Genomic DNA, 144,179 nt, shown 5'->3' with positions numbered 1-144,179 from the left:
TCTTGACACCTCCCCTAAGTAATACACACCAAGAATCTCTCATCCGTGCATTAGACACTTTCTCTGTCTGAATGAACAGTGAAGGAAAAACAGGGCAAAATTGAAAGCAAGACTAAAATCAAATGAACTCATTGCTCATCCACCCACTTGATTACTCTTGATACTTTCTGAAATTGTCAAGTTTCGAAGTTTTTTCTTTCTTTTTTCCTCCACGCAGGCTTGAGCTCTATAGCGTCCACGTCCTTGTCCATTGCAGTGTCCATAATTATACAGTGCAGCTGAAGCACAACTCCGACGGTCGGGTTGTCTTGTCTTAGCTCGATGCGCATGACAGGTCCTAACAGAGCAAGTTAACCCAGACGACACCAGCAATTAAGTCCCACACTCAGCACATGCTCTCGCTCCCAATAACAAACACTTGTGTCACATATCACTGAGCCGAGAGAAAATGACTCACAACTGGTTTACGACAGGCTCGCACGATCTGACACTTGTGAGGGTTTGTTGATTCAGTCAGCGGTTTGTGAGAGACTTGCTGAATCGGGTTTTTTTATTTGTGGAAATAGTAGACTGGGAAGAAAGAGAAAGAGCAAAACTATCAAACACCTTGACGGTGGAGCATACACAGCATATTGATTTTCTTGTGTCTGAAATTCATTGAAATCCTTTCAGAGTTAAACCGCAGACAAACATTTTATTAAAATAAAGCTTTAAAGCTGAGAATATTTGCATCAGATTCAACTTCACGTCTGCACTTTATGGCTTTGGGCCGTGGAATTGGCCTTGTGCATCTTCCAATTGCGCGTTTGCGACAGACAAAGCAGTCTCTAAAGCACATACTCACCATCTTTCAAGCAGAATTCATAAGTTATGTGCTAGAACAAATTTGTTTTGTTTTTCATCCATCCTATCTCTCTCTCTCTCATTCACCCACACAGACTGAGTATGGTAGAAATGTTCTGTGATTATTTGCATTTGACAGAGGCATGAAGCAGTATACATCTTGCTGTAGGAGACCCTCACGAACGTAAGCAAGCTAATTAAGCGAAATTGCTTGAGGGGGTGTAAACCTAGCAGATATATCGCTTCCAATTTGAAGACAGCCGTATGTTTTATTCATGTAAAAACCACATGAATATGGAAAGAGCTGTCGGTTCTCGAGAGTAAAGCAAAATAGTACTGCATTTTAGGATGCGTACAACTGATCACTCACTTTTTTGAAGCAACACAATGACTGAAATGATGATGATGATGATGAAGGTGGTGTAGTGGTGGTTTAGAAGATGATGAAGACTGTGGACCTGAGAGTTCATCGCCACATGAAACAACATAAATATACCACAGGCTTTATAGTCCTTGTGAGGTATTAATGTTTATGTTCTGTGATGGTATGGTATCTATTTTCCTTAGGACGCCATAAAATCACGTCTCTGTAGTCATGTTTTTCATTATGGCTCGGTGTAGAGGTTTTTGTTTCTCTCTAGTCTCTATTTTTATTTTTATATACTCTCTAAATCTCACCACAGATCCTAATACTGTATTTTTTCTCTTTTTATTTATTGCTGAATCATATATATTAAAAGAAATTTTTTTATTTAATTATTATTTTTGTATTTCTTACACACAAGTTACACTTATCATAAGCATCAATATTTCAGTTTTGTATATCAATATATATAATTTTTTTTTGTATCAATATTTCTGTATCTTAGTACAACTCAGCAAAATGTGCTTTAGGGCTTTTGTAATACTAATTTATTTAAATAAGTATAAATAAATAAAAATATTCCACAAACCAGAGCTTTTTTTTTTCCTTTTTGAAGAAAGAGCTGTTTACAAAAATTCAAATGCAAACTTTTGACTGAAGTGAGATAAAAAAAGAAGAAAAAAAAGAAGAAGAAAAAAGAATATTGGACAAGTCTGTCATTAAATATGGATAGTGTTACTAGTAATGAATATCTTTAACTTTTCCAATGCGCTTGACTGACTTGAAATGCACTGAATATTGATGAAAGACATATATCCATTATTCTAATTAGTTTCTGTCACTTGTCAACATCAAACGACTGCATCTAATATGGTGCCTAGATGGTCCTACATTTTTAATGAATTATTTCTTTACATATATTTAAAGAGAATTTTGCTCAAATGTTGCCCTTGGTTCTAAAAAACTTTGGCTTTTTTTCTTTGCCTATCCTCTAAATTTCTTCCCACTCAACTTCCCACCACAGTAATCCACAAGTCATAAACAATTATCACATTCCTTCCCTCTTCTTTCTGTCAGCACACACACATGCAACATGGCTCCACACACACACACACACATACAGTTTCAAACTCTTGAAAATGATTGAACTAGCCTCCAGAGGATATTTTTTTTTTTTGATTTTTTTATCAAACTAGAAGCAGCAGCCTATAGAGAAAGCGGACTCTGATTGCACAGATCAATCAGTCACTCAATCATGTCGTCTACTGTCCTGTCCTCTACTGGTCTCTTGCACCCCGTCCTGGAAGGGACACAGCACATTTGTTTGATCTCAACAGAGTGTTTTTCTGCTTATCAGTAAATGCAGCTGTGCATCCCAGACAGCGTGCAGCCGGAGAGGCGGGACGGCCCTGTGATGTTTTCATCACAACAGCCAGTAGATATTACTCGCTCTGTGCTGTCTCGCTATCATTCTCTCCTTTCTACGATTTGAACTAATAAACCATGAAAATAAACAACCATCTTTTTTTTTTCTTTTTTCTTTTTCAAGTATCTGAAGCGTCTTTGCCAGTGGTTGGGAGTTGCTAAGTAAATGTAGCGCTGATATTAATTTAAATATTTTTCTGAAATTCCACAACTTTAATGAGCTACTTTTACCAATGAGTCACAATTATAATCGAGCAAACTCAGGAATAATCAGACATACTCTCCTAACATTCTTTTTTGAAGAATTCAGTTAAACAGATTTTAACTGTTATAGATGTTTATTATATATATATTATTAATATTATTTCATTTGGTGTAAAATTATTTTTATTTTGGTAGATGTACACAGTAACTTTGTTTTAAAAAGTGGGTGGGACAGGAGTGTGTGTCTAATGTGATAGTTTCATTCTTACATCTACTATAATACAATATATTGTTAGTGAATAAACAATACACAATAGTGAATAAACACGTAGATCCTTTTGTATTCACTAATGATCTGGTGGTAGAACTTTTGTTAGGTACAGTATGTCAGAGGTTCCGGGTTCTAATCCGCCCTTGTTTAGTTTTTTTCCTCATTAAAATCAAAGATGTTGTTCCTCGATGATTGTATATCAAGAGCAGGGACACGTGTACATTTTGTTTTGTGATTTCACCACAACAGCATTAAGCGATATATTGACGCGCTTGTCTGTGTGAAGCCAAAAGAGGACGGTCCACCACTGATTACATAAGCAACAAACACTCAGCATGATTTACAAAAAACAACACATTACAGTGCCAGATCACCTCTTATTTAAGACAAATAAAGAGGACTAATTAGTTATTCTTAAAGTCGTCAGCTACATGAAAGTAGTTTTTAACGCTACAAGCTACTATACTAATAAGCACTAGACTGAATAGTAGGCCTAAGTTACTTGAAAAAGTAGTTTTCTATACTACAACCCACTAACAAAAGCTGCAATGCTAAAATAGATGAAGTATGTCACTATCTGGTGACAGAAGTATAACCAATTAACAAATTAACGTCAACTGGATACATTTCATTTGCATTAGGTATATCTGTGCAGCGAGATGTTTCAGGATATGTCCCGTGCAAATTATGCCTATGGATGTACAGCATCTTAAAATATTCTGGCTCCTTACATAGCTTTGGTGTAGTTTACTTTTATTTTTGTAGCTTGGTGTGAAGCTAACTACTGAATTGTTGGTTTGCCTGTTAGTCATTGTAGTGAAGCTAACTTTTAATATCTTCAATATTTTAACATAGATTAATTGGTTATTCTTCTGTCACCAGATAGTGACATAATTAATCTATATTAGTATAGCAGCTTTTGTTAGTGGTTTGTAGTGTAGAAAACAACTTTTTCAAGTAGCTTAGGCATACTACTTATTAGTGCTTATTAGTATAGTAGCTTGTAGTGCCAAACTACTTTCTTGTAGCGAACTACTTTAAGAATAGCTAATTAGTCCGTATTAGTAGCAAACTACTTTTCAAATAGCCAAATAATTTAATAGCTAGTATTCTTTGTTAGCATAGTTGTAGCTTTTAGTCTAGCTAATTTTGTTGCTAACTACTTAGCTAAGAATAGCTAATTAGTCCATTGCTATAGTAGTACTTTTGTTAGTAGCCTAGCTTGTGTTGCAGAAAACTACTGTTTTCAAGTAGCTAACTGTGCTACTATTACTCTAATGGCTAAGTAGTAGTTTGTTTGTTTACAGCTTTTGTTAGTAGCTTGAAGTGTAGCTACCTAGTTTTTCAAGCAACTGGCTACTCTACGAGGAGCTTGACCTCAATGTAAATTATAAATAGCCTGTATCTTGGGAAGCTACAGTTAGCCTCCACTGGAGCACTGGTCTCTACTGAGCATGTAGCAGTGTGTATTTGGCTGTAGTCTCTGCTGCATGGTGATGCCATTACAGTAAACAGCATCTGGCAGACACACTTCATAACCCCTTTAAACTGCAGATTACTGAGCTGTAATGAGCTTGTGTTTGTGTGCTACAGCCTGCCGCACATTTGCACCTTGGGCTGTTGGTATAGCTAGTAGAGTGTGTGATATTCTTTCAAGAACCTTGTGTAACAAACAAGATTTAAAACTTAGCCCTAACACTGTCTGTAATGCTAACTTGAACTATATTGTGATACTCTGAAGCCACCCCCAAAAAGCTTTGAGTCCAAGAGCAAAACCTTAATTGATTTTTTTCCTAATAACCCATGCATGTACCATCACCATTGTGCCTTGAGCAAGCATCTGAACTCCAAGTTCCTCTAAGTCAGTTGTCCCTGTAATACATGTATTTGAAAAACATTTATTTGTTTTAAAAGAACTCGAGTGTCTGATTTTATTTACGTGTCGTCACTTCCTCTTAGTTCCTTGGAGAGGTCCCAGAGAACGCTGTGGGTGTGGTCGTGGCCAATTTGACTGTCAGAGACAAGGATCAGCCTCATACACCCAACTGGAATGCCGTCTATAGGATTACAGGAGGAGATCCATTGGGCCATTTCGCCATACGCACTGATGAGATCACCAACGACGGCAGGGTCATAGTGGTTAAGGTGGGTGTGTCTTGTTGGTTACATTGTAAACATGATTCTTGGTTCTCAGGCTGCTGATCTTTTGATTTGTTCTCAAACTCTGCATACTCAAACATTTAAATCTCTCATGTGTGAAATCTTCTCATCCACTATCTGTCCTCAGTCCCATCACTGATTCTTCAGACATGGAAGCAGCTTTACCTGGAATTAGTTTTTAAAATAGCAACATTTCTACTAAAAGATGATTGCTCGAATGTTTCCTAACTCAAATTGCCATTTCATATGACCTTCTCTTCATCAAAATCATGACAATATAATTTACTACAATTCAAATCTCCATTATTAATATAGATTAAAACTAGAGATGGATCTATGTATTGGCCAATAAAAGCTATAATTTTCAATATCAGCCATTTTCAACTGTGGAAAGATGTCAATAAAACAGTTTGTGAACAATAATGTTGAATTTACCTCAGGAAAGTCACTCAATGTATAAAAAAACAAAAAAAAAACACTAGAGAGGAGTTTATTTACTGTTAATTATATTTGTATGTTTAAATAAATTTGCCATGAATACAAGTGCTTATGAAACCAACCTTATATGTGCAACTGAGTTGTATACAAACATGAATTTGGGTGTAATTATTATATCTGAAAATACAAAGCAGTTTAATATTATTATATTAAACTGCTACAGTATGTATCTTCAGATATAATAATTACACCCAAATAAATGTTGTTAAAATCTCTGTTGTTAATTGCAACCAATATTATAGTGTACCAAATGAGATGGTTCTCTGTATAGTTTCAATATCATTCAGAAAAATCGACTATCGGTATCGGCTGACAAATGTAATATTGGTGCATGTCTAATTAAAACCTATTCCATTTAAGGAATCATAAAAATGATAATTTAAACTGCTAGAAACTACTGTGTCTCAATTATTCATTGAAGTTAATTATTTGTCACTATTACAAAGAATACTTGACACATTATTTCTTAATGTGTTAAACCATACTGAGTGAAATAATAGACCAGGAAAAAGCATATTTTGCATGGTAATGCAAGAAGCATGATATTGCAATCCAACACAGGTGAATAGCTCCCAGATTAATATATATGTGTTTTTATATATATATTGTGCATAAACTTTGATCTTTCTCCTGCAGTTTTGTAGCCTGTATTACTCTAATATTAAAGGGATAGTTCACTTTGAAATTAAATTTTGGTATGTTTTAGCTTACCTCAAGGGCATCCAAGATGTAGGTGTCTTTTTTTCCGCAGTAGTTTCAATTTTTATATTATTAGGTCAAACCGTTCTTGTCTGTCAGTCATATAATGCAGGTCTATGGTCACTTGTCTCAAACAGCATGCACAGAGTCCAAATTAAAACAATTCCCCGTCGTCCAAATTAAACAATTCCCCATCGTAAGTACACATTGATGGCCTAAGACACGAAACGAGCGGTTTGTGTGAGAAAAACGAACAGTTTTTATATCGTTTTTACCTCTTGAACTCAGCCACGTCCAAGTGATCTGAGAGCGCGGGCGGGTATAGATATATACAACAGATGTCGCCTTGGCTACGGTTTCGCAATTGTTTAATTTGGACGACGGGGAATTGTTTTAATTTGGACTCTGTGCATGCTCTTTGAGACAGTGACCACAGACCTGCATTATATGACTGACAGACAAGAACGGTTTGACCTAAAAATATCAAAATTGAAACTACTGCGGAAAAAAAGACACCTACATCTTGGATGCCCTTGAGGTAAGCTAAAACATACCAAAAATTTATTTCAAAGTGAACTATCCCTTTAAGGAGTCAGTGATGTGTGACTTCAAAACCTTTGTGTATGCATGTTTTGCATACTTTCTTTGGCCATTTGCATGGTGTGTGTGTGTGTGTGTGTGTGTGTGTGTGTGTGTGTGTGTGTGTGTGTGTGTGTGTGTGTGTGTGTGTGTGTGTGTGTGTGTGTGTGTGTGTGTGCGTGTGTGTGTGTGTGTGTGTGTGTGTGTGTGTGTGTGTGTGTGTGTGTGGTGTGTGTGTGTGTGTGTGTGTGTGCAACAGAGTAGAAGCCCTTGGTATACTTAGACAAGTATGTCAGCCTCTTTCGGCACACCACACTATCCACGAAACAGCTGATCCTCTCTCACTAGTCAACTCCTAACCTTTACTCCAGGGTTCACTTCATCTTTTAACTCAAACTGAGTCACTTTCTGTTCCTCTTCTAACACTTCTGGAGTCTCTTTCAGGCCATTCAGCCTGAGAGTGAAGAGTCTTTTAGGTGAAATGGTTTTTGCTGTTTCAATTAATGGTTTCATTGAATCATGTTTCCTCTAACAAAAAAGCTTCTTGCTTATGTTACCAGATCTAAAATCACCTTCACGTTGTTGGAGCACAACCAAGTTCATCGAAGGTTTAAGAAACCTGTGTGTTTGTGTGCATATGTGCAGCCAGTCGACTATGAGAGGAACGGAGCCTTCATGCTGATGGTGGTGGTCTCGAATCAAGCTCACCTGGCCAGTGGGATCCCCTCCTCGCCGTCCTCCTCTGCTAGTGTTACTATCACAGTGCTGGATGTCAATGAGGCCCCCGTGTTCCCGTCCAATCCTAAAGTCATCCGCTTTGAAGAGGGAGTGCCTGCTGACACCACCCTCGCTACTTTCGCTGCACTGGATCCAGACCGCTTCATCCAGCAGACTATCAGGTAGAGTGGAATGACAGGAAGTGCTGTTGTCTGTCTGATTGAAACTCAGGATGTCAATCTTTCTGAGTGACCGTAAATGTCAATCATTTATGTTCTTCCTCGCTCAAACACACATATGGGTCAATGACAAAGTATGTCTGAGATGAAAAAAAGGAAAATCTTTTAGAAAATTCAGTTTAGCTCAAAAGTGTCAAGTTATGATTAAAATTCTCTTTATATTCAAGTTGGTTTCACACATTTTTGAAAAATGTTTAAACTGATTTAATGACTCAATGTCAATTGGTGTAACCATTAAAGCTGCTCTAAGTGATGCGACGCGTTTTTTAGGCCCAAACATTTTTTGTCACATACAGCAAACATCTCCTCACTATCCGCTAGCTGCCTGTGCCCTGAACACACTGTAAAAAAACGCGGTCTCTCTAGACACCACAGGCTCCACAAACGGCAACAAAAACAAACTGGGCTCACCCGCACCACGAAACATAACAAACAGTGCTCCAGCCAATCACCGACAAGAAGTATTGGAGGGTGGGGTTTGGGGGGTTAGTGCGCGTACACATGAAGGGGGTGTGTGGAGGAGAGAGAAGCATGAAGAGGGATGTTTGAATTATGGTCGACACACGACCAAAGAGACGACGTTTCGATGAACAAATTGCAAATAAAAGGGACAAGGATAAGGAACGCGTGAAGTCCCGAATTTACATCGGAAAAACCTTCGAAAGGTGGCGAGAACTCCGCCGGCAGAAGGGCTTCCAATCCGACATTCAGTTGCTCTGTTTTTGCAGAACAGGTAAATCCATTTTTCTTTCTAAACTGACGTTCATGTTCGCCAAACCAACACAAGGATGTAATTAGCTAGAACTATGCAGTCAGCGTTAGCTTTGGTGAATACAACATGTATGTTTCTAGCAGCGATCAATCTCTATTGTAAATGATCAAGCAAATTCACAGTAGGGCGACAATTTGTGTGAATGGTTGTTTTCATCCACTGTTTGTTATGAATTTGAATGTCCATTTATAGGTTATTGACAACTTTGACTAAATTTGTTTACGCCACCGCCGTTGTTTATGCTCTGGGAAACGCGAAGCTAACGTTATCTTGCTATTAGTGCGTCCTTGTATGGGAGCTATAGTTATAACCTCAGGTGGCGAAACGATTAAGATAATGTTTCTCTTTTTCTGCATTCTGTTCTGCAATATATAAAAGCATTTATCTAACTTGGCGACATTACACATTGAATGAAGTATCAGTAAAACTTAACTTTGTTTGTAGTGACTATTTTGACTTTCCTTTATGCCGGAAGGGAGGGGAGGAGGGAGGAGACGGGATGAGGAGGAGGGAGGGTCTAGCTAGCCTCCGTTTTGTTTGACAACAATTCGAATGTCAACAAGAAGTTACGACTCCCGGGATCGCTTAGAGCACCTTTAAGTAAAATTGAAGACATTTTGAATGGACTTTTCATAAAAAGGTAAAAAATGTGATATTTAAAAATAATAATAATGACCTTGACACAACGTCAGGAATCTGCTGATATAATTTTACTGTTTTATGGCTTATTAGTTATTATTATTGTTATGCAGTTTTGTTCTTTATTGCAGTTACAATTTTTATTAAGCCCCACAAAAATATCAAAATGACTTTTTACGTAAAGATTGAACATGTACATTATAGAAAATGTGCATTTCCTTTCACTGAAAGCTTATTTTTGTTCTGACATTTCAAATCTTTATATGCTTCATAAAAAACAATACTGTTATTTCAATGCTTTCAGAGTTTCAGAGTCTTCTTGAATGATTGATGTTTATTGATGATTTAAATAAAGCACTCATGAGTGACACACATGAATAGCAAATCAACCCAATGTGTCTGCCACATGAAGTCTAGTATATTCCACCCACTCTGTTCACTTTTCAATTTTCTGCCGAGTCATGCTTTAAGTTTTAAAATGTCCATTAATCCATGAGCACTTTATTTGACTGGTGAGTTTAAGAGCCATTTTTATAGCAACCAGGCTTAAAACAAATCCATCACTCTCAGGTGCAGGTCAGCCCGGACTTCGTGAGCAAACATCAAAAGTACATGCAATTTCCATACTGTGCTGTATGTCAAGTGATGTAGCACATATCGTTCGCACCATTAACACCCTTGGGAGCAGCTAAATGCTTTTAATTGACTCTCTCCTGTTCTAGTCCCTTGGTTGTGCCTGGGTTGCCAAGCAACAGGGTGAAAGGTCATTGAGTAATGAGCCAAACCATTCCCCACACTGCTGCTTCTATTGTGTCTCCCCCTCTCTCTCTCACTCTATCAGTCGTTCACGCTTGATCTCTCTTGATTTCTCTTTTTTTCCATGACTCAAAAGTGTGCGGGCATCTTGCCAGCTTGAAGTATTGATCCAAAGTTTGCCTCCATGCACATTCACTCACACACTCGAGGGACCTTCACTAGACTTGCTCCATAGATCACTGTGCGCAAGGAACAGTCCAATCAATACAGTCCACACTGTGGCGCTCTCGCTCTCGGAATCTGTCAATGTTATAGGCTCAAATAAGCAAACAACAGGCCCTGATAAACAAACAACAAAAATATTAAGTGTGGGCTTGATTATTAGCAATATTAGCTGTATAGCTATATATAAAATTAAAAATATAATATTCCATGATAATATTTAAACACCAGTAGCAGTCAATGCAGTCGCATTGTTAGCAACTTTGAGAACTGGTCTAGCAGATAAATAGACTGTTACTGTTTTTAACTTCAGTGTTTTGAATTAATAGAGCAGAAGCCTGATACATTACCCAATAATATATAGAAGAAAGATTGTGTGTCACATCCTTGATTTGATTGAGTGTAAATGTTTCCACATTTCTCCGAGCAGATCCATTGATCAGAACAGAGCCCATGCTGCGACTGAATGAGGGACATATCTTAATAATCCACATGCTATATCCTCATAACAGGCTAAATATGATTTTAACGGCATTTAAATGGATTGATGATCTCAAAGTTCTACATTATTACCCTCAGCCATACTGTTACAGCATAAATTATGATTGAACGTTGAGCTCTATACTGCGTCTTGCGGATGCTTATGGATTTTTATCCTGAGTAATCTGATGAACAAATGCTTTTGGCCTTCAGGTACTCCAAACTGTCAGATCCAGCCAACTGGCTGAAAATCAACAGGACCAATGGAAGGATCACCACCATGGCGGTGCTGGATCGTGAGTCGCCGTATATGAAGAAGAATGTATATGAAGCAACCTTTTTGGCCGTGGATAACGGTAAGAAAGTTGGAAAGTTTGAACGAAATCAAAACTGAGTGTCGATGCATTAAAGGTGCTGTGATGAAAAAAAATGGATTTGAACGATTGTGTAGGTCAGCTTGGAGAGAGGTTGGTTAGCTTGAACTTCATTTGTCCCACAGAGCAAAAAAGCTGTTCACAGCCTATCGATTCATAACCTATCAGCACTGGGGCATTTTTCTATTCTTATTGGATTTCATTCTCATGCTCTATTCAACCAAGAAAGTGTTCCAACAAAGCTGCTGTCCAATCACAGTTGATTTGCTTGTCCATTTTTGCTCAAACTTTCTCAAATGGAGAGAGTAGATTGCTTATGCTTAACACAAAGAGTTGCTTCACACCCTCAGAAAACTTCAGGGTGAGTTGGTACGATTAGGTACCATGTTTATCTTTGTCACAAGTGAACCTGTATTTAATGTAATCTAGGTCATTTGTTTTACCTCATATAGTTTTGTTCATGGTTTTTGAGGATGAGGGGTTCTCACACCAGTGTTGAGGAAACTCTAACTTGTCCAATCACACTATAGTACAAGCTAATCGTAATTTACAGTCAATCTATTGTTTTGAATCAGAAAATAGCCATACTACCATCTTAAAAAAAATAGCTAACAACATTGAAATTAGGGGGCAATAAGTTCATATAAATACTGTATAATCAGAACCATTTTTTGGCATAAAAAAATTAGGGTTCTGAATGAATGAGGAATTAGGGTGACAGTATTAACCTTGAAAAGATTGCAGATTGAATATTTTCAAGGTTGATACTGTTACCCTAATCATCAAAACACAAATTTACATAATCGAGTCAAAAACTTGTCCAGTGACTTAAATCTGTGAATTGTTTTTAATCTGCTCATTCACATGAACCATCCAAACAAACCAATTCACTAAAATGAATCAGACTATCGAATTCTACATTTAAGAGAATACAGTCTGAATGAACCAATTCACTAGAATGAATTAAGACTTTCCCGTGCTTCAATGAATATTAGAGGGCACAGTCTTTGAACAGTCTAGAATGAAATGGATTTTTCAAATCTACTAATGAGAAAGGCCAATGTTAATGAACAGATTCACTAGAATGAATCATACCTTCCAATGCTACATATGAAAGAAAAACACCTTGAAGGTGAGCATGTTTGATTATATATTACAAAGGGGCCATATGATGCTATTTTAAAAGTTCATTATTTTGTTTATTGGGTATAATAGAAATTATATTTTGTTAAAGTTTGGGAGGAGCATGTTCATATAATCTACATAGGCCTACAGTTGTAATCAAAATTATTGAACCTCCATCGCACATCAGGTTTATTGACAAAATGTACAGACTTTTAGCTGTTTGCAATGAACAAATCAAACAAAAGTAATGCAAATACCTCAACACAACTAATGTTTCAGGTGTTTTCCCCGAATTCAACTTTTAATGACTTATGCAGTCTCAAAATTATTCAACCCCTTCATGGCAAGCATCTCTAGTACTTAATAGAACACCCTTTAACTGTAGACAGAGTGTTCTTTTCAGCATATGCTTCATTCTTCTTCCTCCAGATCCATAGGGTGGAAAAGTTTTGTTTCATCGCTTCACAGAACAGAATCTCAAAACTTCTGTGGCTTATTTATATGATTTTGAGCACTTTTCTTGTGCTTTGGGGTCAGTAGTGGTGTATGTCTTAGAGTTCTGACATGGAAACGCACCTTACTGTGCAAGCTGAAACCTCAGTGCCTGTTGCCACCAAGTCTTGTTGCAGGTCTTTTGCAGCCACTCGAGGGTTTTTCTGAACCTGCCTTCTCAGAAATCTGGTTGTAGCCGTTTATAGCTTCCATTTTCTGCCCCGTCCAGGTAGTGTAACCACTATTCCTTTAACTTGCGACAATGCTTCCAACGGTGTCTCTAGGAACATTTAGTGCCTTTGCTAACTTTTTGTATCCTCGTCCTTGTTTGTGAAGGGCAATGATATATTCTCTCAACTTTTTGGACCATTCTTTTGACTTATTTCTTTTGGCCATATTTCTAACATGCAGTCAAACGTGACACTCAACAAACCTAGCCAGATTAGATATTTCATGTGTTCTAGCTCAAGCACATCTGGTGCAACTAATGAAGCCCTTGATTAGTTGCATCAGGTGTGCTTGAGACAACACCTGTTTTGCAGATTTGTGCTGTTGTGAGGGATTCTATTCAGGGGGTTGAATAGTTTTGAGACTGCAGAAGTCATTAAAAGTTGCATTTTCAGTTGAATTTAGGAAAACCACTTGAAACATTTGTTGTGTTGAGCTATTTCAATTACTTCTGTTTGATTTGCAATGAGGGTTGAATAATTTTTATTACAACTGTATGTAAATAGCCAACTCCCCTCGATTCCAGGACAGTTTTCCAGCATCCCTCCTCCACCCTAACTCCCCATTCTCTGTTTCTAGCTTCCAATGCTAGCTTGGAGCATTCTAGCTTCTTTGTGTACGCCTTATGGCGGGCATTATGCTAATATTTCACATTGTGACGTAGACGTTTGAGGAAGTAATATCTGGACTGGACTTTTAGGCAGGTTTAGATCAGTTTTCTCTGTTAGATAGAATAAATATTTCTGTGGGAAACTGAGCTTTGTAACTTTGCAGATGTTATACATGCTAAAAAGATAAATTACACACTTGCTAATGTAGAGTTTTTATCACGGTTTATTGGCATGTTTATTTTTAGTCAAACTCTATGAAATGAAGAAACTAAAATTGCTTAACAAGGTATTGCTTCACAAGCTCGGAAAACTTCAGGGGAGGTTGGTATGATTAGGAAATCGACCAGTCTATCTGCCTGTCTTGGTGTGTTTTTCCCTGAAGTTTTCAAAGGTGTCTGCAGTGGCAGGCCTTGTCAGGCATCCTATCTGAACAAAGGCATATTGGCCTAAATCAATATGTCTTTGGGGACTGTCGTTTTGTCTAGCAGCTGATACAGATGTCCAGGGTTGACGAGTTGTATTTTAGACTCATATCGGACCTTCTAATAACAGAATTTGACAGAATCAATCTTTATAATATGTAGCCTGTTACTCATTTAGAGCTTTGAGAATGATACACCTGTGTTTTCCACAAATGCCTCTCATCTGTGATGGGAGATTGTGTTGTGAGAGCCAGTATTAATATATCTAGCCTCGGTATGCTACGTTTTGTCTTTGATTCACGCACAGCCATAGGGAACAGATGTGTCTGTTTCTTCAGGCAAAGTTATTACACATATCTGTCCTCTGAGAGAGCCCAGCTCTATTAAAGAGAAAACAGCTTTGTGAAATATTTATGTGCAGTTATCATTTCTTATATCTGACACAACTGAGAGTTTTCAGGACAAATACATAAACTTTATGACCATAACCCCTTGACTATCGTTATCCTCTTTCTGTCTTATAGGTTCCCCTCCTGCCACAGGAACCGGTACTCTCCAGATTTATTTGATAGATGTGAACGACAACGTTCCTGTCCTAGATCCTCAGGAGGCTCTGGTTTGCGAGAGGTCACGACATGGCTATCCGGTCAACATCACAGCCACGGATTTAGATTCAGAACCCAACGCTGGCCCATATGTCTTTGAGCTGCCCTCTTACCCCTCTTCTGCACGCCGCAACTGGACCATTTCACGCCTGAATGGTTAGACATGGATTTTACAAATTCAAAGTATTTCAAGGTTTTTAACACTTCAACAGGTCATTTTTAACTCCCGTTAATGTGTTAATAAAGCTGAATAAAATGTGAAAATGTTTCTCTTCAGTTTAATACATCTAACATTAATAGTCGATAGAAAAAAAGATCATATTCAAATATTTGACTTTGGCCTTAACACAGTGACAGTATAAAAGCCAAATGTTTAATTTTGGATTTAATTTCCTATCTCTATCTAGGGAATTATGCCCAGTTGAAACTTCGGATCCCGTACCTGGAGGCAGGCATGTACAGAGTGCCCATTTTAGTTACGGACTCCGGAAACCCTCCCCTGTCCAACACCTCCGTATTGAAGGTGAAGGTGTGTCCCTGTGATGAAAACGGAGACTGTACTGTGATCGGGGCGGTGACTGTGGCCGGGCTGGGAACTGGAGCTATTATCACCATCCTCATCTGTATCATTATACTGCTCAGTAAGTGATGGATGGATCAGGGGACGGATTGGTGGTTTGATTTATAAATGGATGGATAATTAAATCAGAGAATGCAACAAAAACCAAATCTTCACAACATCAGTAAATTGTGATTAATAACCTTTCAATCTGTCATTTAATATTTGATTATTAATTTTCATTTAACTGTCAGTAAACATTTTCTCAGCTATATGAACCTCACAGCTTATATTTTATTTTATATTATATTTTATATTATATTAATGCACACTGTTGTTCAAATATTTGGGGTCAGTAAATAAAAAATTATAATACTTCAGCTTCAAATTAATATTATTCAGCAAGGATGCATTATACTGAGATACATCAAAAGTGACAGTAAGACATGTATAATGATATTCATATTATTTCTATTTCAAATAAATGCTGCTCTTTTGCAAATTTCTATTCATCAAGAAATCCTGGGGGGAAAAGATCTTGTGACACTGAAGACTGGAGTAATAACTCCTGAAAATTCAGCTTTGCCATCACAGGAATTTAAAATATTTTAAAATAGAAAACAGTTATTTTAAATTGTACAAATAATTGTCACAGTAATATATTTTTTGGTGATTTGGTGAGCATAAGAGACTTCTTTCAAAACATTAGAAATATCTACTGACCCAAACTTTTGAACAGTATGCTGCTGTAAAAGTGGACTAACACATTATATATATATATATATATATATATATATATATATATATATATGTATATATATAATTAGAGATTGTTTTGTTTTCGTTGTCAAATCTTATCTTGCCTATGGCATCAATTAAGTCTAGACTGCCACTGATACCCCCTCAAAATTAGAAAATAGGTGCATGATCCTGTGTGTGTTTTCTTTAGGTATGGTTCTGTTCTTTGTGGTGTGGGTGAAAAGAAGGGAGAAGGAGCGTCAGACAAAACCCTTATTGATCGACCCTGAGGATGACGTCAGAGATAATATTCTGAAGTATGATGAAGAGGGAGGAGGAGAGGAAGATCAGGTAAATGTCACACACATTGTGCTTTTATCGATTGACGAGTCAAGGTTTTCTGCTTCTTTGTCTGTTGCAAGAGCAATGCTGACCTTGTTTGAGACTTGCACTGGTCTATTTTTATTTCTGTTACAGGACTATGACCTGAGTCAGCTGCAGCAGCCCGAGTCTCTAGACCACATAATGAGCAAGCCTGCAGGTGTGCGGAGAGTGGACGAGAGACCCGTTATCCTAGAATCTCAGTACCCTGTTCGGCCAACGGTACCACACCCAGGGGACATCGGGGAGTTCATCATTGACGTATGCTTCCTCTGTTTCTTATCATGAAGATAATCTAGTTATGCCTTAGGTTTGACTAATACCTGCAGAGCGGCATAGGAAATAAATATTAATTCACAGAGATTGGAAAGCTGTACTTAAAAGGGTCATAACCGTTTTCTTCCCTGAGGTCCACATATAATCGTAGTTTTTTGTGTTAAAATTATTAGAATTTATTTTTCATCCAATTTGAATCTTCCGTCTGACCTTTAGAATCAAACGGTGTATTTGTTGTGCCTTTAAAGTCCCTATTAAATCAAAATGTAATTTTTTGGGGCTTTTAGTATGAATATGTTTGCTTTAAGGTTATCTATAAGCTAGTGTGCTCCAATTCAATGACAAAATTCACATTTAGAAGATATAAGTATTCAAAACTTCAAGTCTCTCACTTCGCCCATTTGGATAGCCGATTTTGATGACATCACTCGGTAACCCTTTATTTTAAGGTGATATAGTTACACGTTTCTACGTGTGCTTGCTATAGTATTAAAAGTAAATAAGGCATAATTACAAGAAACTAACCTGCTGCAGAGTGCATTCAGTCTGCTCCGGTCCAGAGACACAATAGCACAGAGCAGATCATTGGCACAAGTCGGCACAGACCAGAAAGCAAATCGGACCCATTTGAATTCTGCATGGAATGCTATATTTTAAAGCAATATGGAGGAGAATTGGTTAGACTCTGCATTAGAAACTGACGAGTAGAAGAGATTACACCCATGCCATGCACCAACATAAATTACACACTTTTCAAACTACTCATCCTCAGCATGATTATATTCACTGTTTTGCTTTAGTAACTGTTTAATATTAAATCTAATAGGGGAATCTATTAGACGGCTGTTAAATCTATAAGCTGTCAAATGCGGCTTTGCAGAGCCGTGATATGAACTAAACTCTTTTGGCTATTTAAAAAAAGGGGAGGAGCTTTTCGATATGTCCCGCCCTGTCTTCCTGTTTCAGTGGAAATTATGTCAACACATTAAATAACGCTGCGTGTTTCAAGGCACTTCAGTGGGCCTTTAAAAACGTCTTTTGAACAAAGGGAGAAATTAAATTCTGATTCAGTTCTGCCACCAAAAAAAAACTAAGATTGTAAGTGGGCTTCAGAGAAGAAAATGGAATAAATTATGTGCTTAAATAAATTAAGGTGTATAAAGTGTGATTTTAAAATGATCAATCCTGTTAAAAATAAGCTTCATTCATTCCCAACCTTGTGGCCTCTTTAAGATATGCAGAGTGATACAGAAGAATAAACAGCCCAAGTATTGACAAAAATGTGTACATTTGGTGTAATGGGAATAATCTATCCCGATTTTTCCTTATTTCCTCACTATGACTGGGCCAGTGTTATTTAAGTATTACTTATATACTATTAGTATTTTGAATTAGCCTTTTTAGTAATAATTAAAATTTTACAGTTTTAGATAGATAAATAACGTGGATAGACATGTTGATGTGATCTGCCTTATGTGGAAAAGAACCAAAATGAGTCATATTTCACAGAGGAGGAAGTTACAGTGTGCTTTCATAGTGCATCAAGGTCTTTCATCTCAAACGATCAAGATCAATTTGATTCCTCCTGATGTGACCCCTTTAAGCACTTTACAGCAGTGGCTTTTAGAGTGTTTAGTACGCATCTGTTCCACCAGCCTTGTCTCATGTTCATATTAGGGTCTGCGCGCGGCAGATAATGACCCCACCGCTCCCCCCTACGACTCCCTGCTGGTGTTTGACTACGAGGGCAGCGGCTCCACAGCGGGCTCCGTTAGCTCCCTGGACTCCTCCAGCTCTGGGGAACAGGACTACGACTACCTCAATGACTGGGGTCCTCGCTTCAAAAAGCTGGCGGACCTCTACGGCGGAGGGGGAGAGGACTGAAGTTGGAAACGAGAGGAAGACGGAGGGGAACGGAGAGGGCCAGGAGGTACAATTGGCTTCTCGGATGTTTTATCGAGAAGCCGAACGCCAAACCTCCGACGTGGGCTGATTATCTCTCAACTAAAGTTCCTCTGCACGCTACGGAGGCATTGAGAGGGGGGGATATTGCCCTGCAGCCTGCTCTGGACCTTTGCTGCAATCCACAAGTATTTTACGGCTTTTTTACAATATTCCGCGTTGTGGTTTCTTCAGTGTTGTTTTGTCATTCCTCTCGGACCGCCTAGAGGCTCAAGATGGAATCGAGTTGCGATGGGGACAGCGAACTCTCAGCGTGCGGGAATAAAAAAAAAACGAGTGCGCTAGTTTTTTTCCCTTCGCTTTATCACTAAAGAGAGTTCCACACACACTTTTTTCTCTCAACTTGAATTTCAGTAGAACAGAAGCACTGTTGTTGATAAAGTGCCTTTTGTGGTGTGTTTTGTATCGGACTCCTGCAATCTCAGGGTCGGTTGCCATTTTGAAAAGTTTCTTCTGTTGGGCACACACTCCCCCGTTCCGGTCTGCTCCTCTCGACTACCTTTTGCTTTCCTTTCATCCCTGCATTAACGGTGCACAACACCTCTTTGACTACTATGTGGAAACAAACAAAGGAAACAGAGAATGTTTTGTCAAAACTTTTGTTGATAAACACAGGACTCATTTTCCCTTAAGAAATCTCATTCTCCCTTGATGAGAAATTGGAGCGTATGAAGTACAGTGATCCAATTCGAAAAATCATATTTTTTATTTTGTTTTGTTTTTTAAAACTTGACCGACCACGACCATATAATGTTATGTTGTATAATGGTTGTGTAAAAAACAAGGTCTTTATTTTAAAAGAAGAAAAAATATTACTGGAGAATGCCTTTTAGCTCATACTCTTGCCTGCCTTGTACGATTTTGTGTTGAGTTTCCGATTTGTAAAGGTAATTTAGGCATGACAAGTTGCCAGACAGTGAGACTAAAAGTGATGGCTGAAGAAACCCGACTCTAAAAGGATTGCATCAGAAGAAACCTTCTTTTTTGTCTTGAACATTCCCCTTTTCTAACTTTATAAGTTGATTAAAATATTATACGTGCATGACTTCTTTCAAAACAATGTCTCAAATCTCTCGCACTTGTTCCTCTGTGGTCAGAATGTGAAAAGTAGTTGGCAAAGAATATACACCATACGGAATAAATATAATCTGAAAAAAATAAAAACAACAAAAAAAAGATTCAGAAATGTTTAAAATGCTGTAAAATACTTTTTTTTAAGTATTATTTGAAACATTTGCTGCTCTTCAAGCTCAGAGTTGGGCTAAATGAGTGTGTCTGGGCCTGTTTGGTTTTTGTGTGTGAATCTGAGAGTGTTTGTCTATATCCTGTAGGATTTTTAAATTCTCTTTTTATATGTTTGTCTCTTGTATTTTTCCTTAGGTTTTACGTTCAATTCTTTGGCTATGAGAAATGCAGCAGCATTCAGTTTTTGTCTTATCTTGCTGAAGAAAGTCTGTCTCGTACGTTCTGTCCCTGGATAAGGGTCTAAACCTGCATTGCAGAGAAGCTTACAATCATGCCTGCTCCACCATTCAGTGTAACTGATTTCTCTTTCCATTCATCTCAGATATTGGATGTGCTTTAGAGAATAAACAATCACAGTTTTATATATATAAAAAAAAAAACATGAAAAAATCTCAGTCTCTGTCCAGTCCATAATAGATTCATGTCTCTTTTCTTCTCCCTCATTCTTCCATGTTTCTTTCAGCTGCTTGTCATAATATTTTCTGGCCATGAGTGAGCATTGCTTCACGCCATTAAGTGATAATTGAATTTTGCTGATATATCGAGTATGGGATTTCTGATTAAGCCACAAAATCGGGCCATTTTAAAATGGCAGCATGATAATCATTAGAACTTCTGGATTTCCATGCATTACCATTAAATTAACATTGACTTAACATAACTTTGGATGACTGCTCCTCCTACACATTTGCCTTCAGAAGCATTAATAATGAACCACTCTGTCTAGTGATGACAACACTTATCTGATAGAAAGTTTCCCAACCTTTTTACATGTATTTAAATGAGCCGTGAATTTCTTCCCCATGACCAAGTGAAAGGTCAGTGTACTCAAAGGGCACATGGCATAATTAAAACATAAGGCCATCACTAATGATGATTCTCTGGGAGGGGATTAAAGCTAAAGAGCATTACAATTTAGGAAATTACAATTGGGTAAAGAGATCGTAAGAGTGAATTCTCTTGGGAGATTTTACAATTCCAACTATTTTATGAATTAATCAATTGATTTTGTCGCAAATCATTTTGTTTTATGCTTTATTTTTACAAGGACTATCAATCAATTTAACATTATAATTGAATTAATTGCATGATATATTCATTACATTAATAACTGTAATAGATAACAGGTTCCTGATATGAAAAAAATTATATATTAACTATCACCCTGCAATCCACCTTGTAAAGTCTGTCCATCTGTATGAGGTACATTTCCGTCCACTCAGGATGTGGTCTAGTATTCCATCCACAATATTTGTTTTGTTTATGTTAATACACACCAGACATCTTTTGTCTGTTACGTCACATCTTGTTTTTTGAAGCATCTTACGTCATGAGCGCCACATTTTTGTCGCGTTAAAAAAGTTAACTTTTAGAAGTCAGCGAATTACACATTTTGTAACTTTTTTTATGTAATTAAATGAACACTAAATTGACTGCCCTTATATTTATAGTACAGTTAAAGTGTCAAAATGAAGGGAAAAACTGTTTGGTTTGGACTCAGCCTCTACAGCATGTACATTAGCACATGCCACAGCTATTTTGGTTCTGATCCCATTTATTAATCTCTTGCCCATTTTAAAGACAGATACATACTGACAGTTTATCAGCGCTCTTCCATTTGTTTCAATCAGTACATACAGTATCTCTCTCTCTCTCTCTCTCTCTCTCTCTCTCTCTCTGTTACGCATTGCATACTAATGATGAATATGTTCTGTTTTATCTACTCTTCGTGTACCGAAATTGTGTATGAGTATCTCTCTGCGGTTTCAATAAGTCAGCACACAGAGAGAGAGTGAGCAGAGACACCAGAGAGAGTGAGAGCTGTAGGGGATTGGAACTCTCTGCGGCCGTGTCTATCAATTAGTGCTCTGATTAATCCCTTGCTTTAATCTCATCAAGCAGAACACTGCTAATTACCCACAGACGAGAAGAGAGAGGGATGAAGAAAGAGCAGAACCGTAAGAGCGGGTGTCATTAGATACAAGAAGGGGTGGTAAAAAGAGGAAAAGGGGAAGCAAAAAGTAAAAGGGGGAGCGATCATACAAGATGGCAACTGTTTGGAGGAAGAGAGTAAAAACCTATGACTTTAGAATAATGTACTAATGTAATGTACTGGCTTATGTTTAAGTCATGTTTTGTACAATTGAATGGACTAAAATAGGACTAAAGCGACTACAAACTAAGAGTCAATGTACAGGTAAAATAAAATAATATCAACCTAAAATAGACCATTGCAGTCTACAAATACAAATGCCCTATAGCAACAAGACTTAAGACACTTAAATAATATTCCAATAATATTAATACTATAGTCCATTTTCGACAACAGATGAAAGACGGCGCTCGTTGCGTTTGTATAAAATGAGAGCGTGAATGATTTGTGGTATGATACGAGAGACACGAAAGCTATGCCGTTTTCAGTTATTTAGCCATATTCAGCGTTGTCACGAACAACATAACATATTAGGAAATGTGCTCTGATCGATAATAAAAGTAAATCGATAGAGATCGATAGAAATACAGAACTGCTGAATACTGACCTATCACAATCAAGTATGTTAGAGAGCTGATTTGTGAACGAATGGTCTGGTAAAACATTTATTAATTTTTTTCCTTTTTCATTTGTAACTACATGTAAAAAAAGAACAATATCTATCTTTGTGTTCCATGGAAGAATTAACGACCTGAAAGTTTGGGATGACATGATGAGAATGAGCTAGAACTGATAGAATTTTCCTTCTGGGGTGAAAAATCCCTTAATAATAGCTCCTATTAAATAAAAGTGTTTAAATTAAGCTATAAGTGAAAGTGAAGTTCCTTCATGTAGTCAGTTTTCAGGCAGCTGGGCCACGGCGGCAGCAAAAAATATACCAAGGCACTGATGGATTGTTCTCTCCCAAATACGAACTTAACAGGTGGCTTGCGGCCAAAGTTGTGAATGTTATTAATAATGTTTGCCCTTTCAAATACACTTAAACATATTTTTCATTTACTCAAAGGCCTAGATTTCCAATGCCGTGAACGGGAACAAATCAATTTGAAAATGATTTGGACAGTGCCTGCATACTTTACTGAATGGGGTGTCTTAATTGAATGTTTACAGGTAAGTACTGAGAGCATCCTGAAAAAACTAAATCACTTTACGGATTTGCTGACATGGCTATTCTATTGTGAGATGCAAGTCAACACCAGAACGTGTTTCAGCTATGTAAATAAATGGAATACGCCTTGCAGTTTATTTGTCAATGTCTGCTGTAATGGCCGTCCATTTCACTAAACCATCATTCAGCATTACAAATACATATACTGTGAAGTAGATTGTAATATTTCAGCAACAATGAAGACAGCGTGTCACTTTTGGACACTAAATTATTGTTTAAGACAATTTATCATTACTACCCAGTTATATTTGGCATCTGGTAACTGTTTTGCTAGCATAACACTGACATGGAACTAGTCACTAGGGTGATGTTTAAATCCTGATTCAGCAACTTGACAATCCATACCGAAGTCAAAACGCAGCTTTAGCAGAACTCTGAAATCCCACTGGGATGCTAAAGTTGGTTCTCCCACAGTGGGCGTGTCTCAAGAGATAATTGGCCATGGCCAAACATACAATCTCTGTGGATCTGGATTCTGTTGTTACACACACACATTTCAGCTGGAAAGTGTCATACTGTTCTATTTCAATAATATCATTTTGCTGAGTCTGATGAATTACATTTAGTATATTTTGTGTTTCTGCGGGGAGGTGAGTGATTTGACGTCAAATGCAGTAGAAAACAATGGCCTACAACAAGTCTGCAGAGTTTCAAGAATCAGGGGGGGAACTTGGGTGAAGTCTTCATAAAACAAAATGATGTAATTTGGGAAACATATTAGTCACGCGAAGTACAGTAGGAAAACTGACAAAACTAAGTTTAAAAAGGGGATAAACAATGCTATGATTTGTTTTGTAGATATCAAATTATCTACAGAAAAGCCTATTGAGAGTATGTAACACCTGACCTGTATCTGTAAGAGATGGATTTTATTGTTTTAGGGGGCCGGCATGCTCACAACATGCTTTTAGTATGAGCAGGTTTTGTTTTAGATGCTCTCACAGAGTCATCTAAATGGGAACCTCATTTGCATGATTACAGGTAGATGAACATCTCTAAATCAGGGATCTCCAACATGTCGCTTGCGAGCTACTAGTAGCTTGTGGCCTGTTTGGAAGTAGACTGCCAAGTCAAGATGTACTTTTCATCCAATCAGAGTGAGCTAGACAGGTGTCCCACCATCGCTAATGCAAATAAAGTATTTATTTGACATATCGGACAATCCAACCGTCTCCATTGACTTTGCATTGCGAGAGGCTGCCTCCTTGTCATTTCTTGCTTCTAACAAAAGACAGAAAAATGCCTAAAAGCTGCTGTGTGACAAGGTGTACAGCAAACAAGCTAAAAAAAAAAACAGAAATAAGTTTTTATTAGCTCTCGACCCCCAAAAAAAAGTGTTTAGGACATAAAAGTGGATGTCATAAAAGTGGACATAAAAGTGGATGACAAAAACTATGTCTCATCATTTGAGACAGAGCGTCACGTGTCTCATTACTCTGAGAACTAACGTACGCCCGCTGGAGGAGACCGTAATCGGCAACACAGGATAGTTTATCTTACAGAAATATAATATATAAAACTGACATTTGGATATTTGACTCACCAGTGACCAAATGTTTAACTTACTGCACACGTAGTGTATTTTTAGTGCATACTGAGTGTCAGGATCCCACAATTTACCCATTCGTTCCAGCCTGTATCCACTTTTATGTCCTCAAACTCTCGTTTTTTGGGGTCGACAGCTTATGAAAACTTATTTCTGGGTTTCTTAGCTTGTTTGCTGTACACCTTGTCACATAGCATCTTTTAGGCATTCTGTCTTTTGTTAGAAGCAAGAAATGACAATGCAAAGTTAATGGAGACGGTTGGATTGTTTTCCCCCTTGGTGGGCGTGGTCTTCAGATTATGACGCGTTGCGCTCTGTCTCTATATGATGTCATATTGCTCATGCTCCACCCAAGACCACTGACGGACTGTCCCGTATTAGCATATTTCCACCCTCAGCCATTTGTATACTGTCTGCCAAGGCAGTCTTGTGTCAACGCCCCCATGGAAGAGAGGGGAGGGGTGAGGGCTTATTATTATTTACATGCACCGAAACGGGTTGCTGTGAACAGAGCTGTTTTTGAGGAGGTAAAAGGTATTGTTTTACACAACCATTGAGGAATTTTAACCAAAGTCTGTTACAAACTTTACATGAAGACCTTAAAGAATCATACCAACTTGTGGAAAATGGGCATTCGATGATCCCTTTAAGTCACTTATTTGTATGGTATGGTACAAAAGTGTGTTAAAACACAATTAAGACTTTAGAAACTATAACAAAACTAAATTAGCTTGTATGTGCTAAAGTTTAGTAGCAAAATATGATCAAGTCAAAGGATCTCTCGCTAAAGCTTTAGAGAATAAATTGTTTTATTACACTAAAAAGTCTACGGCTGCAAGAAGATTTCCAATACACAAAGTTCCCAGAGACACAGCTGGCAGCCTTATTCATAAGTTTAAAATTTGTTGTACCAGAAAACTTTTGATGGTTTTGAAGAAAAAGCACAATATCATTCAGGGGAATAAAATGTTTGATCAGAGCCACCGATAAAAACCCTCAATTTACTGCCAAAGACTTGCAAGATGACCTGATGAAAGGAGGAAAAAACATTTGCAATGCAGAGTATAAGAAGAAAACAAGACAAGCATGACCTTCATGTTGGGACAGCTTGCCGAATGCCACTCTTAAAACAAGAAGAACATAAAAGGCCGACTTGAATATGCTAAAATTCATTTGGATAGACCTGTGGAGTTCTGGAAGAATGTTTTATGGAGTGAAACTGGACATTTTTGGACCCACAGATCAGCGGTATGTCTGGTGGAAAAAAAGGTAAAGCGTATGAGCAGAAAAACACTCTCTATGGTCAAACATGGAGGTGGTCCAGTCTAGGGTTGGGTATCGAGAACCGGTTCCATTTTAGAACTGGTAACAAATTTCCAAAAACCGGGTATTCGATAAGACGCACGCATTACGATTCCTCTTATCGATTCCTGACTATCCGTTATTTCAAATGTAGGCGCGCGGCAAGCACGTTCATAATAGAAGCGACATGGGCCGTGGGCGCGACGAGCATGCGGTCCGTGGCGCTCGTTTTTGCAGGCGCGCTTATGCCTCGGCGAGATGAAAACATCTCAACTTTTCAGAATGGCGCAAGCGGTGCGCAGGTCAAGTGACAAAAAACAACCGACCTTTCTGTAACATCAAAAGCTCGGCTGAACAGCTGATCATAGCTGAACAGGGCAGGTTTTTATTTCTCATCTCCATAAATATATCTAGTAGCCTAGTAAATGGTTGGTTGCATAGCAACGACAGACGCCACGGGAGCGCAAGCGCTTGTGGAAAGAAGGAGACGGCCGTGCTTATGTGAACGGTCTCATTCAGGAATCTATGTGGCTTAAAATCATTTTTGTTTAGTTTAAAATGGAGATCACGATTACATACATCAGACAACTACTCAGAATAACATGTTTAGTATAATAGTCTATTTAAAAAAAAAAAAATAGTTTGAATAATTAATTCAAACACTAATTAATTCAGTGTCTCATAAATACTTGTTTAATGAATGAATGATTCACCGTTTTTGAACGAATCTCTCGAGTCTTCTTCAATAAATAATTCAATAAAAAAAAAACAGTCGATTTTTGCCACTTACTGCTGGAGTAATAATGTAATCAACACCTTTATATGAAGAGACTCCTTTCACTTTAGCCATTTTATTGGTTATTGCTTAAAATTGGCAAGAATAAAAGGTAGAAATATTTATTCTTCAATTATTTGCCCTTTTTTCTCCCTCCAAAAAATATTGGAATCGGAAACAAGAATTGATAAGAACCGGATTCGATAAGCAGAATCGGAATCGGAATCGCTAAAAATGAAACGATACCCAACCCTAGTCCAGTCTTGTTATGGGGATGCTTTGCTGTTGCAGGAAGTGGAAATCTTAACTGTATTTAGTATTAAGCCATTTTGTCAAAGATGCTGATGACCATCCAAACAGATGTCTTGTTAGTTTTTGGCACAGTATCCGAGGCAGGAGCTGTAGGCTCTTTACTAAAGCGGCTCATTTGCATTTAAAGATACATGCACAAAAAATACATGTTTTTCCTTCTACTCAAAAATGGGCATTTACAACGTGGTATAATAAATGATGAGTGGAATATTTTGAGCTGAAACTTCACAGACACATTCTAGGGGCACCTGAGACTTATTTCATCTTGTAAAAAGGTGTATAAAAACTTTAAGCTTGGTTCAGGGATCAGTCATAGGATGTTCTTGGCCTTTACAGTCTTCAGATTTAAATCTCACTGAAAATATTTGGTGGAATTTGAAGAAAGCAGTGGTGACGTGACAGCCAAAGGTTATCAGTGGAATGGGCCAAGATTGCAGTAGAAAGGTGACAGAAGGAAAATGGAAAATATTGGAAAATGACTTGTTTAATTTCCAGTGTGTTCTTAAATTATTATTATCAATGATTCTAGATAAGCCAATAAATCAATAAATTACTTTATGGTCAGTAAGGACAGATGTTTCCACAATAGCCTGGCTGACTTGATTTTCTAGCACGCTGGATATGAGCCAAATGTATTCTGTTTACTCCTGTCACTAGGACATCATGTAAATTATTGTTTAGTTGGGTTTCTGATCCTTCAGAAAAATCAGTTGAATCTAATCTTAAACACAAATTATGTAATTAATTGAAATTATTTAATCTATGTATTTTAACAATGTGGAATACAGTCTAAATTATAGTCCCAAATAGAACTATAATCTCCTCCAAGAACTAGTTTACATCAGGAAAACGGTTCAACGTTTTTTTCTTCCAAGTCTTGAAGTAAGCTTTTACTCCTTACAACACTGTTGGTTGCATATATATTCCCTAACACAAAATATTGCTGGTTGAATTCAACGATCAAAATAACCTATCCACCCAAGGAATATGAATAACTTCGGTAACAATTTTTCCTCTAAATTTACCATTCAAAACTGTAACACCTGCAGAATGATTTCTACCATATGACATCCACATTTAGTTGCCCAACTGGTTCTTCCAAAACTAAGGGCGTTTTTCCACTGGGTTCGTTTGCTGCGGTCCGAACCCGAGTGCGCTAGTTCCCGGCGCCCCCCGCAGCGTTGGTCTGGTTTCACACTCAATTAGTTGTATCGAACCCAGGTGCGTTTGCAGTGATCTTACGTCATCGCAAACGCACACGGAAAACGCATGGAGAATACAACTCGACTGAGCATAGCTGTAATTTGTCTCTTTTTTTGGTGCTATTATGCACAACATAGTGAGAGACAACTACGTTTATGTTCATTACATGGTGTAATTCAGCACATATCCAGGGGACGCCGTGTTTCTGCTGCTCGCAGAAGATTTTTCACTGATGCGACAGTGATACGCATGCGCGGGATACTATACTTCCTGAACAAGCACGCACCCGAGTCCGTGTTGCTTGCACATTAACGCGAACCGCGCCACGGTTTGGGAGCAACCGAGCTCAGACCACCTCCTCCAGGTAGTCTCGGGTTCGGTACTCTAGTGCGCACCCGGGTCCGATGACAGCGTTCACATTAGCGATTTTTCATGCGAACCATGCCCCGGTCCGCACTAAACTGCCAGTGTGAAAGCGCCCTTAAAGTCTGTTTGCCTGTCTTTGCGTTTTCCAGCCATATCTTGCAGTGATGTTAAATAGCTTCCACATTAACGGGAATTTACTTACTGATTAAACGTATTGACACCAAATACAACTCAAAAGTGGAGTAAACAAGATGATTGAATTACTACTAGATCAAGGTATTATAATTAACAGAAAGGGAGGGAATCTGGAGAAGAAACTTTCTGACCTCAAAGATATACATCTTCCATGGTTGCCATCTAGGCCACCCAAAAACTATGGGGAAGTCATCACACCTATACAGCTACAAGGCAGTATTAGCTAGAAAACTTTGCATCAGGATGAGTAAGAAATAAATAGTGTGTGTGTGCCTAATTTTTTGGCGCTAGCAAAAGGCTCTTGGCTCCTCTTGGTCACTATAATCGTGATATGACATTTTTATACCCTTTCGTCTCTAGTTATAATGCACTATAAAAACTATAGTTATGTGTAGACAACTACAGTATAATATACAACTAACTGTTTTCCATAAAGAACTGTATTCTCTGATTCTGTTCTTTTCTCTGATATTGAAGGGTGGCGTGACGGTGTACACAAAAACACTTTCAGGTGAAAATCTGTTAGGATTGTTGTTAATTTGAGAGTTATGATGCATTATTTTAACTCTCAAATGAAATAAGGTTGGAGACCCCTGGTCTAAATGGTCTGGATGATCAAGATGGATATTTTAAAACCTAAAAGTAATCATTACGATAAACCATCCCTCCTGAATCAATATTTTTATTGCCAATATTTTAGTGTATGTAATGTATACTTGCGTGAATATCTAAAAATGGTCTTAAGGCAGTAAAACAAGCATTTAGGAGATATGCTGACTCAGGTAGGCCCGGTGAGGCCCTTTTGGATGTTCTGCAGTTGAGATTGATGCAATCATTTTCTGTCCATGGAACTGCGATGGGAAATCAGTTTACTCCCTGCATATCCAATATTCATATGATTTAGGGCAGGGACGGGGAAACTTCTGTCCTGAAGGGCCACTGTCCTGCAGAGTTTCAGCTACCTGCTTTCTTGACCTTGATTAGCTGGTTCAGGTTGTTTGATTAAGGTTGGAGCTAAACTCTGCAGGTCAGAGGACTGAAGCAATTTTTCTGGAGCAAAATCTGAAGCATGTTGAAATAACACCTTAATTTAAGAAAAACCTTAGTGAAAACTTCCTTACAATGCCGAGAATGCATAAGAACATTGAGGTGGCTACAAATATACTGAAATCAAAATTGACACTTTACTTAACTTAAAAAAAAATAACTTACTCCATTGCTGAATCAGCTGACATCAAATCACTAAGCTCATTTTTCACAATCCAATCTTTTCCCAATGGATAAAATGAAGTCTTGTCCTATACTTTGCTTCTGACTGAATGTCCTTTTTTCACTCAGAAATATATCACATTTTGTTAGTAAAACAAGTTGCTAATGTGAAAACTCTTGTGTTGACTTTAAAACCTTGAGATTGAGGAGAAAGTTTGTCACTGAGGGGAAAAATGGAAAATCTTAGTTTAATATTGGAACAATATTGATAAATTGTATCCCTTTGTGATCACCTTTCTTCTTCTACAGTTTAATTGCATTCTATAATTAACACTTATTTGAGATGGGAACTGTACTTTGAAGTAATAGGCATGTTAAGAGGAACACCGGGGCTTCTGGTTCATAGTTTTGGAATGGACAACAAGGGAACAAGAATAATCACATCAGAACAATACGTTAACAAATCTTCTATAGCCCTTATTTTCTGTTTGGATTCTGAGAGACCCTTAAGTCCCATTTAGCTAAAAAAAAACTAAACAAAAACAGAGCTGCCTAAAATTGGTGCAGGGTAATACTTTTTACTTTTGTATGAGTTTTATGAGTACCTAGAATGGATCATAAACAGATTGTGTGTTCTTGCTGGGGTCAAACACAAGTAACATAAAATAAAAAGTACATTCTGAGCAGTTCCTTGTAACAGAGGGTTAATGTCTGTCCTCTAGGTTTTAATTAGGTTAGAGAATATGAAGTGATGATATCAGATATATCAACACCACTTATTTACATTAGCATGGTGAGAAGAATCAGGCGACTGTGGGTCTAGAGAAGTAGAATGGTTGAGATTGCAAATGATGGATATTGAAACCGCATACCAATTTTCCTAATGGTTCGAATGGAATTATTTATAATTTCATGGATTATGGGGTAAGAGACTATTTTAGGACTTCAATTATCAAGCAATTATAAAATCCCATCTTAACTAACATTTCAGGAAATTCAAGCAACGTTCAAGCAATTCAATGCTGTTAAATCTATCATCACATGCTGTATAGTGATTATACATGTGACGATTCTAATGCATTTACTCTCAGTGGTGTACATTTGCATTAGCAAAAAATACACATTATGTATAGTTTATGTGAAAATGTATGTATTGTTTTTACATGCATCATAACCGTCATGAAGCTTAACCCTACCACAAACTCACTGTTTTTCTATAGGTGATATCTAAAGATTCTGGATTCAAACTCGTATTCCTAATTCTAATAAATAAGATAAACCAACTACTAGCGACTTCAACATAATCATAATGCTTAAACTCGGCATGAAACGGAATTTGCAATAGTCTTTTCTGTAATATATATCCGATTGAAACGTCTTCTAGAACAAGAAAAAAAAGATGCTATTTTGATTTAAGATTATGAGGGCACATGAATTTAGAAAAAAAATAATGTGCACGGATCATTTATAATAAATACTGCAATATTCCATAAAAACAAAAAACAAATACAGTACTTGACCCCAGTCATGTCTGGAACATTTTGCTCTTCTCTTCTTTTTTTGACCACACTCAGTGATCACTACTGAACAGCAGCTGTTGGACAATATCAACACAGCTAAAGCTGACAATTTCCATGGGCAGACAAAGAATTACCATTAGGTAGAGCTGTGGCTGCAGAGGCACGTGACATGCTCACATGCTCATTTCTTGTTTATCCTTCCAGCTGAGATGCAGCTCATCAGACAGATAGAAATCAGCAAATGTACAGATGCGCTGTTTATATTCAACGCCAAATCTTCAAGTTTCCATCCATTACAGACAGAAACATCGAGTACTCAACAGGTGCTCATTTGCGGTTGCCTGCGTGTCCTGAAAGCACCATCCTGAGAGAATTTTCATCATTTGAAGAATAAATTCACCAGCAACTTTGAGAGTGGATAACGATTGATTGTCTGCGTGCTTGGCTTGTTTGTGTACATGGCATCTCTGTTAATGGCTCCTTTTTTATCTGAGAACAGTGGGATCCATTAAATAGGACCAAAAATAACAGTGGAAAGGCACCGTATTTTCTTTCCTGCACATTGTTGATGACAGAGCCCTTCCTGCAGGTCAGTGTTTTGAAGGAGAATAAAGACGGCAAACAAGACATTTAAATGCTTTCAACTTGTTCGTGATGATTTGTTGGACCTGTCTAGAGGAATAGTCACAAATCAACATGTTTTGATGCGTTGTGTCTTCAAAATATCAATTCAAACTATAATTACTGACTCAAACTGTCAATTAATAGAGACATTAGCGTAAATGGTTGATGGATGGTGTTTTGTTGTAATCACAGGCTTTACACGGTTGAATCTAAACTTGAAAAGTTTGTCAAAATTGCATTATGAAAGTATGGATTTTGATGAGTGCACACTAAATATGATTTATTCCAAGTATAGCGCTTAATATTTGGCTGTGAAAAAATGTATTTGGATCTAGCAGGAACTGCAGTATTTGAAAGAACAATTTTCAGTGTCTCATCCATAATATATATATGGATCAGAACATCAGAACACACAATGATGGTCACTGAGCTGACGAATCAGGACAGAATTTAAAGAAGCATATAAATGTGAACTTCTTTCCTCAAAGCCTTTCGATGTTGCAACAGCGAGCTAGTTTTGATCCGTTGAGATCCTTGCTGAGGGAGGCCCAAGGCGCTGGATTCTTGCTGATGAAACTGTAGTGGTTGTAGACTCACACCGGCTCACCGGGGTGGAAACATTCTCCGGTTCAGTAAATGCAATTTCTCCTTTGGGTCATTGCCTGACTGCAGGACTGCTGAGGTGGTTCGCTCAACATGCTTTCATGCAGAAAGGCAAATATTCTTGATTTCTCTTTATTTCAGAGTGTTTCATCTTTGTTTGGAGCTTTTGCTTTATTAAAATTATTATTAATATTATTAAAATTACAGCACATGGTAAGACTGGATTTAAGTTATTAGTGTTTATATTATCATTTTTATGTGGCTCTATAGACCTTATTCACAGCACTGCCATCTTTGATTTTGAACAGGAATGAAAATGAGGCTGTGAAGGATAGATATACATCTCTTCAGTATTTTGTGGTGTGATTTTATGTGTTTTTTAATTGTTCTGCTGACGAAACTGCAAAAATATCTTTCCAAGAAATAATAAATAAAAAAAATTGAAAACACGCTAAGTCTATCCCTCATAGCCTCGCTTTTATTGCACTGCTCTGAATAAGGTCTATGGAATTATTGATTCTGATAATTTCCTAATATATGATTACGCCGTCGTCAATGGCAACCGAAGCTACTTTCAAGTCTCTCGAATCACACGACGGGCTCGCGCTCTCGTCAACTGGCGCCACCTTGCGTCTCAGAAGTGAAAATGAGTTCGTTCATGCAGTGAGTGAAAATGACTCTAGTAACTTACTTTGTGTTAAAGGTGCATTCAAAAAAAAAAAAAAAAAAAAAAAACCCGTTCAATTCAATAGTCATTTAGTTAGCGTTATGATGGCACTTGCCATCTACCGACGTAAGACAGTAGGTTACGATCATCTATATAGCCTACATTTTGAGTTAAAAACAGTGATACTAACATTAACGTTACTGTTTTAGAGAGCGGTCTAACCGTTACACACAATAATGAAGTATCTTACCTGTTCAGCAAAAAAAAGTAACTTGGGCACCACAACTGACTTTCTCAGTCATTCCACATTGTTTGCCGTACGTTAACGCTCGTCTTTTGTCTTCTGCCTCCAGACCTTTTCTGCGTCTTCTTCCGTAACGTTACAGATACTAATTCTCTCGTTGCCCCCACTGTTAAAGCACGATAATAAACGTGTTCCATTGTCTAATTTTTGCTTTTCACATCACCAAACAACTACGGTACTAGCAACGTTTAGTGAAACACCGCGTGTCACGTGACATGGCAAAATGAGATTGAACTCTTAACATAACTCTTAAAACACAATTTATTTCTTAATAAGAGTTTTTAAATTAGCGCCAAACTACTGAATGCACCTTTAATATTACTGTATTATTAGCAGAAGACATTATTATATTACTTATATGTAGCCTTGTGGTGTGACCTTATTTTTCAATGCAGAAGCAAGCTGTTCCCTGTGGACTTCCAATTCATTGGCTAAAGGTAAATAAATAGAAGAATAACAAAGTGCAGTAAACTAACTATTTTCCGTACAAGCAGTGTGATTTTGATTATTTGAATAAATTAAAATAACATGATAATATCAGTTTGCTTTATCAGACAGTATGTATATGGAAGCGGCTGACTCCAGAAGCTTTGCACATTCAAGTTGAAAAATGGCCTTGTCTGCTCTTACATTGACCTTAAAATCACTCTTAAAAAGTGTACTAACACTTCAAAGGTTTTGTTGTCCAAATCCACATTCACTGCAGTCAATTAACTGTTTCTACTAGTAAACATTGAAAACACAAAATCACAGATTTTTAGTAGGTTTGAGATGAAAGAAATGAATCTCGCTTAAACAGAGTATCGCCCATAGCCCAAAACTAACTATCCATAATGACCTCAGACTGAACTGCAGAACACAAACAGTTAGAGACAGGAAATCACAGACTTAAGGCCCTTTGACAGTAATGCTGAACTGTTTGAAATATACTGATGTTTATAGATAAAATCAAAGTAATCTAATAGTTCTGAGGATAGGAAAAAACATTCGGATGAGATTGAATTTTACAAGAAAAAAAAACTTTAAATAGTCTAAACTACAATCAGATGCCAATTTTTTCTCTCTAAAACTAAACCAAATAACCACCCATCATAGCCTCAAACTGAAAACAGAGTTTTTTATGAGGAAAACAAACAGGTAGAGACAGCAGCTTCAATATTTAGACGACCAAATCCCACAGCCTTAAGCCCCATTCACACCAAGGACGATAACTATAACTATACAATTTTAATAATCGTAAAATTCTATGAGAAAGGGAAGTCCACACCACAGCTACTGTATGAATGATAAAAACATCCAATCAGAATCCACCTGACTTTAAAGAGCTCAAGCATTTTAAGCAGATGACTTATAATAGACAGAATGTCATCGTCCGTTTGTGTGTACATTAATATGGTTATTGTTATAATTATCGTTCTTGGTGTAAACTGGCCTTAACACAGATCATCTTTTGTTTTGCCAATAAGCAGCCAACATGCAACCCACCAGGCAATGCCCTAGTTCAGTGGTTCTCAACATGGGGGCCAAGGCAACAAACTTCCTTTTCAAGGAGGCCTCAAGATGACTCAAAAATAATCTAAAACAAGCATTAAAATAACTAAAAATCAAGATATTTCTTCTTTGGTTCATTTTATAATGATTATACGTCTTTGTTATGACAGGCTCTAAAATGTTTTATTGGGTATAAATTGTGAGAATTTCAAATATACAAATTTCAAATATTGTTGAGGACAATGGGGGTTCTAGTGACCACCCTTGCAACCAAATAGTAACATGTTAAAAAACATTTTGAATACTGACGCGGCAACTTTCACACTTGCCTTCAGAAAACGTAAATGTATAGCTTGATTTAATACCCAAAAAGCAACTTTATCGTGGTCCATAACTCGAGCATTTTAAGCAGACAACTTAAGCACGGTGTCTTTATAATAAACAATGTTATCATCCATATGTGTACACTAATATAATTATCTTTATAGTTATCGTTCTTGCACCTGGTTTCACAGACAAGGCTTAAGCCTAGTCCCAGACTAAAATATTTGAGCTGATTTAACTCAAAGCAACTATCTTAAAATATGTCAGTGCCATTGTTTTGTCTCAAAATGCACATCAGTAATGTTTTTTTTTATTTATTTTTTTTAGACACGTTTATATAAACTACTTTATGTCCTAATTTAACTAAGGCTTAATTCTGGCTTAATGTAAGCCCTGTCTGTGAAACCAGTGGCCAGTTGCATAAACTGCTTAGACTAGTCTTAAAAGTTAGTCATCTCATTTTATTTCTTCAAGACTGCTCATAACTTTTTAATGTCAGTTACCTAAAAAGATAGATCGGAATAATTTGACTTGGGAAAGTAAGGCCGATTACCTTTCGGTTGCCTGCTAGTTGGTCAAACTAGTTCTTAAGATGCAGACTTAAAGGAATGGTTCACTTAAAAATGAAAACGCTGTCATCATTTACTGACCCTCAAGTTGTTTCAAACCTGTGTGAATTTCTTTCTTCTGCTGAACACAAAAGATGATATTTTGAAGAATGTCAGTAACCAAATATTTGATGGACCCCATTAACTTCCATAGTATTTTTTTCCTACTATGGAAGTCAATGGGGTCCATCAACTGTCTAGTTACCTTTGGAACTTCCTTTGTGTTCAGCAGAAGAAAGAAATTCATACAGGTTTGAAACAACTTGAGGGTCAGTAAATGAAGACTGTGGCTAAGTTTATGCACGTTACATTGGCCATATTGGCGGAGCTAATTTGCAACCCACCACCCTTGCAACCACACACAGCAGCGTTGAACATTGTGGAGGAAACTTTCTTACTCACATCTTCAGAAAACATCAACATACAGTTTGATTTAAAACCCCCAAAACTGTATTAAGGTCCACAGCTTATTCTATTATCCATGTTGCTGACAAGTATTTGGCTGAGTCCAGTATCAAAAGGAATAGCATTAGCGTCTATATGCCATCACTCCTCTCTAAAATAATTGGAGCATTTCCTCTTTAATTGAGCGAATAGAGGTGAAAGCAAATACGGGTGAGAGAGAGCAGCTGTTGAGGTGGGTCTCATAAATTGAAATTGACGTAGCACAAAGAGAATGGAACATAATCGAGCTCAGCGCGTCTAACAGCGATTCCAAAGCAAGCTGCTGACACAAGCAATTTGACATCACAGAGCCACATGACTACAACACTCATACGAAACACAAGGCCGGGCCCCTGACACGAGGAATCGATGCAGTGCTGACCTCGGTTTGTGTACCAATTAATTGACGACTTCGATTTTTATGGCAGAGATGTCTGAAGCGCATACGATCATATGTCGGATGAAATGTCACAGCAGGGGTCTTTGTAACAGTAAGATTTTGGCTTCCTAACAGCTTCGGGATAATAGTCGGGTTACAACTGCTCCACCCTATCAAACCCAAAGTCTGTGATTTTTTCCTCCGCCAGCCGCTGTGTTTACACAGAACATTCTGTGAGATGTAGCTAGGCAACCAGTCAGCCTCTGCCATCTCTCTTTCTTTCTCTTGAGAGGGAGCTTATGTGGGCTTAGCTCTAGAGGAACAGTGACCCTTTGCAGCGAAGAAGGGAATTACCATGGAAAACACTGGATTGCGCCCGCACACAAAGGGCAAAAGAGGGAGGCTGACATGGGAGAGTGATTCTGCAGTGCGGGATAGACCGGCATCATTACTCGAAGTCAATTCTGTCATGCGTCGCTAAATCTACAGGATAAAGTACAGAGTGGTTTGTTATATGTAAGTGAGGCATCAGGGGAGACTTTTGACCTTTGCTTGAACGTGAATATCTTTAGGTTTCCAACATTTTTGCTGTCTTATTATGTGATCACTGATCTTTCTCTTTGGAAGGTGCTAGGAGACAGAATGAGCTACTTGTATCCTAGAAGCGTTAACTCAACCGATGCCATCTTGCCTGGCCAACTGTCATGAGTTTAACTCTTAAACCTATGTATATCCAGGAGGGATAACTGTGGCTGTAACTGGCTGAGTTTGAAAACCTAAGCCTAACACTGAAGTGTTTAATCTATCCCTACTGCTCAGATCGACAGGAAAGAAAATGAGTCCAAATCGTAGTTCCTCCAAACAGCTCAAAAACAGTGACTGAAAACCCAGTAACTGTCTGGAGTCATATTAAAAGAAAGTAAGAAAACGTCCATTTAAATGTAGGAACTTGCAATTTATGGGTAATTATATTTGATTTTCTGCAACAAACTATCATTTATTTCTAGCAGCATGCTACTGTCTTAACCCAGAAGCAACGTCATAATGAACGCAGGTCTACAGTGCCATCTAGTGTACAACAGGAGAACAACAATGTGATGTCCTATTCACTAACGAATGGTTCTTTTGAACCGATTCTCAATGCGTTTGAGGGAAGTAAAACTTTGAGGTAGGGTGACTGACCACCCTATATATATAAAAAGCATAAAACGTTATATCTAAATAACACTTTCACTAAAACAACCTAAAATGGTGAGCAAGGGAACATGTATGAGCGATGATGTAAACGAATCAGGAGTCATGTACTTGAATATTAGTGAACAGTCTAAACTAACCTATTTGCTTTAAACGAATATAACAATTAGGAATTCGTATAGCATTACTTGTTATATTATAAAACCACACCACCAAGTATTTTATAGAAACTTTGTCCACTTTTATTTCTTAAAACATCTTTATAAAAACACAAATATAAAATGAATGGGTAGTTCCACTGTGAATTCTTTTTTTACATAGGTAATTTGCACATTACAAAGCCACCTTCTATGAAAAACATATGATATATAATTGCAATTTTCTTTTAACACAATTTAAAGAGTAAAATTCACAAGGGGCAGGGAGCTAAAAACAAGGCAAAATAAAAGACTTAAAAGAAAACAGAAAAACAAGTCAGCTCGTGAAAGAAAAAGGAAAATGTATCACTGTATTTGTATGTGAGACAGTGACAGAAAGTGAGAAAGAGCGATAAAGAAAGATGAAAAGGGAATGACAAAGAGAATGATAATAACAGTAAAAAAGACAGAAAGAATGAGGGAGTGAGCCCTAAAGACTGAAATGAGGGAAGGGCATGGGCTATCTGCTATTTGAGAAGGGCTCGGTAGAGCAGTTGTGAGTGGCTGGTGCTTCTCTCGTTCTCTAGACAGAAGAGCAGATCCCTGAGGTTTACACGCGTGATGCGCTGGCGAGTGAACTGCCTCGACGCTCCTGCATTTAAGCCCCCGGATGCACTTGCGCACAAACCTGAGCCCTGTCAACATACACACAAACTTTGACACCGGTGCTAAACTGTTTGAACCAACATCTTTTATACTGATATTGGTAGATAAAAAAAATAAAAAAATTGAGTAATACAATAGTGACAGTTGTTCAAAAAATATTTCTGTGAATTATAATATATTTTAATATAATTTAAATATAATATAAAATAAGCATAAATAAACAAATATAAAATAAAAATAACAAAATAAAATTTGTGAATTTTAAAAGGGGAATGATAATATATCAAAATATAATATAATATATTACAATATAATATAATATAAGAGTAATCTAATAGTGTAAGTTCTGAGGAAGAAAGGAACTTTAGGTGAAACATTTTACAAAAAAAATAAATATATATATTTCTTAAATCAAAACTAGTCAAATATGATTTGTTTTCTCTGAAAAAGTGAGTGATAATAATATATCATAATATAAATATTAATATATCCACCTTAATATAAATATTTTTAAATGTTTAAAATTTCTCTGAAAAAGGTGAATGAGAGATATATATATATATATATATATATATATATATATATATATATATATAAACTAATACAAAATAAAAATAGCATGATAAAGAATTATTCTTTTTTCGTAAATATATTTTTTTCTCTGAAAAACTTAAATGGTACTTGATAAATGATATATTTAATGATAATTAATATAAATGATAATTAATATAATATATGAAAATAAATAGCATGATACAGGAATATATTTTTTTAAATTGTGTAAAAATTTGCTGAAAATGACTGTTACTATGCCTTTAGACTGTCCCATCTGCCTTTTGTGACAATCTGAGACCCTTGAAGCACAACCTGACATCTCAAACCTGCCCAACAGGTGCTAAATGATTTAAAGAGGGCACAGAGGGGGACAGAAGGAGAAGAGGTGGAGGGCAGCAAACTGCCGTGGTGAAGGATAGATATTTCGTACCTCTGCGTCATTCCCAAACGAAGGAGAATCCAGTTTTCTTTTCTTTCTGGGTCCGATAGCCGCTAACGCCGTCAAGTTGGCGTCTCTCTGTCGAATCTGAGCCAATTCCTGCTGCTGCATCTGTAGCCACACACACACACACACACATATACACATCAGCTCTGACCCATAATCAAACACAATGGTCCTCTGACAAGATAAACATCTCAAGTGTGCCATCTTACCTCTTTGGCCTTCTGTTTCAGCCGCAGCTGCTCGGGGTCCTCTTGTCGCGAGCGTGACTGCAAAATATAAATAGCAATTAGAGGATCAACAGTCAAAACACACAGAGACATCTGCTGAGATCAAATGAATATGTAAAAATTAAGGCTGTCAATCGATTCAAATATGTAATTGTGATTAATCTCCTAATATTTCACTGTTCATGCATTAATGCATGCAGTTCCTTGTGTATGGAATAAACAGAGTAATTATGGGATCCTACAATTTGTGTGGAAGAAATATATAAATAACCGCATGTCTATATAAATACAGTGGACAAAGGCAAAAGTTATGCAACTGTGCTCTTTCCTTCAGAATTAATTCTAATATGCTGATTTGGAGCTCAATAAATATTTCTTATTATTATCAAGGTTGTGCTGTTTAATATTTTGTGAAAACAGATTTTTTTTTATTCTTTGATGAATAGAAACTTTAAACCATAGAAATCTTTTGTAAGAATCTAAGAAAAAATCTTACTGACCACAAACTTTTGAACGGTAGTGTTCATGTATAAAGATGTTTTTTGCAGCTAGCCTGCATTCCTCCACATTAACATGTTGATGTTCATATTAACCTTTTTATTAATGGTGGTGTTTCACTTGAGGGTGATATTTACTGTGTGATATTTAAATTTATAATGAAAACAGTTATTTTACTTCTGTCTACTTGTCTAATGATACTGCGTCAGGTATCGTGTGTGTGTGTGTGTGTGTGTGTGTGTGTGTGTGTGTGTGTGTGTGTGTGTGTGTGTGTGTGTGTGTGTGTGTGTGTGTGTGTGTGTGTGTGTGTGTGTGTGTGTGTGTGTGTGTGTGTGTGTGTGTGTGTGTGGCTACAGGTGTTTTACTAACCTTAGCTGCCTTCATTAAAATTTCTCTCTCCTGTTCCTCTTTCTTTTGTTTCTCCAACTGGTCAAGTTGCTCAAAGAACTTCAGCTGAGAGCGAACATCCTCCACCTGCTCATACCGACTGTCCTCCTGCGCACACACACATCATTACCATTACACACAGACTTACAGGCTCAAAACAATCTGACACCTAAAGGATGGAGTGTCTCGCTTTTGAGACCAAAACCCACAACAACCTCTGGATTCAAAGCCTGACATAAAAGAGATTTATCCAGGGTTCAAAAAAGTGTTTTCAGTAAAGAAACATAAAAATATGTTACTAAAAATAGCTAAAATATTGCTAAAGCAAGTACGATCCCAACTACTAGCACAACTGGGTCTGCAGACTTGCCTTGTAAGTCATGTTCTTTTGCTGGGCGATCAATGAGACTTTCTCTAGAAGGTTTTGCAGTCTCTGTTGAGTGGCGTGAGAGACGATGTTCACAACCTCAGGACCCAGCTCTGTCACTCCAAACCTTTGGCCTGACAACATACAGGGCAACAACTATCAGCTATGGTAAAGCAGTACATTTTTAGCCAAATCGAATACAAGATTTTGACTAGAAGTCTCACCTATCTCTAGTATCTTGTGCTGTAGCATACTGGCGGAGAGGAACGCTTCATCCTTACAAGACCGCGTGACCGCGCCAACCAGCTCAGAGTTGGTGGCCAGGATACGGGCACTCTCCTCCGAAAGATTAACGCCAGCCATTGAGGCCACGTCATTAATGTCGTCATCATCCCTGTACAGATTTAGACACAAGCATATATGTCAGAAAGAGTCCTTAGCATCAAGTTTGAGGGTTGAGTTTGTTTCTCCAATTGTACAAATGCTGCAAAACTATGACCTCAAAATGCCCGTTATTACCATGTCCTTGCAAAAATCTGACATCACATAACTGCTCTGATGCCAAAGATTAACTCTAATTCATGGAGACCCTACACACTAAGAAGATTTCTGTAAAAGTTTACTTGACAAAATTAAATTATTATAACTTCAAACACAGAGAATACTTCAGGCATATGCATGTTGATAATATACTTGTAAAAACAAATACAAATTTACATTTCAAGTATATAAATGTATATAATATATCTGTGTGTATGTGTGTGTGTGTGTGTGTATATATATATATATATATATATAAATAATAAGAAATACATATACACTGTATATACTATATATATATACATATACATACACTTGATATATTTATATGTATGCAATATTCAGTACAGCATTGTTATTAACTAAAACTATTAAACAATTTTTTTGTTAAATGAAAATAAAGCTGAAATAAAATATTGCCTTAAACTAACTGACAAAACAACATTTTTCAAGGCAACATGAAGTACTAAAATTACTAAAACTTGAAATGAATACTGAAAATACAATAATTAAAGCTCAGTGAAAATATTAATGTAATAATTGTACATAAATACTAAAATAACACTGGTGGTTCAGTATAAAAATTAATAGTACACTGTTATGTGAACTGTGGTCATGACAATCATGGCACTGTGACAGTCATATTTCATGCAGAAACTACTGCCTGAGATGAATTAAGCCGAATGAAATCAGTTTAGCCACACTTTATTGATCACTTAAGATGGCCATGACCCTGTGAAAACCACTATTGAGCTGCTGGAACTTGGCACATGCACTGTATTTCAAATGGAATCATTCAAAAGTTAAACAAACACAAGAATACAAACCTGAAAGTTCCTCCAGCCCCATCCTTGGCTTTATTCTTTTGAGCTATCGCTACAGACACGGAGCCGTGAGCCAGTTTAGTGCTACTCACCATACCCTGCTTCACTGCCACTGAAAGAGAGAGAGATTTTACGGTTTTTATATTAAGAAAAAAGAATCATACTGTAATGGATCTGACAGACACCCTCACCTGTCTGGATCTGTTTGAGCTGCACCTGAGGCTGACCCACCACTATGTGGCTGTGGGGCTGACCCCTGAGCGTTACCATGGGAGTGGTTGTCAGGGTAACCTGAGGGGGCTTCACTATTGCCCCCTGCTGTGGAGGCTGCAACACCTGAACAACGACATTGAATGTAATTCTATAATTACAACCATGTGGAGAACATTTTACTGTAGAGGCTCAACAATAAAGAATTTTGGGCCAGCAGACTATTGGTCACTGCCCTGTTGGGCCAATGCTGCATAATATATTTGTTTTTAAATACTTTTTTTATATCTAAATAATTATTTATTTATCATTATTGATCATGTATAGTTTTAACAATTTGTTTATAAACATCAATAATAATAATAATAAATAAATAGTATTATTATTAAGCTGTTTAATTTGATATATAATAATAATAATACGAGGAAAGGGACTCAAAATTAATTTAAACTATTTTACTAATACTACTTTTCATGAAATATTTTAATGTTTTTATAAATGCATTCAACCATATACAATGCAAGTAAATCACTTGCATATGCGACCAAATTTCATGCTAGGTGACTAAAACATTTATTTAATTAGCCAATGGCTATTAAACTGTATCATTTCATCCGCTTGAAATTGAGTTTGACTAAAGGCAAAAAAAAGTTTAGTGCAGATATAATTTCATTGCCTGTTGAGCTTCGCACACTGTCGCTTGGCTGAGAGCGCTCTCTGTTGCTTTCTCACGTGAGTGAAATAGAGAGGATTTTACACATGCCATGTAAAGAGAATTGACATGCTAGATCTAAATGCAGGGCTTGACAGAACTGCTCGATGGCCAAGAGTTGACGGAACTGTGTCCCGATCGGGCCAGTGCTGCATCATCATAAAAATGTATCATTTGTACGTGTTTTTAAGCCTTGCCAATTAAAAAAATCAAGCACATGAAGAAGCGAAAGATAACTCATTGGCGTCTGACAGGACATAAATAATGAATCAAGCTCTTTCAAGTCTTCTTGCGCTTGAACAGACAATTTCACACAAAATAATGTCAAAATGCCTGTCTTGGCGAGGATCCTAGTAAACATAGTTGGTTATAGTGAACGTAAACAGTTGAGACAGACAACGCATGTGTACAGTATCAGTATATTGGATCTGTGCATTATGTCTTAAAGTGACAGCAGCCTAATATTCCTGATGCTGTGTGTTTTTAATGTTAATCTATATTTAATTTATAAACTTTGTTCTATTGTGTTTATTTGTGCTATTTCTTGTAGTTTGTTACATTTTATTACAGACTGTTTACTTGACTTTAATAATGTTTGAAAATTATATTTTATATTTATATTTCATATTATATTTATATAGAATTTTTTCATTTGCATTGTTCTTGCATACCATGTAAAAAGTCTGGCAAGTAAAATAAAAAATTTAATAGCCAATGGCGACTCTAGCTTCAGTGTGTCTGTAGAGGGTTAAAGGGTTGAACTGACAATTTCAACCCATTGTCAGTAGTATCAGGCACAAACATTTACTCTGTGTTGCCAACAGTCAATATTCTGAACCAATGTAGGGCTGTAATGATTCCTCGATTAAAGTCGAGTACTCGATTAAAAAAAAATCCTCGATTGCAATTTACCCGTGTCGAGTAATCGACAAAATACCGACATTTGGGAACGCAAGTCGGACGCAGTTTGTGTTTCATAGTTGCACTGTTATCATTTATATTCGTGGAGCGCGTCTCGGGTTTCTCAAACTGCTTCTCGGTTTCTCGAATTGCTGTTCATCGCGATTTCAAAATAAAAGTTTAAACTGCTCTAAACTTGCTCTGAGTTTGCATGTTTTGATGTGCACACGTTCTTGTTCCAGAAATTACAGTGGCTGTAGCATTTCTATAGTACAGAAGTGGCCAAATATTAAAGGTTAAGTTGACATTTGAATTAAATGTTGTTTGGCCAATATTAACCAAGGATTTGATAATGCCTTAGTGTAACAACAACTAACACCAGGCCGCTGGCGCCCTCTGCAGGCATTTGTTATTTATGTACATAAGTTATGTAAATATTAGTTTATATCATTTATTTTACATTGGTGTATTTTAACAGTGTTGATCAATAAAACCCATATAATTACTAACTTTGATACTTTACTTGAACCAATTATTATTGCTTGTTATTATATATTTGTATTTTAAGTCATTTTAAAGGCTGTTGTTAACTTGGATCTATTTTTCCCCACAAATGTTTTATCCGATTATTCGATTAATCGATGGAATAATCTGTAGAATACTCGATTCCTAAAATAATCGATAGCTACAGCCCTAAACCAATGTGTAAGAAACACCAACTAGTTATAATGATATGCATATGATGTTTACCTTTGTATTAAATGACACAGCTCAGAGTAATTTTATACTTTGCCACAAGGCAAATACAGGCAATAACATTCAACATCATTTAAACCATGTACAAAAGCAATTAAAATCCAAACGTTGTAAATTAAGACTAAACACCTCATTTTACCTGCAATATGCTGTTAGTATTAATTATCCCAATAGTGTCCTTGCCCTCACTAAAAAACACATGAGGTAAATTATGCATGTAGATATGTCTTTACCAGAGAGGCAGTCTGGCTGGAGTTGCTGAGGGCAGGCTGGATGAGCGTGCGAGGAGCTGTAGCGGTGGCTCCAGCAGTGTTGGGGCTGGTCAGCACCACAGCAGACGCCTGGAGGGCCTGGCTCTGCTGGATAAAGGCTGTGGAGTCAGGAGTGAGCTGTCGCAGAGCTGGAAGACTCCTCTGAGGAAACGCATAGAAGAGGAGAGGTTAATTGTGGGCAATAGGATGGTCCCAATTATGAAGTTATCATACAAGAAATTGCAAATAAGGATGTAATGTAACTCCATTTCCTCCTACGCCTCATCTAAGCAGCACTATGTGGCTTATGCAGGCAGTGTGAATGCTGCAACGTGCTAACACCATCTCCCAAATAAACATGCTGTTTACGTGTGCATTGTGAAACAGGCCTCACTAAGATAACAATCCTGCTCTATAAACATTGCTTATAAACTTAATCCCAGTTTGATCCAAAATGATTTTCCCTCCAATTAGACTTTAAACCACTCACGATAATTGTCTATCTAATAAAAGGTAATTACATGGTTCATGTACCTGAAATACGACTATACAATAAAACTGAATTACATGAATCGAGCTACATTTTCTTAACATTTTAAGAAAAAGACCTTTACCTTAAGGAAAGGCACTAGATAAGGCTGAGGAGACGAGTTGAGCTCTTTGTAGAGCCTGCTGGTGAACTCCTCTGCTTCAATCGCCCCTTCCTGAGGGAAAAAACAGCAAAAACAACTCACACATTTGGACATTTTAATATTTTAATATAAGGTCATATCCCTGAGGGTCCAAAAGTCTGAGAGCACATAAAAATAGAGTTCATTTAAAACAATCTGAAATTTTAGGATTTTTTTAAATGTTAAACTAAAATATGAGGGAAATATTTTATATTTTAAATATGAGGGAAGAACAAAACACTAAATTTGGATAAGATATTCATGTGAAAAATGATTTGGCAAAACTACATACTGTATGTGTGTATTAATATACACAAAATATATATACACAGTACACACACATATATTATGTAAATATATTTGCATAATACAAACTTTTATTTTGGATGTGATTAATCGTTGCCCAGCATCACTAATATATACATACATTAAATTCTTACAATTATATAAAGAAATTAATAATTTTATTCAGCAAGCATTATATGATGCATTATATTGATCAAAAGTGAAAGTAAAAAAAATTACATTGTTATGAAAAAAAATATTTAAAATAATTGGTGTTCTTTTAAACTTTCTATTAATCAAAGAATCCTGAATAATAATAATAATAATAATTAACCGTTTTCAAAATGTATTATAATACAAAATGTTTCTTGAGCACCAAATCAGCATATTATTAGGATTTCTGAAGGATCATGTGACACTGAAGACTGGATTCAGCTTTACCATCACATGAATAAATTACATTTCAAATATATTAAAATAGAAAATGTTTCTCAACTGTAATCATATTTCACAATACTTTTACATACTACATTTTGGATCAAATAAACATTAAAACAAGTTTTTAAAAAAAACATTTAAAATGTTATTGACCTCAAACGTTTTGAACAAGTGAATAAAATATAACTATTTTCACTAATGGTCACTAAAAGTGAATCGGTTCAATTCAGCCTTTTTGTATTATTATTTTAAAATCTAAAAAAAGTCGTAAAGTCAATTACGACTCGCAAAATGTCAACCTTTTTCCCCACAAAGTCAGAAACATACAAACATACTCAACCTCTGAGACTCACCAGCAGGTTCTTGACCAGCTCTTTAACGTTGGCGACAGTCTCTGATGACTGCTTACCACTAGTGGCCAGCTTTATCAGCGTGGATAAGAAGTTCCTACATTTCTTTACATTCTCCATTGTCTCCTATAAGAAAATAAAAGTGATTGCATTAGCACAAAGCCGTTTTACTCCTCCTGCAGTAGCTTAAGTTTATCTTGCAACAGTCTCTTGGACGCATATAAATGTTCAGGTTAAGATTTAACAGCATGAGCCTTGCATCAAATGGGGATTTCAGGGGATTCCCACTCTGAGAAAACAGTTTTTCATTTAGGTTAACAACTCATTTTTCAAAAGCTCTCAAAACATATATGATGAGGTTATATTTATATATTTACAGACCCTTCAAGGAAAACATGAAGCTAAATGTTCAGCACCGTCTCTTCAGTCTTTGTGTGACTGCAAAGTAAGCGCAGCCTCTCACCGTTGCTGAGGAGACGGTGGTCCCCGAGGCAGCAGTCACAGTCCTCTGGGCAGTTCCCGCCTGCACTGACAACACTGCACCCACAGAGGAGGCCTGTTGACACATGACAGAGAATGAGTATGAAGAGAGAAGGTAACAGCCAACTCAAGAAATACAATTCACAGCACAATTACAATTTCACATACAATTCCCCTCATTTCTAAGGGGCGGTTTCTTCGTGATGTGCCTTTTGTAAGTACCTGTACAGGTGGTCTCTGGAGTGTGGTAGTGGCCGTGCTGCTGGGTGTAGGAGAGCCCTGCTTTATGATGGTGGTAGGGGTCACCTGTCGGGCCATTAGAGGAGCTCCAGGTGCCTGCAGGCATGCAGAAATCGGACAGACAGCAATGAGAAGAAATCAATACACTTCTGTTCAAAGGTTTGGGTCCTGTATATTTTTTTTAATGGTTATGAAAGAAGTTTAACTTATGCTCACCAAGACTGCATATATTTGGCCAAAAATATAATACTGTTTAATATTATTACAGTTTAAAATAGCAGTTTTATTTTAATATATTTCAAAAATGCAATTGATTCCTGTGATGGCAAAGCTGCATTTTCAGCATCATTACTCCAGTCTTCAGTGTCACATGATCCTTCAGAAATCATTCTAATATGCTGATTTGCTGCTCAAAAAAACATTTCTTATTATTATTATTAAATATGATAAACAACTATTCATCCCAGCAGAAAAAAATCAGTTTTGTTAAAATCATGCATCTGATATACATTATAAGAGATACTAAATGTATCCGCCGATTATTCAGAATGATATCTGCCAATATTGATACTTTAATTTTCTGAGGTCTTTCTAGATCTCTCCCAACTAATGCTGTAAACTATACAGAGAACCCTCTCATTTGGTACATTGCTATTATATTAGAGGTTAAAATTATCAACAGATCACAAACTATTATATTCAACTGCTATATTTTCAGATATAATAATTACACAAATAAAAACTTTAATGTTTGTATACAACTCGGTTGCACATCCGGTAGATTTCATAAAAACTTGTCTTCATGACAAATTTATTAAAACATGCATATATAATTATTACCCCTCTATGGTGATGTCTGAGGGGGTGGGGTTTGGCCCTGAAGATGTTTTGACATGCCCTGACATTTGTATTTATTTCAGATAGGAGAATGATGATGGGAGAAGAATTAGTTTTTTGTAGTTTATTTCAACATAATGCACACCATAATCAAAATATACATAATGGTCAAAGGCACATTGATCACATTGACCAAAACAAAGATACTTGAACAGTTACTCACATTTGTGCCATTCCAGAAAACAGTTGCTGTTCAACTGTAGAGACAAGTGAACCATACCTGGCATTTCCAATATGTCTGCTGTTTCTTTTGCCATTCACTGAAGAAGAAAAAAACTACCCCAACATCAGTAGTCAACTTATTTTACCATGATCATGTAGAATATCAGTCCAATGTAGTTGAAATGCTTGCTGATGGTACAGCAATATCAGAGAAAAACAGTCTGAAGACACTCTTGAAAGTTTGTGGTGCAGGTAGATACTGTAGATCACTGTAGTAAAAAAAAAAAAAAAAAAAAAAGGCAAACAACTGTCAGCATAATATCAGGAGCAACTGTATTATTACATTAGAAATCACTAATAGCCTCCTAATATTGCCCACAAATAACAAAAAAACAGACATTTTTGTAGTCTTGGCACACATATGATCTGTTTGCATCATTATACAGTACAACAACGACATTTTATATTTTAGAAACTAAATGACTATTGTTAAGCACATTATAAGCATCCAAGTTTGAGCAGATATTCCTGAACACAGTATTTAACAGTAAACACTGGTCTAAATATTCTTATAATAATAATTCATTACATTTATATAGCGCTTTTCTCTGCACTCAAAGCGCTTTACATAGAAGGGGAATCTCCTCAACCACCACCAATGTGCAGCATCCAACTGGATGATGCGACGGCAGTCAGCTTATTGGTGGAGAGGAGACAGAGTGATTATGCCAATGAGTATATATGGGGATGATTAGGGATGAAAATTTAGCAAGGATGACGGGGTTAAACCCCTTCTCTTTCGAAGGACATCCTGGGATTTTTAATGACCACAGAGAGTCAGGACCTCGGTTTAACGTCTCATCCAAATGACATTCATCATGTTACAGTATAAACACTCATTTTAATTTTATATTATATTATATAGCATAAAAACATCCTTGTGTCATACAACATTTATATGCAATGAAATGTTGCCTATATATTTAATATTTCAACAGGTCTCACACGGTTCCACACATTTTTGTCTGGCAATATAGTCCAAATAGTAAAATGTGTACAAGTTTATGGAAAACACGTTAACTAACGTAAAATAATGAATGACTTACTTGTCAGTGAATGATATCCTCCTCTTCTTCTGAGGTAAATTCAAGGCTTAATTCTCATAGTGCGTCTTCTTCCAAAAACGATGAAAAGTAGAGTAACCTGACGAAGCTTGATGCTTTGATTTTGTGATAAAATGGACAGAATTTGAAAGCTAAGACTTTTATTATTATCAGAAGTAACAGAGTACAATGCTCTGTGATCATTGGGTGCTACAAATAATGTTTTCTGTTGAGAAAAAACGCAGACCTGGCAACCCTGGCTTGAACTACGGGTGATTCATAGGGTGATTCAGAGACTGCTTTAAAATGATAGTTAACCCAAAAATGAAAATTCTGTCTTAATTTACTCACCCTCAAGTGCATACAGGTTTGGAGCAACTTGAGGGTGAGTAAATGGTGACAATTTTCATTTTTTGGGTGAACTATGACTTTAACATCGCTATTTTCTTTACTGTTAATGAGTTATTGTCATGTTAACAGCCTTAAAGTCAACACTAGAGACATTTTATTCATACACAGTATGAGAGGCAGTCTGACAGGTTTTTTTACCCCCTTTTGATTGACAGAATATAATTGGCCCTAATCGGCTGTTTTTAAACAATCAGCTGTTGTACGATTAATAATTGCTTTTATCGGCCAAAACCAATTATTGGCCGACACATCGGTGCATCCCTACTAGGGAAGCATGATATATATCGGCCACCATATCGGTATCGGCCGATATATGTTCATTTTTAATGATATCGTTATTGACCCGATAAGAAAATTTGGCCGATATATTAAAGCTAATAAATAATTTGATTATTTCCTTCAGCTGAGACACTTCAGATGTGCACTGTTCGCCGTGGTGGTTTTGAATTCCTTGATAGGCTACATAAAATTATAATGTAAACACTACTGTAAAAGAATGCTGTGAATTCTTTGTACGTCCGTGTTTTTGAGCGTTGTTACATGTAGAGCGCATCAACAGCGGAGTTACACCTTCATGACTAGCACAATCAAGTTCCCTTGTGCATTCGCAGCCTTTGTTTTGTGCAATTGTAAGTTGTAATATAATGTTTATTTTGTGTGTGTATATATATATATATATGATTTATCTCATATAGGATGTGTTTGGTTAAGAATTAACGTGGTAGTAAAGAGCTTACCAGTGATCATCTTTAGCTTCAGCGCATACAGCTCAAACAGCACTGTACAACATTAATAACTATGATTGGGACATATTACATAACATATTACAATGAGAACACTATTGTAATAAAACGCTGTGAATTCTTTGGGTTTAGTTGCCGTGTTTCAGCACGTTGTTACAGGAAGAGCGCATCCATATAGGTTGAGTTAATTAACCCGCTAACAAAGCGCTTCAGTTTACTCATTACTCATTTACTCAGAGTTCATTAACTCTTCAGCTTCAGCGCACGCAGCTCAAACAGCAATGCTGTTATGTGAAACAGTAATATTAATTTTAGATGTTTCTTTTTCAAAAACACTGATGCATTATTAATAATAACTAGTTATTAATTAATAACACATCCTATATGAGCACTTTTGTTTAATTTTCATCAACATTATGGTTTAATTAAAATCAATGTTTAATTAAATTGTCCGTGCCTAGGCTATTCCATTTTATTTATCCATGGCACATGCATTTTGATTCTTTGTACGCAAGTAATGTTGTCCTCTGGCTTGTTTGCAATAGATTTTTTTTTTTTTTTGTATTAAGAAAGCTGGCCATAGAAGTGTCAAATTTATTTGCAAACTTGCACTAGTTTAATCTAGGCTACTGTACTGTATATGTTTGATTTATGTGTAAGTGCGTGAGACATGGATTTTAATGGTGAGACTTTTGTTTTTGTAATCAGGCTCTCAAAAATTATATAAAAATTTGGATTAGAATAGGAAAAACTTAGATTTAGATTTATCGGCCACGGTGCAACCCTAATCCCTACATATTATAAATAAATCTAAATAATTATTATTCTGCAGTCATAGCCGCATTCATTAAGGAATGTGTACTGTTGGTGTTAAATTAGTTGAGGGTGGTCAGACTCAGATGGCATTACCTGTGCAGAGGTGATCTGCCCAGGGGTGGTGCTGGTGGGGGCAGCAGGGCGGGCGGCCTGAGACTGGGCCTGCATCTGTGCCAACATCTGCTGAGGGATCATCAGCAACTGACCACTGTCACTACGCACCAACACCATACCTGGAAACACAAACAGACACATATAGAAAGGCTGACATCACTTCCCATGTAAATTGTTATTCATTAGTGAGCTTTTCGTATTGATCTAACTGGAGTCAAGTCTGGTAACCGTGCCCTGCTTAGAGGCATGAAGAATAAAGCGCACAGTTGGTGGCCTATATTTTCACAGCACACTGAGAACCCTACACACTCCATCTCCTGTTACCGTGTGAACCAACGGATGTGTTCTGAACAGAAACTGTTGGTCAGAGAATCCAGATGGCCTCTTATAGAAAAACCTGTCAAGTATTCCGTCCAGCTAGACAACAGGCTTGTCAGAATGACCAGAGCATACAGTCAAAAGGAAAAATCATTAGAAAGAGAATAACCAGATTTGCATTTTCTGAAGGAAATGCCAGTGCTTGCGAGGAAGTAAAAGAAAAGTGTGAAAAGGGATGGTCACACTACACTTTGTACACTTTGACTTCCATTCATATGCATGCGAATGCCTAAGACCTGTAATGCAAGCTCATACAGTGAAGTTTTGCATTTTGCTAGTTCGGGGAACTCTGACCAGTGAATTGGTATCACGTGAAGACATTGTGACCAATAGCTTCATCACAGCGTGACCTCTTGAATTAAAAGTACACAAACTTTAAAACTGCGGGTTTACAGCATTGCAGGAAGGTGAAGTAGATTGTGTTTTTGTACATTTTGGATTTTTAACATGTTTAATTTATATTTTTAAAAAGATGCTGCAGAGCATGACATCACATTATGATCGTTTCCCAAAAAAAATCTGTGTGCTCAAAGTCAAGTGTAACCACCTCTTAAAAGACAAGGTAGAGGAATGAGAGACAGAGAGAATGGAAACCAGTAGGCTATATATTAGCACATTAACATTAGTATGAAATCAGGTTAACACTTTACAATAAGGTTCATTAGTTAACATTAGTTAACAACCTTAGTTAACATGAACTAAGAATGAACATTATTTCTTATTAATCTTAGTTAATATTAATTTCAGCATTTATTAATACATTATTAAAAGCAAATGTTGTATTTGTTAACATTAGTTAAAGCACTGTGAACTAACATGATCAGCTGTTTTTTTATTAATTATTATTAACAAAGATGAATAAATACTGTAACAAATGTGTTGCTCATTGTTAGTTCATGTTAGTTAATACATTAACTAATGTTAACTAATGAACCTTATTGTAAAGTGTTACAGAGATCAGCTCGATTTCAAAACTTTTAGCACTGAAAGTGAATGGTAGAATCTAAATTTGAACCTCAAATTAAAAGGAAAGGAAAACTCAATTAGAAGATGCATTATAATTTGACAATGACATCAACATGCAAGGTTAAACTTTATAATGAATAAATACAATTCTGCCATCATATACTCATCCTCATGTTGGTCCAAACCTGTAAGACTTTCTTCTGAACACAAAAGGAGATGCAAAGCAGAAAGCTTCTCTTTTTTCCCATTCAATTAAAGTGAATGTTGACTGAATACTGTCATTCTGCCTGACATCTCCTTTTATATTGTGCACAAGAATGAAAGTTATGCCGATCTGAAGGACGTATAAATAATGCCGATGTTAAATTCTAGGGTGAACTACACTTTACATAATCTTCAGAAACTAGAATTGCTTTACTGCTGTTGTATGCACTTACTTAGGGAGCGCATCACAACACGCGCGCGCAAACTTCGCACGAGATCACAGATGGGTGTTAAAACAATCTCTTCAACTTCCTTTATTACACAGATGAGATTCACATAACTAGACACACATGTAAGAGTTAATGTGAGTGACGGTACCTGGAGGTAGCTGAATGTTCTGGATGTTCTGGCCCGGGTTGCTCTGAGGGAGTCGGGGCGCTAACACCTGTGGCGCGATGGCCCTAATGGCAGGGCTGGATGCTGCGACCGTTGCCGGAGCTGCTGTTCTCGCAACCCCCTGCAAAACAGCCCCCTTGACCACTCCAGGACCGAGAGTCATGCCGCCGGCGGACTGGATAATAGTTTTAGGGGACTCGGACTTGCTCGCAGAGACAGAGGCAGGAGTCTGGTTCATTAAAAGAGGTGTCGTTGTAGTAGTAGAAGTTGTAGAAGTAGTAGTTATTCCCGGGGTCGCTACATTGGCTACAGTCGTATTATTATTACTCCCGTTAATAGTTAAACCTGTTCCAGCAGTTTGCATAGATGGCCTGACAACCGTCACCGAGGGTCCTGCACTGGATGCTGCGGATGCTGGAGGATTCCCGTAAGAAGACTGTATCACTGTGTTTGGGCTTGGGGCGACAGTGATGTTTCCGTGTCCTTTCGCCACCCCGGGCCCGTTATTAACAACTGGTACAGAAGTTGAAGCCTCGTCTGATGGTGATGATGATGATGGGCCACTGGACACTGGAGTGCCGCTTTCAGTGTGCGAATCCATTGCATTGCCTCCGTTCAAAGTTTGCACTGTGGACGTCCCGATCAAAGTAGTTACCATAGCATTAAGAAACACCGGATCGCCTTAGCTGTCTTCCATCTGTGCCTCGTGCACATCAGTTCAGGAAGTTTGGGTTTTCATCCGCTTTTCCCTCCAGTTGCTTTTCGAAGGAACAAGCGTGAGTGAAGGGGAGTCTCGTGTCACAATGTCAATAAGGATTTGACAAGTGCCCGTGTCACCTCAAGTCCACTAGTAACAATGCTCTTGGGAGAAATAATCATCTAACACACTTGAAGAGCAGCTGCTTTCACTATGTTCATATGTACAAGAGCTCGCGGAATGTCAACATTAGCTAGTTGAATTGCCTCTTTTCCCGGAGTCAGCGGGGTGATTTTCCGGCTGCCTGGGCGCTTACCTCAAACTTATTGTGACAAGATGTGGAAACTTCTAATCTAATACAACCTGAAGTATCGGTAAAAAAGTTTCTTTCCCACTCTTTTAATACAGAAATCCTTATATAGCAGGTCAAAGACTGCCGCCATCTTCGATGTGAACAGTGAGGAGCTTTGGACAAAATGACATTGCGCATGCGCGCAGAAGCGGAAACGTCATTACGCTAGAGTTTTGCGGAATCCTCATTGGTTGTCTCTCTACGTGGAGGCGGGACATGATAAACGTCAGTTGATTCTGGCTGAGCGCGGTCAGAGTCGGTCTGTCATCGAGAAAAGGGCCTTGTGAAGTTGAAAAACAACCGTTGATTTATACGCTCACTGCTCTTGGGTATATCTAGAGGCACTCTTAGCTGTTATGTGTTGATTATAAAGCGTGAAGCAGCTATTCTGTGAACTTCACAGCGGGCTGTCTTCCCCCAAGATGGCCCCGTGTTTTGAAGCGTCTGTGTTTGGTTGAAAGCGTGAAAAGGCGCCACACCTCTGCCAGCGTGACTGGCCATAGAGGGCACGCTTGCTACTGCATCCCATTGACTTACAGGATCCTCCTACAGTCTGTATCCTCACGTTTACGTCGTTCAGTTACATGATATAGTTCTTCTGATATCGAGCTTAATTCTTTAATGCAAAAGCGTTAACGCAGGGTGAAATCTATTTGCAAGAATCTATTTGATTGAATAAAAAAGACACAAATGATACACATTATGCATACAATATTATGTCAATAAAATAGTTAATGAAGGGATGACTTTGAACCAATTAATCAATTGTTGTTTTTTTCTTTCTTGGAGACCATGTCTCAGTGGTCATTATAGTATAGTGTGGTATTTTTTCTTCTGGCATAAAAGGCTGTGCATTTGTCCTCTAAAGTTCTCCCCAAAGTTGTTTTTGTCAATTCGTCAAAAAAACATTAAAATTAGTTAGTGATGAAATTTGTGTAATGTCATATATAATTTACTTGTACAAAATAAAAGTGGTGTAAACTTGTTGATTACTTTTGGCCTAAATCGTTTATCACATTGATTTGACTAGGATAATCACCATATTGATATAAAAATACAAAGAGAAAGAAAACAGGTGTAATCTCAAGCAAACCTTATGCAACTAATCAAGGGCTTCATTAGTTGCACCAGACGTGCTTGAGCTAGAACACATGAAATATCTGAACTAGCTAGGTTTGTTGAGTGTCACGTTTGACTGCATAATCGCCCTTCACAAACAAGGAACAGGACAAAAAGATAGCTAAGGCACCAAATTTTCCTATGACAACTTTGGAAGCATAGTTTGCTAGTTAAAAGTTAAAGGAACAGTGGTTACACCTGGACAGGGTAGAAAAAGGAAACGGCTGCAAACAGATTTCTGAGAAGGCAGGTTCAGAAAAACACTCGAGTTGCTGCAAAAGACCTGCAACAAGATTTGGTGGCAACAGGCACTGAGGTTTCAGCTTGCACTGGAAGGCGCGTATGCATGTTTCTTCATTAACTTGTATTAAAGAGGAAAAAGACTTGCGCTCCAGGCTGCTACTTCAACTGAGGCACTAATCGCGATATACAACGATCTGTAGCATCACATTTAACACCATTTATTGTTTGAATTTTGTGATAAAATAAACAGAATTTGAAAGCTAATACTTTGATTCTTATCAGACGTAACAAAGCACAAAGCCCTTTGCCATTATTGGATGGGAAGAGCACTACCAATGTTTGGTGTATGGAAAAAACGCAGACATGGCAACCCTGGCTTGAACTATGGGTGATTCATAAAATCAAATAGAACCTACTTTAACGTTTCTATTTTCTGTTAACTGCTAATTGTTAATGCATTATTGTCACATTAGACAGCCCTAAATTCAACACAAGACATTTTATTCACGCACAGAGTTGCAGTCTGACACATTTTCCGATTGACAGGATATAATCAGCTTATATCAGCTAAATAATTGCTTTTATTGGCCGATACATAGGTGCATCCGATGTTGGGACAGCTTCAGACAGCAGAAAAACAAAAAAAATTCAAAAGTTTTAAAGTATTGTCATAATTATAAACCGATTTGTAGCGCAAATAGTTTTACTGTTTACTGCACTTTTACTGAAGTTAATTGTTCTTCTTCTACTTATATACCTATATAGCAGCTAATGCATTGGAAGTCTTGCACAATTACGGAAAATAGCTTGGATATAAGCTGGATATATTGCCCTCGTTTTTCCCTGTACTCATTCCATCACAGTTGTGCTTTGACAAGTTGTTTCTAAAAGAGATTTAAATGATTGTATTTGCATCACAGGTGTAGCTCTACTGCTGCATGTGCAGCTCTGTGAGTTCCAGATTCAAATTTCAAACATGCATAACTTCATTATTGTTCCTCCATCAATGCTTTTTAATGCACTGTCAGTGTTAATAATTACACTATCATTTTATGTACCCTACAAGGAAGGGCTCAATGTTGAACAATTTGTTTTCATACTCTATCTTTTGTACTCTTTACATATATGATTTTTTTAACATAAAAAGCCATCTGAAGACCCTTCTGGCATTTGATTGATTATATTGTACTTTATACTATGAGTTGACTAGAAAACAAATGACAATTTCGTTCTCTGGTTGTCGTCTTATGCAACAAATTAAAAATAAATGAAAAATGTTTTTATGGCAATGTACTTTAGGTCAGGCTACTTCATATCTGTTGCTTCCTGACAATCGGAGCAACTCAGGCATGGGATTCTCCACAGATGGTTCCCTGTCCCTGTGCAAACAACAGCCAGTGTTTGGGTTTGACAACATCAAGACCTTCCAGGGCACGTAAAGCATTATTTTACCATCACTCTAATAGTTTCCATTATATACTTTCCTTTAGCTAATAAAATGTCAGTAAATGCTGCTTTCAGAGGTACTGTAGTCATCAGTTTTCCTGCTGTTGGTACTTGCTGTGTACAAACATAGAAGTAGGTACGTGAGGTTAGGCTCTTTCCTTAAATCTTGCACATAGAGGTAAATCTGTTTTACTGGAAACTTTATAGATTCATTGGCTGAAAAAAAAAGTAACTTTGGAGGTTCCATGGGATGGACAGTGGACCTTGATGATGGTCTGGAAAAATAGACCCTTAATATATATATATAAAACTCTGGAAAGAACAAGCAAAATGCAAAACCTGTGTAGTATCAACAAACAATTATTGTTCTAGATTTCACATATGGTAACATTTCCTTAAAAAAAAAAAAAGAATATATATATATATATATATATATATATATATATATATATATATATATATATACAGGTGCTGGTCATAAAATTAGAATATCATCAAAAAAAAGAATATATATATATACATACAGGTGCTGGTCATAAAATTAGAATATCATCAAAAAGTTTTCAACTTAACAGGTGAAACTAATATATTATATAGACTCATTACATGCAAAGTGAGATATTTCAAGCCTTTATTTGTTATAATTTTGATGATTATGGTTTACAGCTTATGAAACCCACGAAATCAAAATCCCAGAAAATTTGAATATTACATGAAATCACACAGTAATTACACAGTAATACCATGGTCATTGAACCAGGTTTTGGTTCGTTTGGCAGTGTGGGCAGGTGCAAGTAAAAAGTACTTTTTTTAAGTAAAAAGTACTTAAAGGGTTAGTTCACCCAAAAATGAAAATTCTGTCAGTAATTACTCATCCTCATGTTGTTCCAACCCCGTAAGACTTTCGTTCATCTTCGGAACACAAAGTAAGATATTTTTGGATGAAATCTGAGAGCTGGCTCACTCCTTCATAGGCTGCAAGGTAATTGAAACTTGCCAGCCCATAGTTAGTAAAGACATCGTTAAAATAGTCCAAGTGACGACAGTGACTCAACCTTAAGTTTATCACGCAACGAGAATACTTTTTGTACGCAAAAAACTATATATATACGTTTTATATACTGTATAAATAACGACTTTATTCAACTATTCATTTTCTTCCGTGTGGGTCTCTGATGTGAGTTCAAGAGAGAACTGAGATGATGACACAGATGGGTCTTGATGTAGTGTTTAAAATGGTTCTAAAGTGTGCATTTCCTGGATGTCCGAATCGTGAGAAACCAACGAGAAAAAGGTTGCGCACAAAAAGTATTCTCGTCGCGTGATGAACTTAAAGCTACACTGTGTAACTTTTTTAAATGATGCTTAGCAAAAAACACTTTGTTCTATCAAAAGTATATGTGCTCATTCATGTGTAATTACTTCCACCAACTAATAAAGTATTCTCGTAAGCGTAAAATCTGCCATTTATAATACATACGAGCGAGTCGCTCGAATGGCGGCAGCCATGTTGTGCCTCCATCTTGAAAATACATTAGCCAAAGAGGGACATACCTGGAAATTCAAGCTTCGCCTTTCGCGTTTTACACTCAGTGACTCCGTGACGAATGCGAGGGGGAGATTACTCGCGACTGCCGGCAGATTTGAAAGATTGCTGAAGATGGAGGATCACGCCTATTTTCGAGGACATGTAGCAGAGTCGCCAAGGAAGCGAAAGAGAGAATTAAAACGTCAACGCGACAGGCAAATCAGCAAAACCAAAGTCAATATTGGAGTAACTTTTCCCAGATGGAAAAAGCTCATGAGGAGCAAAGATTTTAAAACGGACACCGAAGTTGCCTGCTTTCTTCTCGACAGGTAATTCAGCCTATTTGTGTAAATTCAAAGTTTTATAGTTGCTTGTCTAACCATAGCATGGTTGTGCATAACGCCAGAACGACCTCTAGTATAACTTGCGTTACTTTTCCTCGCGTCAATGGTGAAAAAGTATTGTTTACCTTGTAACATAAATCTGTGCTGCGACGGATCACAGGTGATGAATAGTTTTAACTAGGAACACTCATGGACGAAGTCGAACTGGAAGCCATGTTAATCTTGGAATAATACGGCCACCGTAGGAGTTAAAACGCCCTCAGAATTGAAAGGAACAGAAACTAATATTCACTGGGTAGTCATATACAATTTCCCTGCTAGATGGGGGAAAATTGTCACGACACGCACACGAAAGGGTGATAGTCCAAGTGCAGTTTTATTGGGTAATCCGTAATCATATATCCAGGAACAGGCAAAAGGTCAAGATCCATGTAAGCAGTCCAAAAACAAGAAATAAACACTTAACCAAACCAAGACAGACTCTGGGAAGCGGGTGACAAAATACAAGGATTCCAGAACAAGTGATAAAACAGACAGGGTATAAATAGACAGACACTAACAAGGTGAGTGGGAACAGCTGAGTCTGATAATGAATAATGAGTCCGACAAGGGTGATGGGGATTGTAGTCCAATAGTGACTGACACCTGTGGGGGAGGAGGACCTCTAGTGGACACCAGGAATACGCAAACCAGACACTGTGACAAAAATATCACACAGTGTAGCTTTAAACGTACAGTATGGAATTTTTTGCCACTAGGGGTCGCTAACCTATTTACAATAACAAAGGCGTAGTTTGATGACGCAACATTTGCTAAGAATTATGGATCTTGTAGTCAACGTCAAGCCGACCGATCTAATCTATGGATCTAATAATGTTTATGGATGACTGAATACATCGATGCTTTTATCATGACTGTGATATGAAGCAGTTCGGGATTACTAAGAGACAGCTATCAGCTCCACACGAGTCCCGCATAAGGAATATGGACATTTCATTCTACCGAACTAACGTTACACGCGAGTGCAGAATTACTACTCACAGTCACAGGTCAGTTTATTAGACAAATTAAACTTGTGAGGTAACGCAGCGTTGTTTCACTTGGTCTAACATTACACTATCACACTAAACTGCATTTGAATGTGTTGAAATGTATATGTTAGTTTGTCTGTATGAGACTAGCAGTAAGCTAGATCAACATTAGAATAACATACAGATCATATTCTAACATTTCATCATGTTGAGCTATATAACATTGATTAGGTTTATGTAAATGTCCTCATAAATTTAATAAAGTACATGTAGAAGCGGTCGAAGTCTCGGACGTGGAGCTCTCGTTTATATACTGTCTATGGGAGCTCTAGGCATCTCGAAAACACCGCGCTGATATTAATTCTCGTTTTAGTTCTCCTTTTGTATCCAAAGTCTGCTTGCCATGGTCCATAATGTTTGAACGAAACAACAACAGCGTGCAAATAGACATTGCGAACTACCGTCAGTCGCTTTGGTTACTATCAGAGGGCTCTGGTTCATAGCTCTGGTTGCCATGGCAGTACGAGCGGAAACCAGGGACAACGCGGATATGACGCCATTGACGGCGACAAAACGGAAATAAAGAAACGGGACGTTTCTCGAATTAAATTACAAATTTCTCCAGGTTTGAAAGTTGTTGGAAACAGTCGGGATAATGTAAGTACACAACTAAAAAATATATATAACATAGATATAGTGATTTTTGCTATTTTTAAAGCAAAAAAGTTACATATTGTGGCTTTAACGATGTCTTTACTAACTTTTCTGGGCTGGCAGATATCCATTACCATGCAGCCTATGCAGGAGTGAGCCAGCTCTCAGATTTCATCAAAAATATCTTAATTTGTGTTCCGAAGATGAACGAAAGTCTTACGGGGTTGGAACAACATTAGGGTGAGTAATTACTGACAGAATTTTATGTGAACTAACCCTTTAAGTATTTTACCCGTACTGAATGAAGGCTCAAAGATGCATTAGTCCTCAACACCCAAGAGACATGCCAATGAAAAACAAGACACAGTAGATTTGTGAGGAGAGCAATTACATGTTTATTTCTAAAATTGAAATAAAACTGAACTTATTTAAATAAATCAAGGTCGACACAACAGCCTTTTAAACGTAAGCACTCAAGTCTCAGTTAAGCTCAAGTGCTCAAAAAGGGCATAAGCAAACCAATATCAAAAAGAAAAGTTAAACCAATAACTTCAAAAAGGTCTTTTCGATATAACGGATAAATAAAATAATGTTAAGAAAAATTAAATAGTCAAAGCCTACTCTGGACTGGTTTCAGCCTCATCCCCGGCTGCAGTCGTGCCTTCATCTCATATAAGGAACATGCGATTTACAACATCCTGCTAATGCACTTGCATTCACATAAAGTAGCCTTGTTGACAAGTTTGGGTGAGTAAGGCCAAAAAGCACAAGATATAGTACCTTCAATGACCTGTAGATGGCAATTACATTACATTTACTCAAATACGTTACACCATTGATTAACAATATGAATCATATGTACCTAAATGTTTTCTTGCTCCCCTTTTTGTGATAAAAATGTTTGCAATATAAGATGCAAGATCTTCCAGATTGTCTGGTAATTATACCCATATTGATTAGTATTTATATGATAGTTATAGTATTGATATTCATTAAATATGAATATTACATTTCAATTTGGACATTAAAAACATAAATGTTACAAATTCCATTAAGAGCACCTAAAAAGATAAATGTAAACAAACAAACTTCTCATAAAAGAAAAAACTTCTCATTAAAAATAAAATCCACCAAAAATTTAACTAGAATGCAATTAAGTCATACAAAGGGATTCAAAGTATATACATTAACATGTTAAGTTATCTTACTTACTAGTTATAAACTACGGAGAATAGTGCTACATACTGTTATGATTATGTTAAACATTTTTTACAACCTAGTAGTGAATTTATTTGAGATTACAAATATATTTGCATCAGCCACGCCTCTCGTACCGTAACGTTCTCCTCTGTGACACTCCAAGTAAGGACCCCAGTCCTCTCTGGGAGAACAGGCTGCTTTGATACGCTGTACGACAAAATACAAGAGATCAAAATGAATAGTGCATGACTAAAGAATACAATGCACCACTGATATACTATGCATGTTAATATCTTAATGCCAACAGATAAAAATGTGAACATTCTGCTTTACCTGCCAGGGGCCTCCACTAGCTTTGTACACATTCCAGATTGCAAGAATAGGGATCCAAATGAGGCAAAATGCAGTCATACTCCAGCCCAGGGAAATGCCCCAATCTGGGTATGCAACTGAGCCATATGTGGGGGACGTAAAAGTATACAAGGACCATACAAGAATAATCTGCATTAAAAACAATAAAACGTTATTTCACATCATTATTGATTACAATTTATATATAGATCTGTGTGTGTATATATAATGTGTTTAAAAATCATGTACATACAGAAAGAACCACTGGGGTGATAAAGAACCAGCAAGCTCTCCACCATATCCAGAAGAGGGAGCTCTTGGCCCCAATCATCATCTCAATGTCCTTGATGAAACGATTACCACCTGAAAATGTACCTCATGAATTTTAGAAAAGGGCAGAACAATAATTGAAGAATAATATAACATATTACTGATATACTTACCGTAAAGGATGGATAAACCCATGACCTCCAGTAATCCAGCAACCAGGAGAATCCATCCAGCACAAAATGTGTCAATTAAATTCACCCAGTATATTCCTGCCTTTCAAAACATAGATTTTAAAAGTACAATTGGGTTCATTTTTTCATGGTGAGTTGGAAAGACTCTCTGAACCTTCAACCTAATCAGTGCTGTTCAGAACAGTTTGCCTACCCCAGTGACGCACGGCAAGCCAAGCAGAAAGAGAACAATGCAGACCGTTGTCGTAACAAGTCCCCGTTTGGACTTCAGAACTTTGGGATAGGCATCTTGAAAGCAAGTGGTGATAACCTCTGTAGACAGATCACGATTCTAATCAAATATTTGAGTACTGATTAAAAAAAAAAAAAAAAAAGATTTATTATAAATCTATTCTTTACCTATTCCTGCAAACTGGGAGTCCAAGCCAAGGGTAATAAGCATGACGAAGAACAAGATTGACCACAGGGGTGATATGGGCAGCTTAGAGAGGGCATCAGGGTACGCAATGAAGGCCAATCCAAAACCTAAAACACAAATTGCAACTTAGCTTCTTGCTAAAACTGTTTTAATTGTTCATCCAAAGATGATAAAGAACCTTCTAGCTTGTTTCCACCACTGAATAAAAAAATTTAAAAAAGGTAATTGAAGTTTATGTCTTGCAATTATAACTTTATAACTCGCAATTCTGAAAAAAGTCAGAATTGCAAGATGTACGCTTGCAATTGTGAGAAAAAAAGTCAGAATCGTGAGAGAAAAAGTCGCAATTACATTTTGTATTTTTTTATTCCGTGGCGAATACTATACCTTTCAGTCAACAGTTCTTAAAAGAACCATTTTTTTCTTAGTGTGAAGAACATTTTATAAGCTAAAGAACTTTTTTCATTTTTAAGAGTGTATACTGTTATTTATTTATTTTTTGGTTAAACTATTACTTTCATGACAAATTACTAATTGTATTATTTGCTCTGTATTAAAAATTGTTCTGCAAATACACACTTTTGATTACTTGTTTTTGACTTAAAATGAAAAACAACACTGCATTTACATTTCTGATCTTACCTGCATTTGCAACTTCTGACACTGGTTTCTGATAGACATGCGCCATGTGCCCAAGGATAGAAAAGATGGCGAAACCAGCAAAGATGCTGGTGCCACAGTTTGTAACACACACAATAATGGAGTCTTGGTAGCAGTTGTTGTAAAACTTATTGTAAGAGGACAGAGCCATCAAACCACCCCAAGCAATGGAGAGAGAAAAGAAGATCTGAGTAGCTGCATCCTTCCAAACCTACGAAAAAAACAGCCTATGTTAACTCTACGATTTACAGTATGTGTATTCCGGTGCGGTTAGACCATTGTGTTTCGATCTTTACACACCTCAGCATCAGCCAGTTTGGTGAGGTTGGAATTTGAACCGATGTAGAACTCGATGCCGTCTTTCGCTCCCTCCAGAGTTGCACCACGAATTAACAAGATTAAAAGGACGAGGTAAGGGAAAGTAGCTGTGAAATACACCACCTGAAACATACCATTTATGTTCAATTGAATCCAAAATGCTCTTGCCGTCTTAATACAATTTATTGTACAGATACAACTTAATGTTTCTGGGGTGACTGAAACACTAACCTTAACTAGTTAACACTAACCTTCCCAGAAGACTTGATGCCTTTGAAGAGAGCTGCTCCGACTAGTATCCAGGAGAGCAGCAGGCAGAGGGCCAGATGCCACACCACTGGCCCCGTCTCATTCATACTGCTAGTGCGCTGAAGAGCCACCTCACTGAGGACAAATAAAAAGTTAAATGCAGAGACAAGAAAGGAAAACACACAAACATAACAAAAAAGAATGCAGAGAATACCAGTTGCATACAACGCATGAATGAATGAATGAACGCACGCATGAATGTGTGTTATACTCAGGGATCATGGTTGTTTGGAACAGGGTTCATTTCTAGGTTATAACAGAGTATCAAACATGTAACATCTGCAAGTTTGCCCTCGTGACATGTACCCATTGACTCTATCAATCAAGACTAATGATTAAAACATGCTGAGGTTTAGATCATTAAAAAAAAAAAAATAGGGAAATAAAAACAGTAGTATTGTGAAATATATTTCAAAAAAGTTTTCAGCAGCTGTTACTCCAGTGATCACATGATCCTTCAGAAATCATTCTGATTTGGTGCACAGGAAACATTTCTTTTTATTATTATCAATGTTATCAAAACAGTTTTTGTGGAAACAATGGTATATCTTTTTCAGGCTTCTTTAAAGAAAATAAATGTATCAAATCTTTCGTAAAATTATAAATGTATTTACTGTCACTTGTCCTTGCTGAATGAAAGTATTACTATCTTTAACTTTTGAACAGTATTGTATAGTTACCGTTACCATTAACATTATACAATTCTTAAAATATTATAAATGATTCTAAAATCAGATAAATGTGTTGGGTGCCAAACATTTGACACGTTTTACACTTACACTTTTGTGTTTGTGGCTTCCGCATCTTACTGCCTTGTAAACATCAAAAGGCACAATAAACCACCTAAACTTCCTGTTTGCACAGGAAATACTTCAGAACAGGAGAAACTACACACCGCAAGTCTTTAGTGCTGTGCCAACCAAACTGACACAACCCAAAACCCAAAACAGGGTCAGTCACAAATGTAGTATCTATTTTGAGATATTAAACATGTCTGTATTTTATCCATGAAGAACGTGGGAAGAAATGAAAACCGTGCCAACAAGCTCTGGTTTCACTGACAAGCAGGTATTGTATAAAAACAAATGTCAACTTACTCCCAGTATTTCTCGCTGAGGCTCTGGCCTGCTGAGAAGTCATCCTGGCAGGTTTGATTCTCAGCAGTCACATTCAGTGCTGCAGCAGAAACGTTGTAGGCAGCTGAAATACAACATAAGGTATAAACAACAATTTACTGCACTATTATTTGATTGTACAGTACTGATAAATAAATACTTTGAACATGCTAGTGTTATGCATGCTATGGTAGTTAGATCTAAACTAGTTATGGTTATAAACTCTTATCTTTAAGCACAGAGCAGTAGGGAAGTTCCCATCAGAGAAATTTGTCACAGGGTTAAGTGCGAAAATCCCTTAAAAAGCCAGTTCATCTGGAAAAATCCAAATACTTTCATTATCTAAGCAGAAAGTCATGGTATGTCTGACACAGCAACATTGGTCTCTTTAGAGGAGAAGCAGTATGACAAACCTGTTGAGCTGCAGTTCTTGACACTCCAGGGGAGAGGATATTGAAAAGATGCAAACAGGTAGTAGATACTGTATGCAATGATCACATTATAGTAGATTGCCACAAAAGTGCTAACCAGCATCATTGTGATGCCGACACCTACAAAAGATCACATGAAAAGATACGTTTAAGGTATAAAATGACACATTTGAATAAGCATGAACTTGATTTGCACCTGTTGGCTTTTTAAGTGTCTGCAAACCTCCTTAAATATTCATGTAAAAGTCCTGAGGGTATATGTAAGTATGCAATCTTCATTTTAACTGTGTCAGCAGAGTATTTGTCCTTAGTATGTCTCAAGGTTGGTTTAATGCATGTACAAATTAGCCCTGAGGTATTTACCAGATTAATGGACCTCAAAATAATGGTAAAAGTCCACCTAAATCTTTGGTGCATATCTAAGAAACCACCTCTCCAGCTTCTAGATCTACCAATGTTAAATCTGGCGTGAGTAAATGATGATGGTATTTAAGTGCCCCTATTATACAACTTGACCCGCCCCTTCAACGCAAGATTCGCAAAATGCTTGTTCTTGAAAGATGGGTCAGTACTAGAGGTCTGCACGGGCTTTAAACTGAAGCCCGAACCCGGTCCGTAACCAAAATCATTTAACCCGACTCGATCTGACCCGACCATTACGGTTACATTTAAAGCTCGAAACCGACCCGAACCCAAGGCTCATTCATTAAATATTAACCCGAACCTGACCCTGAGTTTTTTGGGACCCGTTGGGCTCGGGTCGGGTAGCACACCTCTAGTCAGTACCCAGTTTAATTTGGACCATCTTGCTCCTCAGAATCACAACCTGTAAGTATGATTAATTATTAGGGGTGGAGCGGTTAACAAAATCCTCTGTTCGGTTTGTATCATGGCTCTGTGGTCACAGTTTTGATCTTACGAATAGATACATTATTGATAATATAAATTAAATCTGTGAGATTCTGATACAGCAAGAAGGGAGATGTTGTTCATTTCAACAGGCTTTTCATTTCTTTGTAAAAACGTTTTCAACTGTTGGCCTTAAACAAATTGTAGCTGAGAACAAAAAGAATTGGAAGAATAGGCTTTCTTGTCACTGTCAGTGCCTACATTTATTACAGTGTTAACTTTGTGGTGGCTCTTACAAAAAATTAATCTTTAAATGAAGAAAAATAACTTAAGGCTGTAGATTTTTATGGTGACATTTAGGCAAAGGCCACCAACATAAAAATAAACATAAGATCAACCAGCATAATCATTTATTTTCTTTAAAATAAACTCAACCACTTGAAATGAAAGTGCAGTATTTGAAAGAAAACCAAACAAATAAATATTATGGATTTTGTATCACAAGTCAATGTGTCACTGTGTTATGTAATTTAAATAAATTAAATAACAAATTAGCTGCCCTTAAATATGAAATACTTCATAAATAAAACTAACACACACTGCACTGTTTCAAAACAACATTGCTCTGTTAATTCTACATTCATCTTTTGCAAGAAGATTAGTATGTCCACGATTTCTGCTGAGAGACGAGACCAGCTTGCAGAGACAATATCCCCTGCTGTAGAGAAAATTCTCTCACTTGGTAATGTGGAAGTGTTTCCATTAGCATAAACAACACGTCTTTGCACAGTGCTTGCAAACTGTCACGGTTTTATCCACCACTTTCTTACCGTCGTTGTCATCATATGTAGCACTAAATCCAAAATGATCCCACACATTAGACCGAAAACGATACTGTCGGACACTCCTAACATTCGCCTACATGCCAAATGATAAAAAAAAAAACGTTACGCTGCGCAGACCCGAACAATACACCCCGTGTCTTGAACCGTGATAAGTGAACTGAACGAGATTTTTTCATGAACCGTTCCACCCCTTTTAATTATTGACTGTAGTTTTGTGTTTTATATTGTGTAGGTCTTCGGCTAACCGGCTAACTCACATTTTACTGTCTTACTGAAATAGTTCTGCGAAGCAGCTGTGGGCCACTATTACCTAAAATGGTGTCTTTTAATGCAGATTGTCTGTTGTTCTTATTACTTTGAGTAAAGATAAAGGATGGAGCAAGATTTGTTTTACAAACTTTAATGTTACATTAATCATTTACGTTAGTAACGTCAATGCTGATGTTGAGGAATTACAGTTGCAACATCTGTACCTAAAACGGCGAATCACTGAGAAATGTCCTGCTCAAGTCGTCCTTGCGATGGAGGTTTGAGTTGAATAACTAGTTCTTCCAATGTTTCACATCGGACTCACGCTCAGATTGATACTGTATGGTAAAATCGACGCTATCGTTACTGTCTTTACAGTGTATACAATCGCTAAGGATTGAGGAAGCCTCCGGAGCTAAAGTTCAGTTACAGTATGGTAATGTGTGTTTTGTTTTGGACACGTGCTGTACGCGGCAGACCAATCACAACAGACTGGGCCATCTGGCCAATCAGAGCAGAATAGGCTCTCGGAAAGGAGGGATTTGGAGAGACTGACAAGTCGTTTGAGAATCACTGAAAAATGTGGTGATGTGCAATGTATATAATGAGAAAATGTAAGTGTTTTTTTACCTTTGATGCATGTAAACCTGTTGTAGGAGACCTCCAAAACAAAATCAGGAACCTTTAAAGTAGCTTAATAGGGGCACTTTAAGTGCTCATATGTTACCTTGCAGAATGGGCACAGCTTTCCACACATTGATTGGGCCTTGGCTGCAGAATTGTCCAAAAGAGCTCTCCATAAAGAACAAGGGAAGGCCAGCAACAGCTAACATGATAGTGTAGGGGATGAGGAAAGCCCCTAGAAATGTAAAGGAGATGCAGTATTCAAAAACAGAGAGAAATATAAGAGACATTTGTGTCTATCTATCTATTGAAAAATCTATCTTTTAAACTAACTAAATTAAAACATAAAACTATTTAAAACCTAAAACCTGTAAACTTCAAACCTTCAAACTTAAAGCTGTTAAAACTACTTTAAATTGTCTGGTCTAGCTTTCTCAAGCCAACTTCAAAGTTTGTTTATGAACTTTACTCATCTAGTTTCATTTATCATGCACTGATTGTGGAAAATCTTTTCTAAAGTTACTTACCTCCCCCATGTTTGTAAGCCAAATAGGGAAATCTCCACACATTTCCAAGACCAACTGCATAGCCGATCATAGAGAGCATGTACTCTCGCTTGCTACTCCAGTTACCCCTTTCAGTGTTCTCATCTTCATGCCCAACATGAGGATCTGGGTTGTTAGACCCATCTTTATCCTGCAAAAAACAAACAAAAAAAAAAACCTTAAATTTATAACAAATCACATCACAAAAGTTGATCTTCAGTTGGTCTTGCTTTACAATTTTCACATTTGCTATCATTATTATCAAAACATTCCAATAAATGTATACCTTCTCGACTGCAACTGAGTTTTTGAAAAGCACTCCTGTAATGTTGTTCAAGTCGTATTTCCTCATTCTTCATCAGTCTCAAGAGCGGCAGCTAAAGTGATAGATACACCTGTCCGAGTGAACTTGAGGAAAAGCTGTACCTACATGGTAGTCTTATATGGTTGACATACACCCCTCCCCACTTCCTTTTAACATGACAAAACACCACACGTGGTGTGTTCATCACAGTTCAGCACACATTACTGATTATAATCTCGTCTGACGGAAATATTGAACTTTAAATCAGTATTTTACATTTTATCAGGATTTATTAATAAAGTTGTTTGGAAGAGTTAAATATTCTTGAGTGTGTAAATATATAGTATATGTAGAATATTATACAGTACAGATTGTTTTCTCATTTTTACATAGGAAGAACTGGGCTAATTTAGTCACATAGTGTCAAGTAAAAATGACTGTAAACCAAGGCCCCTGATAAACTACACTTACTCCATCAAGGGGACTTCACAGTCGTCTTGTCATAACAGCATGAACGTCAACTGTTCATGATTCAACAAAAAAAAAAAGCATGAGGTTTAGATATGTATGACATATTCATATATATTTAGCGAGATCACTTCCATGCAATTTTGTTAGTCAACATTTAGGCAAGGCTGCTATTCAGGGAATGTCAGGAAAGCAAGATTGGCTTTATTAATATAAAACATGTTTTGGTGTGGTTTTACAGAGCAATACACTGTAAAAAATTATATGATCAATAAGTTATAGGTTTTATATTGCTTTAACTCATCAAAATAAGTTTGTCAAAATTATACAAGATTCAACAATTCAACACAGTCAGTTCAATGTGATTTAAGTTGAAATTACTTAAATATCCAAGTTGATTGAACTTAAAAATTTAAGACAGCAACTTTTATTCCATGGAAGTAAACTTTGTGTTTGATGGTTATGTTTTGATTGTGTCCCAATCCTTACATATAGAAGAAAATGTATCATAAAGTAAAAGAAAAGATTCCGGGAATTAAATGAATCCACTTCCCTGTTTCTTTTTTTTTTCTCTTCTTCTTTTTTTTAAGCATGTTAAAGTGCAGATTCCAAAATCATTATTGACATTCCACAGACCCTCAATGGCTGGACAATGAGGGATGGAGAGCAAACATAAGATCTTTGTATCAAGCCTGAAAAGAGAGCACAACCCTGAAATAATCAGGCAACTTATTAACTCAACACCCTCAACATTTCTACAGGTTTGAACATCTCACCACCTGTATTTAAGCCTTATAAATCACTGTAATTTTGTTAAGCGTCAGATTATAGTATGGTTTGCTGATTTGTGAGCCACTTGTGAGATAGGTCATGCGTTGTCTGCCGCAGCATGATGTTATTGCCCAGAAGTGTTTTGACTGTCATTAAAGTGCTTAAAAGAAACAAACACCCCCCTTAAAGACTGTGCCTATTTCAGAGGAAACATGTTATCATATTCTAAGAGTTAAAATAAAGTCACTGGAATGAGAGTGAGCAACTAAAATAGTGCTTGTGGTCAGAAGGGTATTAATATATATTATTACAAATCAGTTCATTTGACAAATGTGCTGTAATTTCAAGTGTTCAGGGAGTTGTGCAAGGTAATCTCATGTTATGTCGTTGAAACTTTTTTTTTTTTTTTTACTATCTCTAACAAGTCATTGGTTGTCAAAGTTAGACATCTTGCTCAGTTTCCAGTGTGCATTGACTTTGATAAAAAGAAAGAAAGCTATAATCTAAAAATAGGGTGTTTTTGTAGGGTTTTGGGAGTATGGGAGTATAAATATAACGATACAAATGAAGACTGTGTCATCTGAATACATCACAACTGGTGTGGGATTGCATACTCCCTATTACACACTAGACAATATGATGTCATTGTCCTATTGCCACAAACACATGGTGACTCAAACAAAACAACATCATTAAGCTCACTACATTCTCAAATAGGTGTAATGTGACAATAATTCCCAATGACCTGCAGGCTAGTAACACATGACTTGCAAATTGAATTACATTAATATGTGACTAATTCATGGCATAAAGCACAAAAGCCACATTCTCCTGTCAGTTTTGTCTGAAGGTTACTTCCTTGATTTGGGCCTAAATTCGTCTAAATGTTCTGCAAGCAGGAATACTCCATCAACATTTCAAAGATGTGTCAATATAATTAAGATTAATAGCAATAAATTGATATTTAGAAATGAATAAGAAAAATCGAATGAATGTTGAACTTGAATGGTGTCTTATGCGTAACGTGTGTTATAGTCTATATCAGTATCAGACAAAGTAAATGAGTAGTTTGTGAGCTGCAATTTATTCAACAGAAATATTAGGCCAATTTAGATATTAAGATATAAAAGTTGGTACAGAGAACTAGTGAAATACGATTTGTTTGCATGTGTATTAAACTCACATCAAAACATTTAAAACATCATAATATGCTTTATTGAGCCACACGAGAGGTCTGAAAGCATGTTTAAACACCAGGACCTCAGTCATTTTTTAAATTTCACATGCAATATATTTGCTCTTAAAACAACAATTCAAAGTTTTTTCTTTCCCCTCTTTCAGATGTGAATAGTGGAGAGATTACTGATTTAAAAGGTTTTTCCTTACTTTTATTATGATTATATCATATCAGATAACACATTATAGAACAAGTCAGATAGATGTAGTCAAGTAAGATGTTTCTGTTCTCAGATCTGTTCTTCTGTCTCACGTGTAGAATAAATACTCACAGCATTGTTCAAACTCCTTTCCTGAAGAGACATGAATCCAGGTTGCACAAACCTAAAGTAAATCAAATGTGCATCAAGCAAAATAGCAAACTGTAATGTTGATTTTAGCGCTGGCAATAGTGTCATCTAACCAACATAAAAGCATATTAGAATGGCAATGTGGCTTTTGATTGGCTTCACATACCTTTACAAAGGATCTCCATTTCCTATCTAAATCTCTCAATTTCCCTTTTTCCCCCATTTCTGTTTTTGTACCTCTCTCTAAAGTCCACAGGAAATTAGATTCCTCTCATACAAAATCCCAAGGCACTCTAACTTTCCCTACTATACAAATGTACATCAATGTTATGTTATGCCACTTTGAGATAATAATGTTGGAGGGGAAACAAAAGAGCCCCCTGCTGATTGGTCATTGCCATTACACAGCGATATCAGAGGCGAGACGAAGGCACAGGGCAGCTTCAGAGGGCATTTCTCCAGGACTGATCTCATTTCCTTCCAGCCTTAAGACTTTCAGCTTGGAGAAGTTCATAACATCCACCACACTGCAGAAACTGCCCAATGAGAACTCTGAAACGAAAGAAAAACGCTCAAGTTTTAAATTCAATTTCAACATTTCTGTCATGGGAACAGTCATTGGATGAAAATGGATTAGACTGTTACATGGAAAGGAATAATTTTCTTAATCAGTATTTTTTTTATTAAATCAAAGTCTAGCCTTAAAAATATCTAACATCCTAAAATAGCCTAAGATAAATTTGCACAAGAAAAATAACTAATTTCAGAGAATATATCATTATAAATCAATATTTATTTATTTATTGTATTTTTTTTTTTCATAAAATTTCCCTAAAAAAAAAATATATAAAAAATAGTTTAAAAAGTCGTGAAAACGACTAAAACTGCTGTATTCTGCTGCCAGGCCATTAGATGGTGATGAAAAACTATAGACTGAACACGTAATACGCAAGTGCATGACGTCATCGTCTTCAGACCGTTTTCAAAAGATTGCACTTTGAAACCCGTTTTTTAAAACTTTTCTTTTTCAAGCACCCAAAATGTCGTTGTTGTGTAAACGAACAGCCAAAAAGCTTAAAAAGTTTTACGCTTTTACTTAAAAATGGTGTCGTGTAAACAGCTCCTCAATCATAGTTTTCATGCATTTCATATAGTTTTCATTGTCTGTTTTGCCTGAGTTCTAGTCATCTATTTGTCATGGTTTCTAATTAGTCCTCACCTGTTCCCTGTTCTGTTAATCATCATCCTCTGTGTTTTTAAGGGTGTGTTTCAATCAGCTCCATCAGTTAAGTAGTCAGGGCACTAATCAGGGAGTCGGCTATTATAAGGGCTGTCTCAATCACAAAATCCTTTCAGTTCATTGGAACGTTTGTTCCCTAAAAAACCCCACAATGCACCGCAGAGTCCAGAAATTACATCACATTTCTGAAGTGCAAAACATAAATCGCACGTTAGGTAGTGAACACATCTAGTTAATATTTTTAATTAATATTCAGCTGAAATGTTGTAAGGATATGTAACAGAACAATGTATTTAAATGGCATAAAAAAATTATATAAAAGAATAGGTCCTGCCTGTTATTGATTAATACCAGCGGTAACGGTCTACAACTTTGTATGTAGTCATATCGCCGGAAATTGAGTAATCACTGTCCCAATGTGTAGTGAACCAAGGGTCCTTACCAGTGCCCGGATTTTATTCACTAGCTTATGAGCTGATTGAGACGCACCCTAAGATTTCTGTCTTCCTCAGTTCTTGTCAAGAGGGTCTTTTGTTAATGTTACATGGATTGTAGTGTTTTAGTTCCCAGAGCTTATTAAAAAGTTATATCTCACACATCGTCTTTGGATTATCTATACAAGCCACTCCTGACAAATGAAATATTATCCAATTATATTTCAGTAAAAAAATAAAACAACAGTGATTCTAACAAATAAGGCTTTGATCTGACCTTTGATCTGATTGGCCTGAAGATAGAGATGTTGCAGACTGGTACTAACAACCGGAATGCTCTCCAACTTGTTGAAGGACAAATCCAGCTCCACCAGACCGCTGTTGTTAAAGGTGTTCTGGGGGATGCCTTTGTTTGTGAGCTCATTGTGAGAAATACGGAAATACTGCAGGTTGGTGAACTGACTGAGGAAGTTCACTGGAACTGCTTCGATAGAGTTGGACTCTAGGTAGAGCTGGTGGAGCATCTCAGGAAGACCATTTGGAACCTTCTTGAGCTGGTTACTGCTCACATCCAGCAGAGTTAACGACTTCAGACCTTTCAGGCCACCACCAATATCCTGGAGGCCATTGTTATGGAGCAAAAGTATGGTCAAATTCTCCATGCCCTCAAAAGCGTTGGGGGCCAACTTGGCAATTTTATTGTGATTAAGGCGAAGGTCACGTATTGAGCGAGGTAAGTTGGACGGCACCTCGGTTAGGTTGTTGCTGTTCAGGTACAGACGATCCAAGTTCCCCAGTTTAGCAAACGCTTGCTTGCCCACTGAGTTAATATGGTTCTCATGCAACATAACCCACACAAGGTTGGTGGCATTTCCAAAAGCATTATCTGGGACAGAGGTGATCTGATTGTGCTGTAGGTACAAATACTTCATACGGGATGGGATGTAGGGCATTTGTTTAATGTTGCGGTTGTCGCAGTACATGGCAATTGGGAAGGTTGGAGGACAGTCGCACTCCTCGGGACATTCTCCCCCGGTGTTGTCGGCCTGCAGAGAGGCGTAACCACGGCTGTGCAGAGAAGAAAGCCATTGGAAGGGATCTCTGTCCTGAGCCAACGTGAACTTCAGGAGTCCCAACAGCAAGAGAGCGACTAGCCGCATTGTCACAGAAACAAGAGACTCGACAGCTGCAGAGAGAAAGAAGATTTTAATATTTGTAGGATTCAATAAAATGATTACATACTTAATTGTTGGCAACCCCATTGTGAAATCAGCCTCAGATGGATTGCTAGTCTTTGCTGGTTTAAGCTGGTCCAGCTGGCCTCCCAGCCCAGATAAGCTGATTAAAAAAAACCAGTACTGGTCTTCCAGCATATATAGTCTGGCTAGTTTAAAAGGAGTTTGGGCATTGTCTGACCATCTTAACCAGCAAATAGACCAGATTGGCCATAAACAGTTGAATACCAGTTTGGACAGGATTAGAGACCAGTTTAAAACAGCTAAGACCATCTTAGACTGATTTAAACAGTTTTTTTTTTTTTTTTTTTGCTGGGTGACTAGCTTGGCTTCCGGATTGAAAATAAAACTTATTAGGCTTAATGACCAAAACCCTATAAAAGCAGAAAATTAGTTTAGGCTTCTTTAAAACGGTTTTGCAGCAGGGAAAAATGTTAAGATCAAAAAAGAAAATGTGGTCACACTTTAGATTAGGGAACAATGATCACTGTTAACTACAACTTTTGCCTTAATAAACTTCTAATTACTGTTTATTAATAGTTAGTAAGGTAGTTGTTCAATTTAGGTATTGGGTAGGATTAAGGGATGTAGAATATGGTCATGCAGAATAAAGCAATAATATGTGCTTTATAAGTGATAATAAACAGCCAATATCATTGTAACATGCATGCAACTAGTTAATAGTGAGAATTGAAACCTTAACCATATTACCGAAAATGTAGATAAAAAGAAGATACAGAAATGATTGTACCCCAGACAAAAATGGTTAATTGTGCATGATAAACCTGAAGAATAGTGGCTATACTATCCAAAATGTGACAAAATAGTGCAGTCAGTAGTGAAGGGGAAAAAATGAAAACCATGAGAACAACAACAAACATTTAAACCTATTCCGCAAAGAACACGCTCAAGAACAAACAGTAACACACAACCTGAATTCATCTACTGTGAGCTTATTCCACTCAGTACCAAATCCAAAGAGGAACATTTCAACAAGTCTCCATTGATGCAGAGATGCAAAATAAGACAAGTAAAAAAAATAATAACTAAATAAATAAATCTTGCACTAACAAGTTGGCAGTAGCAAACAGCATCACACCTACCTGATCAACAAAGGCACTGCCTTCTCTTTGTCTCACTGTGAGTCCCTGTAGCAATATGGAGTGAGTTTGGCAAAGATTGCAAATACCCCTTCTCCCCTACAAGCTTTTTTGCCTCCACCCTCCGAAGCCCCCTCTCAAACCCTGTCCAATTACAGAAGACTTGCCTTTTCCATCCCAAGTCCATTTTTTTCACCAGTTTGGAGTGGCTGGTCTCGATCACTCCCAGCTGTGGAACATGTAGGGACATCTGCTTCTGCATACATCAAGCTTTTCTCATTAAGGAGAATGCGGCCCTCACGGCGAGACTGACCAAACTATCAACAGTGCACGAGGGAGCTGTATACAACTATGCAAGACTCTTTCTACCTCGGAGCCGCCCAAGAGGCACAACAGACATTATCACTTCAGATTCAAAAAAGAAACATATTAATCACATTTCCCTCAGATGAAGACTTACTGACTCAAGTTATTTAGCAGAAAAGAAGTGGCCATGCTAACATTGGGGCCAAAAACATTCATCTGCCATTCAATCTCTTGTGTGTTTCATTTTTTTGTGTGTTTCATATCTTCAGGCACTCATCCTGAGGAATGTCAGGTCCTCCATCTCTTGAGAGGCCTCTCTTTTTGTGGTCTTTGATGGCTGGTTACAGCCAGCTGGTTTTTGGTAAGTAAGCAGATCTGTGGCGTGCTAGAGGTGCTGTGCTTTGGACTCAATGCAAAACAAGCCAGACAGCTTCAGGCCTGAATATACCATCACAACCACAGGCCTTGAGGGATTCTCCATTTTTATTTACTGTTTGAAGGGATGGAGAACGTGAAAAACCATGGATGTGGAAAGGTAGTGAGAATTGTAAATGTTTTGGGTAGTTCTCGTATAACTAGTTTGGTTTAATGTACCAATGAGTCAAAACATTTTCAAAATCATTGTCAACCTTCCAAATGCAGTTTTAAAGTTACTAGAGTAATTAGTTGTTACTTCATTTTGTAAGGGATGATATTACAGTTTCCCTGTTACACATCTTACATGTACTAAAAGTACTATAGTACTGTAATTAATGCATAATTACAGGCCTAAATCAAACCCTAACCCTAAGTATATAATAAGTACATGTTGTTAATTGAAATTACTCAGTACTTATTTGTATAATTATACTGTAACAAGGGCAACTTAAAATAAAGTCTAACCAGTGATTATTACAAAATTCATAATTGCATTAAATATATTTGTATACATGACGTACAAGATCCAATTATTATGACATAAAAGTACATCTTAGTGTCCATACTGCCTGTCAAATTCAATCAGCAGTGGAATTTTTCAAAGGCTATAGAAGTAATTATAAAATTACATATAATAATGTACTCAGGTCCTACTTGTCTGAATTTGTTTTTGAACAAATTCCTTAAAAACACTAATTGCATTTAATCTGATTTTAAACTATAATACATTTTTATTTAATTGCAATTTAATTTATTTATTTAATTAACATGCAAGTGCCTGAAAACATTGCATTCAGTTCGCACTTAAGTAGTATTTGTCTAATTATGTTATTGAGAACAGTATTATTGATCTGCCTGCATTGACACCATTGTATGAAAACTGAACTGAGCTGGACGATGACATCACTGTTTTCTCCAGAGCTGCTGTATAGATAAATGAACTAAATTAATAACTAATGATCTGTACAATGGAAATTAATCAACACTGAACTTACTTAAACTGGATAATGACTTTCTTCTGCTGTACAGCCAAAACAAACTCTGTTGCATTAATTTCCTGTTATCACAGTAAAGCTGCTTTGAAAAAAAATTGTATTGTAAAAAGGGCTACATAAATAAAGGTGACTTGACTATTATTTGTCTAATAAGTACTCTTTTAAAAGTATAATAAAGTGTTCTTCTTTTTTACAAGGATGTCAAGTCTACTTCAGTAAATTGCTTAACTTAGGTTTGTTTAGTAAGTAGATCACCTATAAAAACAACTTTAGCTAGCCAGTTTTAGCATGAATTGTGACAGAAAATTGAAGATCTATGCAATGAAACGGCATAGGATTCTTCACCCTCCAGTATCCCTTCAGTCTAAACATTATTCGGATGTATGTACAGATGATTCGATCACTATAGCCCTGTAAATTATTCATACTTTAGCTGCACGTAGCCTGACTGTCTCTAAAAAGCCTCAGGTCCAGAAACCAGAATGCACAGGGTCTGATCCCAGAGGGAGATGAACTCAGCATCAGGAAACACTTTACATTCCTGCCATCCCTGTCCCTGCTCCTGCTGATCTCTCTCCAGCCGTGACTTAGCCTCTTTGAACTTTAGGCTGATATGTGATTTGTGTTTCAGCACACAGAGGTCAGACTACAGAGGTGACCTGAATCTCTCTGAGACGTGCTTTCTTACATTATCTAGAGTGATGACCTCTGTGTGTAAATGAAGACTTAAACTATGGTCACACATTAGTTTGGGAAACACATATTCACTATTAACCATGCCTTTTGCCTCAATAAACTCCAAATGTACTGCTTATTAATAGTTAGTGAGGTAGTTGTTAAGTTTAGGTATTGGGTAGAATTAAAGGGATAGTTCACTTTGAAATAAATTTTTGGTATGTTTTAGCTTACCTCAAGGGCATCCAAGATGTAGGTGTCTTTTTTTCCGCAGTAGTTTCAATTTTGATATTTTTAGGTCAAACCGTTCTTGTCTGTCAGTCATATAATGCAGGTCGATGGTCACTGTCTCAAAGAGCATGCACAGAGAAGTCCAAATTAAAACAATTCCCCGTCGTCCAAATTAAACAATTCCCCATCGTAAGTACACATTGATGGCCTAAGACACGAAACGAGCGGTTTGTGTGAGAAAACGAACAGTATTTATATCGTTTTTACATCTTATACACAGCCATGTCCAAGTGATCTGATCTGACGTGTACGCAGACTGGTGCATAGATATATACACTAGATGTCGCCTTAAAGACATTCGTTCCAATGAACTGCCGTAGACAAGGCGACATCTAGTGTATATATATCTATGCACCAGTCTGCGTACACGTCAGATCAGATCACTTGGACATGGCTGTGTATAAGAGGTAAAAACGATATAAATACTGTTCGTTTTCTCACACAAACCGCTCGTTTCGTGTCTTAGGCCATCAATGTGTACTTACGATGGGGAATTGTTTAATTTGGACGATGGGGAATTGTTTAATTTGGACTCTGTGCATGCTCTTTGAGACAGTGACCATAGACCTGCATTATATGACTGACAGACAAGAACGGTTTGACCTAAAAATATCAAAATTGAAACTACTGCGGAAAAAAAAGACACCTACATCTTGGATGCCCTTGAGGTAAGCTAAAACATACCAAAAATTTATGTCAAAGTGAACTATCCCTTTAAGGGATGTGCTCATGCAGAATAAGGCAATAATGTGCTGTATAAGTACTAATAAACAGTCAATATGCTAGTAATATGCAAGCTAATAAGCAACTAATTGTTCCTCAAACTGAAATGTTACCGAAACTATTAGTGATCATCAAGTATAGCAAGTTATTCCGCTAGAATTTTGATCATATATAGATGTCTGATTCCAATGACTTGTCCAAAAATTAATATTGTGTCATCATTTACTCACGCATTTGTAGTCCAAAAACTGTATGACATATCTTCCGTGGAACATAAAGATGTTAGAACGTAAGTATTTGAAGAAAATGTCTCAATGTGCATGTTTTTTTTGTTTTTTGTCCAGAGTTAAAGGGATAGTTCATCCAAAAATGAATATTCTGTCATCATTTACTCACCCTCATGTTGTTCCAAACCTGTATGAATTGCAAACAAATTGCATCACGTAATCAGTGTAAAAAATTATATTTTTACAGCATTTGTTTTTAAACAATAAATACTGACATGAATAAATACTCAAGTATTACTTCACTCTCTGTTTAGATTATTATAGTTAAAAAATAATAATCTATAGTACAAGACAAAAAGAAAAACACTACACTCTATGGCAACTCTTTAGTTTAGGATCTCACTATTAACTAGTTGTCTATCAACATGCATATTACAGGATATTGGCTGTTTATTAGTACTTATAAAACACATATAAATGCTTAATTCTGCATGACCATATTCTACACCCCTTAACTAAACAACTACCTTACTAACTGTTAATAAGCAGTAATTAAGAGTTTACTGAGGCAAAAGTCATAATTAATAGTAATAGTAAATAGTAAACAGTTTCAATGTCATATAAAAAGGAAATTGTTGAAATCTGTTACCTTCAATACAAATCAACACCTGGGACATAAAAGTTCCTTCATTTGTGTTGTTTCATATTTTGATAAATGTATTATTCTAGAAGCTAGAATTTAGCAGATAATAAAATTAGCATGCCAAAGTACACTTTAGTAAACCTTAAGCGTACTCTGGCATTGGTCAAACCATTATCAGAACTCACAATTCATTATTCATTTCTAACAATTTAAAAAATATCATTCTGATGTCCTTTGTGTAGTGATGATGTGTAGTTTGAGATATAGCACCCTCTAGGCATCAGTTTAGGGAAAAGCATGCGATTCTGGAGCCAACACATGAGTCATATTCACAGGCAGATGATCTCAATAGGAAATAACTGATCATATTCATTCATATAGACTGGAATTAATCAACAGGCTTGATCAAAGCTTTCAATGTAACATGAAGTATAGATCCACGAAACAAGGCTTTGAGAGAAATGAAAAAAACAGGCTTCTTTACCACAAGCCTGTAAATCACTTGTAAGGCATTTGTGCTTGAATGCATTTGGCAACAGAAATATCTTGTCCTGTGAACTGTTCGTCATACCCTCTCTGTAACATCTCCAGCTTGCCTGTCTTGTGCCCATGGCTTGGCATGACTTTGCCACAGCAGTCTGCTAACCACACAACAGTTACAAAGACCTCAGTCTTCACGAGCCAAGAGAAAAAACGCACACACGACTGGAGCAAGCCCATGAAAACGCAAGCACAAACCGCAATGTGCACATGTTAGCAGTGTTTTGACTGGATGTACATATACACAGAATTTTGCTGACTGGAAGTTGTAATTAAACATGGAGAATGGTGAGGAAGTACTAGAGATGATGGAGAACATGAGTGTTATGAATTATGGATGTATACCATAAATATACTGAATGAGATCAAGGCACTGATGAATGTAACCCTACATAATTTAGCAAAAGTTTTTGCTTCTTCCAAACACTGCAGTTATGCTAATAAAGTATGTCTCTCTACTATAAGAAACGTGATAGGAAAACTGTTTTGCTGTATCATAAATATTTTTTTATTTTTTTATTTTTTTTTGTGGTCAGGCTGCACTGCCTGCTGGGTAACAAAGTACAATTCCAAAAAGCACTGGAAGGTTCTTCATTTCCTTCTGTTTAAATGGAAAAGAAATTTGGCAGCCACTGGCGGACTACAGTGAATGAACAGAATAACATAAAGGCCCCCTTCAAAAACACTCAAGCTCAGAGCAATACTTACACAGTTAAGTCAGTGTTTTCAAAAACTACCTGTCTAGCTTTTAAAAGAGAGTTCAAGACTTCAAATGTGTCAGTGCACGTCATGTTCATCTTGGTGTCCTAAACAAACTTAAAGTATAAAATCGAATAAGAGTTATGCTTAATAATTCAAACATTTTTCTTGAGAAATTACAATTTATAGGCCAACATAAACTTTTCAGTCTTCAGTCCAAGTTTGCTAAGGTACTTTTTGTGAAATTGCAGAATAATCTAAACTGTTACTGTTCTCCATATGACATTTTCAGTGACTATATTAAAAAAAAGTTTACAGAGGGCAAAATAAGTTATATTGAGCGTTTTATTTTATTTTTTTATTTTTTCTCTTTCAATAAAAAAGTAAGCTTTATATTTGAAAATAATACAGATTGATAATAATATAATCTAATTAAAATATTAAATGAATAAACATTTTGTGAAGTTTCAGAACAAAAGAAACTATTACTGTTGTCAGTACAACATTTTTGGTGACTATGTTAAATAAATCATAAGTGATTAAAAAATTTTTTTTTACACATTTTTAAATATTCCACAGAATGTAATTTGTATTTGTTATATTGTGCTTTTAATGTTTATGTTTTTGATCTTTCAATAAAAAGAGGGCTTTTAAAAATATATTAAACACTGCTAAATGTTAACATATGGAGTGGGGGGTTGGGGTGGGGGGTTCAAAACCATACAGAACAATAATAATATGATGTAATTTAAATATACGCAATAAGTAAATAAATTATATTAATACGTATAAATATAAAATAGTAATATTTCATAATAGTATCATCTAAAAATCTTCCACTATATTCATGAACATTGCTTCATGCAGGAACCTTGCTTTTGTGATTGTTATGGTTGATTTGAGTGCTAGGGGGCACTCTGACTTTTCAGACGTTCATAGACCAAAACATTGTCTCATCCCTATGGAAGGGCTTTGAAGTGTTGGACTAAAGCTATCTTAACTAAACCACACTCTCTCTCTCTCTCTCTTTTCTTTTCTCCTGCTCACAAGGTCTGTTTGGCTCCCCAGGCCCCCTCCAGCTGTCTGACTGTAACCATTGCTCTCTGTGCTAGATGTTCCAGAGCTGCAAAGAGAAAATATACTGCCTTCAAACATACTCCTCTTTCTCACAGGCTCAATGACGTGATATTACAATTCATCAGTCAGCGGGCTGCAGGCTGTTTATGTAACAGTATATGGTTTGCATAAGCATTGACATATGATTCAACATCAGTTGTGCATTATACATTATCAAGCTTTGAAGAAACAAGTCACAATAAATCAAAAACAGGATTTATATCCACACATTATGTGATGTGTATTAATTTCAAAAGATCTTAAATCACAACAGCATTGTCTGTAAAGATTGCCCTTTCTACGCTGCCAGCACACATGTTTCTAACAAATGTTGTGCAGTGGTTAGACTCCAACCATAGGCTTCCGAGACAGGTTAGGGGAAAAAAGGAGTGAGAATACGCTGTATGGAAGAATGTTTCAGTAGCTGGGAAAAATTCTTCAGGTTGCCATTCAGTGTCCAGCGTAAACATCTACAGGGATAGTCTCGACAAATCTACCTTTTCAGAGGCTTTCCTGACTAAAATTGGCCGCGGAAGAGAGGCGAAAGGTATGCACATTCCTCTCACATATGTAGATGATGCATGTGACGAAAGAGAATGGAAGAAATTTATTGGGGAGTTGCATTTTTAACCAGTTTAGTCACTTGCATATTCATTGACGCTCTTGAAAGTAGTTTATTAACTGTAGCTGATAATGAAATAGAGATTATATAGATGTTAAGTTATATTCAACATATTATTATTAAGCAAGAATGCAAAAGCTTTGCTGGGAATTGCTGCTGTAACTTACACGAAAAGCTATTTTCTCTAAACAGTATGTGTGTAAGGTTTTATTTATTGCTGCAAGAAGAAGCTTCCTAATTAGTTTGAATAATAAACTCTATTAAGGGTTTTTATAGGCTGTTTGTGTTTCATTTAGGCAGGAGGACAAATGGATATCAGATCAATTTTTTTGTTACTCTCTGTGTGTGGGCCGACTTGGGCCTTCACATTGGACTTGGACTATGGAGGTGTACCACTCTGGATCAACCGTTTTTTGGGAGAGCCGAGTGTTTTGACTTTGAAAGATCGGATGGATCCAGGCTGGTTTCGTGCTGTGAACGCACAAAGCTGTCCCTTGGAGTGTGACTGCCCGATCCAATGGCCAACGGCCCTTTATTGTGACCACAGGGGCCTTAACCAGCTTCCCTCTGGCCTTCCATCCCGCATACAGTACCTTTTCCTCCAAGGGAATAATATTACTTTCATTGGATCCGGGGCGTTTGCCAATGCCACCAACTTGCGTTGGTTGATCTTGGATCACAATCAGCTACTGAGTGAGCAACTCGATAATGTGTTGTTCTCCAATCTGACCCGCTTGGTAAATCTTTTCATAAACAATAATAAGCTGACAAAGGTGCCAGCCAGACTGCCTAGCGGACTCAAGCAACTGCGACTCGCATATAATCACATCGAAAAGATTTCTGCAGGCGCATTCCAAAATCTGGCCAATTTAACGGTACTTCTGTTACAAGGCAACCGCCTGAAGATTATTGAAGGGAGCGACTTAAAAGGTATTTATTGGTATTTATATATTTGAACACATCTTTCAAATGCTTAAATGTAGAGATGCACAGTTTAGCTGGTACAAATATGCTGATATTTATTTTAATGTTATGGCTGATAACTGATATATGGCCGATATATTAAAATTATATCCAATTTGTAAAAAAAAAAATTTATTAAGCACTAAAATCAATTATTATAAATGCTACAAGTGAATGTAGGCAATGATCTGATCTGGCATTATAAAAATGGATATTCATTTTGAGATTTGCTAAAGATTATATTTAAGAGCGTTAATAAATGATTAGTTTTAAAGATTAACTTTAAGGGCCCTATCTTGCACCCAGCGCAATTGACTTTGTACACCTACGCATATATCATTCCTATTTTGCAACCGACGCACAGCAGACTTTTCCCTCCACAGACGCACGTCGGTAAATTAGGGAATGAAATTGCGCTCCCGGGGACGGTTCATCGAAAAGAGGAGGCGTGTTCCGGCGCAAACGTTCCCTGGTGCTATTTTGCAGTTTCAGAAAACAATTCCGCCACTGACCAGGAAAAACCTAGTCTAAAGTCAGTGGCACGTTATTCAGATGCTATTTTAAGGGCGCATGCTTGGCCATAATGTAGCGTGTGCACAATGCGCATACACTTTACTTCTCTCATCTACACAGACGCAGCAGTTGCCATTTTTGCAAACCATACATAATTACAAGGAAAAATATTCCACACGAGGGAAATCATTGTGGTGTCCATGGAGATGTGAAAAAATGGGCATAAATCTAGCTTCCACATTTACCAAAATTATTATACGCCTGTTTAACCGAAGCTAATTTGGGTGGGTTTCTCCCATCCCCATACAATGTCACTTCTCTGTCTTTTACGGCCCTGACGAGAACGTCGGTCTCCTCGGCTGTGAACCGCTCCTGGCGTGCGCCTGGCAAATCCGCCGTTATAATAGCAATTCGCCATGGAACAAGCGTGCCTGCTTTTAAAGAGAATGTGAGATGACGCTCTAATTGGTTTATTTCACGTATGGCCCTAAATCTTTGATGATGGCAAATGTAATCTATGTAAAAAATACTAATTTATTAAATATCTAACAACAGATATTGATCAAAATGTATTAATTAAAAAATAAATATCTAATAACTGATAACTGATATGAGACCAATATATTGTGCATCCCTACATAAATCATCAGGAAACTTTGATATTAAAGTTGATCATTCTGTAAACTCAGCATTAACTCTATCTTTCATGTACTTTACCAGGTCTTGGAGGCCTCAACCTCTTGGATCTCAGTCACAACCTCCTGGATACTTTCCCCAAACATCTGCCTTCATCTGTCCAGCAGCTTTACCTCTCCAACAACTCTCTTACAGGCCTGACCGAGAACAGCCTTCATGGTTTTAATGGACTCCGTTACCTACGGCTGGGACACAACAAATTGAGGAATGAAGGGCTTGAACCTGGAGCCTTTAACCTCACATCTCTGGTAGAGCTGGACCTTTCATATAACCAGCTGACAGAAATCCCAACCGTTCCCACCACCCTTCAGTACCTCTACCTTGAGGTTAACCAAATCCAAGGTGAGTTGATGTAAGGCTCTTGTTTTACACAAACAAAAACACTGAGGTTTATTCTTTAGCACTGCACTGAGAAAAATCAGCACTGCTTAATTTCAATGTGACAGAGGAAATGTTCATGCCAAGTTCATCGACAGAATAATTGTGTCAAGACACAAAACAGAGAACCTTATTTTTTCATTTTGTCTCGCTATTGTCTCGCTAATGTTACATTAAAAAAATTCAATAAATTGCTCCAACAGAAGAGAGAGCATGACACTTAAATCTTACTGCAGATTTTCAAGAGACAAGATATTTATAGTGGAAATAAAGCAGTGCTGACAGACTTCAGGAAACAATGGATTGGTTTTGATCTACAAAATCACTTCAATGTGGCAAACTACACAATTTCAGTTTCACTGGGGAATGTGTAATTCAATTGAATTTGCCACACTGGAATTTTGGAATTTGTTGATGAATTCTGAGAAATTCAACAGTAAATGGTATTCTGGAAAAATAAGTATAGCCTACTTCTGTCTTTGCCTATACATATATTGAATATAAGTATTCCAAACAGATTGGTTTTAAAAGGTCAATACAACCTATCGATTTTTTTCTAAACTTTCATACAGAGCTTTGTCAAAATCTCTGTTCATTTTAAGTATACTTATATTCAAATTGTAATTCTGCATGCTACAGTATTTGCAAAATCAGATTTAATTCATATTTGAGAACTGTGAATGGAATTTAAAAAGCATTCTAAGTACAATTTGGTATTGTGCACAAATCTGCCGAGAACGCTGTCCCTTGTAATGCCTACAGATAAAAATATTAGGCAGTGAAAAAATTAGCAACCAAGCTTATATGTCTGCTACAATCTTAACTCTTTCCCCACCAGAATTTTTATTTTTATTTTTTAGAGTTGGCTGTTAAACCAGCCTTTTTGATAATTTTTCACAAATATTTCATGCCCCCCAGAATATTTTGTTGTATGAATATCTGAACATAACATGCAATATATATAAAGAAAGAACAGACCCCCTTATTCTAGCTTCATGTGTTCTTTTTTATCAACACTTGAATATGGGTAAGCTGAGAAAAATTGCGGTTTTGTCAAAGACTTCATCCAGATCGGATTCAGAATGATGATCAAAACATAGATGGAGTAGATCAAGTCCATCAACACCGCCAAAGCTTCACAGTCCTATAGCTCGTCCTGGGTCAACATTTCATTCAGTAACATTAGGCAGTTTTGATTTGTATGCTTTTTAATGTTGATGATCGCATTATTTTACATATGCATATGATTACATATGTTATCGCTTGTTTCTGCATCTTCTTCACCTGTGTTTTGATCAGGGGATTCAGTTCTCTTTCAGAAGAGGTGTAATAGCGCCCCCTACCGTATAACAGTGAAAATACGAAAAGCCATAAAAAACTGGTCGGATGGGGAAGCATTTTCTCATGAAAGACGAGACAACTCGGTCAATAGCAGGGAAAGAGTTAAATATCAGCCAAGTGCAGAAATTATTCTAAACACAAATCTGTAAGCTTGACAGAGAACTGCTCAAATGTTTGTCTTGTCTTACGGTATGAGGCTATGTTCTCAGGCCCGATGAAATAATCTCTGGCACGAGAGAATCAACATTCAGAATCGGACGGCCCATGGGAAAATCACGGAAAATGTGACAGGATTTTAGAAGAGAAATAACAAACTTTCCCTCTTCTCTTGGTTTCCTTTTCCCCCTTTCTCATTCTCTAATGCGTTTGTCACAACGTGTTTGCAGACAGAAACATCCTGGAGAGACACAAGGTGACTAGAAAAAGTAGGTTAGCTGAAAGTGAAGGAGGGAGAAAGGAAAGAGGGAAGGTTTGTTTGGGAACATCTGTGAATACTCCAAAAGGAATCCACATGTGCTAAAAGCACGCTCTGTTCTCTCCCCCTCCTCCTCAGCAGCACGCCGAGCTCAGTTACAAGGGCTGTGCCACTGGTCAACTGCAAAGACTTCAGCAGACATTCGTTTTTTATTCAGGCAGTGGTCATGATTTACTGTTTTGAACCATATGACGAAATCTCATGCCATTAGCAGTGGTTTACCAGCTCAAAGTAAAGTATAATATTCAAATTATTAACAAACCACTGTAGATAATAGCCAATTGCTATATCAAAACCTAGAAGTGGACGTTAGAAAAAGGTTAAACAACCTGTCAACCTGTCAGATTTATCCTTTAGAAAACAAATGGAAAGAATATAATCGAGAATGTATTGACTAATAGTGATATTAATAGTGGTTTACCAGCTCAAATTGAATTATAATAATCTAATGTTTAACCAGCCACTACTGAAAAAGATAAAAGAGACGATTGGTAGGCTATATTATAACCTAGAAGTGGACGTTATAAAAGGTTAAACGGCCTGTCAAACTGTCAGATCTACCTTCAGAAAAAAAATGGAAAGAATGTAGAAAATGCATTGACAAGCCCTATTCAAAAGGCTCCAGTCTGAGGATGGAGACACTGTGTGCCTGTTTTGCACATAGATTTCCAGAAAATATGATAATAATATTATTATTGCTGGATTGCAGGCTAGAGGACTGGAAAAACAGATTTAAAAAAATAGTTACACACCTTAAGTGCTTTGTAAACGCATATCGATTCTCTGTTCTGAGAATAGTCTCAATGCCACCAGACATGGTCTTTCAGTTCTTGGATTCTCCATTAGCATTTGCAGCTAGAGCTTAGATACATAACTATTATTCTACCATCACAATGAGTATCTAAAACCAGGATGAAACAGATCACTGTAGATGTGCCAATGCCAGCGCACCTGTAAATGATTTACACGGTATTGAGAAGCAGCTCCTGTAGTTTGACTGTTGTGTGTGATCTAGTGAAGGATTGATATCTGCTGGCAATTCTCTGAAACGGCAAGTCACATTAATCGCCAAATATGTTGACCTCATTGTCTTGCTATTTCGGTCAACAGTAAACAGTGGAAGAGGTAACAGTGCCATTTTTTATTTTTTTGCAAAACAGCCTGCTAGATAAAGTAGCTTACTATGAAAGTTGAGTGTGAAAGTTAAGAGAAATGTGAAAATATGTACAAATAAAAAAATAAATAAATACCCTTCTGGCAGTGATGATAACGCTGCTAATGATAACACTACTACTGCCATACTGGTTAACCCAACGCTATCTCATGACCAATTCGTACGAATTCGTACAAATGATAAAAAGTTGGCTAATTCGTACTAATTCGTACGACCTCACTCGTACGAATTTGTACGATTTGTCTAAACCCACGTGATGGGTAGGTTTAGGGGCGGGGTCAGGGGTAGGTCATTCGGATGAATTCATACGAATTGGCCAATTCGTAAAATATGTACGATTTTGCAAAAATCGTACTAATTCGTACGAGTCAGGTCGTATGAATTCGTACGAATAAGCCACTTCGTAGAATTTTTACGTTTTCCCGTGAGATCGGGCTGGTTAACCATAAGATAATATCAAACAAATCTATTTATGTTTAATCATGTGACATGAACATTAAAAAAGACTACACGGCAACTAAATTATGACAATCAATCTGTTCTGCTATATATTTCCTGTTGTGTTGCCCAGCGTTCAACGTGAGCAGTCTCTGCAGGACAGTAGGACCCACATCATATTCACGTATGAAGATCCTGAGGCTGGACGGTAATAAACTGGAGTACCACAAGCTGCCTCCTGATTGGGTGTTCTGCCTACGAGTCCTCCATAACATTTATATTTGATCTAATAAAAACAGGCATTGCCTCGAGTAGCTCTACATTTTCATGCTTTCATAGGCTTTAAAATAGCATGCAATAATATATTATAATATAACATAATATGTATATTTAGTCTGCATTAGAAAGCATGACAGCAGAATGAACTGCTCAGTATTCAAGGTGTTTTGAATAAGCATGTTGTAAATTATCTTATAATGTTTTAATATGATTTTACTCTGGATTTACTGTATATGGGCAGCCATACTTTGTTTTTATGTACAGTGCAAGTCTTGTGCCTTGTCCTAGTCTTCACTTCAAATGTTTTAAGGACATAATGAGAACTAGTCTAACTGTTAAACATGTGAAAATACACTTGCGTGCAAAAGTTTGGGGTCAGGACGTTTTTTTTCAATACTTTTATTTAGCAAGGAATAGGACGCATTATTGATCAAAAGTGACAATAAAGGTTTTCATGTTGTTACAGAAAAAAAAAAACGATTTAAAATATATACACTGTTCTTTTTAATGTTTTATTCATCACATAATCGAATTAATAGAAAACTTTCATTTTAAATTGTAATAATATTTCACAATATTATTGTTTTACAGTTTAAAAAAAAGTTTTTTTATAAATGCAGCCTTATGAGCATAAGAGACTTCTTAAGAGAAAATCTTACCAACCCCAAACTTTTGAAGGCTTTTTGTAACCTATAGTCTGGGAAATTAATATTCCATTCCTCTCTACGATTACAATGCATTTCCCTTTAAACACTTGTAAACACACGGTGATAAGCAATAAATCTCTTCCATGTTAATCCTAATTTCTGTCCTACTATATTTTTAAGTTGCTCACTGTAAACTCACTAAACTAAAAACCTGTTAAAACCTAAGAGACTGATATATGATGACAAATCACTCAACTTCGACAAGGAAAACCACAAAAAAGCATGCTATCTGTAGAAGCGGAGCTGCTATACAGGTTAAGGGTTTTTCGATGTGCAGTGTTTTGCAAGTTCAAGAGAGTGCAAACAAATCCACTTTTATGTTTGGGTATATTCGAGGCAGCATTTTTGCTTTCAGTGTGGACAGACCAAAGACTAAAGACACAGTAGACATATAAGAGAGAGAAGTCAATCACAGCAAATACAAGATAAGAGCTCATTCTCAACAGTCCAATTGAATGAAGAGTAAATAACACATCATGCTCAACCTGAACTCTCATTTAGCACAAAAGCCCAGTCCTGTTGGATCAAAAAACATTTCCCCCCAAAAATAATGTTTTATCAATAAGTCCAAAGAAATGATTCCACCATATTCCATATAGATGTGAGTTAATGGACCATGTGTTCAAGATACCATAACTCTCTCTGGGATTTCACTTTTCTTCTTTCTTTTTTTCCCCGCAACTGCAGAGCAGACTGGTTTGGACTTCCCATTTCCCATTAGCAGAGCCATAACAACAGAAAGAACCTGACAATTTTATTTCTTGAATAAAAGATGGATAAACCAGGAGGACTACAGTCAGATCATGTTTATTAACCTCAAACTAAAGCCATTACCAAGTTTGGTTTGAGGTAAATAACACATAATTATAAAATGTACAGCATTTTTTCACATTGCTGGATGGTTGAGAAAATACATAAACCAGCCTAAACAAAGTGAGACAGTTTTCTTTAGAGAATAATGGAATAATATATAGCTGTGTTGTGGTAAAGTCATTAGTGAGGTAAAAGACAGATTGATATCACCTCTGAAGGAAGAGTCCCACAACAGACCTCAGAAACAGGGGTCCTACTGGTGCATATTGTGGCAGTGGTTGTTTAGAACTACCTTTGATAGCAATTAAATTGTATTGAGTGCTATACAGGCCTATTAAAAATGCTTTCTTTAGTTACCCAATAAACAAGAAATCCACAAGACATTAATATAGCAAATATACTTCAAATAAACCACTGTATAAATGTCAATCACAATGTATTAAAATAAATGTAAGCACAAAAGAGTCTAAAAGATTTGGCACAAATATCCATTATGTCGATTCTAAAGTTCATCTGGCCCAAAGAATATCAAGAAAAGGATACATCAACGAAACCAGTCCAAAGTCAATATTCAGTTAACCCAACAAACAAACACAGACCAGAGTTTCAAATGAACTATTCATAATGTTTGGATGTGTTTGTTTGATTGTTAGGGAGTTGAGACAAAGACAGTTGTAGGCAATGCATTCACAACACTTAGAGATATTGAAGTGTCCTTCAATATTCAAGGGAAATAAGTCCCAGAAAAGTCCCAGGACCAAACGTATAACAAAACAAAAAGCCACTCCTCAAGATATCCCTTCCCCTTTTAGCTTTGTTTGCTCATTGTTCTCCACCTAGATTCATTTTGTTTGACTGATTTATATAATATTCAGACCAGCAGCATAATTACAAGTGTTTTTCTATTTTATGCAACAGTTCAATAAACAAGTAAATAGAGCAACTTACATTTAAGACACACTATTTTGTCTGTATTTGCTCCGCGAAGAAAATAGTTCCAAACAAAGCCACAGTAGACTCAAACGCTGGATTTTTCCAAGCAAGACATGGTTGTGATATTCCTGAATGAATCAGTTCTTTTTTTTTTTTTACGAATCGGTTGAGTGAATTACTAAATTACTCTCTCATTAAGACAGTCACATGTTTTAAAAAAATTTTTTTTTAATTAAGTGCATTATTCATTGGCTCACTCATCAACATTTCATTCCTGTATGAATTAATGTCTGATTCTCAATCAGAAGGCAGTGTCTTAAGGCTGCATTTCTTGACTGCCATGTCACTGAGCTCCATCAAAGGATGTCTCAATTTAAAGGATCCTTTGAAGGCATCATTTTTTTTCACATCCTTCATTCAGCCTGTTTTGAAGGACGCATAAATTCCTCACAATCCTTTACACATATTCCAAATCACAAAAAAAGAATTAGCAGAAAAAAAAAGAAAAAAAAAGATTTTGGAGATAAAGGTTTTCTTTTTCTTTCATTATGTTTTCTTTTGTTTTGTCACATAATGCTAAACTGTGCGTAATGTAAACCACTGGGAGACCACAGATGGTTGTCATTACCTGTACTGCATTAATAGAAAAGCAGTTAATATTAAGGTTTGTAGTATTACGTTTTTATTCTAAATATATTTTAATATTATTTTTACATTGTGACCATGGGGGTGGAAACGTTTATGATGTAGCTATGTGCACTTACTAGACCGTTTCTTTCTTGCTTTTAATGCTGAGGAGGACTCCAGCCAACAAGCCTCTGAAGGACTGGACTAGGAAGGACACAGCCTTCCGTTTGAGAAGCATCCAATGTGTCTGAACGAATCAGTTAAATGAATGATTCAGTGACTCACTCATAAAGTGTTTTGGTGCCACCTACTGATGCAATGATATAACCTACAGAAAGAGTCACTGAGATACAGTACAAACATAGATAATCTTTAAAAAATAATTTGTATTATTATAAAAGAGCCAGACTTTCTGCCTTACATGGCCAGATCAATATTATGTATATTGCAATATTATGTATAATACATACAAAAAGCTGCTTCTCATTACAAACTGCTTTGACTAAACAATTGCTGCATAATAACATATATTCAATTTCCCCTTTATAGCATACGCCGAATCTACATGCATTGACCCTGCTGCGTTTTCACACATTCTGTTATAAATGAAGTAGGTAGTGAGCTCTAGCTTTATTTACTTGGACCACTTCCCAGAAAAATTTCTCTGATATTTTGCTGAGTTCACATACTCTACCCTTAGGGTTTGGCAAGTTGTGGTGGTTATCGGTGTTAGATCCTCTGGGTGGGAGAAACAGCTTAGTAAGCAAAGATCTTAATGAATCTCAGTCTAATTACATCAACCAGACCTCCACCATAGACTTAATCAAAATGCTTATGGTAACCACAACTGCATCACAAGTCTGGCGCTTCATTAATTCAAACACAGAGGGTAAGCTGTGTGGTGAAAATGACACATTGCTAAGCCTCTGATCTAAAACTCACAATTTTGTTCTAGGTGCCAGAATTACAAGTTGTAAGGCTTGATGGTTTGTTGAGCATGATGTAATAGAATTATTCATTCTATGCAAATTTAATGTCAATACAGGGAGCATAAACTGCACTGCAATGATTGTGATGTTCACACATGTGCGTCTGAAAATGCACATCTGTCAATCATTTGTGTCTGTCTGTGGATGTGTGTAAGCAAACAATAAAATCAACCCATATGGCAAGACTGCACAGATCAGACACATAATCATCTGTTAAGCACATGCCGAAAGAAATCCATCACACCTTAGCTATACTAGAAGAACAATAAAGTAAATCTGCCTTCAGATGTTCAGGGTCAGTTCAACCCTGCATCATGCATATGACTAACCTTGGTTGTTTTCACTCTGTGCCAAACCATTAAGCTCTTGACAATAAATCTCAAAGCATGTAATTAAGCTTGATATGCAAATAAATGTAAGTTGTAAAAGGAAGGAAAGACATTTCCTTGCCAGAAGGGCACTCCAGTTACATACTTTCCAGCCTTTTACTTTAAATTAAAACAAAATTTAGATGTGTCTCAGATGACAATGATACTGCATTAAAAATATAGTCTTGGCAAAGATGCATTGTCGTGCCATAAAGAATATTTGACCTAAATGATCTCACAAGGTATCAGAGTAAATGTCACAATGACTCACGTATAGTACAGAGCAAGACCCATTACAACACACATGCAAAATCACACCCACTATAACTCTGATGTAATGATGTTTGACAGAGACCAGCCTGCACCTGAATAGTGTGATTAATCTAGACAGTATTCATAATTTCAAGGACTCACTTTGAGTGAGCGAGTTTCAAGATTGAAATGAAAAGTGGAGTCTCTTACAGATTATCTCACTGTATACAAAAGTGATCTTCCTAAAAACAGAACTGGACCAGCACCAAAAACACTTCTTCACGTCACAGATTATCAACAATGTGGACAAAGAAAACCACAAAATCAAACCAAGCCAATGCAAAGACAAACCATGTGCAAATTCATAAGTCAACACCATTGCAGGGTATTTTCTCCTTAAAACTGCCGTTAACTAAATACCATCTCAAAAATGCTGTTTGAAATTGCCGGTGTTTCTTACATCACAAACTACCTTGTAACCAATCACATCAAAGTGCGGGTGGGCTTCAGCATTTCATTACTGCTGTGAAGCAGGGGAAACTCAAGAGAAGTCAGTTTATCGCGGCATATTTTTGTTGATATGAATAATTGGGTGCATTTAGCAATTTAGCAGGTGAATTATGTATATGATGTATATTACTAAGTTATGATGAACTACAGTATGATGTTTCTTTCTCCACTGATGTTCTAGGTGGTTAAAAGTGTTTCTAAGGATACTGATTTTTAGAAGGCAGCTGTCTGACTGGGAAAGGGTGGCGAACGGGAACATGGTTTGTGTAATATTAGCAACACATTTTTAGTGGTTGGATAACGGAGACAAGCAAAAGGCTTATCATATTAATTACCGTTATGTGTCCGACGTTGTAAAGAGCGATACATAAAACGCATTACCATTCTGATACATCGACTTGTAGACGAGCCTCTTCTACTCCTTCTGAATCAGTTTCTGGTTCAAACATGTATGGCTGAATTAAACCAGTATTTCCACTTGCCATTGTGCAGCATTTACTACAGTAAAGTTCTGAGCTGGTGTGGGTAGAGGTGGGGCTAATTTGCATATTCATGGATAAATTAAGCAAGGTATTTCTGGTGGGTTGTGATGAGCTGATTTAGAACTCCAATATTTTCCTGAATGAGGCTGACCACAATTACATCCCACAATTGCATGATTCTCATTTAGCACAAATGTGCAAATCTAGGACATCGCCAGAGATCTCAGAGGAAGACAACACTGAACAGTCCCTTTAAAATATGTAACTGGCTAAATGTTGGATCTCTTCAGACTTACAATTCTGAAACACCATATATCACAGATGTTGTTCCTCCAGATGTTGAAGTTCTCTCAGGGTTTATAATATAAGGGTGGGTCTGACTTTATGGTATGAATGAGCAAATGTGTGTGTGGATAGAGGAAGAAACAGGTTTCTCTGGGATTAAGAACTATGTATTGCACATCTCGTCATTACTGCTTTGCAGCTGCATGGGCCTAAAAGCAGAAAGAGAGAAAAAGAAAGTGTGAGAGAAACTGCCTAAAAACCTAAAGCACTTAAAGTCAGACAATCCCAAATAAGTGAGCTCACACAATATTTTTTTTTTTACTTTAAAAAAAGAAAAGATTAATAAGCTGTCAAGTACTCTGTAGTTCTAAACTAAATAAAAAGAACATGATTTTGATGAAGTATCCCAAGCGTGGGAAAGAATGTTGACCACACGCTCTCTGCATCGATCTCCACCCTGTCCCACCAGCCCTGTAGTCCTTGATAAACTCTCATTCGCATGCATCAAGTGTGTACAGCAGGGTAGAACAGATCCTGGTGTTAAGGGATGGACGTTTTGATTTAATTTGAGGCACTTTCTCTGAAGGCGGGGCAGGGAGACAGAATTGTTGACCTTCAGAAGGAAAAGAGGGAACGACCCAATAGGCAGCCTGCTTTGCAGAGGAGAACAGGGGAAGTACGGAGGAAAGAGGGGGGAAGAAACTAAGTGAGAGAGGGGGAGAAAGCTAGGTGGGAGAGCAAAACTCTGTGAGAGTGAAGTGACAGCTCGAGGATTCATCAAACGAGGGCAGGAACCAGCAACAGGTAAGAAATGCTTTGTTTCTTCAAAAATAGCCATAAATCAGTCTCAAAGGAGACAAGCAACATATATACTGACCAGAAGAAATGGAACATTAATGTAGCCATTAAATTAGTCCTAAAGTCTATTTGTATATAGCCAAATATCATTTTTTTCTTTAAGGTTTATGAAATAATGGCATGATTACTTTGGCTGTTCATTCATCACCTATCAGTACTCTTGCAAATATTTCATAGGGCTTATTTAATGTCCCGATTTTTCACATTAACACCTCTGAGTACAATGCTAAAACAGGTAGATGTTTCCTTGCAAGCTTTTTGTTCTCAATGTTAATACTTCTTTAAATGTTAAAGTTTCCTTGACTGTAAAATGTATAGTATATAAATAATATAATAAATATAGTAAAATATAAGACAAGATATTACATATAAAACAAGATAATAAAACATATAGAAATATAATTAAGAAAATATTTACCTATTTAAAAAAATATATATATACATGGTTCAGCTGTCTTTTGACCTGTCCAGGTCTATCCTTCACCTGATCTATCAAAGTCTTGTTACTGTGTTTTTTTTTAAAGATGTCAGAAACAAGTCAAAATGATCAAAAATGCCCAACAGTATTCTGGCTATAGTGATCCCATTAGCATATGTTACATCCATCAAACTGAGCCATCCTACACATGATATGTCTGTGGAAGCTTTTTCATTGATTTATTCGTACATTTTCATCAATCATATTAACTGCTTGGGATACAGACCCTGTAATGCTTTTAGTTTAATCCATTTCTAGGCAAAACTATTATTCTCTTGATTCAGAAATTATATATCCTAGAGACCTCTTTTGTCTTTTTTGACTTCAAACCAAATTTAAAACACATCAGTTCCCTCCCATTTTGAGTCCAGCCAGCACTGACTCATAACATGTTTTTGTTATTATGAGTTTGTGTTAAGCCTAGTAATGACCCAAATCTCCTTATATGGTCACAAATATTATTTTGCATTTCAACATTTCTGATTAAAATCTAAGTTTCCCTCAAAGGCCAGATAGAAGGACAATCTCATTTGCACCCTCACCTAAAGCAGGCATGCAGAAGAGAACTAAACAAATCAACATTTTCCCAGGTTTCCTTTCTACCAAGGCCCGAGTCGTGCTGCCTGGCCTCCATGACCATGCAGCTGACACCCAGCCAGACACTTTAAGCCAAACATCTGATTGCGATCATCCATCAGACCCGCTGAACTGCTCCTTGTTTTGTGCCTGTATGGGTGTGAGTCTCTGCATAGGATTCATAAAACATAAATTTCTCTAGTGAAACGATTCCTCTAGGCTAAAAAATGGAGTTGAACTGACATGTTTTTAGGGCTTGACCGATCTGATCAGCTCAAATGTAATATTAGATAATAGTAACCAAGTGTAAACAAATATTATAATGTTTACCTATTTTAATAGGTTTATTAACCCAATTATCAACACTGCTCAACATAATTTCACACATTTTTACCATTAAGTTTCCAGCACAAAGTTTTTACCAAGAGCAGTATAAAATAACTATCAAAGAAAATCCCTGAAGGGAGCTCAAAGTAGAAATAAGATGTTGAAATTTATCAGTCTGTTTATTTTGTAAAGCATTTTTTTTTTCCCACTGAACCGTAGTAGGAACAATAATCTTCAACTTGAGATCACTTCCCAGCAGCCAACCTGCCAAAATATTTCTATGAGTGGTTTCAAATCATTTATGAAATCATAAGGACCCTGAAAAACATCCAAATGGCTGAACTGCAACTAACTGCAACTTGAACATTCTGCTTTGTATCAGAACATTCCTAAAGAGAACATCAGGACACTTCTCTAAAAATGGAAGCTGAAGCACAGTTAGGTAACACAGCAAGATAGTGATCTAAAAGACACGGCACTTCACAGAGAGAGCTCACATTTTGAGAGAGTTTGGCATGATGAAGGTGCTTTATTAATAAATTATATAACATAATATATAATTTTGCTAAACATTTTAAAATGTAATATTGATTTAATGCATTATTTATATTAAATTAAATAAGCATAAAATGTTGGTTCTCTTGACCTAATTTAGAATTTTGGCATCCAATTGGACAGAAATATAATAATATTTATTATAAACTTATATTATTCTATATTTTTTACGGTTTTATTATCTTCCATTAAAAAATTAGTCTTTCATATTATGTGAAAAACATTTTTGTAACATTGCTCATCATCTCTATACTCTTTTGTTTGTGAACTCCAAGTGAATTATAAACTAAAGACAAACATCTTGAAAAACCCTTTTGGCGGAGTAGAGCGGGTTAGCTACTCTGTTAGATCTAGATTTATTTAATCCTCCAAGAAATGATGTCATGTTTTTTGGTGTTCCACCAATCAACAATTCAACTCTAAGTGGTGAAGATAGCATAGCAACACTATGACTGCTCTAGCATTGGTTTCCTCCAAGCTCCCCGGGGTGTTTAGCCTGTTTCCCTCATTAAGACTCACTCTTTCCTAGGCCTTGCATTGCACAATAGAGTCTTTATCGCAGCCCTGTGCAGAAAACCTGTAAATCCAGAGCGTTTTTTTTTTCTCCAGAGTCTGTAGAAGTCATAATAATCTAGCCAAATTGGAAGGTTACATGACTGGATGCTTTGTCAAAGACGACAAAAAAAATAAAATAAAAAAAAACCCTTTACAGTCTGTGGCTGAGTCATGCCAGACCCTGATCAAGGTATCAAGAAAAAAACACAGATGATGTATCTTTAATATTTCAGTTGTTTCTTCTCATCTTCTTATGTTTCTTTACCCAAAAAAGACCCCAAAGATCCCACACAAGTCTCTTTTAATCTCAGCATTTCAAACTGTGCTCTTGATTTTCTAAGATAGCAAAGTATCCAATCAAGTAAAGTCAATATGACAAAAACATTTTTATAACTTGCTGCTTCTCTGTTCAGGACCATGAAAGCTGGGCTTGCATACTGCTCTCTTCTTGTCCTTCTTCTAATCACGGATGTCTGTGGGCAACGGAAACCAAAACCAAGGCCTGTCCGCCCACCTACCACCAAGAAACCTCCTGCCCCCAAGAAACCATCCTCTCCTGCCCCAAAATCGGAGCCTGAACCCCAGGAACCCACAGATTTTCCCCCTCCGATCCTAGGCCCTCCATCCGAATTCTCAGACTGCCCCAGAGAGTGTTTTTGCCCACCATCTTACCCAAATGCCCTGTACTGTGAAAACCGCAATCTCCGAAAGGTCCCGATCATCCCATTCCGAACCCACTACCTGTACCTACAGAACAACTACATTAATCAAGTAAACGCTGACTCCTTTAACAACTGCACTGAGCTTAAGTGGATCAATCTGGGAAACAACCGCATCCGTTCGGTGGAGAAACAAGTGTTTGAGAAGCTGCCAAACCTCCTTTACCTTTATATGCAGAGGAACGAGCTAAAGGAGGTGCCTGAGGACCTGCCGGCCGGCTTGGAGCAGCTTCGACTCAGCCGCAACCAGATCTCAAAGATCCCTCCTGGAGCGTTCAGCAAGATGAAACATCTTGCGCTTCTAGATCTGCATCACAATAGGATCAGTGACAGCAGCTTGGGTAAGAACATCTTCAAAGATCTGAAGAACTTGATTCAGCTCAATTTGGCCCACAACATCCTACGGAAGATGCCTGCGAATATACCCAACAGCCTCCTCCAACTGTTCTTGGACAGAAATAACATCGAGGAGATTCCACAGGACTACTTCAAGGATTTTGCACACCTGGCCTTTGTGAGACTTAACTACAACCAGCTTAGTGACAAAGGTCTTCCAAAGATGGTGTTCAATGTGAGCTCACTGTTGGATTTGCATTTGGCCCATAACAAGCTGAGCACTGTTCCCCTGTTCAACTCCGAACTGGAGCAACTTCACCTCAACAACAATGTCATTGAGAGTATGTACTTAATTAAAAATGTTTTATTGTGCCACAGAAAACTTTCAACAAAATAACACATTTACTTGTCTTTGCAGGTATAAATGGCACTGAGATCTGCCCCACTAACTCTCACAACATGCACGATGAAAACGGAGCACCCAAACTGAGATACCTGCGTCTGGATGGCAATCACTTGAGTCCCCCTGTGCCCTTTGATGTCATAATGTGCTTCACACACCTCCATGCTATAGTAATATAAGATGTCATGAGTGATGAACCGATTTATGCATGCCTGCGCACAAACAGGCCTTCCTGTCTACTTGACAGTACTGATTGAATCAAACAGTACGAGAGAAAACAAGTAAGTAATTAAGAACAAATGGCAATGCATTTTTTTAATGTTCAGGAATGTTTCAGTGTGTAACCTAAAAACCTTCAATGCATCATATTTATTGAACTTTCTGTCTTGAATACAACCAAGCATGAGTATTCTGCATTAAACGTTTCTATGTGATTATACAGAGCAGAAGCAGCAGCAATGTCTTTGAGTGGAATTAATTAAACCCTAAAAATAAAGGTACATTAACTGACGTACTGTGCTACAGACAACAAGTGTAGTTACAATGAATAAACTGGAAGAAGTATATTGTCTATAGGGGTAGACTAAAGATAAAATGAAAAGAATGATAAACAGGGGAATAAAGTAACTACTGTGTAGTTGAAAATGTCCTTAATGTACCTGTGTTTTTAAAGTACTGTGTGTAGTCTTGCCTTCATCTTGTCAATATCTCTGTATAAATAAAGATGTATACATTTTTGTTTAAAAACTTGTTTTAAAATAAAGAAAAGAAACAACAATATAATATTGTAGACCCAAAAGGATTTCACTATGGGTTTTTCAAAAATTAATAATAGGCTAATTTAATCATTCCATTTATATGGTTTTTATATCGGTCATATGCACATTGTAGTTTGATATATGCTATCTGAAAGTAAACTCTGTCACTGCAAAGGTATAATGCACCTGCTATATTCCACACTTCACATAACATAAAAATACAATATAACAATAATAAATGGAGCAATTCCAATAGGAATGCACCATCTGTGCTTGGGCCCTAATAAAACCAGAGAAGAAGACATTCTTTAGTACAAATTATTTAGTACACATTCACAAACTTTTCCAAAGCCAAATGTACCAAGCACAAAAGAAAATTGTGTCTATAGCGACATCTTGTGGGATCTATTATCATGTACAGTACATTATATTGAGTAAATTAATCTCTAAATGCTTTTGTGATAAGATTCCAGATTCAAACACTTTCATTTAGATCATGAAAACACATATTGTATAAATCATATTGCGTCTCTAGAAATTAACGTTTTCATTTTCACAACATTAAGAATACTTGCTGTTTTCAAATATGATATGGAATGTTTTCAGACTGTACTAATGTTTTATTGTTTAATCATGTTACACAATATTGGCCAAAAGTGATTTTTGTTTTTAATGACACTGTAAGTTTGTTTAAACCATCAAAATATAGGGAAAATATTTAATTTTTCCAAATATCGTTGAGAAGAAAACACTAAACTTAGTTAAAGACTGAGTGATGGTTACCCAATTACCCAATGGTAAAAATGAAGTCTTTACTGTTGTTTATTTGTCTATGTGGTGTAACCAATCACATCAAAGAGCGGGTGGGCTTTAGTATCTATGTTGCGAAGCAGGGGAGTCTCAAGGTGTGAGTGAGTGGAGGCAGGGCTAATTTGCATTTTCATTTTCCACATATAAATGAAGCAAGGGTGCAGAGTTACATTCAAGTTATTTTAAGGCATGAAATATTTGTCACTGAAAAAAACAAAAACACTTTTAAATATGTCATTTTTGTGATCAAAGATGAGTTTTAAGGGATACAATTATTGACTACAGGGGGACTAAAAATATATAAAAAAAAAAAAAAAACTCAACAGCTACAGGATTTATTTTACTATGCAAAGAAAATCCATAGAAAATCAAAAAGCTCACAGGAAAAAGCATTATTATGAATTGTCAATTGCCCTTTTACAGCATATTTATTACATGAACAACTAGTTGCGACCTGAATATGATTTTCATTTACAATAATGAATCCTAAAATTCGGCATTAGTAACTTACCAGTCACATGCACACTCAAACTCCGAGGATCCCGTTCTTTGCTCATTTTTAATCAAACTTGTGAATTGATAACTGGAGACTCGCTCTGACCGGATCAAAGATTGAATAAATGAAATGTTGACTCGAGAACAGATGCAATTGGATAGATCCAATTCACAAATTAATTGTTCAGTGTGATTTGTGAACCAATGTAGCAGGTTTATTAAAAAAAAAAATCGGATTTTTTTCAGTTCAAAATAACAAGGAATGACATGTTTTTATGAAATGTAGGAGTAAACTGTATATTATGCTTTGGAATGTAGTGAAGTGAAAAGTTGAAGTTTCCCAAAATAAAAATACTCATATAAAGTACAGATAATTGAAAAATGTATTTAAGTACATCAACAAAGTGGAAACATGTGGAACTCAAAATATCCCTCAGGGGCCTGAGGTGTTTTTGAGGCCCTGGAGAGGTTTTGACATGCCTTGACATTTGTGTTTTTTTCAGTTGCTTATAAATATATTAATGGCAAAAGTGTCATTACACTGTATTCAGCATGAACTGGGCTACCATAATATGTGAGCAATATGTACAGTGCTTGTCATTTGCCCCCTTGGAAAATATGATCAAAGATGGCTGTAAAAAAATAAATATGCATTGTTTAGGCCTGTCCTTTTTTTTTTTTTTTTTTTTTTTAAATGCTAAAATCAAATTTTCATTGAAGTAAAAGAATTGACACATCAAAAGATCACATTACATTTACAGAATTACAGATTATTTGCCCCCTTTTATTAAATACTTTTTGCAACCTCCTTTTTCCAAGATAACACCTCTGGAGTCTTCTTCTATAATGCTTGATGAGTTTGGAGAACACCTGACAAGAGATCAGAGACCATTCCTCCATACAGAATCTCTCCAGATCCTTCAGATTCAGATTCCAGATTTGTTTTTGGATCACTGTCCTATTGGAAGATCCAAACAGTTATAAGATTTCTAGCACAGGCTGTCAGGTTTAGATTTTTTATCTGTTGGTATTTGATCGAATCCATGATGCCATGTTTCTGAACAAGATGTCCAGGACCTCTGGCAGAAAATTAGGCCCACAGCATTAAAGATACAGCAGAGTATTTCATTTTACACATGGGGTACTTTTTATCCCTGTATGAACCAAACCCATATTAAGTGTTTGCTGGCAAAAATATCTTTTTTTTTTTTTTATCTGTCCATAGAACATGTTAAAGTCGGCATGAAACGGAAGTTGAGATTGTCATTTTTTTCCTTGTTGTGACGTATATCCGAGTGAAACGGCTTCTGAAATTAGAGAAAAATGTAGGGCGGGGCTTGATTTCGTTCTTCGGGAATTGATTGGATCGTTGGAGGTTGGGCGTTGCAAACAAAATGGAGGCAGATTTGAATGCCAGTTTACATTCAGTTGTGGAGGATTTCTCTCCACCGGACTCCCCACCGTTACCCTCCCATGAAGTATTTTTTATTGAGGAGCCCGGCGACGAGAACGAGGACGAGCAGCTAAATTTTCAGGCAGGAATCAGCCCATATTTATATGAGCCTCCCGTGAACCAAGATGAGTCAAGTCAAGTTATCAGTCAAGTTCACCATCGAGAGCATCTCGACGTGTCCGATAAGTAAATAACTAGATTTAGATAAGATAGATAGCCTACCATTCGGACACTTCGAGATGCTCTCGAGGGTGAACTTGACTGATAACTTGACTTGACTCAAAACGAGACAGACACCGATAGCCGCACCCTCATCGGCTCTGGCCGCACCCTTTCGCCATGGCACGTGACCGAAAGAGAAGAGGGGTCATTTCGAGGGGGGAGGGAAGGGTAATGTATTTGATTAAAGATTATAAGGGTAAATGAATAAAAAAAAAATAATGAAGTGCACAGATAAATCATTTATAATAAACACTACAATATTACATATAAAAAGAAGATTTGTCAAATTTGATTTCATGCCGACTTTAAATGTAACTGACACTACTGGAACTTCAAACAGGACGGGTTCTATGGTCAGATGAAACAATAAAACGTCTCAGGTTACGACTGTAACCATAGTTCCCTGAGAAAGGGAATGAGACGATGCGTCGATAACGCTTCGGGAACGCCCCCGGCGTGAATGCGTCTGAAGCATCTATGTCAACTAGTCCAATGGAATGAATGAAATGCGCGTCACGGGCGGGTGACGTCATGACCAGGAAGCTATAAAAGCGCATCCGGTGAAACCGGCTTTAGCTTCGAAATTTGCCGAAGCAAGTCGATCACAGGAATGCAGGAAGTATGGCAGGGCGACGCATCGTCTTGTTCCCTTTCTCAGGGAACTATGGTTACAGTCGTAACCTGAGACGTTCCCTTTCGAGGGAACTCGCGATGCGTCGATAACGCTTTGGGAACGAGAATACCCAAACCGCCAGAATTCCACATGCCTGAGTGTAAGCCTGTTATCAAAACCACACTAAGCACTAAGCACCTGAGACCCCGGGGCAGCATCCAAGTCCAGGCTATAGAACCTGACAAATGTGAGCGGAGAGGACCAGCCCGCCGCATCACAAACATCTTGAAGAGAAACTCCGGATAATAAGGCTTTAGAAGCCGCCATACTCCTCGTGGAATGAGCTCTGACCTCCAAAGGACAAGGCTGGCCAGAGGACTCATAGGCAAGAGAAATAGCCTCGACTATCCACTTACTCACTGTCTGCTTAGAGGCAGGAAGACCCTTCTTGGGTGATCCAAAACAGACAAACAACTGATCGGACTTCCTCCAGGAAGAAGACCGATGAACATAAGTATCCAGTGCTCGCACTGGACACAAAAGGTTCAGCTTTTCCTGGTCCGAAGAAGTAAAAGGAGGAGGACAGAAAGCCTGAAGCACAATAGGCCTCGGAATAATGGTTGGCACCTTAGGGACATAACCCTGTTTAGGATACAAGAATGCCTTGACCATTCCCGGTGCGAATTTAAGGCAGGTGGGAGAAACCGAAAGGGCCTGAAGATCTCCGACTCTTTTGAGGGACGAAATGGCTAGTAGAAAAACAGTCTTGAAAGTAAGACATTTCTCTGAGACCAACTCTAAGGGCTCAAATGGAGCCCCAGATAGGCCTTCTAGTACCAATGCCAAGTCGGCATCCTAGTCCGTGTTGCAGGCCTTGGCCTCAGGGTGCCACGAAGGAAACGAGTAATCAGGGGGTCTCGACCCAACGATATACCACCCACCGGGACGTGGAATGCCGCAATGGCTGCCACGTATACCTTTAAGGTGGATGGACATAAACCTGACGCAAAGCGATCCTGCAGAAACTCCAGTACTGTGTTTACTGAACAGTTAACCGGGTCCCACTGACGCTGGTGACACCAAGAAGTGAAGACTCTCCATTTCAAAGAGTACAATTTCCTTGTAGCGGGAGCTCTGGAGCTTAGAATGGTCTCAACAACCTCGGTTGAAAGACCACTCTCTATGAGTTGGGCCCCCTCAGAGGCCAAACCCAAAGTTTCCAAATCTCTGGTCGGGGGTGGAATATTGTGCCCCCGGCCTGAGACAGAAGGTCTCTCCTGATCGGGATCTCCAAGGGAGGACCGTCTAAGAGATGAATCAGGTCCGCAAACCAGATTCGACTCGGCCAACGCAGTGCAACTAACAATAGGCTTATTCCGTGCTGACGAACTCGCTCCAGAACTCCTGGGAGCAGAGCAACAGGGGGAAAGGCGTACAGACGTAGCCTCGGCCACGTCTGCACTATAGTAAGGGAGAACCAAAGTGGACAGTGCGTCGTATGCTGAGACGCGAACAGATCTACTTCGGCCTTGCCGTAAAACTCCCAAATCTTCTCCACCACCTCGGGGTGAAGTTTCCAGTCCCCTGGCCTCAGCTCCTGCCTCGACAGGACGTCTGCTCCGATATTCTGGCCCCCTGGAATATACACTGCCCTCAGAGAGAGTATTTTCCCCAGGGACTATAGGAGGATCTGGTGTGCCAACTTGCATAGTGGACGCGAACGCAGACCCCCCTGACGATTTATATAAGAGACCACCGATGTGTTGTCTGTCCAGACAAGCACATGGTGATCCCTCAGGTCTGGGAGGAAATGTCTCAACGCGTTGAAAACGGCCATCCTCTCCAGGCAAGTTATGTGCCAGGAGAGATGATGACTCCTCCACAGACCCTGAGCTGAGCGGCCTTCCATTACCGCTCCCCAGCCGGTGAGAGAAGCATCTGTCGAGATCGCAACTCGATGGCAAAGAGCTCCCAACACCGGACCCTGGGACAGGAACCAATGTTTCCTCCATATAACCAAGGCGCGGAGACACCGCCGCGTGATCTTGATCATACGAAGTGGGTTTCCCCTCGGGGAGAACCCTCTGGTCCTGAGCCACCACTGCAAAGGTCTCATGTACAGCAGCCCAAAAGGTATCACGTTGGACGCCGCTGCCATGAGCCCTAACAGTCTCTCGAACTGTTTCACAGTGCGTGACTGGCCTAGCTTTAGCTCTTTCATGGCTGTCAGGATAGCAGCTACACGAACGGGCGAAAGATTGGCTCGCATCGTGACTGAATCCCATACCACACCCAGAAGAGTGGTCCTCTGTAATGGAGATAGCACACTCTTCTTGGCGTTGAGCCTCAACCCCAATTTCTGCATATGTGCGAGGACGACATCTCGATGCCGAACCGCTAACTGTTCTGATTCCGCTAGAATCAGCCAGTCGTCTATGTAATTCAGAATACGTATGCCCTGCAGCCTGAGCGGGGCCAGAGCTGCATCTACAAACTTTGTGAATGTGCGGGGTGATAAAGCTAGACCGAATGGAAGTACCCGATACTGGTATTCTTTGCCCCCAAAAGAAAACCTCAGGAACTTCCTGTGCTGAGGGAGGATGGAGACATGGAAGTAAGCGTCTTTCAGATCTATCGTGACAAACCAGTCCTCGGATCTGATTTGAGTCACGATCTGTTTGAGTGTCATTTACATTTACATTTATTCATTTAGCTGACGCTTTTATTCAAAGCGACTTACAATTGCTATATATGTCAGAGGTCGCACGCCTCTGGAGCAACTAGGGGTTAAGTGTCTTGCTCAGGGACACATTGGTGTCTCACAGTGGATTCGAACCCGGGTCTCTCACACCAAAGGCATGTGTCTTATCCATTGCGCCACTACCACCCCTGTACTGTACGATTCAACAGACGAAGATCTAAAATGGGACGCAACCCCCCATCCTTTTTTGGAACGATGAAGTAACGGCTGTAAAAACCCGATTCTCTGTCGGGTGGATACACCTGCTCTATCGCTTCTTTTGCTAATAGAGCTTTCACCTCTTGCTCCATCACCAGAGCCTGCTCGGGATGAACTATCGTAAGCAACACCCCGTTGTAACGTGGAGGACGAGAACCGAACTGGATTCTGTACCCCTTTTCTACTATATGCAGGACCCATTGAGAAATGTTTGGCAGTACTTTCCACTCTGCCAGAAAATCTACTAAGGGAACCAGCCTCTCGAGGCTGGCCTCTGGTGTAATTGAGACACTCAGCCCGGGGGCCTGAAACATATCGGCAGGAACCACCCGAACTGAATGTTTTTGAACCCCCCTCAGAAGGTTCATGTCTGACGCAATGTCGAGTTGACATTGCACCAGACGATCGCTGGGAACCACTGCGCCCCGAGACCAAGGGTGCGGGGTTGGCAGAATGGCCCCCTGAGGACACCGAGGTGGAACGGACACCGTATGCTGAGGTGTAACCCGCTCCACCCCGGGTGGTGCTGCCCTCATGGGTCTGACGCTATAGGCGTCAGGTCCACTTCTTTTGAGCCGAAGCCTTCTTAGCCTGAAGAACGGTCCTCAGATCCGGCTTCTGCTTCGAAGGCTTCGGCTGAGAGTGTTGCGTCTGCTTCCAGTGTTTCTGTGGCGGAGCACGAGACGCAACACTCTCTTTTTGCTGTGCTCTATATGAGGAGCTCGACGGCTGGAGCTGCTCACGCCCAGCAGCCCCAGGGGGTTGGACACGGCGAGGGAGAAATCTCTTAAATACCTCTGACTGTTTTTTAGCCTCTTGAAATCTCTCCACAACTGAATTAACAGCGTCTCCGAAAAGACCAGAGGGGTCAATAGGAGCATCCAACAGAAACACACGATCTTTTTCTTTTATTTCTGCAAGATTGAGCCAAAGATGCCTCTCAGTGGCTACAAGGGCTGCCATAGACCGCCCAATTGCTCTGGCGGTCTCCTTAGTAGCCCTGAGCGACAAATCCGTGGCCCGACAAAGCTCTCGAACCTCATCGGGCCCCACCCCCTCACTCCTGTCCAAATCCCCCAGCAGATCAGCCTGATAAGCCTGGAGCAATGCCATAGTGTGTAAGCACGCTCCAGCCTGACCTGCTGCCGTATATGCTTTGCCCACGAGAGATGATGTAGTTTTTAAAGGTTTCGTGGGCAAAGCTGAGGCCTTCAGGGACGATGCTGAACCAAGTGACAGATAGCTCGTGAGCGTCTGTTCAGCCTGGGGCATCGACCCATAACCATATTCTCTCAACCCCCTAATATCTGAATAAACGTGAACTTGGGGACTATAAAGTCGAGAGGAATATGGTTTATTCCAAAATCTAGACAGCTCACTGTGTAGACCTGGAAAAAATGGAAGGCCTCGTGGTGGAAGTGATTTAATAGATGTAAGGAAACGCTCATCTAGTTTACTTTTAGGATGAGCGTCCCTTTTCTCGGCTGGCCACTCAATATGCAATTTATCAACAGCGCGAGTTATCACATCCACCAACTCCTCATATGCTGGAGAAGAGGACTGTGAATCCTCTTCCCTTATAACAGTGCTTTTGTCACTACCAACGCTCAGCACCTCTAACTCCTCGGAGCTAGAGCACTGAAGCATTGGGCTCTCTTCCCGGGTGGAAGAAGCCGCAGCGCGGGCTTCCGACACCGGAGAGAGAGCGCTGGATCCCCCAGGACAGGAAGGAGATAAGATCCTCCGACCCGTCTCCAACCCTTCTGAGAGATTGAAAAAACAGATTTAACACAGAATCCATGTTCTGGACCCTTGCGATGGCATAGCGCGTCGGCCCTGGAGTCACGCCTCTGGCAGGCTGAAGAAAGGGAGTTGTCTCCGCGTTGGTGGAAAACCACACTTCGCCGTTTCTCCCAATCCACCCAGATCCAGGATCCTCCGAATCCGCCTCGCCTTCAGTGGAAGCTAGAGAGGATGATGAGGGTGCCACATCCAAATCAGGATCTGACTCTCCTGAGTCTGTGGTGTCAGAGGGAGAAGACGATACATCCTGCAGCTCGCCACAGGGGTCAGGCTACATAATCATCTCTAAAACTTCACTACAAGTCAAGCCCTTTCTCATGTTGCTTGCTGCTCTTCTCACCATCAAATGACCAGCAGGCTTGCATGCAAGTGTTTAAATCCACTTGCTTTGTTTAGTCTGCATTTCTCACCATCAAAAGGCAGCAGATGCATAAATACACTTACTTTGTTTTTGTTTACTCCATGTAGTTCTGAGAGCTGAGGTGCATATTTTGATTTTCTCAGACGCATCAAGGTGAGTTCTCATTCTCATTCTCTCTCTCTCTCTCTCTCTCTCTCTCTCTCTCTCTCTCTCTCACACACACACACACACACACACAAATATGCTATTATACTCCATATAACCAGAGAATGTCTAATAGGAAGAGAATTGGCACTCTCTGCTTACTTCCGGTTTCTGGACTGGCTGCAGTAACACGTCTCTGTCCATGCGGGGGCGCTCGCAGGCGAGTGCAGAATGAATGGAGGTCCATGGCGAAAAACCCTCAAAATCCACTTTTCTCAGGATATAATTTTTTGTCTAGTAATTTGAATGTTGTATTCGAAAGGAGATGCAAAGAAATTACACATTGCTGGGTGTTAGATTTTTTAGAGTCACTTATTTGGTTTAAAAAGTATTTTAAAATGTCAATGACGTCAGAATGCTGACGTCATTAGCAGAATGCTAGCGTGTTATGGGCAACAACAACTCAAACTGTAAGAAATCGAAAAGAAATAAGTACTCGTTCATTCAACTTTCGACCTATAACCCATGTTGAACTTGCAAAACCTACAATAAAATCTGAGATTTCTCAACGGCAATCGGGTGAAAGAGACACATTTAGCCGTCTAGCCCCATAGACTCTCATTCAGTCTGCACTCACCCGCGATCACCTCCAGTGGAATTCTAATGGAACTGCAACCAAGATCGATACAATGGGGCTAATAGGAAGTGCCAAGGCTCTCCGTAGACGGGCTCTGATATAACTCCATGTAAAAGCCAGAAACTAAGCTTTTTTTTTGCACAGGCCTATCTAAAGGTTTAATGGTGCCACCTGGTTGTCAACAGTAAAAATTACAAATTTTACCTCTTCCCAACAGGGAAAACCACCAACAATCAAAAATGCATGATTATATGGTGTCATGGCTTTGCAATCAAAAAATGTGGTTATAATGGAAGTCAATGGGGCAAAAACAGCCACAAACAGTAAATGAGGGAGAAAAAGTTAAAATCTGATGCAGCACAAAAACTAACAATGCATCAAAACCAATGTTGTTTCTAATCTTTGACATGTCCAAGACTGTGATAAAAGGTAAAAAAAAAAAATCCAGTCCACATTCACATTTTATATTGAAAATAAGTCATTTTGTGTGTTTTTTTCCCCCAAATCAGTGACATAATTTATGAATTTGGCAATTAAAGAGTTCAAATCCAGATTTTTTTTTTAAACATTTAGTAGTTTTGAAAAGGACTGAGGTTGATTAATAGATTTATGCAAAAAAAATTGGAAAAAAATATTTATCTGATACATTTTTACAGCAGTTTAAAGTAGTGGCTGTTTTCAGCCACGAACATAACGAAAGGGTAGTGAATTTGCCCACAGTGTACTATTGAGTTTTTGAAAAATTTCAAAGCATTTTCCCAAAATATGTGTCAAAATAAGATTAGTCACCAAAAATCATTCCATTTGCTGAAACACGGAGAAAGTTATGGCCAAATTAAGACTCAAAAATACCCCATAGTGGATGAAAACATCCCCAACAGCACATAAGGGATATTTGTAGTTTACTTAGAATATACTCAACAATATAAATGAGAGTCAAAGGTACATTTATACAGTTATACCTGGAAACCAATCCTGTTCAAATATGTAAGTGAACATCACACACCTGCCAAAATTATGATTTTCTGTTTTAATATGCTTTAAAATATAATTTATTTCTCTGATGCAAAGCTGAATTTTCATCAGCATTACTCCAGTCTTCAGTGCCACATGATACTTCAGAAATCATTCTAATATGTTGATTTATTATCAATGTTGGAAACTGCTGTGCTGCTTAATATTTTTTTAATAACCTGTGATACGTTTTTCAGGAATCTTTGATGAATAAGTAATGGCTGATGAAAATTCAGTTCTGCATCACATAAATCAATTATATTTTAGAGTATATTAAAACAAATCATTACTTTAAATGTTAATAATATTTCACAATATTGCTCCATTTGTTCTGTATTTTTCATCAAATAAATGCAGGCTTGATGAGCATAAGAGACTTCTTTCAAAAACATTAATTTAAACAGTAATGTGTCCAAACTGTATTTAGCATGATAAGCATGATAAAAAAGCCAATATGTGAGGTAAAGGAAACCGTGCGTCTGCGCAATTCATTCACACAAAGACACGCAAAACATACAGGATTCATATTTAAACAGTCTTTTTGCAGTTTAATATTCACAGACACTAGTCTATATCGCAATTAGAATAAAGAACTTACAGGTCACAATCCTCGTCATTGCTCCTTGAAATGAACTGAAAGTCCCGCTCTTCCTCTGAGGTAAATTCTTCCAGCATTATTCCTCACCATGTCTCAGAATGATGTAAAGTACATTAATCTGACTAAACTGATGCGTTTTTTTTAGTTGATGCGGGCGTTGAATCTGTTTACATGGATCGCCTCACAATTTGCCTTTGAATGCTGCGCACTCTCCGTGGGCTTGGCCACATTAGCGGATAATGAGGTTACTCACGAAGGACTGACATCTCTTTCTTTTCAAATAGATTACATAAACAGAGAATGTTTGTTTTCGATTTGTCGTACATTATTTAAAACCTGACATTTCAACGTTTCTTTAGACATATGTCTCATGTTGCTGTGACAAGTATTCACTAAGTTACAGTTCATTTTCTGATGAGTATCAGAATGGATTTCATTGAGAGAGAGACGGCAGATCGCACATCAAGATTGTTTTATTTTGCGAAAAGCTAAATATTTTGTTTTTATCGTGTTTACACAAATAAAAGTACAAACTTAACAGTTTTGAATGATGTATAACACTTATCTGTATGATCAAAATTGACGGAGTATTTTGAGTCTCTTTTGCAGTTATCAGGACGCCAGCGAAGGCGCCGCAACTTTGCCGACCCCAGGGAGATATATCACAAAGTGAACCACTGAAATCATGTTTCAGGTCCCCACATGTTAGTGATGAGTGACATATAAAAAAAGTTCTTGGTTGTATTGTTTTATCCAGTAACAATAAATTATTACAAATGTTTTAGTTCTCTTCCTGCTCGCTGATTGCAAATCATTTAGTGTTTCAACATATTTTAAATAATGAATTAAACAAGTATTTCACGTATTCATTTCCTTGCTGTGCAAAGAACTCATACGACTGACAGTTACCCGTATTTCACAGACAGGTTTGATAAGCAAACAACCCCTTAAAGAAAAGGACAAAAATAAAACACACTGCTTGCAGCATCAGGAAACAGAGCAAGGAAGATCTGAACTTATTTCCTACCAATGCCGTCTAACAGTGCCAGAAATGATTCAAGAAAAGTTTTCTTCTGGGCCATGGGGTGCATACTTTCAAAAGGCAAGCAATGCTGGTCACTTGATTATGAAATTATCAGAAAGAAACATTGTCATATAACCCAACAATGTCAGGAAGAAATTTGCTGTCCCGTAAAAAAAAAAAAGAATACTACTGTAATTCATTTTTGGTCACAAGAGAAATTTTGGTTTAAAGTTAGCTGCGCTTGAAGGTGTAAAAAAAAAAAGATGACAGTTGATTGAAAAGGAAACTCTGACGTTTCTGTCAGCTCTTATCAGATGAAATGAACACATGGCAAAGATGTAGAGATAATGGTAATCGTGACAATTATGTTAGCCTCTAATACCCAAGGTGGCCGCAGGGGGACTGTCGCAGTGGCAAGTGTACAGTAAGCTCAGCTACCTTAAAAGATCTGCTAAAAAAGAATAACCAAGTGATGGGATAAAAGTAGTTTGGTCTTTCTTCCTCATTAGTAATCAAATAGTTTATAATTCATAAATGTATATAAATGGAGGATCATGTGACACTGAAGACTGGCTATAAATTCAGCTTTGCCATCACAAACTGTAAGCTTTGCCATCACATTACTGTATTTTTGATCAAAAATAAATACAGCCTTGGTGAGCATTAGTAAACTTCTTTCAAAAACATTAAAAAATCTTACCAACCCCAATATTACCAAGATACATAATTGCTAAACTACATAGTATAACATGCTACTACAGGTATTGTTACATTATGTATGTCAGTAATTGTTTGAACGGAAGTCCTTCATCCTTTCATGTCAATTCCCATAGTGATGACATAAAAAATGTTGCAAAGACATTCACTTCCTCTTACTGTAATGGGAGGTAGAAGATAATCAAGGAACACCTGTCGAAATTCCCCTCTTGTCCCACTATAAGAGCACTTGCCATCACCATGAAGAGGTGCACATCATTCTATGAAGAAAACACTCCTCGGACATCACTAGGTAACAAAACATAACATATAGCATACATTTTATCCTAGAACAGACTGATAAAGCTAATACAAGTATAATTTTATGTAACACATACAATGTTGTGTTTGACTGTCTTTTCTTCATTTCCCAGGCTGAATTGTCAGAAGCATAATGAAGGACTTTTTTGTCATATATAGTATGTTTGTATGCATCATGCTGTGTGGTCTATGGGACTCGGCCCAGGGTCGGAGGCTTCACTTGGGCAGTTGTAATGTGAATATTCACACCCACGAACTCAGGCACCACTTCCAGCACATCCGTCAAGGCATGGTAAGCACACTTACAGTCTTAAGCTTAGTCATGTGTTAGTTTTAGCATGTATCATTTAGCTATAAATAGCGCCATGTCAATTTCCCACCATAACAATGACGTCACTGGTGATGTCAATGGGCTTTCTCGACAGGTTTGACATGTCAACCAACAGGTTATTGATTTATTTGAGCTATTTCATTCTTCTTGACTCTGCATGTCTACATCAAAAGAACAGCATGTGGCAAGACATGCTTTTTTGTTTCAGTTCTGAGTGTAACATGCCAATGACTTAAGCATGACAAAGGAAAAATTAACAAAAGGAATACCTCAGTGGAGATTCCTGGCAATGTGTTCAGCACTTTGTCAGGGTGACGAATCATATCCCTGGCAAAAACATCGCAAAAAAATGTACACGCAAGCAACATCAAACAAAGCTGTTTTTAAAGTGGCCTCATTTTTATTGCGTCTGTGGTTAGAGGTTATGTAGTGATTACAATGATAATGCAATCTGATAACATCTTTTGTTTTGACAGATTTCTGGAGATGATCACAAAGGAATCAGATTACTTAGAAAAGACGTAATGAACAGTGTACAGGTAACATTTAGAACATTTAGTTTTTTTGCAGCGCCTGTAGCATCATAACCTTTGTAGAATCAACTGATCAATTAAAATGTGCCATATATTATACTAAGACTGTCAAAAAAATCTGTGATTTATGTGTCTCCCCCGTTATAAGGCTACAGAAAGCTGCTGTTTCCTCAGGCAGCTCTTAGACTTTTACATGGATAAGGTCTTTATCAGCTACACTAGCAGTCATTCCCTACATCGCAGAACCACCAGTGTCCTGGCCAACTCCTTCCTCAGTATCACCAAGGACCTGCGAGTGTGTGTAAGTACAAGATACTAGACAGAGATACTACTTAAAGTTAAAAGATGTTTCAAACTGAAGCAAATTGTAAGACTGGAAAAAAATGGGAAAAGTCCCGCATAATGTCGTAACTCGCAAATATTTTTACAAAGGTCAAGGCCAAAGATCTTCTTTGGGCATTTGAATGGCATCGGAAATCCCCAAATAAGGTCTTTGACTAAAACATTGTTTTTAACCTACAATATTTTGTGAGACTTTTCCTATTTTTCCTTTGTACCGACTGTGACCTACAGTACATACCTGTCTGCGAAAATCGAAAGTGCAGGGGTTGGTTACAAATAAATAAATAAATAAGCAATTTTAAATGAATACAAGTGTACTGTAGAATATTGGTGGGGCAACTGTAAGCACATGAATACAGATAGAGATGTTCTTAGAAAGATTTTAGCAGATTAACTTAACCATGTTTTTCTGTCTATCCAAAAGCATGCTAATGCACACTGTGAGTGCAGTGTAGATGCCAGACTAAAATTCACAGGCATTCAAACCACGTATGACAAGGTAAGAGACATTATTCACCAACAGGAGACATAATAACTAGGCCTGCAAACACAGACAATAAAAAGCTTCACAGATTTCTTTTCCCCCACAATCAGCACAGAAAATGAAACTCTCTTTTTGTCTCTCAGCTTGATCAGGCAGCAGGAGCCATGAAGGCTATCGGAGAGCTGGATTCGCTACTTGAATGGCTAGAAAGTTTCCAACACCAATGATGATAGACCAAGACCAAACTTAAGTGAAGCTCAATATTTATTATATTTCTAAAGCATAAACTGCTGCATAGATTCAAGAATAAAGAATCTTTACTACTGTACTTGATTTTAAAAACATGGAATTCCATTCTGGAAAATACATGCCTTTTCAGTATTTGTTTATGGGCCATATTTCTAAGCATATTTGCATGATGTATAAATGTCATGCTGCAAAGTAGACCTTTAAGGTCAGTTTGTGATCTGCATTTTGAATATATTTGTTTTTATTGTATTTATGTCTTATAAAAATAATGTATAAAATAAAGATATATTTAAACTATTGTGCATCTCCTGTTATACCACAAAATCTATTCAGATTAATTGAGACACATTATAAGAAATCGTCCTAAGACTTGTTTCATATGTGGAGTTTCACCACGTCAGAGTAAACATAAGTAACCATAATCTTGTCATGTTTATGCTAAAACGCTGCAGTCTAAAGTTTTAGCACGTCATTACTCTCTGTTTTCAGACAGACCTCTTTAGCAGGTGTCTACAAAACACAAACAGCATTTATCACTGACTTTCAATTTAGCTACCAGGTTCACAACTACTCATATCAGACAAGAAGATATTAAGGTCATACCACGTCAAATTCTGACTTAATTCTTAATATAGAGTCCTCACAGCTAGCCTGGGTTTCCCCATGCTGCCTTGAGCGCAGCGCGATTTTATTCACGCTGCTAGGCAGCCTGGACACCATGGACCAGATTTTCCCCTCAAAAAGGGAACCAAGCACAGAACGGGGAGGGAGCAGCAAGACGATGACGACGTCTGTGCGACACCGAAGCAGTTTGTTTATATCTATGGATCCAACATGGCATCAGACGCGAAGTTACCTTTCGATGCAGCCTTAGATAGTGTTCTAAGTAGTTTAGAACGCAAGTTTATTTCGTCTTCTTCCTCGTCGAATTTCTGTCGCTCTACATACGTCATCTGGTATAATTGAAACGATTGGCTATGAGCTATGTACAGGCGCATTTGATAGACATTCGTAGCGCCCAATAAACAGCTCTGGGCATTTGTAAACCACGCCTCAAATTTGAGAAAATGAACATGTGGTTCCCAGACCACGTCTCAATGAGAAAGAGGTCTGACGTTAGCCAGGCTACCTCACAGCACAAACAGTGCAAGAAAGGGGGAAAAAAGTGAATCACACAACACTTCTGTTAAATGTTGCTGTATGGCTGAATTCAGAATAGCATTCGACCATAATTAGAAATAGCAGAAGAAAATAGTAGGGTACGGCTATTATGCTATGCTAATAAAAAAGGGTGAATAAACAAATAACGAATTCTACCAAATAATAGGAAAAATATTCGGCAGACACAGTCACTCCTCATGTTTGCTGGATAACAGGTGAGCCAGGGGATAGCATAGAACAATATTATAAACCTCTAAAATCAATAACGCTATAATGAGTGTGTGAAGGGAATGAGTCTAGGGCTGTCATGATTCTTTGCAATTGACCCGTCTCAAATTACCGGCAAAATACCGGAAGTGGGACATTCCATGGACGAAATTAAATGAATCGCTTTATTAGACAATTTTCTAAGGCTGAACGATGTATTAAAACCACTTAAAAACATACTATGACATAGTGCTATTGTGCATTGTGCTGTATTGCTGCAATTCAATCAAATTTATATATGCCCTGGCTGTAGGTTTAATATATATGTGCTTTAATTATTTGCATGCATGTTGGTTATGTGTTTCTCTCAAACGCATCTCTGCATACGCTGCGAGTTTGGGTTACTCAAAGTTCATCAGATTTGTAAGGTAAACTACACCAACACAGCAGAATACATCAACATGTTTCTAAATATGCAAACTGTTCATCGCAATTTCAAAATAAAAGTTTAAACCTAGCTCTGTGGTTACATGTTTTGATGTCCACATATTCTTGTTTAAAAAAATACAGTGGCTATAGTATTTCTGTCGCAAAGAAGTGGCCTATAAAAGATTAAGTAAACATTGGAATTAAATGTAATTTGGCCAATATTAAACAAGGATTTGATCTGCTTTAAAGTGTAACAACACCAGGCCATTGGCACCCTTTGCAGGCATTTATAGTACATAATATACATAAGATAATTGATATTATGTATATTATGTATTTTAATAGTGTTGTTCTATAATTATTTGCTTTTGATTTGAACCAAATATTATTGCCTCAACCAAATATTATTGCCTCATTGTTATTATAGGCTATATGTATTTTAAGTCATTTTTTAAGGCTTAGGTCTTTGCTTAGGTTTATTATTTATCACCCCAAAAAAATGTCAGATTACTCGATTAAACATCAAAATAATCAACCGATTACTTGATTACCAAAATGATCGTTAACTAGTGACAGCCATAAATGAGTGTAAACTATGAATAAAATGAGAGCAGTGCAATCGCAAATAGCGTGCCGTCTCTGCATGTCTCTCAGAAATCAGATCTTGCCAAGAGTAATATCAACATCATACACATTTTTTTACTAATAGATACATCTATTTAAATGTTTTAAAAATTCTACGATATGATGGATATGATACACAAATGAGTGTAAACTTTATGAATGAAAGCGCAGAGTGATCGCAATTTGCCACATTGCCGTCACTGTGCATCTCTCAGTAAGCAGAGCTTTGTCAAGAGTGGGTCAATCCTGAGATTCGGTAATATTTCAACTTTTTTTAAATTACATATAATACATTTTCTGAATACCACACATCATTAGGTACATACAAAACCTCCAACAAATTATATTTTCCCACTTCAGGCATTAAAGACCTTTTATTATTTTCAGATTGAAACACCTTTTATTCTCTAACCGTTAACGGACAAAATGGAATTGGTTTAAAAAGGATTTTACACAAAACTTGTTAAAAAACCAACATCTCATGTTGTTGCTCATGTGTCCCTCATAAGAATTTAATAATTATATTAAAATGTAACATTTATGATCATCTTCACATTTTTATGGGACTGAAGTTAAAAAGACAAATTGTGTGTCTGTGGTCTCTTTTTGTAAAAAAAATAATTCAATTTAGAGGTTTAACTAAAACCCCAATTTTATTGTGTTAGTCCTTAACATGTCAGGTGGTAATCAGCTAGAAATGCCTTCATTTTTTATCGTCTTTATTTTTTCCAAAAGAATAGTTGAGAATAGTGTCACGTGGTTGAAGACTGTAATAGGTTTGAAGAGAGACAAAAATGTTTTATTTTCAACTTGGTCTTTCTCTCATACTGTGCCCTTCTTTCTGGGTCAACATATCTGCTTGCACAACACTGTCTTTCTGCTGCTGACGTGGCTGCCATTTCTAACAAGGGATGCTTGTCAATGTTTAAGTGGACACATTACACCAAATATTCTATTTATAACATAATTATGAGTTGTCTTGATTTAAGTAAGTACATCTTTACTGAAACCATGACTATCTTATATTTTTTAAATAAAATTATTCATAAATTAAGTGAAAAATTCAACCTGTCACATGTTTACAACCCCGAGACAAAGAGAAATATACAGATATGTGACAGAGTTGAGTGTGATGGGGTTGAGGTTTTTTGCTCAAAATGGCCACTGCTCCTCGTGTAGAGAGTAGACCATATATGGCAGCACTGAATTAAGTACACTGTAAATACTTTTGGATTAAAATAAAAATGTGAAAAATAATAATTTTCCATCTTAATTTTATTTGATGGGTTTGAGTTGTTTATAATTACCTTGAAAATTTGAATGAAAAGTGGGATACTACTTACCATCTTCTGCATCACTGTTAAAGAGACCTGAATGATGTAATTTCTGGTAAATGATGTCACATATGGGAGCCTTAAATTATTAGGCGGAGAATGGGTCGAGTTCAGGCGGTAACTTTATAGTCAGTTTTTTTAAATATCTTGCTCTTTTTTTTATATTATATTTTTATATATATTCAAGAAAGTAACACAAATAAATTCTTACAATATTGCCAGAAAATTATAGACAATGTGCACATTTTGTTAAATATAAAGTACAAATTCAGTGCCACCCCAGCCTCCACCCTCACTCAGTCACGCCAATCACCATCTCCAAACTACTAATCATCACCAGCTGTCTCCAATCACCTCATCTCCCCAGCACCAGATAAAAGGGCATGCACGCACGCATGCGGGCACGCACGTACGTACGTACGTACGTACGTCTATGGCTAAGACTGCTATCTGTTGGATTACTACTTGCCTGAAGTGTACTTCCCTTCGTGTCCTGCTCCTTGCTCCTGTTCCCTAATCACGTATCCTCGTTCCCAAGTTTGCAAACCTGCAAAAACAAAAGAAAGTTAACTTTGCTTATCAGTGACTGTTAAAGAGTGTGTGTGTGTGTGGTTCCTCACCTGCATATCCCTCGTCATCATTCAGCCGTTGTTTTCAGCCATGGGACTAAGTCATTGATCCTAATCTGTCCTGACCCGAACAAGCCCTTTATTGTAGAAGTAGATGCCTTCACCACCGGTGTCGGAGCGGTGTTTTCCCCGCAGCAGGGGATGCCTCCCAGACTCCATGTGATTTCTTCTCTTGTAAGTTCAACACGGCAAAGAGAAATTATGACATTGGTAACTGGGAATTCCTAGCACACCTAGGCACTCCACAAAAACCAAATCACAAAAACTTTCAGTTCCTCCATGATGCAAAACGTCTCAATAACGTAAAGCATGCTGGTCATTATTCTTTACCCGATTCGACTACAAAATTGCTTATTGCCCCGGTTCCAAGAATGGAAAGGCTGATGCCTTATCCACCATTCACGCTCTAAATGACTCTCCAGAGCTACCTGAAAACATTCTTGATTCCAAGATCTTTGTCAACCCCATTCAGTGGACCCCTATGAAAATCCTCAGCTGGGTTGCCCTTCAGATTGACAGTAATAAACTCATCCATACCGTTCACTTCTCTGTGGGTACTGGTCACCCAGGGGCCAATCAAACCTTCTTAATCCAAGATTGTTACTGGTGGCCCAGCATGGCAAGAGATGTAAGAAGGTTTGTGAGTGGATGTACAGACTGCACCATTTCCAAATCTCCATCAGGCAAGCTCCTTCCTTTGCCCGTTTCCAATCGCCCCTGGTCACATCTGTAAATACCTTTATCCTTGTAATTGTTGACCAGTTACAAGTCCTGCCGACTGCTTCCTCTCAAGGGACTACCAATGTCCATGGAGACTGTGGAGCTTCTTTTCAACAAAGTGTTTTGCTACTTTGGTATTCCTGAGGACATTGTGTCAGACAGAGTTCCCCAATACATCTCCAGAGTCAGGAAGGCCTTTATGAATGTGACCGTAAGTCTGTCTTCGGGGTACCATTCTCAATCCAACGAGCAGTTGGAATGGAAGATTCAGGAAATGTGACGCTTCCTCCGAAACTTCTGCCATAACCACCAGAACTCTTGGAGCCAGTATCTCGACTGGGCCGAGTACACGCATAACTCTTTGCGCCAAAGAAGCACCGGCCTTACCCCTTTCCAGTGCGTACTCTGCTATCAACCACTGTTGTTTCCCTGGTCTGGAGTAATCTTGTATTTTCTATCAGTTGATCACTGGTTCCAGGAGAGTGAGAGGGTCTGAGACTCAGCTCATCACCATCTGCAAGGAGCCATCCGGAGGCAGAAGAGCCAAGCAGATGTCCGCCGATCTGCGGTCCCCACTTACCAACCAGTACAAAAGGTATGGCTTTCAGAACATCAGGTTATGCCTACCATGCAAAAAGTCCCAGGTACATTGGCCCCTTTGAGATCATCAAGGAGATTATCCCTGTTTCCTTTCAACCATAGCACTACCGCATTCATTCAGTTGTTCATGAGTATCAACTCAGGCCCTATCACTCACCTGTGTCACTTTCTTTCACAGAGCCTGGTGATGGTGACGAACCCCACCTGCTGCCAGGTAAAGAGGATGGAGGATTGTTTACACTTACTGATCTCTCCAGTCTGTGTTTCCTGACACATACCAAAGCATAGCTTTTAACATTTCATTTTAGTGAACCAGAAATTTCCTGAGTGCTAAAATCAACTGATAAGATACAAAATCATACACATTTTCTACTACCTGATATTTCAATTTAAATATTTTAAAACTTGTACGATGTGATAGGCTACGTGATAGGCCTATGTGTTTCTCTGTCCCCTCTTATTTGAGGTTGTGGATGATTGTCCAGATATAACTGTTTCTCTAATAAAACATTCCCCCCTTTTTATTAACATTTTATATTATTGTATTAATTAGAAGTTTAAATATTTATTGATCAGGATCGGGAAAAGTCCTCTGTTGGCGCAGCCATTTTCGTGAATTATAACCGGTTATTTTAATAAACTATACAGAGGAAAAACACAGACATCACTGGACCGGACCCTCTTATTAGCATATCTCCATTTATGGATAGCAGGTCACATACACGTGACATGAGGGCACACATTACAAACTTCAACATCCTCAAAGCACGCAATGTTGGAGCACTGCAGAGGAGGCTATCGGCTCCTACAATTAGAAGGTAAGTGACTACGGATGAAAATTAGACAGTGTTGGCTACATCTGATGCATTTGACATATGTTTTATTAATGTGTATTGTCCCTGATTAAATTAATCAAATTAAAATAAATAAAATATTTAAAGAAATGTTACAATTATAATAAATCATTATTTTGAGTTATGCAAGGCATGCTAAAGAAGGGGGGGAAATTACATTTAAAACTGGCTTCTCATGTAATTTTATGAACTTAATTAATTGTATTAAACTTCCAGGGCGCACTTCCATTTTTATCCGAATACAAATACAGATATGAATAATTTTGAGATTGTTACAGATATTATATTTACTCTGCTGCATACTTTAATACTTTCAACAAGCCTCATTAGTGACCTCTATTGGCCAATGATGGTGTTAAAGTTTCCAAAACTGGAGCAGGAGTTTTGCTGGTATAGGATATGAGATATTTAGATTAATGAATATCTTTACATGAGAGGATAAGGATGGAGAAAAGCCATTTTAATATAGCACTTCTATATTTACTTGTGCAAATTGCGTACTAATGATACACTCTAAAAACTGCTGGGTTGTGTTAACCCAATTTTGGGTCAAATATGGTCTCACCCAACGTTGGGTTAAAAAATGCAATTTAAAAATGGACAAATTGCATTTTGGACAAAATCAAAAATGGACAAAAATGCAATTTAAAAATGGACAAATTGCATTGGTTACATTAAAAATGTAAACCAACGGCTGGGTTTGTCCATTTTTAAATTAAAATTTTAACCCAATGTTGGGTGAGACCATATTTGACCCAAAATTGGGTTAACACAACCCAGCAGTTTTTAGAGTGTAATAATACAATATTCCACCAAAATGTGAAGTGATCAATCACAAGTCAAAATTCTGCTTTAAAAAGGGCATTACAACTTAAATACAACAATTTTGAATAAATTAAATATTTAAATAAATGTTTGATTAATCTAACAGGAAGTGCCAATAAGGTTTGTAGACTTCTATGTGAGTAGTTTAGTTGCTATAAAGTCAACAACTTTGCACTGTAATATGATTTGATAGATTTACTATTCATAGAGCAACATTAAAAAATAAATACCTCATTCATAACCTGTTAATGTTGATACTGTAATCTCCCATGCTAAGGTAAGTAAATGATACAATGTTAGAGTAAATGATACAAAGTCTTGCCAAATTAAGAGATGTGCTTTGTAGTAGAGGAGACATCTTAACGTCATGGAGAAACATTAATACATGCACATCATTCAAATATTTCAAAGTCTTCCAGTGACAGTGAAACAGATAAATGATTCCATTCTGATGACGGTACTAGAAACGTGCGATACATAGCTGACTTGGCTTGAATTTCATGATTCACTTTCATAACGGCTAAAAAAAAATGGATTAGTGAATTTACTGAAACCAGCTCAGCATAACAGGAAATTTCTTGCGTTTTAGTTCTTGCTGATCAATTAACACTTAAAATTATATATAAAAAAACAAAACAAAGAAGGCATGCAAAGCACGCTAGGCAAAGCACTGCAGACAGTATGACCAGCATGTCATTTATAGTATTAAAAACACAGCCAGGGTCATCCAAAACACAAAATGTAAAAATATTCAACATGGTTTAAAATTTCTATAGTTTCAAAACATCTGATTTGCATGGTCAAAACTAAATGTTCAATACAGTAGGTCACTCTTAACCAAATGGGAAAGAACATACACAGTACACTTCCTCTAAAACTTCCCAAGACTATGAGCAAAGTTGTATGCTAAGCACTTGTGGTAGCTCACGATTGCACAGCAGCACTAAATCGAATGACCTTTCAAACCCAGAATAGTACATACTCTCTGCTATACTATTTGTCAATGAGACTTATGTCATGCTATTATACCAGCAACTGTACACATTATATGGTGCACGTCTCTGATGCTTGATGCCACTTCCTTAAAATCAAGCTCATGAAACTATTAGAGCAGCTGTTGAGCCATTCACTGTTTTACATATTAATTTATACATATTTACATAATGGAATGCACAGGGTGCACAACTGTGTGATTATTTTAATAAATCTACATGGTCTGTTATAGCAGCGGTTCTTCAGGACCCATATTTTACATAAGACTTCAAACTGCAACCCAGCAGCACCAAAATTGTTTATTGAACAAAAATATCCTTGAAATAAAACATATAAAATTAAACAATACCATCAACCCCATTGGCGGATCTTGCCCCTGCCCCTTCCTTTTTGCCTAAAAGATGTTACTAAACATTTAAATCCAATCAAACTTTTTCCGTGTACGTAGCAATTGGAATTTACTGTGGATTATACGACATGACTCGTCAAAACGGACATTCAGCATTTTTAAAAAGTCCATTGACTGCAAAGCAATCTGAACAGATTGCAAACAGGCCACGTTCACACAGCAGTGGTTGACAGTCTTGTTACTGTATTTGAGTAATTCATTCAGTGCCGTGGCTCCACAAATATTTATCTTCATTGGAAGTGTATTTAATGTAATCTGGGTTATCATTTTTTCCCTACACATCACAATTGCCTTTTTATCCCAACAGATGAATTTTGGGCCAAAATATCAGTTTGACTACATAGTATTTGACTTCAACAAAGTTATGTGAAGCCATCACATAACTAAATTATACTACTGTTGAAAAGTTTGGGGTCAGTACGCTTTTTCTTTCTTTGGAAAGAAATTAATACTTATTTCTCAACATTTGTTTATGTATTTTTTGATCCAATAAATCCATATTGATCAAAAGAGACTTCTTTCAAAAACATTTGAAAAGATCTTACCAAAACCAAACGGTGATGTATGTGGTTATTTGCATTTAACACCATTTTCCATTTTGAACCAATCAGAACAAACATGCGACCAAGCATACTAAGATTTCATACTAGATAATAGATGTTGGCCCTTGAAAACAACTTATGCTTGCAGTGTTCCAGCGACAGGAAGGGAGGAGCTTTTATGCAGCAAAACATCCATAGGTACGCTTCAGCAGATGCATACTGTTTTGTTTTGAAACCAAGCCTGTCATGTGGGTACCAGAGGCCGCAAAGGCACGAGTAACAGCTCCATCCAAAACTGCCGCCGCGCTCTCATATGCGTCACTTCAAGAACGCCCATGAGAACAGCGGCTTTGACACCTTAACTTAAACAGTTAAGCTAAAGAAAAAAATTGTGAAACTGAAACCGCTGCAGGATTATGTGGTGAGCCCTTACTGTTTGAGAAAAGGATTTCCTCTAAAGACAAGACGCTGCGTTCGGTCTTAGTGGGGCAAGGGTTTGACAGTGACCCCCTGAAAACAAAGAACTAGGCTACTTCACACAAGTTTTATTTGCAACCATTCTGATCTGTTCAAAAACAGATTAAAACTTGGTCTAAAACAGATATTTGTAGTAACGAAATGGCCAGAAACAGAAATTATTCATGTTTTCATGATGCAAGATGGCTGATTAATAAGGAAGTATGGAATCAGTACATCAACACAATTGTATGATCAATAAAATCATGTGAATAAATATAAATGACATCCCTTAAAGGGATAGTTCACTTTGAAATACATTTTTGGTATGTTTTAGCTTACCTCAAGGGCATCCAAGATGTAGGTGTCTTTTTTTCCGCAGTAGTTTCAATTTTGATATTTTTAGGTCAAACCGTTCTTGTCTGTCAGTCATATAATGCAGGTCGATGGTCACTGTCTCAAAGAGCATGCACAGAGAAGTCCAAATTAAACAATTCCCCATCGTCCAAATTAAACAATTCCCCATCGTAAGTACACATTGATGGCCTAAGACACGAAACGAGCGGTTTGTGTGAGAAAACGAACAGTATTTATATAGTTTTTACCACTTATACACAGCCATGTCCAAGTGATCTGATCTGACGTGTACGCAGACTGGTGCATAGATATATACACACTAGATGTCGCCTTGTCTACGGCAGTTCATTGGAACGAATGTCTTTAAGGCGACATCTAGTGTATATATCTATGCACCAGTCTGCGTACACGTCAGATCAGATCACTCGGACATGGCTGTGTATAAGTGGTAAAAACGATATAAATACTGTTCGTTTTCTCACACAAACCGCTCGTTTCGTGTCTTAGGCCATCAATGTGTACTTACGATGGGAAATTGTTTAATTTGGACGATGGGGAATTGTTTAATTTGGACTTCTCTGTGCATGCTCTTTGAGACAGTGACCATCGACCTGCATTATATGACTGACAGACAAGAACGGTTTGACCTAAAAATATCAAAATTGAAACTACTGCGGAAAAAAAGACACCTACATCTTGGATGCCCTTGAGGTAAGCTAAAACATACCAAAAATGTATTTCAAAGTGAACTATCCCTTTAAATGAACAGTCTTCATAACTTCCCAATATTACAAGTCCATGAAATGGTCAATGAGTCGATATGTGGTGCGTGATTTTAGCTGAATTGGGCTCAGACAGCAATGACCACCGAAACTGCCAATTGCTTAACAGAAACTGACAGAAACTCTCTTTGCAATTTGGGACTTCAAAAGGAAATGCTACATTTACCTAAAACTTATGCAACTAATGTAAAATATATACGGAACTGAAAGAAAAGGTTCAATAATATGTAAGGCGATGCATGGCGATGCAAAAAAACCTTCAGATTAAAAAAAGAAAAAAAAGAAAATACATTTTTTAGCTTTCCATATGCAAATATTTTCAACTGTGAAAAAGGAAAAGAAGAAATAACACCTGTATGAATATATGTTCTCAATGAGGGGCATTTTGGGATGTTTACCTCACAAGTCCCTTTTTAGCTTATAACCTCAGCCCCCAATTCATCACCAATTCAAACGTGTAGAACTGTAATAGTTCTGGGGCGATGGGTAGTATGTGTACTCACAACACGTAAGCGCAGTCGTGCTCATTGGAAAGTAATAATGACTGCAGCCAGATCTTCAACTCCTTGTTTCTCTTGACTTTCCTGTAAAAATGTTTTAAAAAAAGCCCATCAATAAATATAAAACAAATTGGGAAATATTTGAAAAGTATCTACCTTGAAACATCCATAACAAACATCATAAGCTGTGATTGTTATCGGTCTACTAAAACAGGATTTATTCAGCTGTTTATTCTTGAAGGGATAGTTCACCTAAAAATTCCATAACTGTAATTATTTTTCTTTTCTGCAGAACACAAAAGATTATATTTTGAAGAACATGTGAACACAAAAGAAGAATGTTGGTAACCTAACATTTTTGGTGACCATTGACAAAAAACATTTAAAAAATATTTTTGTTCCACAGAAAAAAAAGAAAGTAAATGACAATTTTCATTGAACTATCCCTTTAATAATGTTTTCTTTTTTACTTTATGTAATATATCTGCATTTAGCCTAATTAAAAAGAAAGTTCTTGGTTCCTCATAATGTAGGTCAAAACAAGTACACAAACACACAAAATCTATAAGGATAGGTGATCTGAGGTCATGATGGTCAAATATCTCAGGGTTTCAGGCTTTCCACAAGATTTCCACAAGTTTCATTGCTCAAATGTGTACAAGCAGCACATTATAAGTTCCTTTGTATTTTTAGGCAAAGGGCCTCCATTACGTTCACTAACGTTCAGTAATCTGTGCCTATCTGTTACACGCAGAGAGAAAAAAACCACCAGTTTTGCATCACGGGTTTGGTTTACCCCAGTCTTCACTCTAAAGAATGATGTGTGAGGTACATCCAGAAATGCTTGCACAGACGGTATAATAGAAAGTCATGGAACAGGTTAGCTTAATCATGCTTACATTACTCAGTTAATGACCTAACTAATGAAATTCCATAGTGCTCACTTGTTTCTTGTAATAACCAGCACTGAGGTAAAATTCAACAAAGGAAGTCAATGCAAAGCATTTTTCATCATTACAATTACTGTTGTATTGCATTAGCAAAATAAGAAGCAGCCATTGTTTAAGCCATTGTTTACCTCATATTGTATATCTCAATGGGTAAGAATTGATTGTGCAATGTCTATGAAACAAGCTCAAAATGTAGTTTCACTGATTGTGGGTGTTTGCAACATTTTCATCTTAATGTGGCCAACCTGTGGTCAGCTGTGAAACATGCAGAAGCAGAAAAAAAGTATTTTGGTGAAATAACTTTTAAGTGGCATTTATTTTCATGAGATCTATTTCAGGGAGGAAGCAGCTTGACCTAATATAGCATTTATACGCCAACAATATAGCATATAGAAAATGGGCCCCGTGTGCCCAGTTTAATGGTCAAGTACTTGCTTAGTCAGCTTGATTTTGATTGTAAATATATAATATTGCAGCAAATATTGACTTTCACTTGGCTTTTACAAATTGTGCACATCATATCATCATATTTAAAGAGTGCTGGAATGTGTTACATGGCTACATCCTATGTTTTGGGGGGTCCCCTTCGGTTAAAATCACATTCTGAAAGGACTTTTTACACTGCTGCAGTGTTTGTCTTGTTGATAGGCCGATTTCTTAGTGAAAGTTTAAGATAATATACAGGCAAGATAATAATTGCAACAATAGTTCATATTTATTATTCAAATTTAACCCTCTACCGCATGGTGTGGCCATATCGCAACATACTCTTTGTGTTAATTTCCTTGCCACTGTCTCTGAAGAAAACATTGTCGTGTTTTTTGTTGGAATGAGAAGACCTTAGTTTAGCCAATGATGTGCTTTGGTTAAGTCACATGACATGATTTCTGACAGACTGCCGTCTCTTGTCGGTAGTTGCTGAAAGCAAACTAAAACATCAGTAACAAACAAGGACCAGCCCATATCACATACACAAAACAAATCGGAAACATCACCTCAGGTAAGTTAAGATGACATTTTCACCACTCAAAAAAGTTTTTATGAAATTAGTTTTTGGTAAATCGATCAAATGTCTATGCAATAGTGGAATGACATTATTGCAATACTTTAGCTACACTGTAAAAAATGTCTAACCTCTCCAAGTCAAAATTTTCTAGTGACTGGTCACATCTAAATTTTTTAATTGGCCCAAATGCAATTCTTGTTGCAATAGTCTGTTAACATTGGCTCAATGAGAAATAATACGTCAGACTAATTGAAAAATGTAGATGTTATCAGTCACTAGAAATTTTTGACTTGGGGATGTACATTTTTTTTACAGTGTAGCTAGAAAGGTCAGCTGCAATCTGTTAGGCTGTAACAATAACAACATTAATGCTAGTGATATAATGTTGATTAGTCATATGTTAAGGACTGCCACGGCATTTGTATTATGGAAAAAAATCGTATTTAAATGGCAATTTTTTTTTCACAAAATGTCCACTATTGTATGTTGTTGCCGGATGGCAACATATCATAAAGTACCTTAAAATAATATTTTGTCCAATTTTTTTTTACAGCACTTCAAGTTAAACAATTCTAAGAAAAAGAGTCAAAATATTTTTTTTCAATGGGTCTATCATAATGTGTGCGGTAGAGGGTTAAGTGGCTATGTAACAGGACCAATACTGTACCCAATATAGGTGTTTGTTTTCATAGTAGTTGTAAGAGGCAAACAACTTGAGTTGAGTAGCCAGCAGCCATATCACCCTGTAGCCCAAGACTGGTTTCCCACTGAAGCTAAGCAGGGCTGAGCCTGGTCAGTACCTGGATGGGAGACCTCCTGAGAAAAAAAACAGGTTGCTGCTGGAAGAGGTGTTAGTGAGGCCAGTAGTGGGGGCTCACCCTGTGGTCTGTGTGGGTCCTAACGCCCCAGTGTAGTGACGGGGACACTATACTGTCAAAGAGCGCCGTCCTTCGGATGAGACGTTAAACCGAGGTCCTGACTCTCTGTGGTCATTAAAAATCCCAGGATGTCCTTCGAAAAAGACTAGGCCAAATTTGCCCATTGGCCCCTGTCCATCATGGCCTCCTAATAATAATAATAATAATAATAATAATAATAATTCATTACATTTATATAGCGCTTTTCTCGGCACTCAAAGCGCTTTACATGAAAGGGGGAATCTCCTCAACCACCACCAATGTGCTAACCATCCCCATATACTGATTGGCTTCATCACTGTCTCCTCTCCACCAGTAAGCTGGTGTGTGGTGGGCGTTCTGGCGCAATATGGCTGCCGTCGCATCATCCAGGTGGATGCTGCACATTGGTGGTGGTTGAGGAGATTCCCCCCTTCCATATGTGAAGCGCTTTGAGGACCCTGAAAAGCGCTATATAAATGTAACAAATTATTATTATTATATTATTATTATTTCAGGAGAAAGGCTTGCATGTATTATTTTAGAATTAATAAAGCCATTGGTAAATGTGAAAGATGTCTGTGGTTTAGAACATAAAGTAATTAATTGCCACCTAAAAACCACACAGGACCCTTTACAGTCATCTCTGTATTTGTGATTTTACGCTCACCTGTGAGAGTTGGCTCAATGCACTTATAGCGATTCCACCATCTGCGTAAAAAGAAATGTCAGAGATGAGACGTCTATTCAGTTCACTGCTTTTATCTGAGAAGCTTACGGAAGATTCCCGCAACTGCTGGGGAAAAAAAGGATAAGGTTAAAACCTAAGGCCAATTAAAAATGTAATAAAAAAAATATAAAAAAATAAAAAAAAATATTTACACAGATTAACTAGAAATGTATTCATTGTTTATATATTTAGGTAGATAGAATGATAGATCAAACAATATACAGATTGAATGATAAGATAATAATCATTATCTTAAAATAATAAACTAACGAACGATAGATAGATAGATAGATAGATAGATAGATAGATAGATAGATAGATAGATAGATAGATAGATAGATAGATAGATAGATAGATAGATAGATAGATAGATAGATAGATAGATAGATAGATAGATAGATAGATCTAAATTGTGGTTAGAAAACTCAATGATTTGTATCCATTGTTTTATATATTTAGGTAGATAGAATGATAGAGAGAATGATAGAATGACAGATCAATAGACAGAACGATAGAACAATAGACAGATAGAACAATAGAACGATAGATAGATAGATATAACGATAGATAGATAGATAGATAGATAGATAGATAGATAGATAGATAGATAGATAGATAGATAGATAGATAGATAGATAGATAGATAGATAGATAGATAGATAGATCTAAATTGTGGATAGAAAACTCATGATAATGAGAAAACAAGTTTCTAGAAAACAAACATTTTATGACTTCCATCAAAGTTCAATTTCCTATATAACTTCTGCAATCCAAAAACAGAAAAAGCTGCAGTGTGCAAGGTGATGACAAAGAGAAATATGATTGCCAGTAAGTCAACTCCCCCCCCACCCCCCCACCCCCCCACCCCACCACCACAGGAAGCTAGGTAGGAATTTTCTGGTATAAAATAACGGCACCCCAAAGCACATCTGTACATCTCCTCTTTTGTTGGCTGAATATCAAGAAAGTGCCAAAAACAAAGAAAGAGAACTGAAGAATGATTTTCTCTGGAGTCATCTTTTCTGCTCTGGTCATGCTTCTGCTTTCTGAAAGTGCTCAGTGCAGAAGAGTCGACTGCAAGTCTGAGTGTTGCTCATTCGTGGAGGGCTTTCCTGTGAGGCTGAAGGAGCTCCGTTCTGCATACAGAGAAATACAGAGGTTTTATGTAAGTATATTTAACTCATTGCATTAAGTCTGAGCTTTACAAATACCAATCTGCAAGGCATTTCTGCTTTGTGCTATATTGAGATTTGAGGTTCTCTCTAATTCATTTGTTTACATTTGTTCTGCTTAGGAGTCCAATGACGACTTAGAACCATTATTAACCGAGAACGTGCAACAGAACATCAATGTAAGTGCCAACCAATCTCCATTCATTTACTCCCACAGCACCATACTAGCAATTATTCAAATTTAGAATTAGCAACAGCAGAATCATACTGAAACTGAAGGTTATGTGCAAGATGTGTGCAAACCAATGTGAAATCTCACCTAACATCTTGCATTTGCACTTTGCTACGGCAGTACCAAAGTTTGATAACTGTGGGTGTCTGAAACAGCTCATAAAGGATAAACCTCATATATTTTGTTCATAGAGTCCTTATGGATGTCACGTCATGAATGAGATCCTGCGCTTCTACTTGGATACCATTCTGCCAACAGCTGTCAAGAAGAACCACTTGCACTCCAAAACGCCCATAGACTCCATTGGAAGTATATTTCAAAATCTCAAGCGGGATGTGGTGAAATGTGTAAGTCCGTCTTTTGGTCATTAACATATTAAATTAGTTTAAAGGATGATAGATTTGATCTTATTGATGTAATTACTTGTACATTCAGAGTAAATCTGTCCATCCTGGTGACAAACACAGCTAAAACCAACCACAACCCCTAAAACCTTCTGGTTGACCAGCAAATCAGTTTAGGCTGATTTTAAGTTGTTTTTAAGCATGGAACTCTGCTAATGATGGTCAATACCTCATTAAAATGATGTTGCTAAAGTTAGGATGTGAGCTGAGGTGAATATTAGGATGGTGACCATTGTTTTTTGAACAACGCAGTTTAGGCATATTCAGGATGTCGTAATAGTGCACATATGAAGAAAGCATATGTGGATTTTAACTGGCGTTTTTAAAGCTTGTTGCGAAATGTTATGGTGAGGCAAACAAGGTGTCTTTAACATTGCAAACTACATGAAATAACACACATGTCTCTGTTACAGAAGAACTACTTATCTTGCAAAAATCCCTTTGAGTTTGCCAGCATAAAGAACTCATATGAAAAGGTAAGTCTTATACTGCAATTTAATGCTAATAAGAGTAACATGTTAAATTATCAAAACTAAGTTCTACTCTAAAATTTCTCGAAATGATCAAATTATGTTTTTAAATGACAACATCTTTTTCACTTTAGATGAAGGAAAAAGGCGTTTATAAAGCAATGGGAGAGCTTGATATTCTCTTTAAGTACATAGAACAGTATCTGGAATCAAAGAGAGACAAGCATTAATAGGATGTCGCTGTGGATTGGATGGTGGCCATGATGAACTGAGTCAAGTCTACATTCTCTGAAAACAAAGAAAGGACAAAGGACAGATCAACCACATACTGTAGGATATGGCACAAATGGACTTTAACTTATCGCTGGCACATCACCATTCCATCACACTACTTTCTGATGCACTGCAATGCCAGCCTCTTTACCTTCAGTTTCTGAAGTTCTGAACTTCTGAAGTTTAAGTCACATTGACCAGGGTTATTATGAATGTATTTAAAATGAAATAAGTTGAATTTTGCCAACTTGCTTAAGTATCTTGAAAGTACTGTGTATATATATTTTTTTGTGAAGTTTATTTATTTTTTTATAATTTATGAGCTTATAAGTTAACTGTATTGTTCATATTCCTAATGCTTATATTTAATGTGTTAAAACACGTGTTATCAATAAATTATTGCAACTGAATAATGCAAACATTTCCTTTTCTGGTTAATGTGGTTTAGTTGTCTTCCTCACATTGAAATGAGTTCATACTGATCTGTTTACTTCCAAGACCATATGTAATTTTTGGGGGGGGAACAAGCAGTATCTACGTTCTAAAATGACAAAGCATTAAAATAGTGCTCCTTGTGACTTACAATTGAACACTATCATCTACAGGGTGTGTCAAAATGAGCGAGTAAGGCTTAAAACATGACTGTGCTAACCTCAGAACTGACCTAAATAGAGCAGTTACCAGCAGCACAGCATCAGCCCTTTACTGTAATTGCAGTGATGTCTCACCCTAATGAGATTAACTATGAACAGCTAACATGAAGCTTTAAACTAGCCGTGCTGTGAGCTACTGAGTAAGCAAAACAGTATGGGAACAAGACGAGAGTTTCGGTTGTGACAGAGCGCTAAGCGATGCTTGGGGTGGTTAACCTGGGTGCTGTTGCATTTGAAATTGAAACAGTAGAGTACATTGATACACTTGTGCATTTACCAACACCAAACTATCATAGTCTGTGTATGAAACCTTGCAGGGTTTTTGTATGAAGGTACCTCCTAAGGAAACTGGTTGCAAAATCTTACAAAACCCCAAAACATCAGGTCTTCGAATCTAGAACATATTCAGTGAGATTTAGTGATAACAAAGCAAATATGTAGTTACTGCAAATGCAATGCTTATTTCTCAATTCTGGAATTGCAAACTGAATAAGTCTTGTTTTTTAAATGCACAGTGCACACACAGGATTGTGGGATGTCATAGGCATTTAGCTTAAGGCATTTAGCTTTAGTCAAGGATTTTTCAGGTTTAGATGCAGTCATGCTCTCCCAACAGACATCCCAACCTGCAAAAAGTCATTTCAGGGAGGTATCCCAAACCCCCTCCCCCACAAGGATATGACATTTAGGCTATAGGCCTATGCAATTATTTGTTAATTATGTTAAAATATGTAGATTACTTTTACTATTTATATAAGCTGCATATACTATTTATGTAAACTTCTTTTATTTATTTTCCATTACAGCTTTAAACAGGTCTAAGGAGTTTGTTGTTTCCATGTAGCCTTGGGAACTTGCCGGCCTGAATAATATGCACATGAATGAAATGAAACTTGTTAAACTCACCTCAACATGTCTTTTACAATAAGTTAACCCGCCATGGGCAATGCTGAAGTCAGTGTTACAAACTGTACAGTGTGCAAGACTATCATTATGTTTTACTTTTATAAGACAGGGGTACACTTTCGTGTAGTCTGGCGTAAAATGTGTCTTATACTTTAGTTTTTTGTGTCACTCTCCCTCTGCCATGGCACTCCTGTTTCTAGATACACTGAACTAATTAATTCGGTTCTAAAGAAGAGATAAAAGCCCGTCCACACTGACAATTGATTGGTGGACTTACCGAAACAGGCCAATCAGGATGCTCTGTCTTAAGCTTCATGAGGCACACACGCAAGATCTCTCGCTCCCTCTCCCTCTCTGCCGTGCGCGCTCTTGCTCGCTCGCTCTAGATTCCGGGAGATTTTAACAAATTTGCGGGTATCAGGGAGCCGCAATCAATATGCGGGAGACTCCCGCAACTTCCGGGAGACTTGGGATGTCTGTCCCAATAACAGGCACAACATTGCTACATGTTGGTGATTAAATGCAGTTTGTCCAGGAGCCACTGTGCAGAAAATAAAACAGGCATTTAGACAAATACAACACTGTATTGATTGCCTACATTAAAAAAACACAATTAAAGTTAGTTGACCAATGTTCTATTGAATTTTAACTACTGAAGTCATTTTCAGCCCAAGAAAAAGCTGATATGGCAAAAAGCCTCCACTGACATTAGACAGCCAATATATGCACAGCAAAACTTGCATACTCAAGTTAGGATGCAAATGGAAACAGGATATTAACAACCAAAGGAATAATCTTAACGGGTAAGTTCTTGTAACATCTTACACTATACTATCATTGTCTCGGAAACACTGGTAGCAGGAAGCGCAACAACAAAAAAATCTGTGCGACTAAGTTAAGTCTTGCTATCTTCAAACTGATGCCTTTGAAATTTTCCCAGAAACTCATGATGAAATGGGCGAATGCTGTACTGAGAGATTTTGCTTTTCATTCTGCACCACATTGTTTCTATCCGTAACATGGGAGAACCAAAACTGCCGTTTCCGCAACAACCAGCCACCAAACCACAGTGTGATCTTACCAAGTTGTTGAGGATAGGGATGGTCATGTTACCATTGATTCATAAAGGACAGTAAGTCCTGGTCCCTTTTGTGCAGTACACCCATTTTTTCTGTTTGACAGTTAAAACATTGGAAACAGTCTTGAAGTAGCATTTACACATTTCAAATTCTTAGAAATGCTACTTGAGGATAGAGCACTTAAAGTGTCAAATCATTGTCCACACTGTATATTCAGAGAAACTGAATGCTTTACACTAAACAGAAGAAAGTAAAAAGTCTAAGAAAATGTGTAACTATATTGATCTGGACAATTTAGTGCAAGTAACGAACACAGAGAAATCATGATGGAAATCACAAACGTGTGAGACTTAAATAATATTCCGAAACAGCAGCTTGATCTTGTTCAAGTTTCTGTTTGGTAGGCTGGCAGTCATTTCCTCTCAATTGGCCATATGCCTGCTCTCTGTAAGAATGTTTGACGCACATGAAAAAAACATTTTGAGTTAGTTTACCAACAATGAAACTATATTTAAGACACAATGGTTTCAAATGCAGTTAGCCCAGGCTGATAACGATCGACACATCACCCACATCTTAAAACGTTCTACTGAAAGCAGGTGCACTCTCTGTATTGGGAAGTAAGATACTCTGAAAAGCATCTTCATCATCAAGGGGTATATCAAGTTTGTACAATATATTGATTTATTTATTTTTTAAACGATATGGAATGAGGCGATACCATTTATATCGATACAGTACTTTGATACGAGCACATATGAAAAATAGCGGAGGACGCAGTGTGAGCTGCTGCAGTGAAAGTACATAGTACAATTTGTCCTAAACATGACACAAGCTTATATTAAGGGCTTCAAAATAAATGGTAAGATATAGTATGGTAACAAGTTTAAAGCAGCTTGCCCTGTCAGATGCTCTGACACTGTTGCTGACTGACAGAAAAATACTTGCGCTGTTTAATGTGTTTGAGATGTGGTGCTTTTCTCAGTGCTTAAAGGGCACCTATTACGACCCTTTTCACAAGATGTAAAATAAGTCTCTGATGTCCCCAGAGTATGTATGAGAAGTTTTAGCTCAAAATACACAACAGATATTTTTTTACAGCATGTTTAAATTGTTATTTTTTGGGGCTCAGAAAAACGCGCTGTTTTAGTGTGTATCCCTTTAAATGCAAATTAACTGCTGCTGCCGGCCCAGGGGGCGGAGCCTCACGAGCTCGCGCTTCAGTCAGGACAATCTCATCTGATAATATCAAAACAGAAACTCTCAGTAACGTGTTCATTTTGACTCGGAGTCGGACAATAATGCCCACAGCGCCAGAGAATATATACTGTATGGAGATTAAACAGGTATAGTTTAGCTTAATTATGGTTCTAACTTATTTGTCATCTGCTTTTATCCACTAAAAAGCCTGCTGTAGCAGACCTCGTCCGAATGATGACCAAAATATACTGATGAGTTCAATGAAGTTTATTGTACATCACACAAAAGATGAAGCGTTAGTTTTACTCCAGAGAATCACTGTATCAATCAATTCAATCAATTTTTATTTATATAGCGCCTTTACAACAACCAGAAAGGTGCACAAAGCGCTTTCCATAAAACACATAAAAATGGCAACAGGATATTAAGAATTGCAAGTTAAAGCTAATTTAAGCAGTTAAAACAAAGTAAGTAACACAACGACTAAAAACACAGAAAAGGTGGTTACGTGTTGAAAGTGTTACGTGTTAACTGCGATTTAAAAACACTAAACACACTCACAGTTATGTTACGAAGGGGAGTAGGTAAGGCATTCCACAAAGTAAGTCCCTGGATGGCAAAAGATCGGCCTCCAAACTTTTTGCATCTATACTTAAGGATAATCAAAGAAATGCTCTGAGAGGAGCTGAGGGTTCTGGCAGGTTGGTATACAGTGACCAGCTCGGAGAGATATGCCGGGGCCAGACCATTGATGGCCTTATAAACAAACATCAGAACCTTATACTCCACCCTAAACCGTACCGGGAGCCAGTGAAGTGAGCAGAGGACGGGGGTGATGTGTAAACGTTTATGGGTATTGGTGAGGAGACGCGCTGCTGCGTTTTGAACCATCTGAAGACGGTTGAGAAGTGATTGGTTAAGCCCAATCAGGGCATTACAGTAATCTAGCCTTGAGCTGATAAAGGCATGAATGGCTTTTTCTAGATCAGCACAGGACAGGAATGATTTCACCTTACTAAGGAGCCTTAGCTGGAAAAAGCTAATCTTAACGACTGCACCAATCTGTTTGTCAAAATGCAATCTATTGTCGAAAGCAACTCCCAGGTTACGAACAGTGGATGCAAACTGGGGCGGGTATCAGGGAGCCGCTATCAATATGTTCTGTAAGAACAGCTAAATAAACACAGTATAAGATGTGAGCATTAAAGTCTTATCCATAAACTCTCTCTCTCCCTTTCATTATCATGGAACATACACAGCGAAGTACACAAAACACACGTTACAACTAACAGCAAACAAATATATACACACCTTTTCAGTCTGTGCTTAATAAACTGGTACACTGTAAATCCGTAAAACTATTCGATGAGCTGTCATAAAGTGCGCGCTCTCACTTTCATTTCTGCCGTGGTCAGTAACGTTAGGCCTGTCGCTCCGGAGAGTGTAATCTGGATCACGAACAGTTGGTACAGATCCATCCTCGAGTAAGAACGAGAGTAAATGAAGACTGATATGTTCATTCTGACATCCAACAACAAAACACCTCAATCGCTTAGGAGACATTCTTGTCTACAGCTGCTCAAGCGTCGAACAATGGCGGACTGTGTCCAGCTCACTCAGGGCGGGTCTATGCTCAAACTGAAGTGTCACTCAACAGTCGTGGGAGGGGCCTGCGCAATTCTACGTCACATTGCGCTGAATCTGAGAACAGCTCATTCTGAGACAGTGCTTATGATTTATTGAGATTGTAAAAAAAAAACACTGGGTGGATTTTTATCATTCTAGGGTGGTTTTGCTCACACACTGCCAACACACATTTATGTTCAAACACCATGTAAAAGTGAATTTTGCATAATAGGTGTCCTTTAACTTACATTTCACAGGAATATTCTCCATCTGTAAATGTTAGAAAGTCAAACAAATATGTCCATTTCACTGTCAGGAGAGGACGAGCCTTCTGAAAGTGAATCTCCGCTAAAATTCAAGCTTCCGTTAATGAGCGCCGCAGCGCACATGCCCCAAACAGGGAGGACAATAGAATAGCGCAATAATTCTGACTAAAATATACATATTGCTAAAATATTTGTTGTTAGAGAGTAGAGACAATAATTGTGCCATATGTGGAATTTTAAACCTACAAGTATATTTTTATGAAAGTGACCATTATAATGGGGTAATCAAATGCAGGCTAATATAATTAGCTTGTGCTTTTGTTTTTGTTTTTATTTTCATTTTTAGTTTAGCCTTTAGTCAATTTAAAAACAAAAGCATTTTTTTGTTTTTAGCTTGTAATGTTACAATGTTAGAATGTAATGTGATTTTTTTGCACATTATATTGCATAGCCTACATTACATTCACCATATTTGTTTGCTTTGCATATCCTTCAATATCAACATTGTTTGTAGGATATCATTGGGCAGGATGAGAAATAAAGTTTTTTTTAAATAAATAGCTACAGATTTTCTTTATCCAAATAGAAAAACGTAGAAAGTACAGAGATATATATCGTATATCGCCATTTAACCAAAATATACAGAGATATAATTTTTTGGGCCATATCGCCCAGCCCTTACTCACTGGTAGAGTGTTGTGCTAACAAAAGGTTGTGGGTTCAATTCCCAAAGAATGAACATACTGGTAATATGTAAATACCCTGAATGTACTGCACGTTCATTTGGAGAAAAGCATGTGCCAAATGTGCAAATTAAGATTTTACCACAGATTTAACATTAACTACTATAAACTAGGGTTCATTCCACGAATGAGAATCCATGAACCGCATTTTAGACCGTTTTCTAAGGCTGTACCATGTATTAAAACTAGGGATGCGACGATCCAATTCTCGGTATCGGCTCCGATACTGCCATACTGTCAGACGAGACCGATCCAAATCCGATACTATTCTGTGTTACGGTTAAGCCCCATAAAAAGCACTAAAACATTATAAAGCACCATAAAGCTTTGATACACTATAGGCCTATTCCAAGCGTTCTGAAGCCATTCCAGAGTTTAATGTGAGGTACAGATGAATATTTGAGTTGTTCAATTCAAGTTCATGTAAATGCTTCCCTCTGATGCGACTGTCAGTCATTCTCCATTCAGCATTCAAACTGTGTGTCGCGTTCAGTTACGACAATCAACACGATAGAACTCTCTCTAAGATGATTCAATGTTCCTATTGTTATACTTGATCTGTAGATAAAGGTCTATGGGTTTTGCATTAAAGGACTTTATCTTGCTGGAGTTTATTGCTGTTTCTATGTTACTTTCTGCCGGTGTCTGGTAGATCACAACACTGGAGTAGAGAGTAGTACTATGAATTGTTCTCCGTGAGCACAGTAACTGAAATTTTAAATTGTTAAAAGCATAGATACAATACACAATGCATCAATATCTCTTCCCTTTTGCTTTGAACTTTTCAGAGCGGGGCACTGTGCGCTGTGACTCCATGTTGTTTCAAGCGCCTGCGCATAAGCACTTTGTGCTGCTCTGTATTGGAGCCTTTCATATACTGTATAATACTTTTGTGCAATGAAAGATTATTAATAGCCATAGCCTTTTTTGTTCTATCCTATCTATCATTTGTTGCTGCCTCATTGAAAAGTGGCGCTATACATTTAAAAGAAATGTCTTTTAATTGTATAGTATATATTTATATATAAATATATTTACTTGTTTTTTATGAATGTATTTTTTTTTAAATACACAGAGCAATGTGTAACATTTTACCAGATTTAGTGCTACACTTTTCACTAAATGTTTAGATTTTATAAAATGATTGTGCACTCATGAGTTTTCTAGAGTAACTTTGGCTGCTGAATTATGCACTAACCTAGTTTATAATAGTATTTTTGTCATAGATTATGATTATATATTTTTCATTTATTGTTTTTCTTTATAATGACGTTTTCTGTATTTAGTAGATTGTGTTTAACACACAAAAGAGTGATTATCAGTTCAACACACAGAGGTATAGAAATTAAATTGCTAAAAAAAAAAACTGCACTGGTATTGGATCGATACAGGTCGATACTCAAAATTTTTTGTATCAAATCAGCTCTGAAAAATGCTATTGGTGTACCACGAAATAAAGCCATTTATAAAGCATACAATAGCATGGTGCTATTGTGAATTCACCAAGGCTGCGATTCAATTAAATAAATATATGCTCTGTGGGTTTAATATACATGCACTTTAATTATTTGCATGTGTGTAGGTAATGTGCGTCGCAGAGGGATTATTTGTTGATTATTACCAGAAAGAAATATTCGATTACTTGATTAATCGTTAAAATAATCTACCGATTACTCGATTACTAAAATAATCGTTATTGACAGCCCTACTATAAACCGTTCCATAAATTTAATTGATAGTCCAAAGAAAACCATGTCCAAAGCCTCTATTTTCCCCACGCTACTTGCCAAAGATTTAAAATTCACCTTTGTTAAATCAGTTTTAATATATTAAAGCTATTTTCTATACCGTATAGCCATCCTTAATCACCCAAAACTGCCAAATGGAATTAGTGGGTTAAATCTGCGTAGTCTGTAAACAGATTGATTTGTTAACTGTTGTTTAATGATTTTTTTATATACTAATGAACGCTGTAAAAAATATTTCATATTGTTAGTTCATGAAAGCTAATGCATTAACTTATGTTAACAAATGGTTGCTTATTGTGAAATGTTACATATTATGACTTAGGCTATTTACATGCCATGTTTCTAGGTTATTGCTAAATACACACAAACATTTGACTTGGAATGTTTTATACTTAATATAAGCTTTTAATTTTATTTAAAAGTTCAATACATTTTCATGCATCAGTCAATACTGTTTATTTTTGTAATAAAGTTCAGCACTATTTTACCTTGAGTGTTATGTTTTGTATAACTATCTGTTATTTCATCAGTTATCGGCAGATACTGCCGAACTTAATTACCGGTATCGGTAAAATTCAATGTAGGTCGCCTCTAAACTGAACCAATCTATTGGGGTAGAAACCAGAGTAGGCTAGCCAGTCAATTATCTGTCATCATTTACTCACCCATGGCATTACAAACCGGAATCTCCTTTCTTCTGATGAACACACACACAAAAAAATTTTTTTTTTTGAAAAATGTTATGTTCATACAATGAATGTCCATGGGGAGATGTTTTTCAAATATCTTATTTTGTGTTCCACAGAAGAAAGTCAGTCATATGGGTTTGTAATGACATTAGGGTGAGTAAATGATAGACATGTTTTTTTTTTTTTTTGGTTTTTTTTCTCTCTCTTTCATTCATTTCCTCTTTAGGGGCTGAACAGGGAGCGACGTGGGAGTGTGATTCAGGAAGGGTGATTACCCTTTAAGTTGTGGTATTCTAAGAACATGAAGATGAATAATTTCTTATACATTGGCATGACTCAGTCTCAGATAGCTAGAATACAAGTGGGCTTAAAACACGTTTTAACACTTTTATCACAGAATCAGAATCATAATAGGAAGCATTAATGGCATGACTATTCAATAAATGATACTCACATACGAGGTGTTGTAAAATT

The 144,179-nt window shown here is 37.4% G+C and overlaps 8 protein-coding genes and 2 long non-coding RNA genes across 13 annotated transcripts in view; 6 read left to right on the top strand and 4 right to left on the bottom strand.

Moving 5' to 3' along the window:
- Nucleotides 1-1,537, bottom strand: part of LOC309488119 — a 7,538-nt gene extending 6,001 nt beyond the window's left edge. The window contains exon 1 of the long non-coding RNA XR_014202024.1: nt 1-1,537. This exon is cut by the window's left edge and continues 61 nt beyond it. This is a non-coding gene — a long non-coding RNA (uncharacterized lncRNA).
- The window catches only part of cdh4 (cadherin 4, type 1, R-cadherin (retinal)), a 242,970-nt gene extending 222,023 nt beyond the window's left edge, over nt 1-20,947 (top strand). For both annotated transcript variants that reach the window (XM_082156118.1, XM_082156117.1), the window contains 8 exons: nt 5,067-5,252; nt 7,689-7,942; nt 11,082-11,224; nt 14,645-14,881; nt 15,133-15,366; nt 16,234-16,373; nt 16,500-16,664; nt 18,357-20,947. In XM_082156118.1, the coding sequence (XP_082012244.1) occupies nt 5,067-5,252; nt 7,689-7,942; nt 11,082-11,224; nt 14,645-14,881; nt 15,133-15,366; nt 16,234-16,373; nt 16,500-16,664; nt 18,357-18,563 (1,566 nt within the window). In that variant the 3' untranslated portion in view covers nt 18,564-20,947. The remainder of the gene's footprint in view (nt 1-5,066; nt 5,253-7,688; nt 7,943-11,081; nt 11,225-14,644; nt 14,882-15,132; nt 15,367-16,233; nt 16,374-16,499; nt 16,665-18,356) is intronic.
- Nucleotides 20,948-38,417: 17,470 nt separating this feature from the next.
- Nucleotides 38,418-55,966, bottom strand: taf4a (TAF4A RNA polymerase II, TATA box binding protein (TBP)-associated factor). 2 transcript variants are annotated; one of them, XM_082156351.1, is made up of 15 exons: nt 54,225-55,966; nt 52,278-52,417; nt 48,035-48,148; nt 47,796-47,891; nt 47,336-47,458; nt 46,203-46,292; nt 45,571-45,750; nt 42,951-43,095; nt 42,763-42,871; nt 41,620-41,789; nt 41,399-41,529; nt 41,011-41,136; nt 40,126-40,182; nt 39,902-40,021; nt 38,418-38,945 (listed from the first exon to the last, which is right to left on the bottom strand). In XM_082156351.1, the coding sequence occupies exons 1-15, from the start codon at nt 54,898-54,900 to the stop codon at nt 38,778-38,780; spliced, it is 2,445 nt and encodes an 814-aa protein (XP_082012477.1). In that variant the 5' UTR covers nt 54,901-55,966; the 3' UTR covers nt 38,418-38,777. The 2 variants fall into 2 exon arrangements, with proteins under 2 accessions (XP_082012477.1, XP_082012478.1); XM_082156352.1 differs by having other exon boundaries at nt 47,796-47,888; nt 54,225-55,964.
- A 2,708-nt stretch (nt 55,967-58,674) lies between these two features.
- Nucleotides 58,675-62,175, top strand: LOC309488118. The gene is made up of 2 exons (XR_014202023.1): nt 58,675-60,305; nt 61,729-62,175. It is a non-coding gene; the product is annotated as an uncharacterized lncRNA (long non-coding RNA).
- Nucleotides 62,028-70,475, bottom strand: slc6a14 (solute carrier family 6 member 14). Its single transcript, XM_082156133.1, has 14 exons — nt 70,318-70,475; nt 70,014-70,182; nt 69,590-69,721; nt 66,902-67,039; nt 66,471-66,573; nt 65,316-65,448; nt 65,047-65,187; nt 64,729-64,957; nt 64,068-64,193; nt 63,862-63,980; nt 63,651-63,750; nt 63,461-63,570; nt 63,190-63,357; nt 62,028-63,063 (listed from the first exon to the last, which is right to left on the bottom strand). Exons 1-14 carry the CDS (start codon nt 70,381-70,383, stop codon nt 62,926-62,928), a joined length of 1,872 nt encoding a protein of 623 aa, XP_082012259.1. The 5' UTR covers nt 70,384-70,475; the 3' UTR covers nt 62,028-62,925.
- Nucleotides 70,476-72,638: 2,163 nt separating this feature from the next.
- fmoda (fibromodulin a) lies at nt 72,639-89,623 on the bottom strand. 2 transcript variants are annotated; one of them, XM_082156149.1, is made up of 3 exons: nt 89,482-89,623; nt 75,052-75,960; nt 72,639-73,652 (listed from the first exon to the last, which is right to left on the bottom strand). In XM_082156149.1, exons 2-3 carry the CDS (start codon nt 75,932-75,934, stop codon nt 73,501-73,503), a joined length of 1,035 nt encoding a protein of 344 aa, XP_082012275.1. In that variant the 5' UTR covers nt 75,935-75,960; nt 89,482-89,623; the 3' UTR covers nt 72,639-73,500. The 2 variants fall into 2 exon arrangements, with proteins under 2 accessions (XP_082012275.1, XP_082012274.1); XM_082156148.1 differs by lacking the exon at nt 89,482-89,623 and adding an exon at nt 77,113-77,223.
- On the top strand, nt 84,138-91,423 carry LOC309488100 (lumican). The gene is made up of 4 exons (XM_082156147.1): nt 84,138-84,288; nt 84,660-85,293; nt 86,560-86,877; nt 90,475-91,423. Exons 2-4 carry the CDS (start codon nt 84,672-84,674, stop codon nt 90,624-90,626), a joined length of 1,092 nt encoding a protein of 363 aa, XP_082012273.1. The 5' UTR covers nt 84,138-84,288; nt 84,660-84,671; the 3' UTR covers nt 90,627-91,423.
- A 5,689-nt stretch (nt 91,424-97,112) lies between these two features.
- prelp (proline/arginine-rich end leucine-rich repeat protein) lies at nt 97,113-102,176 on the top strand. Its single transcript, XM_082155406.1, has 3 exons — nt 97,113-97,390; nt 100,349-101,331; nt 101,409-102,176. Exons 2-3 carry the CDS (start codon nt 100,353-100,355, stop codon nt 101,570-101,572), a joined length of 1,143 nt encoding a protein of 380 aa, XP_082011532.1. The 5' UTR covers nt 97,113-97,390; nt 100,349-100,352; the 3' UTR covers nt 101,573-102,176.
- A 13,091-nt stretch (nt 102,177-115,267) lies between these two features.
- On the top strand, nt 115,268-117,531 carry il19l (interleukin 19 like). Its single transcript, XM_082156181.1, has 6 exons — nt 115,268-115,293; nt 115,415-115,593; nt 116,109-116,171; nt 116,314-116,466; nt 116,932-117,006; nt 117,135-117,531. The coding sequence occupies exons 2-6, from the start codon at nt 115,435-115,437 to the stop codon at nt 117,216-117,218; spliced, it is 534 nt and encodes a 177-aa protein (XP_082012307.1). The 5' UTR covers nt 115,268-115,293; nt 115,415-115,434; the 3' UTR covers nt 117,219-117,531.
- A 15,596-nt stretch (nt 117,532-133,127) lies between these two features.
- Nucleotides 133,128-135,214, top strand: il10 (interleukin 10). Its single transcript, XM_082155053.1, has 5 exons — nt 133,128-133,409; nt 133,539-133,595; nt 133,840-133,995; nt 134,466-134,528; nt 134,657-135,214. Exons 1-5 carry the CDS (start codon nt 133,242-133,244, stop codon nt 134,750-134,752), a joined length of 540 nt encoding a protein of 179 aa, XP_082011179.1. The 5' UTR covers nt 133,128-133,241; the 3' UTR covers nt 134,753-135,214.
- The last annotated feature ends 8,965 nt before the right edge of the window (nt 135,215-144,179 follow it).

This window comes from Leuciscus leuciscus (assembly GCF_965113295.1).
Source record: "Leuciscus leuciscus genome assembly, chromosome: 23".
NCBI lineage: Eukaryota > Metazoa > Chordata > Actinopteri > Cypriniformes > Leuciscidae > Leuciscus > Leuciscus leuciscus.
This window is presented reverse-complemented; position numbering and strand designations above follow the sequence as displayed.

What these genes read in the sequence shown, in the direction of transcription:
- il10 (XM_082155053.1), top strand. Translation starts at nt 133,242, where the DNA reads ATGATTTTCTCTGGAGTCATCTTTTCTGCTCTGGTCATGCTTCTGCTT. An exon ending in GAGAAATACAGAGGTTTTAT is followed by an intron (nt 133,410 to 133,538) that starts GTAAGTATATTT and finishes TGTTCTGCTTAG; the next exon opens with GAGTCCAATGACGACTTAGA. An exon ending in ACGTGCAACAGAACATCAAT is followed by an intron (nt 133,596 to 133,839) that starts GTAAGTGCCAAC and finishes TTTTGTTCATAG; the next exon opens with AGTCCTTATGGATGTCACGT.
- fmoda (XM_082156149.1), bottom strand. Translation starts at nt 75,934, where the DNA reads ATGCGGCTAGTCGCTCTCTTGCTGTTGGGACTCCTGAAGTTCACGTTG. An exon ending in TCAGGCCAATCAGATCAAAG is followed by an intron (nt 73,653 to 75,051) that starts GTCAGATCAAAG and finishes CTTTCGTTTCAG; the next exon opens with AGTTCTCATTGGGCAGTTTC.
- il19l (XM_082156181.1), top strand. Translation starts at nt 115,435, where the DNA reads ATGAAGGACTTTTTTGTCATATATAGTATGTTTGTATGCATCATGCTG. An exon ending in ACGTAATGAACAGTGTACAG is followed by an intron (nt 116,172 to 116,313) that starts GTAACATTTAGA and finishes CCCCGTTATAAG; the next exon opens with GCTACAGAAAGCTGCTGTTT. An exon ending in CCAAGGACCTGCGAGTGTGT is followed by an intron (nt 116,467 to 116,931) that starts GTAAGTACAAGA and finishes TCTATCCAAAAG; the next exon opens with CATGCTAATGCACACTGTGA.
- slc6a14 (XM_082156133.1), bottom strand. Translation starts at nt 70,383, where the DNA reads ATGAGGAAATACGACTTGAACAACATTACAGGAGTGCTTTTCAAAAAC. An exon ending in GTCAGAAGTTGCAAATGCAG is followed by an intron (nt 64,194 to 64,728) that starts GTAAGATCAGAA and finishes TTTGTGTTTTAG; the next exon opens with GTTTTGGATTGGCCTTCATT. An exon ending in CTAGTGGAGGCCCCTGGCAG is followed by an intron (nt 63,064 to 63,189) that starts GTAAAGCAGAAT and finishes TTTGTCGTACAG; the next exon opens with CGTATCAAAGCAGCCTGTTC.
- LOC309488100 (XM_082156147.1), top strand. Translation starts at nt 84,672, where the DNA reads ATGGATATCAGATCAATTTTTTTGTTACTCTCTGTGTGTGGGCCGACT. An exon ending in TGAAGGGAGCGACTTAAAAG is followed by an intron (nt 85,294 to 86,559) that starts GTATTTATTGGT and finishes GTACTTTACCAG; the next exon opens with GTCTTGGAGGCCTCAACCTC. An exon ending in TGAGGTTAACCAAATCCAAG is followed by an intron (nt 86,878 to 90,474) that starts GTGAGTTGATGT and finishes TGTGTTGCCCAG; the next exon opens with CGTTCAACGTGAGCAGTCTC.
- taf4a (XM_082156351.1), bottom strand. Translation starts at nt 54,900, where the DNA reads ATGGTAACTACTTTGATCGGGACGTCCACAGTGCAAACTTTGAACGGA. An exon ending in AGCTGGTCAAGAACCTGCTG is followed by an intron (nt 46,293 to 47,335) that starts GTGAGTCTCAGA and finishes TTTTTCCCTCAG; the next exon opens with GAAGGGGCGATTGAAGCAGA. An exon ending in AAAAGAACATGACTTACAAG is followed by an intron (nt 41,137 to 41,398) that starts GCAAGTCTGCAG and finishes GTGTGTGCGCAG; the next exon opens with GAGGACAGTCGGTATGAGCA.
- prelp (XM_082155406.1), top strand. Translation starts at nt 100,353, where the DNA reads ATGAAAGCTGGGCTTGCATACTGCTCTCTTCTTGTCCTTCTTCTAATC. An exon ending in CAACAACAATGTCATTGAGA is followed by an intron (nt 101,332 to 101,408) that starts GTATGTACTTAA and finishes TTGTCTTTGCAG; the next exon opens with GTATAAATGGCACTGAGATC.